We start from the raw sequence: 121,896 nt of genomic DNA, 5'->3' as shown, positions 1-121,896 counted from the left end.
CGCCCAAACCCCACACCTACACTACCGCCAGCCATATTTTAGCGCAACTTTGTAAAAGGACCCCTAAGTTTACTAAAATTTAGGTCTAGCTCTAGGAGCTGTAATCGCCTGTTACCGTTTCCGTTGACTAAAGGTATACAGCTAAAGACTATTTTCTCACATTCTTTCTTCTTCTCAGCTGTTCATCATTGGAATGCACTCCATTCAGAGTTACATTCAATGAGTAGCTATTTATTATTTCAAAAAAACTCTGAAGTCTTGTTTTCTAAGATAGGGGGAGGGGGTTTGTGATTATGATTATTTTCTGTAGTTTTGTAGTTTGTTCTGTTAATTACTGATTGACTATTATCAGTTCTCTCAATTAATTGCTGTAACTCACCTTGAATCTTTAATAAGAGTGGGCAAGTAATAAGTCCCTAATAGCACAGCATATAGAAAAATGAAACAGGGCAAACCAAGATAATCCATCATTTTAGCATGAGTTCATGAAAATCCTTCAATACAGTGTTTTAATTTAAACAGTAATTACAGTGAAGTATACCCTTTTCAGTTAAATAATATTTGTCAAACTCCTGACTGCATTTTTTTTTGTAAGAGTCCTAAAGTCAAAATACTTTTCCAAACTAACAAGAGGTTTGTGATGTGCAAGTGTGTTCCCTTTATTTCATCTTTATCACAGCTAAAAGTGTAGGTGGGCGACTTCAGACAGTCTATCCTAATAGCAGTAGATTTGACTAAGCCTTTCAAAAGGGCTTATATCAAACCCACAAAATGTTACTTGGCCACAATGAGATGATAGTGAGTGGAGGGAGGCTTGGGCCTGTGCCCTCCTTGGTTCTCAACAGTGGGAGAAAGATATATGTGCATACTTCTCCAGCCTAAAAGTTTTCAAATTTTGCTCACAAGGAACTATAAAGTTCATTAGACTAGACAATGTGTGATCCTTATCACGTTAAGGATTCTCAGTTGATATGTCCTTTGACCTTAGATATCTGGATCATATTCAGTCTGTATTAATCAAATTTGAGAGAGATCCAACATAAAACAAATGACAGCAGCAGTTTGTACAATTGCCAGGACATAATACAAAGGAATAGTGGTATAATTACAGTGCACAGCCTCCATCTTTTTTCCCTTTATTTTGGGCCGGGGAGTGGGGGGGGGGGGGGGGGGGGGGGGGGAGGTAAGTAAATTCAATGGACAATAAAGGTAAATGTGTTAGAACTATACAATGCATGGCCTGAAAGGACATTTTGCTATTATTCAACAGTTTTTCAGTGGTAAAATACTTTTAATGGACCAGTTTCTAGACTGCAAGACCAATTAATCCTATGAGAATAAACACTCAAGCCAAATCTATAAAACAGTACTACAAAAGATTTGACCATCAATTTCACTATTTGATTTCATTATTAAAAAAAAGAGGCTGATTACTAATATTCTAATGTTCAGCAGGAGACAGAGTCACTGTACCTGTTCCTTATAATCAAAGTCCTTGATTGTTACAAGGGCAAATTATATCTGTACACTATCTGTATCATCCCCCCCACCCCAACCAAACAAAAACAGTTTTTGGTTCTCTCTCTGAATCACTTTCTTCTTCCAATGTCTTTAGGAAGTCCTAAAGGAAAAAAAGTATAGTTGTAAAATGTCTTTTCTTAATCTCCCTTTCATCAACTTGGATCATTGATGGGTGCTTGATCAGTGCCCAGGAGCCTCTCCCTTTCTGCTATGTCATTCTCAGATGCCTTACACCATGGGAGCTTGTCAAGCAGTGGTTTATGAAGTCCATTGTAGAGAGCTGTCCCCAGCAAAAGGATAAGAAAGCCAAGAATCTGAAGGGGGTGAAACACCTCCCACCCTACAGCCAAGCTAACAATCCAAATGGCTACCGTCCGCAGACTGTCCAGCACCATTCGTGTGGTGGCACTGATCTCTTTGGTTACGCTGATGCCTGCAAAGTTGAAGAAAGCAATACTGCTGATGTTGCCCAATAGAGCCACAATGATCAGGGGCTGGTTGACCATTTGGCAGAAGGCATCAAGGGCATCCTCAAGGACATGCCGATCATTGTTGCTGAACTCGCTTGCTGGAATGTAGTACATAGGGATGAGCAGCAGGGACAGGATGATGAAGCCAAAGCATCCTAAAAGGCACAATTAGAACAAAACATTCAGGAATAGTCTAAACTTTCAAATCACTTAACTTGTGCAACTTGCTTCAACGAATTCTAGGTAAGACTACCACTAGAGGTAGCACAAACCACTTGAGGTTGGAGCTAGCATGGGCAGGAATAACCTGGGACTGCTCCTGCCTCGACTACACCACTAGATAACCAGGGAGTGTAAGCTGCTGGGGGGCGGGGGGCCCTATTAGTGGCTATCAGATAATCCAGAAGACTGGATAACTGAAGGTCAGATAAATCAGGACTCTACAGAACTAAAATGGTTGACATATGTGTTAAGTCCTGGCACATGGGCATCTATGTGGTAATTTTATAACACAGATATTCTTGTGCTGCCACACTACCATCTATATCCCTGTTTTTGCTCCATTCAGACATTTCAGTTTATAAAATGAATGATCATGCTAAATGTGAATGGTGCATGAATGTCCATTTCTCCTGTCAGGCTGTACTGTTGAAAGATCTTGTTCTAAAATACAAGTGCCACCGCTGATGTACTGACTTGGAAATCCTATCTACAATGCTGTCATAATATACAATACAATCATGTTACAGTTCAGTGGAGTGGAGTAGCCTAGTGGTTAGTGCAGTGTACTTTGATCCTGGGGAACTGGGTTCGATTCCCACTGCAGCTCCTTGCAACTCTGGGCAAGTCACTTAACCTTCCATTGCCCCTGGTACAAATAAGTACCTGAATATACTATGTAAACCGCTTTGAATGTAGTTGCAAAAACCACAGAAAGGCGGTATATCAAGTCCCATTTCCCTTTCACTGCTGATTACAGTACAAGAAACTGGTCATTACAGTATAAAATATAAATCACAGATCCATTTTTAGCCCTATTGATATTCACAAATTTAAATATTTTTGAAATAAAAATGTTTTCAGCTTATGCTGAAATATATAATCCCTAACTAAACTAAATTTCAATTAGAAGAACATTCCAGATTTTAGTTATTTGGTATGGAAGAGACTGTTCAAATATATATCTTTCTATATCTCACTCCTCTCAGATTCGGAAAATGTAACAACTTGATTCTGAAGAGATCTGTCATTCCATCCTAACAAAGGCAATAGCAGGTGAGGCGTAGTTTGGAGCCTGACCGTACAATAATTTAAAAACAAAGTGCATAATTTAAAAACCAACCTGTCCTATATTGGGAGCCAATGAGGCGTATTTTCAAAGCACTTAGACTTACAAAGTTACATAGCCATAAACCTCACAAGTTTGCTATTTCTTTCAATAGCATCTGTGAATGTTTGGGGGTCACACAATATGACAGCAAGCTCCACCCACTGGATTCAGCCCATAGAATGGGCCAGATAGGCTCATGCAGTCTCCTGTCATAAAACCTCTTTGATGTGAACTGTGTGTGTAGGGGGGGGTCTCAGTTCACATAAGCAGTCCAGTGTACGCCAGCAAAGGAGGAGGAAGTGACCCGATGTGCAGCAGTTCACTTCCTCCTCCTCCTGCCACACGGTCTCTGCAGGGAAGGGGACAGCCGGCTCCAGGAGTACAATAAGGGGGAGGGGGCACACAAATGTCAATGTGCCACTGGGGAGGGTGGAGGAAGGCTTGAGCTTGAAGAGGAAAAGAAGAAATTTCAGGCCTTAGGACGGGGAAATTCTGTGCAAAAAATCCCCACTACATATAAAACAGTGCAGAATTTTAAAAATTTTTGCACAGAATTCCCTCAGAAGTATTTGTCTGTATCAGAACAAACATGCATGTGCCAGCACAAGCACATTTTGATCTTCGGCAGTTTAGAAATATAAATATGCATTTATTTTCCTGACACTTTCACAGAGACCAATATAACTTGCCAATTTGGTTTTTTGGGCGTTCATTAACCACTGAGGGATTAAGGGGGCACCTTCCCTAATTTCTCTGTTGGAATGCTATTCATGGAGTAGTTTGCCAAAACTTATACGTACTTGGTAGGAAGTGTACATCCTGACTTCAATCTGTCAGGACATCGATGTTTATTTCCCTTCTGAAATAGGGAACAAAAGTGTATTTTCTAGGTATGCCCTAATCCCACTGAAAACATGGCCCAACCATGCCCCCTTGCCATTTGTATGCACTTGGGTTCGATTGTGTATTCCTGACTTTGTAAAATAGGAACTTAAATGTTTATCTTGCAAAAACATCTAAGTACCAGTTTATGCAGATCTCAAACTGGAGTACCCCTTCTAAAATGACCGCCCATATGTAACGCTAGTAGCCTTTCTAAAATGACTGGCCATATGTTTGTGTAGTAACCCCTCATGCAGCCTGTTGGCGAAACATGTTGGATTTTTAAGTGATCACTTTATAATAATGTTTTTTTTTTTTAATACACAGCTCTTCTGTTGATTTTTGCTTTTGTGCACATTATTTTTTGTTTTTTTTTTCTTGTTTTTTGTTTCACACCTGCCTCTTTTTCTCTCTCTCATTCTTCTTTATGTGCATCACTTTGCACTAAACAGATTTCAAATAAAATAAAATGTCATCTGCCATTTAGAAGCCTAGTCTCCCAAGATCCTCCAGCAATTTCTCATAATCCATTTATGATTTTAAGGACTGTCATCTGCACATTTGATTACCTAATTCATTATTCCCATTTCCAGAACATTTATAAATATGTTAAAAAGCACCAGTCTCAGTATGGATCCCTTGGGTATTCAGCTATTCATCTTTCTCCATTGAGAAAATGGATCTTAAAACCTTAATCTTTTAACCAATTCCCAATCTACAAGACATTGCCTCTTATCCCATGACTTTTTAATTTCTGCAAGAATCTCTCATGACGGTCTCAGTCAAACATAAGTGAAAGTAAACCTGAGGAAATTAATGGAAAGGCTCATCTGAATAAAAGATGGCTCTTTAAATTAGAAGCGGGATGTAAGAAAGGGAGGGTAAGAGCAAGGGGTAATGCCTTTGTTATTGCTCCATGGTGCGTCCGCACCTTGAGTATTGCGTTCAGTTCTGGTTGCCATAAAAGCAACCAAAATGATAAAGGGGATAGAACTACTCTCGTATGAGGAAAGGCTAAAGACATTAGGGCTCTTCATCTTGGAAAAGAGATGGATGAGGGGAGATATGATTCAGGTCTACAAAATCCTGAGCGGTATAGAACGAGTAGAAGTAAATCGATTTTTTACTCATTCAAAAAGTACAAAGACTAGGGGACACTTGAAGTTACATGGAAATACTTTTAAAATAAATAGGAGGAAATATTTTTTCACTTAATGAATAGTTAAGCTCTGAAACTCTTTGCAGGAGGATGTAGTAACAGCGGCTAGCGTATCTGGGTTAAAAAAAAGGGTTTGGACAAGTTCCTGGAGGAAAAGTCCATAGTCTGCTAATGAGAGAGACATGGGGAAGCTACTGCTTGCCCTGGAATTGGTAGCATGGAGTGTTGCCACAATTTGGGTTTTTGCCAGGTACTTGTGACCTGGATTGACCACTGTTTGGAAAACAGGATACTGGGCTACATAGACCACTGGTCTGCCCAGTGTGGCTACTCTTATGTTCTATGTTCTTAGGAGGGCTGGCTAAAGCACATGTGACCAAGGAATGGAGGAGAGGACTGGAAAGATTTTACTGGGGAAGAGCTGTAGAAAGCAAAAAGGAAAATAAAAGGAAACGGGACTTTCCTTTAAAGCATACAAGAGGTCAGAATTATCAAAATATTATATAAACCATCCTCTAACTGTATTTATACTGTGTGGAAAGTAATTCTTTCCTTTAAAAAAAGTGGCTCTTTTTCAGCAGGTAAATTCTACCCTCCAGGTGATCTTTGCTACCACTGTACCAATGTGATCTCCCCCTCTTTCCCCATCATCCCAAACCCATTAGAGGCTTCCAACATTGATCCTTCTTGATCAATTACCAGGTTTTGAGGCTTTGTATTCTTTTGTCCCAGCTACAATTCAAGAGACATTAGAAACAAAGCTGATGAGGAAAAGGTAAAGACTAAGAGGCAGATGCAGCAACCAAACGTAAAAAAATCTAAATCGTTAAAGTCCCTAACGATTTTAAAATAACGAAAAATGCACCAAAAAAAAAAGTCACACATGCTGAGATCGGTAGTGAAACGTACAATGTATCAAAGAATCACAATACACATCGTTAATCGGCCCCCAAATCATGCGCAGAGCAGCCAAGCGTTATGTTAGCTGCTCTGCGCATGCCACAAACAGTCAAAACACAGTCAAATCGCAAGCACATGGCTCCCAAATAAAAACAAAAATAAAAAAAAAGGGTCGGGAGGGGGCAAGGGCGCTCATCAGGAGCGTCCTGTACAGACGGCCTTGCCCCCCCCCCCCCCCCGCTGCTCCCCACTTTCCGCCGCTCCCCCCACCCCGAAAAAGCAAAATTCTAGCAGCCCCTGCCCCCTCCCCACTTTCCGCCGCTCCCCCCACCCCGAAAAAGCAAACTTCTAGAAGCCCCTGCCCCCCTCCCTTCCTCACTACTCTCTCACCTCAGCTCCGCCTCCCGACATCCTCCGTCCGTGCCCCGCCCCCTTTTGGGGTCGTCGCCGCCATTCCCCTCCTCCATCGGGCCCCCCTTCCTCTTACCGGGCCCGTGCAGCGCCTCTCTCCTCTGTCCGAAGGCGCTGCACGGGCAAGAAGAAAGCTGAATCAGCTGATGCCTGCCTTCGCCTAGCTTCGATAGAGCGTCTTTCTCCTCCTGGGCCCGCCCCTGTCTGACGTCAGTAACCTACGTAGGTTACTGACGTCAGACAGGGGCGGGCGCAGCAGAAGAAAGACGCGCCATCGCGAAGGCAGGCATCAGCTGATTCAGCTTTCTTCTTGGCCGTGTAGCGCCTTCGGACAGAGGAGAGAGGCGCTGCACGGGCCCGGTAAGAGGAAGGGGGGCCCGATGGAGGAGGGGAATGGCGGCGACGACCCCAAAAGGGGGCGGGGCACGGATGGAGGATGTCGGGAGGCGGAGCTGAGGTGAGAGAGTAGTGAGGAAGGGAGGGGGGCAGGGGCTTCTAGAAGTTTGCTTTTTCGGGGTGGGGGGAGCGGCGGAAAGTGGGGAGCAGCGGGGGGGGGGGGGGGGGGCAAGGCCGTCCGTACAGGACGCTCCTGATGAGCGCCCTTGCCCCCTCCCGATCCTTTTTTTATTTTTATTTTTTTATGTGTTTTCTGAGGTCCTTTGGACCAATCACAGCGCTTTTAGCTCTGCTAATGCGCTGGGATTGGCTCAAAGTTTGTTTATTTTTTCACTTAACACTTTTTCCTGCCACGGAGCTGTCCTAACGAGAGGTCCAGACCTCTCGTTAGTTTTCCTGCCTTTTTCCTGCGTAAAGGCAATCGGAAAAGGTTAGTGCATGTCGTTTCAATGGGGTTTTCACACTAATTGCTCATCTCCATTCCGTTTTCGTTAGCTGCTACTGTCGTCGGAAAATAGGCTTAAGTGCATGGAAAGGATAGGAAATTCTTCCCTGAGGGCTCATTTAACGATGAAAAACGTTTAGTGCATCTACCTCTAAGGTTCTGATTTTGACATACATACATGAAAAGCATCTTAACACATAGGGCTTGTCAAAAAGCAAAGAAAGGGGTTAAAGCCCACTGACTAATATTGTGTTTCAACTAGATAAAAGGTCTGCACTCGAATTCAGCGTCTGAACAGATTTGCTACTGTCTATTGTGTTAAAACTTTCAACACCACCTTATTTTTGTAGTTATCGAGTCAAATCAGATGTTGCAGACCTCTGTTTTTCATTTTTTAAACCATGCCAGGATGCTCCATATTTCTGCTGGGATGGAAGGTACTATTGTGTGAAAATCAGGAAAGATCTGTTGTCAGTTTGCCTACATACCCTCTGTGCCTACAGCTCGAAGAGGGTGCACATCATGTTTGTAAACAAACTTCTCCTCTAGGACCATCTGAATAGCTACAATCACCTGTGCCAGAATGATGAGTAGATCGCCTAGGAGAGAAAACACAAACTTGTAACTTTTCAAGAGCTATTAGAAATCTTAAAAGTTTCTAGTGATTAACAGTTCATTTTCTATTTGCTTATTCGATTCAGTCCTAGCTTTTCAAATGCAGTTTCAAAGTCTTTCCCTTTACTGCTTTTCAACTATTTGCCACCATCCTTTGTTAAAAACAAAAGCTACTTACCTCCTCCTTATGGTGGTCAGTCTAGAAGTGCTGCACAGGAGTCAGAGTGAAAAAGTGTAGAGGAGACCTGAACTAGCTCTCCCTCAAGCTACTATTTATTTAAACTATAGAAAATTATGTCCTTCGAGGGCCAGCCTGATAACTTAAGTGGCAATGCTGTTTACAGCCATATGAGATCAAAATTCAGTTTCTGAACTCGTATTTTGCTCCTTAAATTTGGCTACTGCAGAACTGCTTCAAATACAGTAATCAAATAGAAAGAGACAAACCAGGAAGGGTGATCCACTGGATGACCTAGTGCAAAAAGTCCAGAATACACAGACGATAAGAAGATTATACAATGTGACACCAGTATGGCAAACTAAGCATAATTTTACTAGCAGAACAAAAGCCCATGTGGCCATTTTTCTGCAATTGCCTGCCTCTGGGGTATCATTTCCACTTAACACTACACGAAACAAACAGCGTTGATCAGTAGACAAACAGACCTCAGTCTTGAGTATAAATCAGCAATAACTCAATTAGCAGTCACAAGAGGAGCAGAGGCAAAGAACATTCTCTAAATTACAAAGAGCTGCAGTATGATTTGAATCAGTGTCCTCTGGTTCTCCACTGGTTGCTCTAATCATTAGGTTTAGTTGTTGCTGATTTACTCTGAAGACTGAGGTTCTGTCTACTGATCAAGTTCACATAGGCCCAGATGCACTAAACCTGAACGACCCTTTTAATGACCCTTAACAAAGAAATTTTCAAACGTAGCATGCATCAAAGGCCATTTTCCGAGGAAGCTAGCAGCTAACGAAACTGGAATGCAAATGAGAAACTACCTTTGAAATGTAGACAATTCGGAATGCACTAACCATACCGACGATAGCAACGATTCACTTACCGCCAGAAATTTAACGTCATCTCAGAGCTGTCCTTAAAGCCTGAGCTGTCATCTCCCCGCTGCCCTCTGCACGATGAAAAACCAAATTGCTGGCATGTTTAAAAAGAAAAGTGGCTCCCTGCTTCCCTATGCCTAAAATAAAAAAGGATCGGGAGGGGGCAAAGGCACTCATCAGCAGTGTCCTGTATGGACGGCCTTGCATTGCCCCCCCCCCCCCCGAAGTCCCCACTGCTCCGATTGTGAAATAAAAGCTGTTAAAAATGAAACCTTTGCAGTTGCTGGGCTCCCCCTCCCTTCCTGTCTCTCTCTTCTTCAGTCGGCAATGCTCCTCCTCCACCTCCGTGCCCCGCCCCCCCCCCCCCCCCCGAGTTCGTCCCCGCCGCTCCCCCCCTCCACCGGACCCCTCCTCCACCATAATGGCCGGTGCAGCGCCTCTCACCTATGTTTGAAGGCGCTGCACGGGATGGATCAGCTGTTCTTGATCTCTTCTGTCTCCTCAGATGTCTCCTTCTTCTTCCTGTGCCCGCCCTCCTCTGACGTCAGTTATCTACGTAGATAACTGACGTCAGAGGAGGGCGGGCACAGGAAGAAGAAGGAGACATCGGAGGAGACAGAAGAGATCAAGAACAGCTGATCCATCCCGTGCAGCGCCTTCAAACATAGGTGAGAGGCGCTGCACCGGCCATTATGGTGGAGGGGGGGTCCGGTGGAGGGGGGCAGGAGGCGGAGCATTGCCAACTGAAGAAGAGAGAGACAGGAAGGGAGGGGGAGCCCAGCAACTGCAAAGGTTTCATTTTTTACAGCTTTTATTTCACAAACGGAGCAGCGGGGACTTCGGGGGGGGGGGGGGGGGGGGGAGCAAGGCAAGGCCGTCCATACAGGACGTTGCTGATGAGCGCCTTTGCCCCCTCCCGATACTTTAATGTTTGTGGAGACATGCAGGGGAAAGTGGGGAGCCACGTGTTTGTGTTTTTTTTTTTTCTGTTACGTTTCTGGCATGCGCAGAGCAGCCAGCATAACGCTTGGCTGCTGTGCGCATGCTTTACGAGCCGATTACAGATGGGGATTAGTGCATCGTTCTTTACAATACCATACCGAACTTGTGCGACTTGTTTTTTTGGAGCATTGGTCGTTTTTTAAAATTCGGTAATGGCTTTAACGATTTTGCTTTTTTTACGTTTGGTTGATGCATCTGGGCCATAGTGCTAAGTGAAACTGGTAGCTCTGATGCAGGCGATTGCAGAAACGTGGTCATGTCAGGCTTTTGTTCTACTAATAACATTATCCTTCGTTTGCCATACAATCAATGGTCCTAAGCCATGCAGATTACTGTAACAGAATCTACGTGGGATGTAAAGTACAACTCACAAAAAAACTCCAGACCGCCTGTATATAATTGGCAATACAAAATGGAGAGAAAGAAAAGAAAATGGTTGCTGGAAAAGCAAGCCACAATTATAACTGACCTTGTACAGAAAATACAAGGCATGCAGAATGAACATGTGAGCATGACTCATAAGAAAAGGGTTTACAGAGGACAAAGATTGGCAAGAGAACTAAATTTGTGGTTGAAACTTTAACAGATAAGGGAAAAAGGAGTGAAAGGAACCTAGACGCCAGATGGCTTCTGTAACATTAATTGGCTTCTGTAACATTAATGAATAAAGCATTGTGTGCAAAGAAGGAGAGGAGGAAAATGTATATAAGCTAGAGGAGAACTGTCTTAGCAAGCAACTTCATCTCTGTACTTGATGAGATTGTTCCTGTATACTTGCTTCCTATGTAGATATTCTCTACATAGCTCTGTCATGGCATTGGCAGTTGAATAAAAAGAAAAAATTATGCAACTTTTATTTCTCTGGATATACATTTATTGGGACTTGTAACTTTATTGGGATTTGTTGGAGAATTTCAACACGCCCAAAACACAGCAGCCAGATTGATATATGGTAAAACACGATTCGAAAGTGCTAAACCCCTACGAGAAAAGTTCCACTGGCTCCCAATCAAAGAACGGATCATCTTCAAAATCTGCACTTTGGTCCACAAAATTATCTACGGCATAGTCCCAGGATACATGACAGACCTAATAGATCTACCAACCAGAAACAGAATAAGATCATCACGATCATACCTAAACCTACATTATCCAAACTGTAAGATACAAAACAACTTACGCATCCAGCTTCTCCTACATAAGCACACAACTATGGAATGGACTCCCAAATGCTGTGAGAACAATCCATGACCACTTAAACTTCAGGAAATCACTCCAAACTCACCTCTTCAAAAAGGCCTATCCCACCGATCCAACATAAATCCCCGCACCCAGCAACACAGCATAACTAATGATCGTACTGGACAATTTATAACCTTCACTTCCTTCGACCCCATGACGCCTGATCCACACCTACCTCATCTGACCACAATATAACTTTGTATCTGCTATCAACTGAATTGGCAAATGCCTCTACGGTACTATGTAAGCCACACTGAGCCTGCAAACAGGTGGGAAAATGTGGGGTACAAATGTAACAAATAAATAAAAATACTGGTGTCACATTGCCTGCGTGTCATGGACTTTTTGTACCAGGTCATTCTGTTGGTCAAATAAGAATGATCATAATGTAACTCTATGGTCTATTTCTTGATCTCTTTAGTTTACTAAAGTTTACCCATACAATGGCTTACTTCTCAATGTTTGCAAATCTATGTTTAAACCCCCAGCTCCACTCACCGAAAAATCATGAACAAGCTACTTAACTCTGCTATAATCAAAAGTTAAAATGCTTTCTGGCAGGAGCACTGCAATTATGTTTAATATATACAATTTACATTACTGGTGCTATAAAAATAAGTTGGTTTTCTCAATATAATTACCATATTTAAGACTCGGCATACAATAAAAAAAAAGGTTAGGAGTTTGTGTTCAGTATATCTTTTGTGACCATTTTTGAACTCCCCCCCCCCCCCCCCCCCCCCAAAAAAAAAAAAAAGTCCCAACTGGAAACCCCACAAAAACAAGCCATTGGGATGTATGGCAGGGGAGGGGGCAGCATTCTTAGTAGACTGACCACAGAGACATCCCAGAAGAACTACCAAAAAACCTACTGTACCCAACAGTACACTACTATAATAGCCTGTATGCCTGCAGGTAACACCTATATGTGGATATAGTAAGTTTTTGGAGGGCTCACACTCAGAGTGGGATAGGGCCTGGGTTCCCTTCTCTACACTGCACTGACCACTGGGTTATTCCAGAGACCTGCCAAAACATCTGAAGCTGTCAGAGGCTGGTATGTAATGTTTCATTCACATCTTTTGGGGGTGGGGGGTTGGGAGGGGGTCATGCCTTAATCCTTCCAGTGGTTATCTGGTCATTTAGGGCACACCATTTGTGACTTAGTCGTTATAAAAACACATCTAGACCAAACTGTAGTCCTGGACGTTTTTGTTTTGTTACACTATGGCAGAAAAATGTCCAAGTTCTGGGAACACCCAAATCTTGCCCTCGGCATACCATTATATAGAAAAACATCTTAAAAATATGTGTTTTGAAAATATCGATTTGGACGTTTTTGGACATTTTTCACTTTTGAAAACGAGCCCCTTAGCATCTTAGTTTCATATGCCTCATCAGTCTGTGCTGCTCAACATGTGGCCATGATGGCTCTTCAGCTGTCACAGGACTTACTCTATAAAGGAGACCAGAGACTTGTGAAGAAAAAAAATCCTTCTTCCATGTATGTCTAGCCTTATGGAACTATCACATCTGATCTGACATTTATGGATTCTTATTTGAGTTTTCCAGAACACTAAAAAGGCTTTTTTTTTTTTTACACTATGCCTTCCCAGGATGATACAGGATAATCTTAAAATGTACTATTTTTATTGTAATCTCAGATTTTATGATTTTTATATTTTTGTGTATTGTCCAAGAGTGTTTTTTTGCTGTGAATACTTGTGATTATTAAAATGATATTTGTTAATGTATCTGCCCTGAACCCAGGTGGATGGGCAGGTATTAATTTTGCTCAATTTATTCTGACATGAGATCCAGTTGCTCCAGATTCTTGTCTGTCTGTAACAGAATTACTGAGAGAGGCAGAATGAATGTTAACATTAATATGATAGAGCAAGTACTTGTGAAATCCAATCTATAGTATATGATTGCACCATGAGATGCTAAATGCAAATTTATTTATTTTTGTTACATTTGTACCCCGCGCTTTCCCACTCATGGCAGGCTCAATGCGGCTTACATGGGGCAATGGAGGGTTAAGTGACTTGCCCAGAGTCACAAGGAGCTGCCTGTGCCTGAAGTGGGAATCGAACTCAGTTCCCCAGGTCCAAAGTCCACCATCCTAAATATCTACATCAGAGCTTGTAATTTCTAGGCTCTACTGATTTTAAGGTCACACTGGTGGATCTGGCATGAAATCTGCCATGCACACACCTGTAATAATTTTGCTGAGCTGTTGTTTTCCGTCAGTGCTGCTCAACAGATCTGCCAGTCCCACGACCACCAGGCCAGCAATAGTGATAAAAATACCAATCCACTGATTCCACTGCAGCTTTCGTCCCAGGAAGGCAACAGAAAGGAGCCCTGTAAAAATAATGACTGCTCCACGCAACATCTGGAAACTAGAAGCACTGGTCATGTTCAGAGCTGCAGAGAAGAGAAACAATTAAGAATTGAATTATTGGTAATTTAAAAATTACTCTGTTTGCTCTGCAAGCCACTCCATATGTTTCTTAGTATCAACTTGGATGTGTAATTTTCTCCCACTATAATCCCTATCAATGTGTATACCACTTAGTTGTTCTGATGAAAGGTAGTGAATCAAATCATTAAACCTTAAGGCATAGTACAGGTCATATGGCAGTATATCAAGCAGAAAAAAAATAAAGATACTGCAGGTGTTGTTAGTCAGGCTGAGCAGTCTGATATAGAGAATGATGCAGGAATGGGAACCACAGTAATCTGCAGTAATGGTAAATATTTTAACCAAATTAACATGGACAAGGTGAGAATGCAGACAATTTTGTCCTTGTGTCATTCTCCAGTAAGAAGTTTCTGGCTAAGTGATATTCCATAAGTATGTACCTAAAAATAGGCTTCAAATAGAGGATTTCCTAACACCTAACTCAGTGATTCCCAAACCTGTCCTGAGGGAACCCCAGACGGTCAAAGTGCAATTTCTACTAAAAACCAGTCAAAGGATCTTATTCATAAAGGCTTTTCTTTCTAATTTTGTGCCTATTGTGCCAATGCAGAAAGCTACTGTGGGCAGAAGCATGTGGTAAATATGAGCTCAATGCACATATTAGCAAGTGAACAATGCAGAAAGGGGTTCAGCACCATGAATTAACTCGAACAGCACATGGCACACAGTATGGTAACAAGCCTATTATCTATTTTACAGCAAGGCAGACAAGTGCACAAGACATTCTACCGTCAAGCCTAAGGCAGCATAGAAGGGTTGGTTGCCCTGATAGTCTAGAGGCCCTCGTCTAAAAAGAATGAATGAATGTTTGCAGTTTTCTGAGCAACTTTTACAGAACAATGTCTTCCTCTGAAGGCTGCTGTTAATGAACTGCAGAGACACCAAGGGTGGCCCATCCCAAAGCTGGAGACCACCACTATGATGGCCAATGAGTGAGGTTTTTCTCACAGGCCCCAGGCAAGTCTATGTTTGTGCAGTGCTGCGTACGCCTTGTAGCGCTAGAGAAATGCTAAATAGTAGTAGTAGTAGTAGTAACACCAGTTCTGGCATATGTACATTACAAAAAGCGAAGATACATAGCTGTAGCAGGTATTCTCCAAGGACAGCAGGCTGTGTGTTCTTACATGTGGGTCAACGTCCGCATCAGCCCAGGAATCGGACAGCTATTTTGCAAGCAAAATATTTAAAAAAAACCTTTCCAGAGTCTTCTGGCGTGCGCGCATGCGCAACCATCTTCCCGCCCGTCGCGTGAGCATTCCCGCTCAGTTAAAAAGTAAATAAATAACAAACAACTCCAAAGGGGAGGTAGGCGGGTTTATGAGAACAATCAGCCTGATGTCCTCAGAGAATACCTGCTACAGGTATACATCTTTGCTTTCTCATCAACTAACAGAGTGCAGCCTGGAACAGAACAAAAATGGGCCTGGGGGTGGAGTTGGATTCTAAACCCCGAACAGATTCTGCAGCACCGAATGCCCAAACTGACTGTCGCATCGGGTATCCTACTGGAGGCAGTAGTGAGATGTGAATGTGTGGGCTGTTGACCACGTTGCAGCCTTGCAAATCTCTTCAATTGAGGCTGACTTTAAGTGAGCCACTGACGCAGCCATGGCTGTAACATTATGAGCCGTGACATGGCCCTCCAGATTCAGCTCAACTTGGGCATAAGTGAAGGAAATGCAATCTGCTAGCCAATTTGAGATGGTGCATTTTCCGATTGTGACTCCCCTCCTGTTGGGATCGAAAGAGACAAACAACTGGGCGGACTGTCTATAGGGCTTTGTCCACGTAAAAGGCCAATGCTCTCTTGCAGTCCAAGGTGTGCAAACTGCTTTTGCCAGGGCAGGTATGAGGACAGGGAAAGAATGTTGGCAAGACAATTGACTGGTTCAGATGGAACTCCGACACCACCTTTGGCAGGAACTTAGGGTGCGTGCGGAGAACTACTCTGTTGTGATGAAACTTGATATAAGGTGCATGCACTACCAAGGCCTGAAGCTCACTGACTCTACGAGCTAAAGTAACAGCCACCAAGAAAACGTCCTTCCAGGTCAAGTACTTCAGATGGCAAGAATTCAGTGGCTCAAAAGGAGCTTTCATCAGCTGGGAGAGAACGACGTTGAGATCCCATGACACTGGTGGAGGTTTGACAGGGGGCTTTGACAAAAGCAAACCTCTCATGAAGCGAACTAAAGGCTGTCCAGAGATAGGCTTACCCTCTACACTGCGATGATAAGCACTAATCGAAGGTGAACTCTTACGGAGTTAGTCTTGAGACCAGACTCTGATAAGTGTAGACGGTATTCAAGCAGGGTCCGTGTAGGACAAGAAAGAGGATCTAGGGCCTTGCTGTCACACCAGACGGCAAATCTCCTCCATTTGAAAGAGTAACACCTCTTCGTGGAATCTCTTCTGGAAGCAAGCAAGACTCGGGAGACACCCTCCAAAAGACCCAAGGAGGTGAATTCTAAGCTCTCAACATCCAGATCGTGAGAGCCAGAGACTGGAGGTTGGGATGTAGAAGCGACCCCTCGTTCTGAGGGTTGGAAAACACTCCAATCTCCACGGTTCTTCAGAGGACAACTCCTGAAGAAGAGAGAACCAAATCTGACGCGACCAAAAGGGAGCAATCAGGATCATGGTTCCGCCGTCTTGCTTGAGTTTCAACAAAGTCTTCCCTACTAGAGGTATGGGAGAATACACATATAGAAGGACTGTCCCCCAATGTAGGAGAAAGGCATCTGAAGCTAGTCTGTCGTGGGCCTGAAGCCTGGAACAGAACTGAGGGACCTCGTGATTGACTTGAGTGGCAAAAAGATCCACCGAGGGGGTGCCCCATGCTCGGAAGATCTTGCAGACAACGTCCATGTTCAGTGACCACTTGTGAGGTTGCATTATCCCGCTCAATCTGTCGGCCAGACTGTTGTTTACGCCTGCCAGGTAAGTGGCTTGGAGAAACATGCCGTGACGGTGAGCCCAAAGCCACATCTGGACGGTTTCCTGACACAGAGGGCGAGATCCGGTGCCCCCCTTCTTGTTGGTGTAATACATGGCAACCTGAATGTCTGTCTGAATTAAGATTATTTGGTTGGACAGCCGATCTCTGAAAGCCTTTAGAGCATTCCAGGTCGCTCTTAATTCCAGGAGGTTGATCTGCAGACTTTTTTTCCTGAAAAGACCAGGCTCCCTGAGTGTGGAGCCCATCTACATGAGCTCCCCACCCCAGGAGAGATGCATCCGTTATCAGCAATTTTCGCGGCTGAGGAATTTGGAATGGTCATCCCATGGTCAAATTGGATCGAATCGTCCACCACTGAAGAGAATTCCGAAAGTCGGTGGACAGTTGGATTACATCCTCTAGATTCCCCGCAGCTTGAAACCACTAGGAAGCTAGGGTCCATTGAGCTGATCTCATATGTAGACGTGCCATGGGCGTTACATGAACTGTGGATGTCATGTGCTCCAGAAGTCTCAACATCTGCCGAGCCGTGACCTGCTGAGATGCTCGAACCATGGACAGAAGGTTGTCTGCCCTTGCGTCAGGAAGATAAGCTCGAGCTGAGTGTTCAACAGGGCTCCAATAAATTCCCACTTTTGGGCTGGGGTGAGATGGGGCTTGGGATAATTTATGACGAACCCCAGTAGCTCTAGCACCCGAATAGTCATTCGCATGGACTCCAGAGCACCCTCCTTCGAGGTGCTCTTCACCAGCCAATCGTCGAAATAAGGAAACACATGCACCCCCAGTCTGCGTAGCAACACTGCAACTACAGCTAGGCATTTCATAAACACTCTGGGCACTGACGCCAGGCCAAAAGGCAGTACATGGTACTGAAAGTGCTGTGTTCCCAGCCAAAATCGAAGATACTTCCGCTGGGAGTATCAAGATGTGGGTGTAAGCATCCTTTAAATCCAGAGGACATAGCCAATCGTTCCTGAATCACGGGAAGAAGGGTGCCCAGGGAAACCATCCTGAACTTTTCTCGGACTAGAAATTTGTTCAGGGCCCTTAGGTCTAGGATGGGACGCATCCCCCCTGTTTTCTTTTGCACTAGGAAATACCTGGAATAGAATCCCAGCCCTTCTTCCCCTGGTGGAACGGGTTCGACCGCTTGGGCCTGTAGACAGGGCCGGTCCTAAGGTTTCTGGCACCCTCCTGCAGCCTATTAGTCGGTGCCCCTACCCATCCAGTGGCGGGATCACTATGGCTCCGCCCCTACAGTAGTCACACCCCTTTTACCAGCCATGGCATTACTGAAAATATTACACCAGTATAGAAGAAAAATAACTTGTGTTTTTTTGTTGTTTTCATTATAAATAATTTCTGTAAGCTGTTACAGCTCCATTATACTCAAAATAACACAAACCAAATTAGCATACAGACCAGGAATTGAGAACAGTCTTGCCAACTCTGAAAAACAATGTGTTAGCAAAATCTCAGAATCTAACAAACAGATCCCTGTTCAGACACTTGCAACCTTGCAGTCACACATGCAGAACAGAGATAGCCCGTCTTCAAATTCTTCAAAAATTAACCTGAAATCCTAAGAAGTTAGACTCTGCATGCAGCACAATACCAGAAAAATAGAAAGAAACACATTGCTATACATTGCAAAATAAAGATAGCAGATGTAAATTCTCAAAGTGGACATATTCCAAACACTAAAATGAAAATAAAATGATTTTTTCTACCTTTGTTTTCTGGTGACTGTTTTTCTGATCATGCTGGCCCAGTATGATTCTGCTGCTATCTGTCCTCTTAACTCCGTTTCCAGGGCTTCCTTTCCATTTATTTTTTTACTTTCCTCCTTTCTTCTTCATTTATTGCTCTATATCCATAAGTAAAAGCTGGGTCCTCCGCAGACTTTGACTGTCCAGTGGATCCAGCTTCTGCCTATTTTCTCCATCCATATGCAGTTTTTCTCCTCTCCTCTCTTCCTTTTCCCTCATCTCATCTCCTTCCTCTCTCTTCCCTCCCCTCCATCCATGTCCAGCATTTCTTCTCTCTCCCTTCCCTTCCATCCATGTGCATCTCCTTCCTCTGTCTTCCCTCCCCTCTATCCATGTCCAGAATTTCTTCTCTCCCCTCCATCCATATGCATCTCCTTCCTGTCTTCCCTTCCTTTCCCTCCATCCATGTCCAACGATTCTCTCCCTGCCCTCCCCTCCATCCACCCATGTCCAGCAACCCTCCCCCCTCCATCCATGTCCAGCAACTCTTTTCTCCCCTCCCCTCCATCCACCCATGTCCAGCAACTCCCCTGCCCTCCATCCATCTATCCATCCATATCCAGCAATTCTCCTCTCTCCCCTGCTGCCCCCCCTCAATCCATCCATATCCAGCAATTCTCCTCTCTCCCCTGCCCTTCCCTCCATGTCCAGCAATTTCTCCTCTCTCCCTGGGCCCTGCCCTCCCACCCATGTCCATCGATCAATGCTCCTCTCTCCCCTGCCCTTCCGCTCCCATGTCCACCTGCTCGCCCTCTTCTCTGGTTTAAATCTTGTATTTAAATTTACATTCGACGTTGCAGCAGCTGCGCAGCATCAGTGAAAGCGCTGCCTGTCGTCTCTAGCCTTCCCTTCGCTCGTTCATTCCTTGTGTCCCGCCTTCTTCTGACGTCATTTCCTTGCGAGGGCGAGACACAGAGGGAATGAACGAGCGAAAGGAAGGCTACAACCATCGGGCAGCGCTTTCACTGATGCGGTGCAGCTGCTGCGACGTCGGAGGTAAATATAAATACAAGATTTAAATGCCCCAGGGCGGCGCGGGTACCGGCGGAGGAAACTTGGGGGCTGGGCTGATGTCGGGGTCCGGGAGCGGAGGTAAGCGGCGGCGGTACGCATGGCGCGGCGGCTTCCTCCACAGGTCAGTGCCCCCCTGCCATGATTACCTTGCGTACTGGGTTGGACCGGTCCTGCCTGTAGAAGGGTGGAGAGTTCCTCTGCAAGTACCTGCCTGTGCTGGGAGCTGTAGCATTGAGCTCCTGGTGGGCAATTTGGAGGCTTGGATTCCTGATTGAGGGTGTATCCTAACCGGACAATTTGAAGAACCCACCGGTCGAAGGTTATGAGAGGCCACCTTTGGTGAAAAAATATTAACCTCCCCCCCGACTGGCAAGTTGCCCAGCACGGACACTTTTTCTGAGGCTATGCTGAACTGGAGCCAGTCAAAAGCCCGTTAGAGAAAGGCAGGGAGGCAAGATGGCCGATCAGAGCAGACGCATGTGTCTGAGCTCCTGACTTACCAGGCCGTTGAACGTTAGGAGTTCGTTTCCTTGTGCAGGACATGGGGAAGCGGAAAGGAAAACCCAGAGAGTCGGCCTCCTTACTCCCTGGGAGTGTTCCCTCCTCGCGACAAACGGTTCTGGAACAATTCGGGGTTCAGCCACTGATCATGCGGCAACCCGCCACAGAATGCTCCGCAATAACATCGCCGGAGACCAGCGAGGAGGCGTTATCGCTTAGTCCGCCTGGGAACACCAATCCTCCACAACCAGGAAGTAGAGTGATCCCGACGGTGAGAGCGGAAGGGACGTCCGAAGTGGCTGATTTTCCCCTGCCCTCAGGAGGCCTCGACGGTGGTCTTTCCCCAATCGGAGCGGAACAGCAAAAGGGTTTGATGACTTCTACCCCTTCTCCGATGAGCAATACCCTGGTTTTACTGGAGGTAAAAAAACCTAAAGTAGTAATTTTAGATGCCCTATGGGATGTTATCCAGGGAATGAACGCTATGCTTTCTCAAGTAACGAGTAACTTTTCACAAAATATTGATACATTAAAGCACCAGCAAAATCAACTTGTGGACAATTTTCAAACTCAAGCAGTGCAAATTGAGTCTTTGAGAACTGAACTTTCCACTTTAAAAAATTTTGCGGGAAATGTGGCGAAGGACAGAGAGATTCTGGCACGTAAGCTAGAATTTCTTGAGAACCAGGGGAAAAAAAACAACTTGAGGTTTATTAATTTTCCCAAATCGCCATTAATTTCAGCTATGGACATGTTAAGAAAATACTTTAGAGAAATTCTGGGTATACCAGCAGAGGGATTTCCGCCTATTACCCGAACACAGTACATAACTGGGAGAACAGTGAATCCGCTGAACCTTCAGCCACAGCAACCAGAATTTAATATTACAGAGTTTCTTGAAAACTCATTGGAACTAATTACGGAAAGAACTACTCTTATTGTTTCATTTGCACTGGAAATGGATAAAACAAATGTCTTTAAGCTTTATTTTAAATTTTTGAACACTAAATTTCTTGGGCATACCGTTCGAATTTTTCCAGATTTAAACAGAGAGACTCAAGCCCGTCGGCGAGAGTTCCTCGGTTTAAAATCCAAAATTTTGGCTTTGGGAGGATTGTTTAAATTAGTTTTTCCTTGTCGTTGTATAATAACATTACAATCTGTTACATATATGTTTATGGATCCCAAGAAATTGAAGGAATTTTTGATTTCAAAAGAAAGTGTACCATGTTCGACCCAGGTAACCTAATAGGGTAAAAGGACTCGCTGAAGTCTGGCTGCGGATTGCCTCTTTGATCCTGCTCTAATTAGTTTATGTTCTTTTTTCTTTCTATTATTTTTACCTTGTATCTTGTCTCAAGTTGTTGTGGTCTAAATGGAACTAATATTTTCCAATAAGTTTGTTATTTTACTATATTTCTGTATCCAACATTTATTGTTTTAATAGATGGATGTTTAAATGAAAAATAATAAATAAATAAATAAAATAAAAAAAAAAAAAAAAGCCCGTCCCTTGCTTTTGCTGGGGAGCCGCGGAGGCCTTAGGCACACGCTGTTGACGAGAACGAGCGTGCTGGGACTGAGCCTGAACAGGCTGCTGAGAAGCCGGAGCATACCTACGCCTAGCATAGGAATAGGGAGCACTCCTCTTCCCTCCAAAAAACCTCCTAAGTGAGGAGGTAGTAGCAGAAGACACCCAGCGGGAGAGATAATCCATAGAATCATTGTGCTTTTTCAGCTGGTCAACCAGATCTTCTACTTTTCTCACAAAAAGGTTATCACCCCCCCCCCCCCCCACACACAAGGAACATCTGCCATCTGCTGCTTGACCGAATGATCCAGGTCAGAGACATGCAGCAATGAGAGTCTGCACATCACTATACCTTAGATAGCGATTCTGGATGCTACATCAAAAGTGTCATATGTACCCCTGGCCAGGACCTTCTGCTGCCTGACCACCTGATGAAAAGGCTCAGCCTGCTCCAGAGGGAGCACATCAACCAAGCTAGACAGTTGCCTCACTGAGTTCCGCAAGTGGATGCTCGTGAAGAGATGGTATGTTTGGATTTTGGCAGCGAGCATAGCGGCCTGAAACGTCTTCCTCCCAAAAGAGTCCAAGGTTCTAGATTCTCTGCCTGGGGGCGCCGCAGCATCGTCCCTAGTACTCTTGGCACTTTTGAGAGTGGAGTCTACCACCATGGAATTGTGAGGTAGCTGAGACTTCATCAATCCAGGTTCCCCATGGATCCGATATTGGGATTCAGCTCTTTTCGGGATCACGGGGTTAGACAGAAGGAACGACCAGTTTCGCATAAGGACTTCCTTCAGTACATTAAGCAAAGGAGCCATTGCAGACTCTCTAGGTGGAGAAGGATAATCCAGGACCTCGAGCATCTCAGCCCTGGGCTTATCTTCAACCTCCACAGGGAAGGGAATAGCTGCAGCCATTTGCTGGACAAAGAAGGTAAAGGATAGACTCTCCGGTGGAGACAGTCTCCTTTCAGGTGGAGGGGAAGGTTCAGAAGAAATCCCAAAGGACTAGTCAGAAGAAAAGTACCTGGGATCCTCCTCCTCCTGCCACGAGCGCTCCTCTTCAGTATCGGACAAGACGTTCCTCCACCAATGTCAAAGGAGAGTCGACCTGGGTGGCAGCTGACACCGATGCCGCAGGCGGCACCAAGGTCGGAGACCTTACCGTAGGCGAACGGCAAGAGACCACTGCAGCAGACTGTACGGAAGGCGCAAGCACCCCTGACACCGAAGCAGCCTGGCACAGTAACCCCTTCCAGAAGCTCTTGAAGTAGGGCCCTGATGCGCTCATCGAGCTCCGCCGTCTGACAAGGCTGCGGGGTCAGGATAGGAGCCAGTGGCAGAATCTGTTGAGTCTCGGGAGCAGGTACCGGGTTGCTAAACCGGACGCATCGGCACCTCCTGAATAAAGGAGGAGCGATCCTCTCAGTGCCAACGCTTCTCAGGTGCCGAATCCCTCGACGCACTGTGTGTCAAAGGAGAACGATGACTGTGCTTCTTCGCCTTCGCTCAACACCTATCATCAAGACTCCTTGGTACTGACGAGGAAGATGTGGAATCCTCACGTCTTCTCGGGGCCGGGTCCAACGAAGGTCGGTCCCAGGGGGCCTGCATAACAGGAGGCCTCGAGACAGGTGGAGACCCACTCGATGCCTCACTGCTCCCAGCACGAGTTGGTCGTTCCACAGCCATTACCTTCACTCCCGATGTCGATGCGTCCCTCGATGTCGATGCCACCGCCACCAACCTCGGTACCAATGTTGATGTTGAAGGACCAGACTGAGTCCCAAAAAGCTTCTCTCATTGGGCCTCTCGGGACACTTGGGTCCATTTCTTCATGCGAAGACACAGACTATAAGCGGCTGGGCTGTGGTTGGGCCCAAGGCACTCGATAAACCAAGCATAGGTATCAGTACCCGAGATAGTCCGGTTGCACCAAGTACAATGTTTGAAGCCGCTGGGTGTCTTTGATGACATGGAAGAAAAAACGGCTTCAGCGAAATCAAAAGACGCGATCATGCCTGTTAAAAGAAAAAAGGGCACGAAAAGAAGGGAGCAATCTGGCCGCGTCGAAAAACAAAGGAAACTTTAAAAAAGGGGCAAAAAGTAAAGAAAAACTACAGGTAGTTTTTTTTTTTTTTAAACTGTAATAATGACAAAAAAGAAAGAAAAAAGACAAACCACAGAAAATTCTGTTTTCCCGGGGTTGAGAGGAGCGGGGAAACTCGACCGCACCTCACCGCGGAGAAAAAACTGAGCAGGAACGCTCACGCGACGGGCGTGAAGGCGGCTCGCACACCAGAATACTCTGAAAAGGTTTTTTTTTTTTTTTTTATATTTTGCTTGCAAAACAGCCAACCGATTCCCAGTCCGACGCAGACATCGACCCACATGTGAGAACAAGCAGCCTGCTTGTCCTCGGAGAAACTCGCGTAGTCTGATCAATAAATAGAAAATAAAACTAATTTTTCTACCTCAGTATCTGGTCATTATATTTTTCTAATTGTGTTGGTCCCTGTCTCTGGTTTTCGCCTTCCTCTGTCTTTTTTTGCCAGATTCTCCAGGTCCATCTGGCATTTCGTCTCTGTCCATGTCTATCATTCAGCTCTCCTCTGTGTCCATGCCCCTATCTTCCTGCGATGTCAAGCATCTCCCTTCTATCTTTATTCTTGCCCTGTCCAGCATCATATCTCTATGTCCCTATCCCTCTTGTCCTCTCTCCAGAACCAGCATGTCCCTTCTCTTGTTCTCCCCTCCCTCTTCCATCCAGCATCTGCCCTACTTCTCGCCTCTCTTTCCCTTCCTGCCTCCTTCCATCCAGCCTCTGCTCTCCTTCCATGCAGCCTCTGTTCTCCTCTCCTGCCCTGACACCCCTGCTGCTGCTGCTTCTCTAGATGAGCAGCAGTGGCAGCAAAAGAAACTACACCGTGGGGCCAGACTCCATTGAGTGGCTGCCAGCTCTGGGAAGTGACATTCAAGGGGGCGAGACCAGCAGCTGGGCCTAGCGTCCGAGCCTATGGAAAGGCCAGCCCTGTGGTGAGTGTAGCTTCTTTTGCTGCAACTGCTGCTTATCTAGAGAAGCAACAGCAGCAGTAGGAGGGAAGTCCCAGTACCCATGCTGTGTGGCAACTTAAAAAATGGTATGCGGCCACAAAGCCTAGGAGGGAACACTGGCTGGGAGCCAGAATGCGTGTGAGGATGGAACAAATGTGTGAGTCATGTGCCAAATGCATGCAACTTGGCAAATCTGAATTGGACATTTGTTCAAATATGCTAATAATGATGTTTTTTTCATTTTGGAGAAATAAGCAAAAGTGCTGGCCAAAACTAACAAAACTTGCAAGGGGGATCTTAGTGCATTCCTGCTACCAGCATGTCTTTTGAGAGCATATTTTCTATTGTGGGTTGGACTATGGAAGAAAGGAGAATTGACTGAATCCCGAGATTGATGACCACTTATTCGTTCATGGATTAAAATCCTAACAATATTTTGATTAAAACTTAAAAATTTAAATGTTTTTCTTTTGTTATAGGCCTACAAATGGTCTTACATAATATATAAAACTGCAAAACATGCAGGGGCGGGGACAAACTTTGTTCCGGTGTCATTCTCTAGTCTGATATTACAAATTAAAATGCTTTAAGGGGTATCTGTGTTACATAGGTTTTAATGAACTACCTAACAGGTTTTCTTTTTTCTTGTTATTGTTTCAAATGGATACTGGCGATGCCAAGATCCTCCTCCACACATAGCTATAGTAGTGAGTGGAGAACAGTACTGCAGCAGCATCATGTTTAAATAGGACAAGGCTTCCCAAAACTGTCCTAGGGAACCCACAGGAGCTGGGTTTTCAGGTTATACATAATGAACATGTACAAGAAATCTGCATGCATTGGAAATCCAGAATATGCAAATGTATCTCATGCATATTTATTATGGATAAGCTGCCATGACTAAAGGTCCATAGGGCAGTACTGGAAATCCTGGAGTAGGGTTTTCTGTTTTACCCATTGTTTGAATGGCCATGTGTTCAATTGGAGGTTTAAAAAAATTATAAAAAATAAAAATAAATCATGTGCCATCTTTTTACAGGGATTACTACATGGCTGCTGTGCCACTTTCATGAGTCACTGGCCCAACTGTTACAGTCACACATCTTCTCTGCTGACACACATAACGGTGGGCTTTGATTTAATTATGTTTGCAGTGTTACTCAGACAGCATGGAGATGATCATTGCGTTCAAAAGTGTCCACTATCAGAAAACAAACAAAAACAGTGCACGCTGCTGCGGCAATATGCAGCCATTTGCTGCAAATGTTTCCCTTCCTGTCAGTGGATTTAGTAGGGTCTAGAACTCCTCATCTCCACTCTCTTCCTGACTCCCCTCTCCTGGCACTCCCAACAACTCCCACCCATCGACTGACTCCCCTTTGACCCCTATAAATATCACATCTAGTGGCCTGTGTCCTCTTTCACCTCCCTCCCACCATATAAGATTGGAGAAGGCCAGCTGGAGTCCCTCGCCTATATCCTCCCTCATATACCTCCAAAATTGAGGCAGGAGTGAGTGGGCATTGCTCCTGACCCCAACATTGGAGTATGGGGGTGGGGGGGAGGTAGCCTGTTTGAGGCCCCAGCCTATTTTGTGGTGAGGGTGAGAGCCAGCCCCAAGCTGGCATAAAGATGCAGTGTTAAAGGAAGAGTACAGGTTACAAAACAAACAAACAACAACAACAACAAAAAAACCGAAATCAAATAACCCTGTACTAAATTCTGGTACAGCTGTGTTGGGTTTTTTTCCCCACATCAGGAGCAATTAGTTACACAAGCATTTTATACGTTTGAATATGCTCTCCTTTAGCACGGTGGGTTTACTTGAGATTTTCCTTTAGCACAGTGGGTTTACTTGAGATTTTCCCATGCCAGAAGTCTACATGCATTGGGAATAAGACTAGTGTGGTGAAGTTACAAGTAAACTGCTGCACTAAACATAGTGCAGTTTACTGCATTAGCCCCATATTGTCTTCTGGCTTTCCTTTCCTTCCTTGTATTAGATTAGCTACAGCAGCTATAGTCATTTTCAGTCCCCTAGGACTGCAAAACAGGTTGTGTTTTCAGGCTATCCCTAAAGAATATGCATGGAGGCTGTATGCATGCAATCTTTCCCATGCATTTTAAATTAGAAGCGTGCTGAAACCGGACCCTTGGTGAAAATCCCTGAGCTACACAGTTCAGTCTCTTCATGTGATCTCAGATATCAGTATTCTCTTTCATTCTTTCCCCACTGCCAGCATCTGAATGCTTTCTCGATACTGTATCATTACAAGTATGAACTTAACACACAGTCCTATTTATTGGTTGGCTAGGGTTTAGGCAGGTTTTAGGTACTCATTACTTTAAGTTCCCTCTCTGAACTATTAGCTCTGATGAATATGGACTTTATAAACAGTTGAAACTCAGCAAAGCTAAAATATTTCCCCATCATTGATCCTCCATAAGCCAAAACAAATTGGGCAAAAAAATGAAAGTAGAAATGCAACCTCATTACCCAAACATATTAGCAATGTTTAGTTCTGTATGACTATATCTGAATTCAAGAAAGCATGGACAAGCACATAGGATCTATGAAGGACAGGAAGGGATTGTAGAGCTTTACTTAGACTGGATCAGCCATAGGGTTTTTATCAGCGATCATTTTCTATGTAAAACTGAAAGTAGATATTTTAAGAGCTACAAACTTTATTGTCAGGAAGTAAATAAAAAGAGGGGGAAAAAAAAGAGGCTGCTACAGTTTCTGAAGGAAATACCTTAAAAAGGAAATAAAGAAGTTAGCTTTTGTAAGATACAAGAGATCACTGAAAGAAGCAAGCAAACAATAATATCTGGAAAAGTTAATGGAAGCTGGGAAACGCAGTCAGGAAAGCAAATATTTAAATAAGAGGGAAATAAGAGGGAAAAAAGGGAAAAATAGTCGACAGTAAACAGGAGAGAGAGGGTGCGAAGGACAAAAGTTTTTTTTTTTTTTAATATGCTAGCAAAAGGCAGCTTAAAAACTAAGGACCTTGTTTACTAAGCCACGCTAGTGTGTTTAGCGCATACTAAAAATGCTAAAGCACCCTTAGTGCTGCTTAGTAAACAGGGCCCTAAAACAGATGGTACAGGAACTATCCATATATTCAGTGTGCCACCTATAGAGAGGCGGATAACAGGTTAAGCACGCCGAGCAGCATAAGTGTTTACTTGCATGGAATACATGGCTGCAAACTGCATTAAAATTAATGCAAATGACACCATCGAGTTCCTCTCTGCATTGCCATGGAATAAATAGGGGCTTTTAACGCGTGGTTACTGCAAGAATTTTTTTTGCCAGATCTAGAGCAGCGTAAGGGTTTCCAAAGAGGATTTCATGCTAGTTTTGTTTCCTTTTGCAACCAGAAGGAAGGCTCTGCAAGGGTCAAAGACAGACGGGAAATAACAGATACGAGCGTGTGCTTGACCAAAACTGAAAGCACCATTAGTGCCTGTTCTTTTGTGCCTAAATATGAGCCTTGAAAAAAAATTTTGTGCACGAGCAATTCTTGCTAAGCTCGTATTTAGGCACAGATGTGTGCTGGCACTTTCCATTTTTGTTTTGGCAGGCGAACAAGAAGCAGTTCTTACTGTGAAACATTTGTTCACATGTAACATAGTAGATGACGGCAGAAAAAGACCTGCACGGTCCATCCAGTCTGCCCAACAAGATAACTCATATGTGCTACTTTTTGTGTATACCCTACTGATTTGTACCTGTGCTCTTCAGGGCACAGACCGTATAAGTCTGCCCAGCACTATTCACGCCTCCCGCCACCGGCTCTGGCACAGACCGTATAAGTCTGCCCAGCACTATCCCTGCCTCCCACCACCGGCTCTGGCACAGACTGTATAAGTCTGGCCAGCACTATCCCCGCCACCCAACCACCAGTCCCGTCTCCCACCACCGGCTCTGGCACAGACCGTATAAGTCTGCCCAGCACTATCCCTGCCTCCCAACCACCAGCCCCGCCTCCCATCACCGGCTCATGTGTCTGGCAAGTTACCCCCCCCCCCCCCCATTGGCCACAAGTTTTCTGCACATAAAATTTACATGCCATCAGCTTTTTGTATGGTACTGTGCTTCCAGTAGAAGCCTGCTGCTGAGACATCTGTGCACAGCCCTACCGTGAGCTTTTCTGCATAAGCCCCAGGGCAAGTTAAATGCTACGGCTAACTTAATCTGGTCACCGGTAGGTCTATATTAAAATGCATACATTATCTGTTTAGTGGCTAAATATCATCTGCTGAAGTCTTATCCCACACTCACTACTCTAAACTCGGCAGCTTGTTATATATAACTAATGTGTATATAGTGTTAAAAAAATAGTACACGAGCAGCTATCCCTGGCATTTCAATATAAGCCTTAGGCTAATTAGATCTAGTATAGCCTTATGTTGATCCCATAAGGCTATACTTATTGCACTTATTCGTTTGGGGTTTTTTTTTTTTTTTTTTTTAACATGGACCAAAAAACAAAATGTCCAAAGCACAAAACCTTGTTTGAAACAGTATTTTTGAAGAAGAAGAAGAAGAAAAAAAAAAAGAGAGGTTTTTCTTTTTCAAAAAATTACCTTCTTTCTTATTTTCAGGCACAGCATAATTAACTATGGAAACATTGCTGAGGTTATGGTCAAGGCTACTAATATAGCAGATTTCAAAGAGGTTTGGACAAGTCCCTGGAGGAAAAGCCCATAAAAAATTATTATATTGTATGCATTTTTATTCTTAATTATTGTAAGCCATATAGAACCGAATATTTAACATTCGGAATATATGGACTATAAAGCACCAATAAATAAATAAATTTGATCAATGGACTTCCCTCCACCCACATACAAATGAAAAAAGAAAAACAAACAAAAAAAAACACTTGTTCTACTTACAAAAAGTAAAGTTCTGATTTATTTCTGTTTATTATTTATTATTTATGAAAAGAAACTGCTCAAATGCAAGGAGTAAAGGCAACTTGAGGCAAAGCAGATCTTACCCAAGTAAGATAGGTTAGCAAGGCTGAATAAAATACCCTCATTTATAATTTCCCATAAACAGGTTAAGATGCAGCTGTTTCAATCTGCAAGAATTATCGTTTATTAAAATTTACTATACCGCTTTCGTTGCTGAATTGCAGAAGACTTGCTCTGAACACGTTTAGAACCTTTGCAATAACTCACCCACATACATGATGCTGGTGCCCGTCATGTCGCACAGTGCAGGAGGTAGAAAGAGCAAAGAGTTGAAGGGTTGCGGAGGTGTCATGTTGGACTCTGGTCTTCTTCTGTCTCTGCACAGCAGAAGGTAGAAAGCTGCTAAACAGGAGAGTTCTCCTAAGAACATGCCCGTAGCCTAGCACAGAAAGAAAAGCCTCATGTTTCCCCGGATAAGACAAGAAAACTACAGACAGAAAATAAATCTTGGTGATGTCAAACTTTCCAGTTCCTGACAGTCCCCCAAGGGTTATTCAAAACACGATATTTTTATATAGATCTCCTCTAATCTATACTTTTCAATAACTTTACCCTGGGGTCCTTTTGGCATTTCCGGTTGTCATATGAAGTTATTTCAGGGAAAGGGTCTTATGACTTAACAACTTGATTCTACATCCGAGACATAGGTGAGCTCTATTTACATAACTATCCCCCCCCCCCCCCCTTTTACAAAGCCATGCTAGAGGCTGCCAGTGTGGTAATGCCGACACAGCCCATTCAAAGTGAATGGGCCGTGGTGGCATTATCGCACGGCTTTGGGGGGAAAAAAAAAGGGGGGGGGGGTTATATGACAAGGCAATTTTTAGAAAAAGAGCTAAATTTGGGTTTGCCATAAGAAACTGAAGACTTTTGCAATCAAGAGTTTTTAGTTTAATCATTTTTGGAATATTTCTATAATTGTTCTCACACATTGAAGAATATAGTATGTTGTGTGAAGCAAATGAAACAAACCCCTATTTTAATGCATTCTGAATTAAATTTTTAGAAGAAGCTGAAGACTTTTAGAAGGCAGTGTAGATTACAGCAGCTAAGACGTTTAGAAGGCATCCATGACAGTGGCGTAGCTACAGGGGGGGCTCAGGGCCCCAACCCCCCCCTACGCTGCTCGCTAAAGAAGTGCCTGTTTGCCTGATATAGCGCTGTCATTCATTGTGCCTGCCAAAGTCCTTGGTACAGTGAAAACATTGTACACGCTGACAGTGACTTTCGTCTGACGATATGCCTCAGACGCTCCCAACGATGCTGGAGTCTGCCCTTGCGACCCTGACATGCTGGCTCCTGTCTACCAGCACCAGACTGAGTCACTGAGTCAAGTGGTGCCGGTAGCCAGGAGCAAGCACATCCAGGCCGCAGGGGCAGGCACCAGCGTCATAGGGAGCTTTACAGCCTGAGAACTTTGCTAAGGAGAAACAGCGAACTTCACTAAGGAGAAATAAACCCAGTGCAAACTTGCCTGAAGATCCGCAAACTGAAAGAGAACTATGGCCAAAGAGCCACAAAGAGAACCCGAACTTTGATGTAAAAACAGGTAACCAATTATAAATCACTTGTCTTTGGATATTTTGATTTCTAAGTAAACTGTCCAACATCAACATAAACCACATACACACACACACACACATACACTTATGTAAACTTTGGAAGCACTGACATTTTTAAATAAAGTTGCATTGTCCCATAACTTAAAGTTTGTCATTAGAGTAGACTTGAGCATGGTCAACTTCTCAACACACATCACAGTATCCTGCAAAATAATTACTGTTATCAAGTGCACTCAAGGCATTATTTAGGAGTATACCAAGCACTACTCACGCCTATATGCCTAGTGCCCCCCATGATAACTCTGCCACCCCCCCAAAAAAAATGTCAGGTCTGGCTACGCCCCTGATCTACGATAGTTCCTTTAAACAATACTTACTGAGCATTGTCAATGAATAATCCATCAAAATTCTTTGATTACAGTTAACTTTAGCAAAAAAGAGTTCTAGTTTTTAAATCTTAGTACAGTGTCTGCACATTTCTATTTACACCTCTCTGTACGCCCAGTGTGCTCAACCAAATTTGCGCTAAACACCAAGAATATCCTTCCTGCTGCTGATGGATGCAGATGCTCTTAGGCTTGAGGCTGACATGCCATTTTGCATCCCACATTGCTTACCCCCTAATGGGCTAAGAACCTGGGGACCTGGGTTCGATTCTCACTGCAGCTCCTTGTGCATCCGAGCAAGTCACTTAACTGTCCACTGCCCCAGGTACAAACCCCCCTCCCTCCAAATTTAGGGCCCTGTTTACTGAACAGCGTTATAGGCGCGTCACCATCTTTAATGCGCGGTAACCATGTACATGCCTATAATATCCCTATAGGCGCCTATACGGTTAACGTGCGTGCTAATTGTAGAAATGTTAAAAATGCTAACGCACCATAGTAAACAGGGCCCTTACAGAATGTGAACGTAGTGGCACAGAGAAGGTACCTGCCTATAATAAATGTAAACTGCTTTTGACTGTACTACAGAGAGGTGGTGCATCAAAACCCATTACTACTACTACCACGATCGCTGGCTAGAGGCTGCACTCACTGGAGATGCCTGCTGCAGATAAAGGAATGCTCTGCTGGATCAATAGTTGCTGCCATTACCAGCATTCATCCGCACTGTAGAGGAACCCTTGAAATGGGTGCTAAAGAGTCATACAGGTCACTCAGTTGGTATGGTGGGGGGGGGGGGGGGGGGGGAGAAGACAGAAGACATAGAAAAATCTCCATAAAATGGCAGTTATGGGGGGGGGGGAAGTCCAAGACACTGATGAGGATGAGAAGAGGTTAAGAGAGCTTGCATCACTGGTCTTGCCCCTGCCCCCTTGAGATTTTTGGTACTGTGTTTTCTGATTCTTTGGCTTGTAGGGCATGAAAGGCAGACCACCCTTGGTGTATGCAGTCGGAAAAAAAAATAATGCACCTCTCCATGCTGCTGCAAGTTGCTTGTGATATAAGACAAATAGTTGATTATAAATGAAGATAATACCAGGCATCAAGAATACCCCAAAACATGAATTAAGAAGGGAGTGGAATATACCTGAAGGAAGGGATGCTGAAAAGTATGACTTGTGGATCCTTGACATCCCGTTGTTTTCAACTTATCAGCCCATCTGAAAGAGAAAGCAAAAAAAAAAAAAAAAAAAAAGATTTTTATTAAAGCTGATGAATCTTACAACTTGCTCTCAAGCACTTAGGTGGATAAGAGAAATTCAGGTTTGACAACACAGTCTTTGGCCTTTCTACAAAGAATTATCAACAGTGTCTTTTTGTGCCAACCGTGATTCTGCTGTGATGAATTTCTAGTTATTTAGAATTGGACAGAAGGGCTTAATCACTCTACACAGGCTACAGAGACAGCTAATAATAAATTCTAATCACTACCAGAGATGCAACAGGTCCCCCCCCCCCCACCCAAGAAAACTTCTCCCAAGACTAGATGTGGAAAAATTGGAAGTTTTCCACACCTTCCATGTCTAGTAATTTCTTTCCCGGGTAAGGATTAAAACCAGTACGATTTATAGAGTATCCATGTACAAGTCACCAGTGCGACAATTCATTGTAGTGCAACGTGGAGCAGTGTTTGGAGCTGAACACAAAATGACTGTAGTCTGAACTCAAATCTATGCTTACAGCACGCTCTATCATAGACTCTATACATTCTTGGAAAAGTCATTTTACCTCTCAATGCATCATTTTACTCTACTGTAATAGGATAGCAAATTGAAAACTGAATGGTAGAAGCATGATACAGATGCTTTTCCTCTCTTAAAATGAAGTGAAAGTCAGCACGACAGAGTACAAACAGTCAACAAACAGCAAAGATGACAATGAAATCGCAGACAGACACTTTGGTGCTGACTGTACTTTAATCCAAAGGCACAACTCGACATAGGCCTGTGTTTTGGCCAACTGGCTTGCCTCAAGAGTCTAAAACATATTATATAATATATATATATATATATATATATATATATATATAAAATTTTAATCAACAAAACAAATTTAAAACTTGACTCAAAAATAATAATGGAAGACTAAAAACTGAGACCAGAATTCTTACAAATAATAAAAGACTTACAAAAGCCACAGCAAAAAAGTATAAATATTTGCTTATGAAAATCCATAACATATAAAAACATAATGCACAGTAAGGTAAAATTATGTCTTACCTGATAATTTTCTTTCCATTAGTCCCTCAGATCAATCCAGAGACTTGTGGGTTATGTCCCTCCTCTAGCTGGTTAGATAGAGAGAACTCCGAAGTTCGCCACAAGCGGGCATGTGCAGCCAATCTAACTTCAGTATAACGATACCAAAGCAGTATTAAACTTCCATTGAACTATAAAACACTCTCCTGCCTCTGCAAAAGCAGCATAAACTTGGGAAAAAAATCACCGAGCTGCCATAAAATAGGCAATGAAAATATAACACATAAGAACATCCTATAACCGTTCTAACCAAGGAACGTGAACAGAACCAACTGAATCATAATGAATCCGAGCAGACCTTATCAAAGCGAAACCCAGGGAGGGCCTCTGGATTGATCTGAGGGACTAATGGAAAGAAAATTATCAGGCAAGACATAATTTTACCTTCCATAGCGTCCCCAGATCAATCCAGAGACTTGTGGGATGTACCAAAGCAATCCTCATCAAGGGTGGGACCGGACGATCCCCGCGGACAAAACCGAAGCCCCAAAAGACGCCTCCCGACACGCCGCCATATCCAGCCGGTAATGCTTCGCAAACGTATGCAAAGAAGACCAGGTCGCCGCCTTACAAATATCCTCCAATGGCACCAAACGAAAACTCCGCAAAGGAAGTAGCCTGAGCTCTAGTACAATGTGCTCGAATGTGGAGAGGAGAAAACTTTCCCATCACAAGGTAAGCTGACGCAATCGCCTCTCTAAGCCACCGAGCGACCATGGCCTTAGAGGCCATGTTCCCCTTCTTATGTCCTGCAAAAAAGCACAAAAAGATGATCCGATTTCGGAAAAGAATTAGTCGCCTCCAAATAACAGAGTACTGCTCTCTTAACATCTAGACATCGTAGAGCTTGGAAGTTGTGTGGATAATCTTCTCGCTTGAAAGATGGCAAAACTACCTCTTGGTTAATATGAAACCACGTGACTACCTTTGGAATAAAAGATGGCACCGTCCTCACTGACACACCCACTTCCGAAAAGCGGAGAAAGGGATCCCTGCACGAAAGTGCCTGAAGCTCCGACACCCTTCTAGCTGAAGCCATTGCTACCAAAAATACGGTCTTCAACGTAAGGTCCTTCAAGGAAGCTTTTTCAAGGGTTCGAAAGGAGGCCGTTGTAGGGCCTTCAGGACCAGGTTCAAATTCCACTGCGGTACCACCTGAACTCGAGGAGGTCTGAGATGTCCTACCCCTCGAAGAAATCTTACTACATCCGGATGCGAAGCTAAAGAGTGTCTACCCAAACGACCTCTAAAGCACGCCAAGGCCGCTACCTGAACCTTTAAAGTACTTAACGATAGCGCCTTATCCATTCCCTCCTGCAAGAAGGCCAAGATGGATCCGAGAGGAGCTGATTGTGGAAGGATGCCTGCCGAAGAACACCAAGCAATAAACGTCCTCCAAACTCTAGAATATGCCGCCGAAGTAGAGCGTTTATGTGCCTGCAACATTGTCCTAATAACTGCCTCCGGGTAACCTTTACGCCTCAGCCGCGACCTTTCAATAGCCAGGCCGTAAGCCCAAACGGGGCGTGATCTTTCATGACTACCGGACCCTGATGGAGGAGATCTGCTAATGGAGACAGATGAATCGGCTCGTTGACCAGGAGGCAAATCAAGTCCGCATACCAAGGACGCCTGGGCCAATCCGGCGCCACAAGTATCACTGTACCCGGATGCCGAGAGATTTTGCTTACTATTCGACCATCGGCCACGGAGAGAACATATACAGAAGTTCTAACGGCCACGGCTGAAGAAGAGCGTCTATTCCTTCGGACCCAAACTCCCTGCCTCTGCTGAAAAAGCGAGGCACTTTGCCATTGGAGAAGCGGGCCATCAGATCCATCACCGGGGTCCCCCAGCGACCTGAAATCTGACGGAACGCCTGCTGAGAGAGTTCCCACTCCCCGGCATCCAAGCGATTCCAGCTGAGAAAGTCGGCCTGAATATTTAGCACTCCTGCTATGTGAGCGGCTGACAAGAGGACTAGATGAGTCTCTGCCCACCGACAAAGAATGGATGCCTCTTCCGCCAGAGGAACACTTTGAGTCCCCCCCCCCCCCCTGCCGATTGACGTACGCCACTGCTGTGGCATTGTCGGAGAGAACTCGAACTGGATGATCACTCAACAGATCTTCGAAAGCTAGGAGAGCTAACCGGATCGCTCGAAGCACCAGAAGATTGATTTGCAACCTGGACTCCACAAGAGTCCATCTGCCCTGAGCTGAGTGTCCGAGACAAAGAGCTCCCCAACCCGACAGACTCGCATCTGTCGTTACTACGCACCAATCTGGTATAGCCAGAGGCATGCCTCGAGTCAAGTTCTCCAACTTGAGCCACCAACGGAGAGCAAAACGAGTTCGAGATGTCCAGGGAAGTCGAATCGCGTAATCCTCGGAAAGTGGAGACCACTGGCTCAGCAGATGCCATTGCAGAGGACGCATATGACTCCGAGCCCAAGGAACAACCTCGATCGTTGCCGCCATTGACCCCAGTACCTGAACATAATCCCATGCTGACAGGGTCGGCCTCTGCAGGATGGAAGAAATTTGCTTCAGCAGCTTTACTCGACGGTGATCTGGAAGGAAAACTCGACCCTGATTGGTATCCAACTGTACCCCCTGGTACTCCAGCGTTTGAGTTGGTACAAGATGACTCTTCTGAAAATTCATCACCCAACCCAAAGACTGTAGGAGATCTATCACAGCCCAAGTTGCCTGAACACATTGCGCGTGCGACTGAGCGCGAATCAGCCAATCGTCGAGATAAGGATGAACTTGCCATCCTCTTGCTCGCAGAAAGGCTGCCACCACCATCACCTTGGAAAAGGTGCGTGGCGCCGTGGGTAGACCAAAGGGCATGGCTCTGAATTGGAAATGCTGTCCTTGCACAGCAAAGCGGAGGAACCTTTGGTGCGGAGGCCAGATAGGAATGTGCAAGTAGGCTTCCTTCAGATCCAGTGATGCCAAGAATTCTCCCGGCTGAACCGCCGCCAGCACCGACCGAAGCGTTTCCATGCGGAAATGTTGTACTTTCAAGGCTTTGTTGACCTCCTTGAGATCTAAAGCTGGTCGAAAGGACCCTCCTTTCTTTTCCACTACAAAGTAAATGGAGTAGTGACCTCGACCTACGTCGTCCGCAGGAACGGGTACCACTGTCTCCAGACGCAGCAATTCTGCCAAAGTGTCTCTCACCGCTGCTCTCTTCACCACAGATTTGCAAGGAGATTCGAGAAAACTGTCTCCTAAGGGACGAGCAAATTCCAATTTGTATCCGTCTCGAATGATGTCTAGGACCCATTCATCCGTAGTTACCCTGGTCCATTCCTCCCCGAACTGAGACAACCGTCCTCCTATCGGCGGAGAGGCCTGGACCAGGGCCCCATCATTGTGTACCTCTGGCTCCCTGCTGACTTCTGGCAGCTGGGGAGGAAAGTCTGCGTTCTGGACGAAAGGACTGCTGTTGCTTTTTTTTTTAATTTTTAGAAGTCTTTATTAATAAATGATACAAAACATCTGAAACATAATACATTGTGCACATCGTGTTACATGCCTTTTAAATAAGCCAAAATAATCTCAAAGATACACGGGTACACAACACAAAACATAACAACAATTTCTTTGTGTATCAAAGGAGAAAAAAGAAATGTTCTTGTTGTATTGAAATAGCAAATAAAGTATTCAGACTTATGATTTCAAAACTTCACTTTTCCAGTGTTTTCAATTATATTACTAATCCCTTCCTTCATAATCGCTCTGGTCACATATATACCCATCCCACCCTCCCTCCCCCTCCCACCCACCCTTCCGGCACAACCTTGACAAAGAACTTTTAGTCAAATTATACATGAAGAAGAAAAGGATCCCAGATCTGATGCCATCTGTCTAATTGGTTACGCCTCTCGGCTAGAAGCCTTTCCATTTCACAAGTATGTCTTAATTTTTGGACCCATCTAGTGATAGGCGGAGTCACCGGCTGCTTCCAATAAGCAGCAATTATTACTCTTGCGGCGGTTATAGCCTGTCCCACAAATTTATGCTGAGTACTAGAAAGACACGCCGCTCCCCCAAAGAATAAAAAGAAAGTTGGACTCCATGGTATTGGGCTGCCCATCCACCCCTGTAACCTGCTATGAATCGATCTCCAGTAAGCCCTGACCTTTTTACAGGTCCACCATACGTGACCAGCTGTGCCCCGTATTCCACAACCCCTCCAGCAAAGCCCCGACAATGTAGGGTAAATATGCTGGAGACGTTCAGGCGTCAAGTACCAACGGTACAACAACTTCACCGCGTTTTCCTTAAAAGGCACATGAGACGATACCCTCAGCACTGCCCGCTCCAACCTCTCCCATGTAGCCTCCTCAATTTCCATGCCCAGCTCCCTCTGCCAACTCTTCCTATGAAGTGTGTATTTTGGGGATTGTCTATTAATAATGCGATAGAGGCGAGAGATCATTCCAGTGGTAGTGGGTGGTCCCTCACAGACAAGCTCCAGCGCATTTTGTTCCCTAGCCATAACCTCCCGAACTGCCCTTGTCTTAAGAAAGGAGGCCAGTTGTAGATAAGAGTATCGATCAGACCCCACTATCGGGAATTTTTCAAGAGCTGAATGATAGGACAACAAATTCTCACCATCGAATAGCTGACCCCACATTCGTAGGCCCCCAGTGTACCATCTTGTGAATACTCCTTTTGTCGTTCCAGGGTAAAACAAAGGGTTGTAGGCTATGGGGGACAGACGAGATAGTGTTGTGCGTCGGTGTAAGAACATGCTATCCCAGTTTAGAAGGGTGACGTATATTGATGGACAAAGTCCTGTCTCCAGAGACCGAAATGAGCCCGGGATCCACATAAGAGCCCCCAGTGACCTGTCCCCTAGAGTATATTGTTCAAGCTGTACCCACTGCCTATCTGGGTAGTCCTGAAACCATTCCACTGCTGCTCGTGCCTGGACTGCTCTGTAATACCAGGCCAAGTTGGGTACACCCAGCCCTCCCCTCTCCCTATCTTGATACAGAACCGTGCGTGCCAATCGTGGACGCTTTCCTCCCCAGATAAAACGCATTATACGGTCCTGCAATGTTGATAAAAATCTCCGTGGCATATTGATTGGTAGAGCCTGAAATAGATAGAGTAGGCGTGGCAAGACGTTCATCTTTACTGCTGCTATTCGACCAAACCATGAGAGGGCAATATCACCCCATTTACCCAAATCATCAATGAGAGCCTCTGCCAAACCTTTATAATTAGCCGAAAAGAGATCCGAGAGGTCTGCTGTCAAGTTAACCCCCAGGTAACGGATGTTCTTGCCCGCCCATCTGAATGCATAGGACATCTTCAATGATTCCCTGAGCTCCGTCGGGAGGGTTATATTCAAAACTTCGGATTTGGACATATTAACTTTAAATCCCGACACAGCCGAGTATTCCTCTATCTCCCGCAAAAGCCCAGGGAAAGTGGTTAGGGGGTTAGTAACAAATAACAGGACGTCATCCGCGAAAAGGGCCAATTTATGAGTTCTCCCACCTATGGTGAGTCCTGATATATTTGGATTATTTCTCAACCTGGTTGCAAACGGTTCCATCACCATAGCAAATAGTAGTGGGGACAAAGGGCAACCCTGTCTAGTGCCTCTATGTAAGGGTATCATCCCTGAGTTACCCCCGTTTACCCGAATACAAGCTTTAGGGGAGCTATAGAATGCTTGTATCCATCCACAGAACTGTGGTCCTATCCCAAAGGTCTCCATCACCTTATACATGAATGGCCAATGCACCCTATCGAAAGCCTTTTCGGCATCCAAGCTAAGGAGGCATAGAGGTCTCTTCATTTTCTTAGCCAGATATATTAAATCGACCACTCTCCTAGTGTTATCAGTAGCTTTTCTATAAGGGACAAACCCCACCTGATCAGGGTGGATAATAGCTGGGAGCAACGGTGCCAGTCGGTTAGCCAGAACTTTAGCTAGTATTTTGACATCGGCATTGAGAACGGATATAGGACGAAAGGATCCACAATCCTTATGGTCTTTATTCGGTTTGGGCAGTACCGCAATCCAAGCCTCCAACATGGAAGCTGGCAAAGACTCCCCCTTCCCTATCAAGTTAAATAGATCGGCTAGCAGTGGAGCCAGTTCAATGGTGTATTTCTTGTAGAATTCATTGGGGAATCCATCTAAACCTGGTGATTTACAGGAAGGTAGGTGTTGGATGGCTTTTTGTACCTCAACTGGAGTGACCGGTGCATCTAGGGCTATTCTTTGCTGACTAGTTAAAGAAGCCAGTTGACTCTCAGCCAGATAATCCAAAATAGCATTTTCAGGTGGGTTAGTCTCCTGCGCATATAAGTTCTGATAAAATTCACTAAAGCGCCTCCTTATGGCCTCAGAAGTGTTCAACAACTCTCCCTTCGAGTCTCTAATATGGGGGACCGTTCGGTCCACTCTTTGCCTACGCAGCTTTATAGCCAGGAGTCGGCCTGCCTTGTTAGTAAATTCGTAAGATCTAACTTTGTTTCTGGATTGTAACCAACTTAGCTGTTCGGAGTAAATAGAGTCCAGCTGGAGCCTCTGCCCACGCAACTCCTCCAAAACAGCCTGGGAACCTCCCAACTTGTGCTGTGCCTCCAGGATCCTAATCTTTTCCAGGCACTGCGCCAGCTGGGTCCTACGAACCCTCGCTCGCCTACTAGCTATCTGTATAAAGTAACCTCTTGAGACTGCTTTCATAGCATCCCACACCACACTGAGGGGGGGGCCCGATTCCATATTCAACTCCAGGTACTCTTTCAGGACCTTCCTACATCCCTCCACCACCTCCCCCTCCAATAATAGGTCTGTGTTAAGTGTCCATCTTTGGCTTTTAACCTCTGCTTTAATAGTCGGTAGGGCCACCCAGACTGGGGCATGATCTGAGATTGTTATACTGCCAATTTCTGCTCTCGGGCCCCTCTCTGCTAGTGTAACGTCCAGGAAGATGTGGTCGATTCGAGAGTATGACTTGTGTACAGGAGAGAAAAAAGTATAGTCCTTCGTTGTCATATGACTCAATCTCCAAACATCCAGGGTACCCAGTGAGTGGACCAAGGACCCCAAAGCCAAAGAATCTCTAGATATCGGGTGTTGAGGTTTCCCAGATCTGTCCAACCCAGGGTCCATAACTTCATTAAAGTCACCCCCCATAATCAAGGCACCCCTGGTAAACGTGGCGAGTGTATTTTTCACCTTAGTGTAAAAAGTTCCCTGGTGGTCATTAGGGGCATAAATCGAGGCTAGTGTGAGATCTACCTGATCCAGAACTATTTGTAAAAGCAAAAAACGCCCACCCGGATCGCGTCTGATTTTCTTTATTTGGGCCGAGATTGTTTTGTGAAACAGAACTGCCACCCCACGTTTTCTGGAATCATCGGCAGAGGAAGCGAAGAAGGCGCTTGGGTATTCTGGGTTAGATAACAGCCTCTCATGTGCCCTGCGGAAATGAGTCTCCTGTAATAGTACAATATGCGGCCTAAGCAAGTGCATCTCTTTGAAAAACTTCTGCCTTTTCTGAGGCATATTTAGCCCCTTGACATTATATGATAAGATTTTTAAGTCTGTATTCATTCCTGAGATGTTACATCAATTATTTTACCCCCACTAGGTGGGGTCCCTCCACTCCATGTCTTTGTGCTATCATGAACCAGTTGTGCTCCCATCCATTCCTAACCCTCCCCCCCCCCCTTGATGACCCTCCCCCTACCCATATCCACCCCATCCCCCCCTGTTTAACACCAACTAGAGGGATCAAGTCCCTATAGTGGGAAGCGAGGAAATAACACACCCGCATCCAGGCAACCCAGCCCCCTCTCCCCCCCGAGTTCCTATGTCATCACCAAAGTCATAGACCCAACTCGAGCAACCATGGTCACCCGTTCACTTGCTTGGGCCCTGCCCATTATCCATCACATTACACTTCCCCTCCTCTTAATTTCTTATAACTATGCAGCTTTATACACATTATACCCCACATCCATAGTTACAATTTCCTCTATTAGCTATAAAATTAATATTCAACTATGCTTAAGATAGCAGTAATAAACAGAGTACATTGCATTTTCAAACTTGAGACAGAGAGTATTATCAGTAACTCTCTACAACGTTACCAACCAGGAGAACAATTTCAGCCAATTGTCTTCTGACCAAGTTCAGGTTTCTTCCACAGCCACTTTTCTTTTTGGAATATTCCTTTTAGGAGTGGCAGGTATCCTTTGCCATTTTTGAAGCTTTGTCTTCGTGGCTGGGGCCAAGGCGCCTGGTGGTTTGATTGTCTGTACCAGGCCTGCCCCATGCAGGGATTTCCAAGCTTCTGTCATCGATGTAACTCTCATCTTGGCACCCTGAAGTGAGTAAATCAGGGAAAAAGGGAAGCCCCATCTATATGCAATCTGCTCCTTGGCCAAAATGTCCAAAACTGGTTTCATCAAGCGTCTTTGTTGCAGGGTGAACTGTGATAAATCTTGATAAACAGATATATGGGCCCCGCCATATTCCAAGTTGGGCCGTTTCCTGGCGCAGTTGAGCAATTGTTCCTTTGTTTCATACCTATGGAACCGGGTGATAATATCCCGTGCTCTATTTTCCTGCCGCTGACCCAGGGATCTATGCGCTCTATCGATCTCAATCTTTGTCCCTGCAGCTTCGGCCCCCAGCAAACTGGCACACAATGTCTGTACAATTTGAATAACATCCTCTGTCTCCCCGCCTTCAGGGACTCCGCGGAATCTAAGGTTATTTCTCCTTCCCCTATTTTCAAGATCATCAAGTTTATAGGTTAGATCTACTTGCTTTTGATCTAGGGTTTGGAGATTGGTCTCAAGAGTTTGTATGGATTCAGAGTGTTCTTCCAGCTTAGTTTCTACCTCCTCAACTCTGTTCCCCAGCTCGCGGAGATCGGAGCTCAGCGACTCCATTCTATCCAGAATCTCATCTTTCGATTTGTTTATATCGGCTTGTATGCCGCTCAAGATCTGGCGAAGTTCGCCTGAAATTCCTTTTTTAATATGCGGTTTCCGTGATTCCGCTAATGAAAGCGCCGAGTCAGAGTCGGAGGGGGAGACCGGCGCCATTACCTCGTGGCGCTTCGCGGTTTTGGCCGGTCCGCCGCCAGCTGACTTCTCCTGCTCTTTAGCTCGCGCCGAAGACGCCTTACTCATCCTGTTATCAATAAGGAGCAGCGGGGAACACTGCAGGCAGTTCCAAAGAGGTTGGTGATGGCTTTTTATAGCTTTTGTAAGTTTCGAGGAACGGGAGCTAGAACGCTAGGCAGCCATCTGCTTCAGTGACGTCACTTCCTCCTCAGGACTGCTGTTGCTTTTGAGAAAAACGTGGCTTTTGAAAATTGCCTACCCTCCTGGGTCTATATGGTTTTGTATCTTTAAAGCGCGGACGAAAAGATTTCGCCTGGGATTTAGACTTGTCTTCCGGCAAGCGACCTTTAGAGTTCTCAAGGTCTTTAACAATCTGAGCCAATTCCTGACCAAACAGGAGTTTCCCCTTAAAGGGAAGCAGGGCCAATCTGGACTTAGAAGGCAGATCAGCAGCCCAATGCTTTAACCAGATCCAAAGTCGAGCAGAAACTGCCAATGACACTCCTTTAGCAGAAGTACGGAGAATATCGTATAAAAGGTCCGCCAAATAAGCCAACCCGGACTCCAAAATCGGAAGAACATCCATTAACTCCTCTGGCGAAGATGCCTTTTGAACCCAAGACAGACAAACTCTGGCCACATATGAGCCGCAGACCGAGGCCTGTAACGTCAAGGCTGCAAATGAAGCTTTAACCGCAGTTTCAAGCTTCTTCTCCTGCGGATCTCTTAGAGCTGCGCTTCCCTCTATGGGCAATGCGGTCTTCTTTGCCACTGCCGAGATCAGAGAATCTACCACCGGGAGACACAAGGAATCCAAATCTTCCTGCCTCAAGGGACAAAGTTTGGCCATTGCTCGAGCCACACGAAGACTGGCCTCTGGGGAATCCCATTGAGCTTGAATTAGCACCTGCATTGCCTCATGAATATAAAAAGCTTTCGAGGGTGCTCTAGTTCCAGACATAATGGAAGAGCTTACCGCGGGTGGGACTGCAGATTCTGGGGTAGACAAATTCAGCACTTGCAATGCCTGAATAATGAAAGGAATGAGCTCTTCCCTTCTAAATAGTCGTGCTGCGGTGGGGTCATCCCCCTCACCTGCAGGCAACTCCCCCTCTTCCAGCAAATCTGTTAAGGATTCCCCTGAACCTGGGACCCCATCCGAATCTGAATGTTCGGAATCGACCCCCCTGGGATCCTCTAAATGAAAACGGGACCTCTTAGCCGGCCTCTGAGACAACTCAGAATAGGAGGGAACGGGGCTATCCAAAATGGCCGCCGACTGACCCTCTCCCTCTGAACGCATCAAAAAGGCTTTGCATGAGAAGCACAAACTCTGGAGAAAAGCCCATATTCGCTCTATCCGGGAGAGAAGAACCCAATTCGTTACGTTCGGATACGTTCCCAGCTGATCCAGCCACTGCAAAATCCCGAGAAGGCGGCAGTAAATCGAAAATGGCGCCAGCGGAGACACGCGCTGCACTTGACAGATTTTCCCGCCAAACAAGACTCGCTGCCCTGAGACGGTTCGCCGCTCGACCCACAGTCTCCCTGTTCCGAAACCGGTTTCCCCACTGCGGAACAAGCATTGCAGGCTCCAGACACCAATCTCCGTGCCCCGCAGCGCGAACAGCGCTTAACCGCTTCAGACGGAACAGACATGGCGCCCCAACAAAAAAAACTCCTACCTTCGCTTCAGCACAGCCCTGCTCACGTTCCCAGCATGAACGGAGAAAGCTTTCAAGACAAATTAAGTCACACACAGGTGAAGAGGAAGCTGTGCCTGCAGAAACTTTGTCAGTTTTTTTTTTTTTTTTTTTAAAAGAGGCAGGAGAGGAATACAGTGAAAATCCTCCAAACAGGCTGACAGGGGGAGAAGGGTAGGGACCTGGCACCACCAGGTGTATCCCAGAATGTGCTCCGGCACCTCAACCCCAACTAAGGCTCAACACACCCAAGGGAACGGGATAGGAGCCTCAGACTACAGAGCTGCACGTTATGCACCCTTCTACCTGCTACATAGAGAGAATACTGAAGTTAGATTGGCTGCACATGCCCTCTTGTGGCGAACTTCGGAGTTCTCTCTATCTAACCTGCTAGAGGAGGGACATAACCCACAAGTCTCTGGATTGATCTGGAATAACAGCTTATGGAATAACAGCTTATGGTCCAAAATATATTCAATGATACAAAAACTGTAAACAGACATACACTGTGAATATATTACTATAAAAGTCTTCAGTGTAACCCCCCCCCAAAAAAAAAAAAAAAAAAAAAATTTAAAATGATAATCAATTTTAAAGATCAGCTAAGAAGGATAATAGCCAGCCACCAATAGAGTAAAATGTCTACAGATAAAAAGGCAGTAGAAGTATGCACAATCTAGAAGCAACATACCTAATTTTATGAAGGCTGTTTTGCGCAAATCGCTACATACCAGAGGCGGTATTTAACAAATTATAGTTGAAAAGAGCATGGCTGCGTTTGTTCACCAGCAGCCCTGGCTAGTCCAAAGGAAGGAAAGAATTAAAATATTTTAAAAAGGTAAATAAGAAACCAAAAGGTCACTACACATTTTTAGTTGCAATATTCCATGCTGAATATGTAGCCACTGCCATTCAGGGTTTTCTGATTTCTAGGGTACACATAGACAAACAAGACAGATGAACTGTCAACAACAGGCACCCTCCAGCAAAAGTTGCCAAAATAAACAGCATACACTTATTCCTTCTATCTTTTCCTCCTCCACAACCGTTCTAAAGTAAGACCTGATCAAGATACATTGCATTCATGTCAGGAAAACAGCCACATTTTTGATGTGTGACAGCAGCACTTTGATTTGACTGAAGCATAGCTGAAATGTTCTACAGTAAGGAAAATAAATGGCATAAGGGGAGCTTAAGGATGGTGGATACAATTATGCATATAAGTCCAGGGGGAAAAAATCTCAGTACATAAGCACATAAGTAATGCCACACTGGGAAAAAACCAAGGGTCCATCGAGCCCAGCATCCTGTCCACGACAGCGGCCAATCCAGGCCAAGTGCACCTGGCGAGCTTCCCAAACGTACAAACATTCAGTAGCAAACCTTTTCTCTTCCTTCTAATGCTGATTGGTTGAATCTGATTTATTAAATAAGGTGAAACTCTTACCTGCTAGTTTCCTTTTCTTGAGTCTTAAGATCAGTCCAGATGAATGAGTTATGCGCACTCTCCACCACTACTAGCAGATAGAGTCAGGGAACACTGACAAATTCTGTTATGTCATCACCAGTATAAGGGCCCTGATCACTAACCCGCATTACAGGCATGTTAGCATTTTTAACGAGCGTTAACCATGCACATGCCTACAATATCCCTATAGACACCTAAATGGTTAGCGTGTGTGCTAATTGTAGGCACATTAAAAACACTAACACACCTTAGTAAACAGGGCCCTAAAGGTGCAGTGCAACCCTGGAACTTGCCAATGTACTATTGTTTTAAGTCAAATTGGCTTAATCATTATTCAAACTTACGGAACATTATAGAACAATTAAATGGTGTCAGCAAATACAGCAACATTACAACTGTATAAATGTAGCAGAGTATGATCCAAAGCCTTACCAGGCTGGTTAGAAGAAAGCCCTATAGCGTCGTTGTATTCTGTACTCTACCCCAGAACCTCAGAGTACAGCCATCCCAGCTCAACCTCGTAAGTGAAGCCTCAGAGTTGTCGTAGCACGGAGCCTTAAAGCGGGGCTGCTCAAATGTTTCAAGTGGAGGTCCAGTCGCTTTGGCTGTCTGAAATCCAGGATACGCAAACTACCACATGCACGTTATGTCTCATGTTTTTGGGGTTTTTAAAAAAATACTTAAATCATATAATCATAATAAAAACATATACCTCCTCTCCGATATCCATAATGATTTAACCGGTTGGCAACAGCCTCTGACCAGTTAAATCGCAGATAGCCGGCTATCTCCGAATATTCAGTGGGAGATAACCGGTTATCTCTGCTGAATATTTGCGGTTAGCGCATAACCAGATGCCAAAATAAGGAACCGGCTATCTCAGGGGCATTCCAGGGGCCGGTCAAAGTTATGCCCCAATATTCAGTGCTGACTGGGCAATGTTAGTGCATAGATAGGACAGCTATTTATTTGGTCCTATCTATATGCACTAGCCGATTCCCGGTTAGTACTGAATATGTGCTAGCTGGACAGTGAAAACCTAGATATTCAATGCCACTTGCTGAAAAGGGCCCAGCATTGAATATCCAGGGTCAGCACCTGTGGTGGGTAATTACTATGCTGCCCATCACCAGCTGAATATTGGGACCATAATCTTTTTTACAAAGAAGAAATTTTTCACAAAATTCCAAAATCTAAATGTTAGTAAAAGAAGGGGGTTACATACCTCAGTGAGAGCAATGAAACCTGTTCTAAAGTTTCAAGTCCACCTGTATTGCTCGCCAGTGAAGATGAGCTTGTGGGACCTGGGGGGAGGGGGGAGAAAGGCAGAGAGAGACAGAAAAATGCTGGACCCAAGGAGAGTGAGTGGGAGGGAGGCCTAATAGTTAGTGCAGTGCTCCGAGAACCAGGAGAACTGGCTGTAAAACTGAATGAGTGGAATAGCATAACCATTAAGGCCTTTAAAAAATTCAGGAAGTTTAAACGAGAGTTGAAAACTTATTTTATACAACTTATTTTTATAGGGTGGCAGAAACGAACAGATTGAAGTAGTTGGACTGAAGCCCAGATTTGTTAATAACTATGTATTTTAGTTTGTTTGAAGTTTTATGTTTGTAAGAACAAATGGTTTTTCTTTTTTTTAATGATTTTATGTACACTATGTTCACTACCGAGAACTTTTGGACTATGAGGTATAGAAATGTTTAAATAAGCAGTGAACTAAGAACCAGAGAAAGAAGGGATTCAAATCCCACCTATCCCACTAATGCTTCTGACCTTGGGCAACTCACTTCACCTTCACAATTTTCCCCAAAAGTTACATTTAGGCACAAAATGTAGACCATAAGCCCTCTCTTGGGCAGGGCCTCATCTATTGTATGTACCCAATTTTGACTCACCTTGAACATGTGTCTGGAAAGGTAGGTGAGTAATCACATGAACATGAGTCTGCGTCTCTAAGGAAGAGCGAGCTGATACTGGTTAGAATGATTGATTATTGTGCAGACAAGGCTAACTGGGTCATGTCCTAGATAATAAACCCTGACTGCAGGTAAACAAACCTGGAAATTACCTAATTGTTAGAGCACCTTATTGCAAAACAGGCAAGTCACGCTGCAGAAGTGACAATAGGAAACACACTGGGGGTGATATTCCAATCCACTTAACCAAGAGGGCCTCTTGCCCAGTTATCTGGTGCTGAGTGGGCCCCAAAGGAAATTCAGTGGCACTTACTTCGATATTAGTATCTGGGTGCTGCTGATTTTTAATGCTGGTACCCAGATAACCAGCTGGGCAAGAAGGACCACATAAAATGTAGTTTTAACTGTCTGCTTAGTTATTTGGACACTGCCACTGAATTTTGGCGCACCTAGGTGACTTCAAGGAGCTGCCCATACCTGGATAAGGGCCCCACAAGGCTTCCCTATTCCCTGCCCGTTCCCCCAACCCCTTCCAACAGTCATAACAGTCTGATCACTAAAAAACAACCTGTTCAAAAAGGCATACCACAATGATCTATCCTAAATTCCAGATAATGAAACTTAAACCAGAACTGGACAAAACTGAACCCTCAATACTTGATTGCTTAAATTTACTCTGTCACCATTGAACTTTAACGCAATACCACTTTATTTCTCATTCCAGAAATGAACTCTATACCTGACTGCTTAAAGTACTCTGTCACTTATGAACTTTAATGCAATACCACTCTGTATTTCTCATTCCGATAATGGCGATCGCCACTACGGCATAATGTAAGCCACATTGAGCCTGCAAATAGGTGGGAAAATGTGGGATACAAATGCAACAAATTAATAAATATTACCACTGAATAGCCCCTCTAACCACTAAAGCAGAAACCAGATATTGTGCGGGCAGTCCAGGGATACAGTGGGCACTTAACCAGATAGGTGTAATATTCAGTCCTTAACTGGTTACGTTAACCAGCCAAATAGTACTGCATAAACAGCAATCTCATCTTTGTCTGGTTTAACTTAACTGGTTAAGGCCTGAATATCAGCACTTATCCAGTTGTGTCAGACATTCACACATACCTGGATATCTCATGCCTATACCCGGAAATCACCCAACATGATTTTGACAGTGGTGGTCAGTGTTAAATGCTGCCCACCACCAGCTGAACATTACCCCCATTACTTTTATTTGACTACCCCCAAAATTAAGACCAGTTTTCAGAAGCCCCTGCTCTCTTGATTAATTAGTTCAACAAAAAGCTTCCATGTTAAATGGGTTTGATGACTTGCATTGTTATCAGACCCAAGTCACAATTAAAAAACCCCGAAAAAAACGCAACTTTGTATTAAAAAAAATTATGCAAAGCTTTCATTTTATATTTACATTAGATTTCAGTTGGCACCTTTTAAAATGCAATTATGCTAGGGTATATCCAGTATGAGTGTTCTCTTTTACTGTTTGTATTTTCATTGATGTACTTATTTATTAGGATGTATTTACTGCCTTTTTGAAGGTAGTGTACAGCAAGAATAAGTCAAACATAAGACAATTACAGAAGCAAAAATATTCAAACAACAATATGAAACAGTGGCGCACCTAGCTTGCTTGCCACCCACCCCCCCCCTGCTCAAGGCACATCATGCCCCCACTCCCCCCAAGTTGTGTCATACCCCCAACCCCCTTCCTCCTAGCTAGGGGGTGCACAGAGCAGTTGCACCACCGTCAGCTCTGCTGGTCCCCTGCTCAGGAACAGGAAGTATCATCAGAGGGTGCAGGGGACCAGTGGAGGCCACAACTGCATGACTGTCCCGTGCACCTCCTTGCTGCCTGCACTCAGGGTGGACCACCCTCACTGCCCCGCCCTTGGTACGCTACTGATACAAAGTATAGAACAGCACAGTGTCAACACAATAAACAATAAAACATTTTCATAGACAGCTTAGAGTATAAGCAAAGATGGAAAGTATAGATAGGTAAGATAGAGTAACAGGAGTAAGAAAATAAGGGGATTAATTTAAAGAAAGATGCACATGAGGTCGGGGTATCAGGCGAGTTCCTACCAGGACAGTTCCCACCCACCGATTCTTGGTTTCTTTGGATACTATATATGAGATGTACTGATTTTTATACAGCAACTTGCTTGGAGCATTTAAGTACATAAAATGTAAATAATCAAAAAGGTCAGCTTATATCAAGTTAGCAGTTATTTTAGTGCCACCTCTCTACCTAGCAGCTCAGGTGCGCTACCAATCCCAACTTTGGGCCCCATATTTTCAGTGCTTCAGCGTAGCTTCTACCACAAAAAGAGGACAGCAGTGGACCACCTTTGGGTCTTCAAGAAATGAAAAATGCATGCATAAAAGAGTCTTAAGGTTTTTGTACGGGTATATAGTGGAGATTGTGTTTGACTATGCCATCATGGACTAGTGTAAAAAATGGCACAATCCCTTTATCCACAAAGAAGCGGGAACACAGCTTAATGTATATCACAGGATATCTGTTAGGGCCAGTTTTTGTTAAATCCCAACAAGGCCCTCCAGTAACAGATCTACAGTACATTTTCAAATCCTTCTTACTTTTTACCTAAAGTAGTGTAATAACTGTACTGTGTGAGACCACTTAAATACGAGGAAATAAAAGTTGAACAGAGAAAAAGGCAATGCCTTTTCACTGGCCTAATAGTTTCCTGACTAGCTCTCAGGAGCTACATTTTCTTTTTTTTCTTGGTCAAAATTAAATGAGCTGCTCAAAGCAAAAATATGATACCATTTGAACATACAAGTGAATCAGATTATTACAATTTCCAGTTTACTTGCAAGTTCACACATTGTCATCTTTTGCTTTGACCTTATGACCATAATTGACCAAACTGCTCCATTCAAACTGCCCTCCTTTTTCCACTGTAGCTTAGATCCACATACAGAGACACTAACACACACAAAAGCAAAACTGATACAAGCACACATGCACAAACGCACAAAGAAGAAGGGTTGGAAAGCATTCCATGAGCCACGCATTGCTTAGACCACACTGCCTAGAAATATGTAAAATCTCTCTGAAGGCAAAAAGCTCTCACTTGAGGCAATGTAGATGAGTATTTACATTAATTAGGTAAAAAACATGAAAGCCATAAAACTTTGACCCATTGGCCTACGAAGGCCGTTCAGCTTCTGGCTATACTAAGTCCTGCGCCAGTCACCTTTCCTCACCATTATAGACACCCATAGAAACAGAGTAAAATGAAGGCAGATAAAGACCATATGGCCTATTCAGTCTGTCCATCCGTGCCATCTATTATCTTCTCTCCCTTAGGAGATCCTATATACTTGTTCTACGTTTTCTTGAATTTAGATAGTCAATGTCTCCACTGGGAAGCCATTCCATGAATTCACCACCTTTTCCATGAAGGTTGATGACTCCCAGATCTACCTCTCCACACCAGAAATCTCAGCAGGAATCCAGGCCAAAGTATCAGCCTGCCTGTCTGACATTGCTGCCTGGATGTCTCAGCGTGATCTGAAACTAAACATGATCAAGACTGAGCTTCTCATCTTTCCCCCTAAACCAACCTCTCCTCCTCCCCCATTCTCTATTTCTGTGGATAACACTCTCATCCTTCCTGTCTCATCAGCTCGTAACCTTGGGGTCATCTTCAACTCCTTTCTCTCCTTCTCTGCACATATTCAACAGACTGCTAAAACCTGTCGTTTCTTTCTCTATAATATCACCAAAATTCGCCCTTCCTTTCTGAGCACACTACCTCCTTTCTGAGCACACTACCAGAACCCTCATCCACACTCTTATCACCTCTCGCTTAGACTATTGCAACTTGCTTCTCACAGGTCTCCCACTTAGCCATCTCTCTCCTCTTCAATCTGTTCAAAATTCTGCTGCACGACTAATATTCCGCCAGTATTGTTATGCTCATATTAGCCCTCTCCTCAAGTCACTTCACTGCCTTCCCATCCGTTCTGCATACAGTTCAAACTCCTCTTATTGACCTATTAAGCATTCACTCTGCAGCTCCTCAGTACCTCTCCACTCTCATCTCTCTCTACATTCCTTCCAGGGAACTCCGTTCATTGGGTAAATCTCTCTTATCTGCACCTTTCTCCTCCACTAACTCCAGACTCCGTTCCTTTTATCTTGCTGCACCATATGCCTGGAATAGACTTCCTCAGCCGGTACGTCAAGCTCCATCTCTGGCCGTCTTCAAATCTAAGCTAAAAACCCACCTTTTTGATGCTGCTTTTAACTCCTAACCCTTATTCACTTTGTTCAGAACCCTTATTTTATCATCTTCACTTTAATATTCCCTTATCTCGTTTGTTCTGTCTGTCCTAATTAGATTGTAAGCTCTGTCGAGCAGGGACGGTCTCTTCATGTTCAAGTGTACAGCGCTGCGTACGTCTAGTAGCGCTTTAGAAATTATAAGTAGTAGTAGAAGGTTACTTTTGAGTATTTCCACTTTCACCTTCATCCCATGCCCACTCAATCCAGAGCTTCCTTTCAACTGAAAGACTCTCCTCCTGTACATTTGTGCTGTATATAGAAAATATAACAAAAAGCCCAAGATGGGGGTACCTTCCCTTATATTAAACATGCTTAAAACTGCTCTCGAAAATGCCAAGGAATAAAAAGAAATATTTAAAAAAAAAATCTTACAATTACTTGCCAATGCAATGGGGGCCACAATGGCTCCGGACATGGAATATTTGTGTGAGGATCATTTTGAGAGAGAATCTCTTTCAGATCATCCTTTTAAAGATGATGTTTTTCTCTTGAAATGATATACAGATGATATTTTGTCATTGTGGTCAGGGGACCATCATAGTCTGCCCGAGACAGGTATTAGCCAAAACACACTGGGCATTTGATCCATGCTAGGCTTCTTTAAATGAAGACTATGATGTTGATTCTGGTTTTAATTAAATGCTATTGTTTTAAAGAATAAAAAAGTAGTTGATATCTGGACAGTATGGGCCCTGTTTACTAAGGTTCACTAGCGTTTTTAGTGCACGCTTATGCTACAGACACCCATAGGAATATATGGATGTCTAGCGTTAGCACTCGATAAAAACGCTAGCGAACCTAACACAGCTCAGTAAACAGGGCCCTATATTTTATAGCGTTTCTTGAATTTGTATACTAATCTATTTATATTTTTTAAGACATGATGTATGGATTATTGTAAAGCCAATTTGATTTGTGTTTTTCTCTCTTTTTAACTGGTAGAGGGAGTAATAAAGAAATTGAACATTTACTATACAAAGACTGTATTAGTTTATTCCTCGGGCTGAATTCCAATGTACAACAGGTTTTGTAGTGACTTGTCTACATACTTGGCGTGCTTTCCATTATAGCAGAAAGTCCAACCTGCAAGAGGAGATGAAAACTTGATCCGTTTGTATAACAGTGAAGATCAGCAGCTTGGTTTCTGGGAATGCAGTGTCAGCACAGGTCACCTTATTTTCCCTTAAAACAAAAGGCTGCTGAATGTTTAGCATGCTACTGTCAAAACAAGTAGACAGCAAAGCCTCATCTCAGTGCTGTGTGTCTTACAATCAGCAACAGGGAATGTTTAGTCAGCAAATGGCAAAAATCAAGCAAGTCTGCCACAACAAAATATGACCACCGCAAAATGTGGTAAACAGAAGCCAAACACCACAGAGGAAGAAAAAAAAAACCAAAAACAAAAATACTCCCTATCAATACAAACAACAAAACAAATGAAGGGATGAAAGAAATCACAGACTATGAGGGGCATAATCGAAAGGGGCGCCCCCAGCAAAGAGGCGGGGAAACCCGTATTATCGAAACAAGATGGGCGTCCGTCTTTCGTTTCGATAATATGGTCGAGGACGCACAAATCACAAAATTTAGGTCGACCTTAGAGATGGTTGTCCCTGATTTTCGGCCATAATGGAAACCGAGGCGGCCCATCTCAAAAACGACCAAATCCAAGCCATTTGGTCGTGGGAGGAGCCAGCATTCGTAGTGCATTGGTCCCCTGACATGCCAAAACACCAACCGGACACCCTAGGGGGCACTGCAGTGGACTTCACAAATTGCTCCCAGGTGCATAGCTCCCTTATCTTGTGTGCTGAGCCCCCCAGAACCCACTCCCCATAACTGTACACCACTACTATAGCCCTAAGGGGAGAAGGGGGGCCCCTACATGTGGGTACAGTGGGTTTTTGGTGGGTTTTGAAGGGCTCACATTTACCAGCACAAGTGTAACAGGTAGGGGGTATGGGCCTGGGTTCCCCTGCCTGAAGTGCACTGCACCCACTAAAACTGCTCCAGGGACCTGCATACTGCTGTGATGGAGCTGGGTATGACATTTGAGGCTGGCATAGAGGCTTGCAAAAATAAAGTTGTTTTTTTTTAGGGTGGGAGGGGGTTGGTGACCACTGGGAGAGTAAGGGGAGGTCATCTGGTCAGTTCATGCACCTTTTTGAGGCTTGGTCGTAAAATAAATGGATCAAGTAAAGTCACCCAATTCTTTTTTCCATTATCGGTCAAGGACGCCCATGTGTTAGGCACGCCCCAGTCCCGCCTTCGCTATGCTTCCGACATGCCCCCGTGAACTTTGGTCATCCCCGCGACAGAAAGCAGTTGAGGGCGCCCAAAATCGGCTTTCAATTATACCGATTTGGTTGACCCTGGGAGAAGGACGCCCATCTTCCGATTTGTGTCGAAAGATGGGTGCCCTTCTCTTTCAAAAATAAGCCTGAATGTGTGCAAAACTTGACATCAAATCACGTTTTAGGGAATTTTTTCAAAAATGAGAACGATATCAGAATAAATCTTAACTTGGTCTTTGGACCTTTTATAGTACACAGGAGTAGCCTAATAGTGCAACAGACTTTGATCCTTGCAACCTGGATTCAATTCCCATTGCAGCTCCTTGTTACCTTGGGCAAGCTACTAACCCCCTTGTGATCTTGGGCAAGCCACATAAAACAAAAAACAAACACCCTTACCTCCCTGTTTACAAAGCCATGCTAGTGGCTGCTGGTGCGGTATTGCCGCGTGGCTTTGTAAACAGGAGGGGGGGGGGGTGCTAGACTGGGAGCCCTCTAGGGACAGACCTGCATATATCCCGATTCTATACAAGTGCACCTAGCGTTCTGCACCAAAATCCAAGCGTATTCTGTAACAACGTGCATAACTTAATTGGCTTAACAAGCCAATCAGCTTTGTTAACAGCACTTAACAAGCACTGACGACACTAACTGGCAATTAGAATTTACACACATAACTCGCTAAGCGTATTCTAAAAGGCCTAAAGTCTAATGTGTGCAGTCAAAAAGGGGCATGGTTATGGGTGGGGAAATGGGCGTTCCAAGATTTACGCTAGAATACGGCCCTCTGCACCTAAATCTACACGCTGGATTTATGCCATATTTTCACTGGTGTAAACGGAGGTACATAGATTTAGGCGCTAGAGTATTAAACTAAGCGTATTTTATATATTGTGCCTAAATCGAAGTGTTGCTTATAGATTACGCTTAGGTGGAAATGTTTACCGTGCGGTATTTCTAGGTGCCATGTATAGAATCTGGCTCATTGTCTGTTATTGCTTCCTCCACTTGTTTTGTTGGAATTGTAACATTGTAGAAGTAGCCGGTTCCAATTTTCAGTAACTTGGCAAACCTTAATTGTTGGAAGATTATTATACTTAGAGGGTGGCGAATGTCTGTCCATATACCCAGGGGCAAAATAACTTCCCCTCTCCTCCATTCCCCCCTCCCCCCACCCCCAACATGGTGATCAGAGACCCAGAGAGCGAGGGCCTTGAAGATAAAGGATCCCATGTGATACCTAAGTTAGGCACGGAGCAGGTGCATTCTATAACCCTGCGCGTACATTTTCAGAGCGCCCACAGCCTGACCATTCCATGCTCCCTTTTTGGCGGCACACATTAGAAGTTACATGCACTTTACAGAATACGCTTAGCAAGTTGTACATGTAAATTCTAATTAATGCTTATCAGCGCTGACTGGCCTGTTAAGTAATTAAATTACTCATGCAAATCCAGCATTCAACCGGATTTGCACTGCAATTTCAGTCACGCTATATAGGATCTGGGGGATAATGGGCTCTGAAAAAAGGCACAGCTGAGTGCTTTAGATGCCACGATGACTGGAAAGAGGGGAAAAAGTTTAGTAAAGTTTAGTAAGATACCTCCTCCCCAGTTTAGTAGAAGTCTAGAGAATAGGTTACAGAATTTACTCAGGGTAACGCTTAAGAAAGATTCTGATGGTTCCTTCAAATACTTGAAGATCACTATTTTGTCTGCAAGACACCGCCTTATTCCTATTAGTAAAGCTAATGCCTCAAACAAGAGTAGCAAACATTATAATTGTGAGTTCAACAAAAACAGTATAGTACAATGCAGCATCCATACCAAAATTCTATAAAATTAGTTTTACATCCATTTTTAGTTTGACTGCTATTTTAATTGTTCCCATTAAGGTCCTTTTTTGCCTACATGTTCTTTAAATCCCCAGCAACAATCACAAATCCAGTCCTTGAGGGAAAAAGAACGGCCCTTTCTAAAGGAATCTAAACATGCACTGTTGAGGTAAATTTGCTTAAGATGGTTCTCACTTAAGAATAGAGTGGGGAAAGAGATTTTCTGAGGTTTACAGTATACTCATGAAACTCCCCCTTTTTGTGTCTGGTAAAGGAGGACCACATTTTCTACTTCTGGAGTTTGGACCATATGAATAATACTACCTCATGCCAAAAGCAACAGAGCCAATGCTGGTGAAGCCTGATGAAATGCAAAGTTCTTTCCAAGATGCAATGATGAGATATGGCATCAAAGCTACATCTGCTGTCAGGCCTAGAGAAGAACCTGCCATTGGTCTCATCTCCATGCAGATGGAAGTCAATGCAAGGCAAATAGCTATGGGGCTGCAACAGCCAGAGTTTTCCAAAGAAGGTCACAATGGCAGAGGTAGCTGGGTGGAGGAATGAGGGTAGTAGCAGAGCTCCCAATTTACCTAGTTCCAGAAGGGAGATTTTAGGCCAGTCCTAGATTTCTGCCAACCTCATCCTGATGGGACTTGCAGCATTGATTTCCATGGGTAGAATCAGAGACTACAAATCCCACACAGGCCCAAAAAATTTCCCTCCTGGAACTGGGTGACTTGGAAGCTCTGTAGTAAGGAAGTCAGAGAGAAATGGGGTGGGGAAGGGTGTGATGAGCATGCTGAGTTGTTCTCAAGGATGTAGGATAGAAAAGGTGTGATTTGGCTGTATATATATTTTGCTACAAAATGTTTTGGGGGTGGACTGACAGTGATTTGGGCCCCCTCTTGCTGCCCCCCAAGCAAGAAAAGTGCTTCTAATCCAAGTGGGAAGGAGAAACTAAGTCCGCACTTACTACCCTGAAACTCCATCTGCCGCAGCATGCCCTTATGGAAGAAGGAAGTTACATCACAAAGAGGGCGGACTGTGGCAGAGAGAAGTTCTGGCGTCAGTGGACCAGGCCTTCGGTTTTGGTGGGGGGTTTGGAGACGGGAGCGTGGAGGGGAGATAAGAAGACATGCTCTGGCCCTGGTGGGGAGAGAGGGAAGTACTGTCCCCCCCCCCCCCCCCAATGCCCTGGACCTCAGGCTCTGCCCAGTTGCCTGGTCAGTCTGTTCCATCTGACCAGGCTTTCAGTGGGGGAGGTGGGGGGTCAGAGAAGGGAGCGTGGAGGGGAGATACGAGGAGGTGCTCTGGCCCTGATGGGGAGAGAGGTAAATACTGACCCCCCCCCCCCCCACACACACACACACACACACACACACTGCCCTGAGCCCTCATGCTCTGCCCAGTTGGCCGAATGGTTAGTCCACCCCTGGTGATGGGGTTAATAACATATAATGGAGGGGAAAATAAATCAAACACACACCTTTCATTTACACTAATACTAGGCTGGCCACTGTCCCCATTTATAAGCAGGGCACTTAAACAGCAGTACTGAACTATGAGCCTTGGAATACCGGAATTTCTGCAAGACAGTGGCCCAACCTAACAACAAAGGCTTAGGGATTCTAGGTCATTTCCTCTCCTTTGATGACACAGCCATTATGTCAGCAAAAACTGCACTTCTATGGTTTAATCCCTGCTAACCTTTTCAATAAGAACTGCTGCTTCAGGTTATTTCGTAAACTAAGTCATGGGATTCTGTGAATACTATGCATGCCTACAAACCACAGGAACTACATTTTTGTGCTGGCTCTGACCAGAATGTATCTGGGAGTCACAGCAGCCTTCCCTTTTTAGAGAGATGAATCACACCACTTACAACCCTGTGGAGAAAGCAAAAACTGAAACTGAATTCTCACTTGAATATTTTTCTCTCTCCTAATCAATTCAGTGCTGATGCAAGATGAACTAGAAAATAAAGCTGTTTCAGTCAATGTGACAGGCCAGGTAGAGAACAGCATGACCAGCCTCCCCTCCCCCAAGTCTGTGTTTAAATATTTTATTGGTTTTGTGACAACGAGAAACAATGTTAAACAATGCAAACTATAGCAAACTGCAAATCTTCAGATACATTAACAGGGGCACATAGAAGAAAAAGGAAGAAAGAAAAAAGAAAAGGAGGATTTATTAAACACACATAGCAATTGATATGTGTGTTTAATAAATCCCCCAAGTCTTGTCCTGAAAGAACCTGGGCAAGAAGAGCTCAGCAGAAAACCTCCTTAACGCATTTCTTTCTTTCCTAAGTTACAATACCATAAAGAGCAGTACTAGAGGAATTCAATATAAATTTGTTTCTGGGTTCTATTGCTTCTTCGTCTCAATTCCTGTTTTGACTCAATATTGCTGTGTTTTTACACCGTATAGCAGGGGTCCTCAAATCCAATCCTCAAGGTTCACAACCCAGCTTGGTTTTCAGGATGTCCACAATGAATATGTATGAGACCTATCTGCATGCAACTGAAGCAGTGAATGCAACTACCTCACATGTATTCATTGTGGACATCCTGAAAATCAGGCTGTGTTGTAGACACCTGCTATACAGTGTGAACTTTTTATAGAAAACCCTCCACTTCTCCAAACATTTCCTTCTCCAAGCCTCCCCCCCTCAGTTATTTACACATTTCTTTACATACATCGGGGGGGGGGGGGGGGGGGGGGGGGCAATATATGCAGCATCCTGAGGAGGCCCAGCACATCACAGTACATATCTTCAGCTTCAAGACAGCGGAAGTGAATAACTAGGAAGAACTCTGAAAACTTTAAGAACAAATATTACCTCTGAAATTAAGTAAAAAGGACATCATTCAATACATTACATGCTCTTTGATATCTCCCTATCGCCTTTACTTTTGCTGTTTTGTTTTGATTTTCCGTGGAGGCTCCTCCTGTCTTTTTGGATTAGTACTGCAGCTTAAACACATCAGTCCAACAGCAATTCACAGTTCACCCTGTGAAACAGTTGTCACCACAGATCAGCCATACAACAAACGAAAGTGCAACCTAGGTTTTTACGCATATAGGACCAGATTCAGTAAATGGAGCTCAAATTTGGGCAATGGAAAAAATTGGTGTACAGCGTTATGCTATAAAGGGCTCTCTGAGTTGAGCGCTATTTATAGAGCAGCGCTTAGAGCCCAAAAGGTTGCCGGTATTAACGCCTGCTGTAAATGCCGGGGCGCAACTCTTGGAATTTGGGTGCAGGAATGGCGCTGTTCTGTAATGTCTTATGCAATTGTCTGGAACGTCCCTACCCCACCCCCCTTTTGAGTCATGCACTAGGGGATTTAGAAGCGCAGCTGTTATAGAATGGAACACAAGAAGAGGTACATGCAAAAAATAATTACTGCCAATTAACTGCAATAACTGATTGCCAATATCAATTTATTGCTAGTTAATGGCTTGTTAGCTAATTAATTTGCATGTGCATCTTCAATCAGCACCCAAATCTGGGCACCATATATAGAATATGGGGGACATTTTCAAGTTAAAATAAATGAAGCGAGATTGGCCCAGTTTCATTCTCAATCAGATGTCTCACATATTTTATACTCTATATGAACATTACTTCTTATAGCACTGGATAGTTCAACTGTACACTGCCTTGAGTGAATTCCTTCAAAAAGGAAGTAAATAAATTCTAATAAATAAATAAGATGGCACCTTACCACCTGACAGGACCTAATTTAATAACTGTTTGTTTCACTCTTGAGAAGGTTTATTATTATTTTTTTTTTAATTGTTGCCCATTCTTGTCCCAGTTTACTAACTGTGCTAGCGGCTGATGGTGCGGTAATGCCGACACAGCCCATCATTTGCAGATAGATATCATTGTTAACGTGGAAGTAGTTGTGAGTTAAAATGAATTTGATTAATTTTGTAATAGTTTCTGGTGAGTATCGATGGTCCAGTGTGGATTTTTTTAGGAGTCTTCCACATGCAGCTATGCCATCCGCATGTGGAATGTTGCTGTATAGTGATTCTACATCCATCGTGACCAGAAGGGTGTTAGGTGGTAGTTGCTTGATATTTTTCAATTTATTCAGAAAGTCTGTGGTGTCTTGTATGAAGCTGTTAGTTTTGTGTACGAGAGGTTTCAGAATTCCCTCTATGAATCCAGATATTTCTTCCGTGAGTGTGCCAATACCTGATATGATTGGTCTGCCAGGGTTTCCCGGTTTGTGGATCTTGGGTAGCATGTAGAATGAGCCCACAGCAGGTTGGTTTGGTATGAGTTTCTTCAGGTGAGGTTGCGCTTGTGTAGGAAATGTTTTGATAAGGTCTTTCAGCTGTTTTGTGTAATCCTGTGTGGGGTCCTCAGTTAGTTTCCTGTAGTATTTATTGTCCGAGAGCTGTCTGTGCCCCTCTTCAATGTATTTTTGTATGTCCATAACTACCACTGCGCCTCCTTTGTCTGCGGGTTTGATGATAATGCGTTCGTTAGTTTGTAGGGTTCTTATGGCCGGTGGGGTAAGATTGTACAGGATTCTCTTTTGTTTGTTGGAAAGTTGGGATTTCACCCTATGTCTGAAACTTTCTATGTAATTATCCAGCTTGTAGTTTTGTCCCTCCTGTGGGGTGAAATAGGTGTTCTTTTGTTTAAGACTGTACTCCGGTCTGTTTGACTCACATTTTAACTCACAACTACTTCCGCTTTAACAATGATATCTATCTGCAAATAATGGGCACTGCGATGGGCACCAGGACAGCACCCCAATATGCCAACCTTTTTATGGCTGAGCTGGAAGAGACATTTCCGAATACACACCAGACCAAACCTCTAAAATACTACCGGTACATCGATCACATTTTTATGATTTGGATGGAGGGTGAAGAAACTCTGAAACAATTTTATTCTGCCTTCAATACATACCATCCTACAATCAGATTCAAAATTGACTACTCCCCAGAAAAAGTCAATTTTTTGGACACCACGGTCTCAATCAGTGATGGCTGTATACAAACATCTATATACAAGAAACCCACAGACAGATGCAGCTACTTCCACAACTCCAGCTTCCATCCTTCACATACAAAAAGATCCATCATTTACAGCCAAGCCACAAGATACCACCGTATCTGCTCTGACCCAGGGGACAGAGACAGACACCTTAAAAGCCTGAGTGCATCCTTCAAACAGAAAGGCTACAACCCCAAAATAATCTCCAAGAATATTGCCTCCTCCCTCAAAACACCCAGGGAGAATCTGCTACAGTACAAGGAGAAAAAATCCACAGACAGAATTCTCCTTGAAGTGACATACAATCCAGAGCTGGAAAAACTGAGGAAAATCATAAGAGATTTACAACCTATACTCCAGGAGGATGAATTACTGAAAGAGATATTCCCATCCCCACCAGTACTGGCCTTCCGACAACCACCCAACTTAAAACACAAGCTAATCAGAAGTAAACTTCCATCACAGACTGAAAAGGAACAGAAGGGCACACGTTCCTGTAATTTATCCAGTTGCAAACTATGCCAAAATATTTCACAGGACCCCACAGTTACCCACAAAGGAAAGATATTCAACATAAAGGGATCTTTCACTTGCTCATCTTCCAATGTGGTATATATCATTCAGTGTAAAAAATGTAACGAAGGATGCTATATTGGAGAAACAGGCCAGATGCTTAAGACAAGATTCAATTTACATAGACATCACATAAACAATACAGCCAGTAGGGCCCCCCAGTGGTGTAGCTAAGTGGGGCCTGAGGGGGCCGGGGTCCCCGCAGATTCACCCCAGGACCCCGCTCCCGGCAAACCCGCCCCCGCTGCCGCCTACCTTTACTTTTGCTGGCGTGGGATCCCACTCCCCGCCAGCCGACGTCTTCTCAGTCCTTCCTGCTCTTCAATTTGTTTGCTGACGTCCTGCACGTAATTGTACGTGCAGGACGTCAGACTCAGAGAACAGTTCTGTTCTCTGAGTCTGACGTCCTGCACGTACAATGTGCAGGACGTCAGCAAACAAATTGAAGAGCATGAAGCGACTGAGAAGAAGACGTCAGCTGGCGGGGAGTGGGATCCCCCGCCAGCAAAAGTAAAGGTAGGCTGCAGCAGCGGTGGGTTCGCGGCGGGAGGGGGGGGGCGGCAATGTCGGCGGTGGGGGGGGCGGCGCCAGGGGGAGGGCTAAAATGTGCCCCTCCCCCGGGCTCTGGACCCCTCCCCCATGGAAGGCTGGCTACGCCCCTGGGGCCCCCACCCCGGTGGGACAGCACTTCACAGAACCAGGACACTGTATCAGTGATTTCACAGTGAGAATACTGAAAGGTAACTTTAAAACCATACAAGAACGTAAGACCTTTGAAGTCAGAATGATTGAATATTTTAACACCCAACAGAAAGGACTTAACATGGATCTGGGGTTCCTAGCCCATTATAAACCATAAAGCTGTATGTCTCTGTTGATCACCCCACCCCTCACCTATCCACACCCATCCTGTTAGAATATCAATGATATGCTTTGATGTCCCCATGCATACCTCCGACCCACCCCCATCCTCCCACCCTGTCAGACTGTCATAGTAATGCTTGAATGTTTTCACTTATATACACTGTCAGCTAGCACATTTGCTTATTTCCGTTCTGTCGAAGAAGGGCAACCTTCGAAAGCTAATCAAGAAATGTATTAAGTTATGTCCAATAAAAAAGGTATCATCTTATTTTCTTTTCCATGTTTTATTTTGTTTGATTTCTATTGATAACCTTAAGAAAGAGGAAGAAAGTAAATGAAATATAAATACTTAGAGGTAGCGGAGAGGGGACAGGGCTTACGTCACCTGGCGACGGGGGAGCAACACTGAGGCTGCGCAGTGTGTGAGGGGCGCGAGACCACCTCAGAGACTGATCACGTGGCCGGTGTGGAAATGGAACACAACCACAGAGACCTGTCATAATCTGAGAGCGAGAGGGGGCAGATAGGGGAAGGGTCGGCGCGGGTCTGTCATCTAATTCCTGCGAATTACCGTGACTCCCCCCCTCTCCCAACTACTGCTACCGGATCAAAGCACCCCCCCCCCCCTTCTCCCTTCTTCTGGCGAAGTCGCCCCGCCACCTCGCACGCTGTCTGGTTCTGTCTTACACTCAAACACACGGCACTTACTTGGCGGACAGGGTATTGATGGAACCAGTAACAAGCATCAGTCCCGCCAGAAAGAGCTGATAGTTGGTCCAGGCCATGGCTCGGAGTCTGGCTTGCTACCTCCCGCCACCGCTGTTCTATGCAAGAACACGAGTACCGCCTAATTTCCTGCACCAGCTTCTCGGCGTTGGCTGTAACTTGATACGGGATCTCATCATCTCACGTGACTTGTAGTCAGCGGCGAGAGCGCGTGGGAAGAGGAGGAGCGCGCCGGAGCCTGATTGTGTAATATCTGAGCGTGACCTGACCTGCTGTAGTGCTGTTGTGTAGCTGGGAAGTCACACAGCAATACTGCATATATGAAGAGGCAGACATTTATGGCCAAAATTTGCTGTGGAAAAGGATAAACTATACGAAACACCTCTGTTAGGTTAATTTTTTCAAGTTGTTAGAGAATCACACACCTCATCAGAAACTGTCCTGGCTATACACATGGACAGGAGAATCATTTTAAAATGTATTTGCATTCGCCATTTCGAAGCTGCAACAAATCCATTTTTCCCCTTCCAAGAAAAATCAGTTCTATTCGTAGTTCTTTTGCCTATCAAGCAGTAAAAATTTGGAAGGATCTACAATTTCTTTGCATTCACCGTGTCGAAGCTTCAACAATTCCATTTTTTCCTCTTCCAAAAAAGCGGGAGAAAAAAATCAGTTCTATCATTCGTAGTTCTTTTGCCGATCAAGCAGTAAAAATTTGGAAGGATCTACCAAGACATTTACAATGCATCTCATTATTATATCTTTCATAAATCTGTGAAAACTTTTTTGTTTCATAATTTTGTTTTAAAGTGCGTGTATAATTGTTTTTTATTTCATAAGTTTTTTTTATAGAGATTGTATAATTTTATTTATATTGTAATTCCTAGAGGTTTTCTAGCTTTTTTATTGTAATCTGCATAAAACTATGCCGGTGTTATATGAGCACAAGTTAAAGAGACATGATTTCTGTCACTTACACCTCATGTACTGCCCTGTATGAGCCTCTGGTGGCAGGGCCGTGCCTAGGGTCTCTGGCGCCCCCCTGCAGACTATCAGTTGGCGGCGGAGCCCCCCCCCCCCCCCCCCCCCCCCCCCCGTGAAAATGAGCGCTCACCACTTGCCACACTGACAGGAATTGTCAGCAATATTCTTAGAAACAAACTGCTATACATTGCAAAATAAGGTAGCAGATGTAAATTCTCAAAGTGGACATATTCCAAACACTAAAATGAAAATAAAATGATTTTTTTCTACCTTTGTTGTCTGGTGACTTTCTTTTTCTGATCATGCTGGCCCAGTATCTGATTCTGCTGCTATCTGTCCTCTTGACTCCGTTTCCAGGGCTTCCTTTCCATTTATTTCTTTCCGTTCCTCCTTCCTTCTTCATTTCTGGTCCTCAGTTTCTGCCTATTTTCTTCATCCATGTACAGTTTTTCTCCTCTCTCCCTTTTCCCTCATTTCATCTCCTTCATCTCTCTTCCCTCCCCTCTATGTCCAGCAATTTCTCCTCTCTCCCTGAGCCCTGCCCTCCCAATCCATGCCCATCCATGCTCCTCTGTCACCTGCCCCCTCCATTCATCCCTATCCAGCAATTCCCCTCTCTCCCTGAGTCCTGCAATCCATAACTATCCATGCCCATCTGTCCCCTCCATTCATCCCTATCCAGCAATTCCCCTCTCTCCCTGAGCCCTGCCCTCCCAATCCATGCCCATCCATGCTCCTCTGTCCCCTGCCCCCTCCATTCATCCCTTTCCAGCAATTCCCCTCTCTCCCTGAGCCCTGCCCTCCCATCCATGCTCCTCTGTGCCCTCCATTCATCCCTAATTCCCTATCCAGCAATTCCCCTCTCTCCCTGAGCCCTGCCCCTCCCATCCATGCTCCTCTGTCACCCTTCATTAATCCCTATCCAGCAATTCCCCTTCCATGACCCCACCACCTCGCATCCATGCTCCTCTCTCCTCTGTCCTCCCGCTCCCATCATGTCCCAGTTGGCCTGGCCCGTCCCTCTTCTCCCCTCCCCCTTCGCATCCATGCTCGTCTCTCCCCTGCCCTCCCGCTCCCATTGTTCAACTACTGCCCGCCCTCTTCTCTTCCACCAACATCCCTTTTCTTGTTTTTTTCTTTTTAAATTTACCTTCGTGGTGGTCCAGCAGCGCAGCATCAGTGAAGGAGGCAGCGCTCGCCTCCCGATGTCTCTAGCCTTCCTTTCGCTGTGTTCTGCCTTCTTCTGACGTCATTTCCTTGACGTCAGAAGAAGGCGGAACACAGCGAAGGGAAGGCTAGAGACGTCGGGAGCGCCGCCTCCTTCACTGATGCTGCGCTGCTGGACCGCCACGAAGGTAAATTTAAAAAGAAAAAAACAAGAAAAGAGATGTTGGTGGGAGAGAAGAGGGCGGGCAGTAGTTTTGGCTCCACTTCTGTTCAATATATTCCTTAGCTTACTAACCATTTTCATTCAGGATCATGGAGTTAGTACATTTTACTGTAAAGGCATGAATGTAGTTGGGGGGGTGAGGGGGCATTGCCCCTTAAACAGCTTGGCACCTCATTTTCTTTTTACCTGTCTGGCAGGAGCAGGCGGACTGACGGTGATCTGGGCCCCCAGGCAATGAGCATCATTGCCCCCCCCCCCCCGATCCAGCTGCTTCCCTGTAGGTCCTGCGACCTCCTCCCCCTGCCACTGACCTTTTATTACAGCCACTGATGCCGGAACTTCCCTCTCTCACAGCCCGCCTAAGTGGAAGAAGGTATTTATGTCATAAAGGGGGTGGGCCACAGCAAAGAAAAGTTCTGGCATCAGCAACTGTCATCCAATGTAGCTACCGGTGCCCCTGCCTGTGAAAGGGGGGGGGGGGGTTCAGAGATGGGAGGGGAAGAGAGAGGGGGCGTCCCGGTCCCAGACTTGGGGATAAAAGGGAGACAAGGATGTTGGGCACGTGGGAGGGAAGCGCTGCCCTGGGTCCTCTGCCACTGCCTGTTTGCCAGTATGGTCAGTCTGCCTCTGCTATTTGGCATCACCCTGAGTGGTGTGGCATCTCCCTTTCTCCTTCCACCCCCTTCCTGCAAGATCTGGTATCACTCTCCCTCCACCCCCCACGCTGCAGTCCTTCAATCTTTCAGGCCACCAGCAGTGTTAACAATGTAAGCATGCTGCCTTTGGCCTGCTCCAGAAGCCTTCTCTCTGTTGCAACTTCCTGTGCCTGTGTAGGCGGGATGCTGCAGAGAGAAGGCTTCCGGGGGAGGCCAAAGGCAGAATGCTTACATTGCTAATGCTGCCAGCAGCCCGGAAGATTGATGGATTGCAGCGAGGAGGGGAGGGGGATGGAAGGCAACACTGGACCTCATGGGGGAGTGGTGGCAGTGGAAGGAGAGAGGGGAGAGACTGCACCCATGGATAGGGAAGACAAAAGGATAAAAAGATGCCAGATCACTGGGGGTAGGGAGAGAAGTGCCAAACCACATGGGAGGGGAAGATGGAAGCAAGAGCTTGGATGAGGAGCTGGGAGAGAGAGAGGGGGAAGAAAGAGACAGATGCTAGGAATGGGAGGAAAAGAAAGATGGGATGTGTGGGGGGGGGGGCAGATTGGGAAAGATAATGTATTGGGGGGATGCACTATCATGGGGAGGGGGCAGGGGAGAGAAAAAGGAGAGAGTCTGCCCCTGAGGTGGGAGTATAGGAAAAAGAGGAAAGAAAGGGCAGAAGTGGGACAGGGAGGGATGAGGACACAGAGGGGAGGGGCTGATCAGGACAGATAGGGACACAAAGAGAATGATGGTAGACATGGAAAAAGAAAAAAGTCAAATAGATACTGGAAAGCAGAAGATGGATGGGAGGGGGAAGGACCAGAACATGGATGGGACTGGGGGTGGGGAGAGGAGGGAAGGAGCAGCAGATAGATGGGGCTAGGGGGTATGAGTAGAGGGGAGGGGAATTGAGTAGAATATGGGGCTAGGAAGTGGGGGTGGGAGAGGAGAACAGAGCAAAAGATGGATGGGGTGGGGAAAGGAGCAGGAAAAGGATGGGGCTAGGGTGTATGGGTAGAAGGGAGGAGAACTTCAGAAGATGGGGCTAGAGTGGAGCGAGGGGGAATGGAGAATAGGGGAATGGAGGAGGAATGGAGCAGAAGATGGATGGGCTAGGGGGTGTGGGGGGAGGGGAAGGGGAACAGAGCAGGGAATTATGGATAGGAGAGATGGAGTGGGAATTTTGAGGGGATAGTGAATACTTGGCAGTTTTAGATATGAGTGGGGGTATATTGATCAGTTGGGAGAATGAGTGAGGATGTGAAATGAGGGATATGAGAAGAGGGGCAAGAATAGAGGTGACACAGGGAAAGGTTGAGAGATAATGTGAATGACTTGGAAGACTGGAGAGAGGATGAGAGGCATTGAAAAGGGATGGGGATACTGGGGAGGGGTATGGGAGAAAGGGAGTGGTTCTCTCAAGGGGTTGAGTGAGGATGGAATTGGGGTTAAAAAGATGGTGAAAGAAGGGCTGTTGGGCATGGGGTATAGGGTAAGAGGTAGAGGAATGACTTTAGAGGCAAAGGAAGGAAGCAGAGACAGGGATGGAGCTGGGACTGATAAGGTGATGAGATGCAGTGGAGGGTAGATGAAGGCTAAGAGGGTGAGTACAGAGGATGGGAATGGGATTAGGAGATGGGCAAGGGTGAGACAGAGGAGGCAATTGGAGTGCTGGAGAGGGAGATGGTAAAAGCCAGTAGGTAAATGAGAAGTGAAATGGAGACTAAGGACTAGAGAAAGGGAGATAAACACAGAGGAGAGAAAAGTGGGAACAAAAATAAAATGAAAGATCAGTGTCAGACAGATGTAGAGAAGAAAAGGAAGGAGAAGAAATGGAAAACCCAATCTGGAAAATAATTCAGAAGACTGGCACGTGGAAAAGCCAACCTGGAAAACAATTTAGGAGAACACTGGCACATGGAAGTTGGAAAAGAGACTGGGACCAGCCCAATTATCAAAATAAAGTGCTGAGACAACAAAGGTAGAAAAGAACAAAATATATTTTTATGTAATACATTTTAAGGACTGAGATGTGCCTGCTTGTGAATTGTACATTTTTTCTATTTTTGTATTTTGCAGAGTACAAGAGAAAATACATTTCTGTTTTACCAGTATTTGCTTACACAGTTCCCCCCCCCCCCCCCTTTTATCAAGTTGCACTAGTGGCTGTACTTATATAAAGGTGGCACCTGCAGGCATAAGAGCTATTGTCGTGGTGTATAGTTGGGTACAGTGGGTTTTTGGTGGGTTTTAGAGGGCTCACCATACAATATAAGGGGATAACAGTGAAATGTGTATCTGGGATCTTTTATGTGAAGTCCACTTGTCCCACCTAGGGTGCCCCACTGCTCTGCTGGGATGTCTGTATGGCCAGTCTACTACGAATGCTGGTCCACCCTTACATCCCAATAGCTTGTTCTTGTGTGGTTTTCCCTTGGGCCTTTTTTTTTGTTCCCAAAAGTGGTCATAAAAGATAGACACACTGAACACAAAAACATCTAGCAAATGGCCATTTTTGACCCAAAAAGTTGGATGTTTTTCTGGTTTGAAAATGGCCATGCTCACTCCTGGATTTTTGGACTTTTTATTTTTTTTTGCAAAACATCCAAAATTGGATTTAGATGTCATATTGAAAATGCCTCTCCATGTGTATGGCCCTGTTTGAAAGCAGGCTCATGTGCAAACAAAAACCCATCTGCATTAAGCGTGTGTGGTTCCTGAGGTGATGATTACAGTTTCAATATTTTTGGATGGTGAGTTGTAAGGGGGATAAAGCAATTAATCAGCTAGGATAACCATGTAAATAGGCCTGCATAAAATATAGCACTATCTTAATGCAGTTCATCTTAGCTAGTTAAGTTCTGAATATCACACAAGCTATATTTTATCTGGCCACATATGTCTGGACCAGGGGCGTATCTGCGTGGGGCCTCAGGGGCCTGGGCCCCCGCAGATTTCGCCCTGGCCCCCCCTACCGCTGCCAACCCTCCCCCTCCGTTGCTCGCCTACCTTCGCTGGCGGGGGACCCCAACCCCCGCCAGCCGAGGTCCGCGTCCTCCTGCCGCTGCCGGCTGCCTTTGGTCCTTTCATTTTTCCATTGAAGCTGGCGCCGACGAAAGTTTCTTTTGAATCTGACGTCGCTGCACGTTGTACGTGCAGGACGTCAGACTCAGAAATTGTTTCTGAGTCTGACGTCCTGCACGTACAACGTGCAACGTGCAGCGACGTCAGATTCAAAAGAAACTTTTTCGTCGTCGGCGGCGCCAGCTTCAATGGAAAAATGAAAGGACCAAAGGCAGCCGGCAGCGGCAGGAGGACGCGGACCTCGGCTGGCGGGGGTTGGGGTCCCCCGCCAGCGAAGGTAGGCGAGCAACGGAGGGGGAGGGTTGGCAATGGCAGCGGCTGGGGGGAGGGGGATCGGCAATGGCGGCGGCGGCGGCGGCGGCGGCGGGGGGGGGGGGCTATAATGTGCCCCCTCACTCTGGCCCTGGCCCCCCCTACCGCCGCAGGTCAGATACGCCCCTGGTCTGGACATTCAATGCCAGTGCATGGACATGGCCTAGCATTGAATATCCAGGAATAAAGCTGGCAGCGGTCAGCAAAACGCTGACTGCCGCCAGCTGAATATTGGGCCAAATATATCTGCTAGAGAGGGGTTATGTTACTGATACTGATATAAAATCAGAATCATTTTATTTTGTGTGGTGAATTCAATGGGGAAATGCTGTAGTTCAGCTCTGCACTCATTGAATGAGGAAGGCTCCTGTGAATGCAGAATATATGCTAGCATTTAACACTGTGACAATGCAGAGGCAGGGGTCAGTATTTTTTTATATTAGAGTTCCAGGCAACATAATTTAACTCAAATAATTTTTGTTGAGTATAACCAGTGTTGGCAGTTTTTTTGGTTTTGTTTTGTATAGCTTGGTATAAATTGCATTCTTTTTTTCCTGGGGCAACTTCTTGAATAGTGTTTAGAGTGAGGGTTCATCCTGATCAGAGTTTTCAGGAGGGGCCATTCTTTTGGTTGACGGGTGGGTGGTGCCACCTTAAACCTTGCTTCAGGCTGCAAATTGCCATGAGCTGCCCCTGGGGGTAAGTGCTGTCAGTGGAGGAGACCAAGATGAAAAACGTTATGCCTGGGGGGGGGGGGGGGGTGTAAATGATGCCTCTGGGGAAGGAGGGCTAGAAAAAAAGTGCTGATTGTAAGGGGGAAAGGGGAAGTGCTGTCTGTTTGGAGGGGGGGGGGGGGGTGGTATTTTTTCTATCCATATGGCATGTTATGGGGAGTTACTGGTAAAGAGGGAGAAAGAGATGGGATTTGGAGCAGGAGAAAAGGTGAGGGTGCTGTTGTCAGGCCTAGGGAAGGGGGAAAGGGAAAGTGCACTCTCCCCTTGCTAATTCATATGAATGTGAGAGGGGACATAATGAGAGAAATTTCCCATGGTGCTGGCTTATTTCAGTTAAAAATAAATATCTTCTTTGTTTTGATATGCTGGCTTCATGTTCAGTGTTTTAGTATGGTTCGTGTGTATGGGATTTATAAAATAATCATAATGATATATATGAGATGTATGTATGCAAATGAATATGCTAATGTGCCAAGCCACACCCTTTGCTCCCCCTCCAATAAAACAGTCAATCTATGTTCATGTATGTAGATGATATTCTTCTGGTATATTACATTGAATTTTTGAATCCAAATCATCTCCCTTTTCAGAAATGTTTGAATGAAGTAGCTAATTGGATGCATTCACACCGTCTTGTCTTGAAACCTGACAAAACTACTGTATGCTATATCTCAGGGCACTTGGCCTGATCATCATTAATCCCCTGCTTATTTGTCTCTGTGGTTGATTCTTTCAAGTATCTAGGCATTACATTACAGTACATTATAAGTTATTCTCTAATCGTGTTTCCTCTGTGGTTATCTGTTAGATATTATCTTCTTCTTCTTTTTAAATAAATCCTTTCACACACTGGTTCAGGCCCTTGATCTATTGCAACATAGTGTTTGCAGGCATAACACCTTCAGACGTTGCAGAATACCACCATAAGGATTCTTTGTCATGCACAAAAACTTGATTCTGTAAAACCTTTGCTTATGAAGAGTACTACTGGCTTCCGGTTTCATTTACAGTTCAATATAAAATTTTGGTTTTGGCTTATAAGGCTATACATACCAATACAATGTTATATTTATTTTCATTGCTAACTCCCTATAAACCTGCTTGTTTGCTTTGGGCCTCTTTTATCAAGCCACACTAGAGGTCCCCGGTGCAGCAATGCTGACAAAGCCCATTCACTTTGAATGGGCTCGGTTGGCATTGCCGCAAAGGAACTGCTAGCGTGGCTTGATAAAAGACGCCCTTTGTTATTTGAACATCATCTTACACTTTCTCTTCTATTGTGAGTGCATGCTCAAGGCTGGCTGGGTCCTGCCCCTTCTGAACTTCCTCTTTTGGAGGGGGTGGTACCCAACAGGCCTTGACAATGCATGGATGATCAAGGCCCTGTATCAGCCATGATGAATCTTCCATATATCTGTATATTTATTCCACACTTCTTATATCACCTTTCTGTAGATACAGTCAAAACGGTTTACATATATGCCTCAACTGCCACATTGGTTACTGCCTCGCCTCCCAAATTGTAACACCCTAAGCCAGCATTTTTCAACTGGTGTGCCACGGCTGCTCCTCGAGTGTGCTGCGCGGCGGAGTTCAGTAATCCCCTCCAGATATCTAGGCAAATCGTGCAACACCTATGATCTCTTTCTCCCACCCCTTGGGTCTATCTCCTTTGCACCGCGATCCAAACTTTGTAGTTGCTGGCAGAATTAGATTAGGCCTTCCTCTGGCCAACCCTGGGGTCCTTACTTCTGATGCGACTTCTGTTTGCCGCGCAGGAGAGACTAGGCAGAGAGTTAGCCTTGGGAAAGGATCGGAGTGGGAGCAGAGAGGAGAGAGAGGCCTGAGGAGTGGGTGGAGGAAGTTAGGAGAGGAGATTAGACTCGAGGGAGAGAGGAGTCAGACTGCAGATATGTGGGAGGGAAGGGAGGAAGAGAGACAGGCTGCACGTGTGGGAGGGAAGGGAAAAAGGTAGACTGGCTGCACGTGTGGGAGGGAAGGGAAAAGGGGAGACAGGCTGCACATGTGTGGGAGGGAAGGGAAAAGGGGAGACAGGCTACACATGTGTGGGAGTGAAGGGAAGAGGGGAGACAGGCTGCACATGTGTAGGAGGGAAAGGAAGAGGGGAGACAGGCTGCATGTGTGTGGGAGGGAAGGGAAGATGAGAAACAGGCTGCACATATGTGGAAGGGAAGAGAGGAGATAGGCTGAACATGTTGGAGGGAAGGGAAAAGGGGAGGCAGGCTGTACATATGTGGGAGGGAAGGAAAGAAGGGAGACAGGCTGCAAATATGTGGGAGGGAAGGGAAGGTGAGAAACAGGCTGCACATATGTGGAATGGAAAAGGGGAGACAGGCTGCACATGTGGGAGGGAAGGGAAAAGAGACAGACTATCATTAGACAGGAAGCATTACATATAGACAGTAGTATACTAACATCAAAACGTTTGCCTGGTTTTAATATATTAGACCTTTTTTGTAATTTTCTTTTATTTATAGATCAGTAGTTACTAGTTATTTTACTATACGTCATAAATAGTCTTAACATCACACAGGAGATGACACATAGGAATAGGTAGAATTGGGGGTTACAGAGGATGGGCAGACTGGATGGGTCATTTGGCCTTTATCTGCTGTCATGTTTCTATGTTTCTACAGTACATCTAACATAATAATTTGCTCTTGCAACTTTCCAATGACTCTGGCTGCGTTCATAACCACCTTCTGACATCACTCTCCCACAGTAGAACCCTGCGTGCCTGACGTCAGGAGATGGTACAATGCCAAGCCAGGAGGCGGGAAGCGCGCGACCAAACAAAACACAACAGGCCTGAGATGTGGGACCGCGTGAGCACGGAACGCGTTAACCGCTACAGCACTCGAGCTTCAGCCCACGATCGCGACTGACAGCTGAACCACTTCAGGCTGCCTTTGCTTTGGCTTCAATTTCAGCTGATCCTCTGGTCCCGCCCTCATTTCCTGTTTCCAGAAGAGCGGGACCACAGGAACACATGAAACTGAAGTGAAACCAAAGGCACTCTAAAGCGCGTGCTTCCCTTCACTCTTGGCGGCGCAGCAGGAGCAGGTAAAAGCTTTTAACAACAGGCAGCAATACCGAAGGGGAGGGCCTGCAGCACATGTCCTGCTTGCAGTCCGAGGACACAGAGACCAACAGTGGGTGCATGGGACGAGAGAGGGGGGGAAGGGGGTCCAGGGATGAGAGGGGGGAAGGGGGTACTGAGACCAGAGAGGTGGGGAGGGGGTCCTGAGACCAGACAGGTGGGGGTGGAGGGGGTCCTGAGAACAGAGAGGGGGGTGGAGGGGGTCCTGAGACCAGAGAGATGGGGGTAGAAGGGGGTCCTGAGACCATAAAGGGGGGGAAGGGGGTCCTGAGAGAGGGGGGAGGGGCACACACTCACTCTCTGTCTCTCACATACACTGTCTCTGACACACTCTCTCTGTCACACACACAAACAGTCTATCTGTCTCTCTGTCTCCCACACACTCTCACTCTCACACAAACATACACTCTGTGTCTCACACACTCTCTCTGTCACACAAACACACACACACTCTGTCTCTCTCTGTCTTACTAATACTCTCTCACACACACACTCCATCTCTCTCTCTCTCTCACACACACACACACACACACACACACACACACACACACACACACACACACACTCTCTCTCTCTCTCTCACATACACACTCTCTCTCAAACATACACACTCTGAGGAAAACCTTGCTAGCGCCCATTTCATTTGTGTCAGAAACGGGCCTTCTTTACTAGTAATCTTTAAACAGCTGCCTGGTTTTCTCTCATTTACGTTACATTTGTTTTGTCTCATTAACGATATACTTCCTTGTCACTTGCATGCCATCAGCTCTTATACAATACCACTGCCAAGAGTATAAGAGGTACCTTTTAATATTCATTGTATGAGCACCATATCATGTTTCCATGAGTCTTTATATGTCCTTTTTTCCTTTGTTTCCATATTTTTTGATACATGTCTAGTACTATTTATATACTACTAGTAAAACAGGCCCGTTTCTGACACAAATGAAACATGCGCTAGCAAGGTTTTCCTCAGAGTGTGTATGTTTGAGAGAGTGTGTGTGAGATTGACTGTGTGTGAGAGAGAGACATTGAATGTGCGAGTGTGTGTGTGTGACAGAGAAAGAGTGAGACTGCTGGGTGCAAGTGTGTCTCCTCTGTCCCCTGCCCCCCCCTCCAGCCACCCAGTGATTCTCCTTTTTCCCTTGCCCCCCTCCAGCCACCCACTGATGCTTTTCTCTCCCCTGCCCCTGCGCCAGCCACCCAGCAAATCTCTTCTCTCCCTGCCCCCCTCCAGCCACCCAGCGATTCTCCTGTCTCTCCTGCCCCCCCTCCAGCCACCCAGCGATTGCCCTATCTCCCCTGCCCCCTCCAGCCACCCAGCGATTCTCCTATGTCCCCTGCCCCCCTCCAGCCACCCAGCGATTCTGCTGTCTCCCCTGCTCCCCCTCCAGCCACCCAGCAATTCTCCTTCCCCTTACAGCACCACAAAACACACACAAACAACGGCCGCGCCACAGCCCTACTTGGTGGTTAGTTTCCACAGTGCGCCTGCACACGCCCACCTTAGCAGCTGGGTACGCGCATTACACAGCAGTCCCACCCATCGACCTCTCTGGGTGCGGCCTCTGCACAGTGAACCAGCCTACCCGTCAACCGGCCAATCGGTGCTATGTACACTGCTCAGCGCCCTGCCCACCAACCGCCACAGCGTTTTGAGTCTAACGGTACCGCCCAAATCTCTGCCCCTTCGCCAGTCACCCAACCTCCGCTGCCGTGCACAGCTCAGCATGCACGCCCACTGAACGATAGACCCAATTGCTGCCGTGCACCCGCCCTCCCACCTGTGGTTGGTCAGTGCTGCGTGTGACATACCCGGAAGTACGCTGACGTCAATTCAGGAGATGGATACAGCCTTACAGAGAGCACGAATGCTTCAAGGCTTCACTGCCACGGAGTCAGCTTCAGAAAGTTGGAGGTGCTTTTTATTATATAGGATAAGTATAATATCCATTTGCCATATCATTTGTTTCAGTGTCACTTCAATCCTTATATACTGTACATATGTTTTTAAGTTTTTAAGTTTCCATGTAACATAGTAACATAGTAGATGATGGCAGAAAAAGACCTGCATGGTCCTTCTAGTATGCCCAAAATTGCCTATTTGTTAATGTACAACCTTAGTTTTTTTTAGTTTGCATTTATTATTAATTATTTATATATATTTATTATGCTTTATTTTATTTAGATACATTGACCCCTGAGGCAGGCCATAGCACTGAAACACGGCTGTGTTGGGCCATTTTTATGCTTGTCAGAATTAAAAATCTTTTTGTATATCCTCCTTGAGTTCTCCTCAGTTTCTTTCTCTGTGCTCTAACGACTAGGCCACTCCTCCACTCCACTTGATAATGGATAGCCAGTTGCACAAACTCATATATTTAGTGTCAATGTCAGTACATTCTTATATATCGCCGCTGCCGCTCCCGGGCCCCCCTAGGCAGGACGCAGTCTCACTTGCCGCCCCTCTTTCACTTGATCTTTCAGGCTGCCCCTGCCTGCCATGCATGTAGCCAGACTTGAAAGATTTCGGGGGGGGGGGGGGGGGGCAGAGCTGAAAGTGTGGAGGGCATTTTGTCCCACCTCCCTGCCCCCCACCGCAACTCCACATACCATGGCCGTTGGGGGTCCCCAAGCCCTGCCAGCAAAAGCCTTTCTCCAGTGCTGTTCTCTGCCTCATTGCGAGCCCTGCTCAGTGCTTCCCCTCACATTGCGCATGCTCAATGTCATCAAAACCGAGTATGTGCGACATGAGGGGAAGCAGGTGTCACGCTTTCCAAGCAGGAAACTGGGTTGTGAGCCTTTGGGCCACTGCTGAGGAGCAGCAGTGGCAGGCAAAACCACCCCACACCAGAGGCAAGGCAGAACTCAGATACAGAGTTAGGCTTCACCTGCACGTGGCCACCTTTCACCAGGAGTTGAGCCCCTGGCTGCTGGCGGCCGGCAGGACTTATAAGACAGGGCAGGACTGGATAACAGCTAGGCAGCTGTAATCCGTTGGGTTGGTCGTGAGCCCTTGGGCCCTGGCCGAGGCCAGCAGGGCGCCGACCCAGGCCAAGGGGAGACCGACCCACCACCGCACACCCCAGCTACACAATACCCCCTAAGCTACCCCTCCCCACAGTCCCTCAGGAAGAAGGAAAATAGGCATACAGGCGGGCCTCGCGGCCGAACCGGAACCCACGCAGACAGAGCCACTCGTGCGAGCCTCACGGCTGAACTGGAACCCAATCACACACAGGGAGGGGTGAAAGAACCCAGAGGGCCCCAAGAGGCCAGACACGCGCTGAACACCAGCAATAGGGCAGAGGGGGAACCAAAGGACCAGAGTGGGCCACGCCCACGCAGGGGACTAGCGCAGGACAGGGAAACTAACACAGCAACCCCCCCCCCACCAGGGTAGGAGCCCCAGGCAGAAGCCAGAGGAACCAAACACAAAAGGAAGGCAGAAAGCCTTTGCCTCAACCCCACTGTAGACAGAGGCACCCAGAACACAAAAGGTTAAGCTTGTAGAGCCAGCAGAGAGAGAGTGCCATAAATCAACAAACAATCAGAGAGAACGCTTCCCCTCCCGAGAGGGAGTGGGGCCCATCCAAACAAACACACTGGCAGAGGCAGGAATACAATACACACAGTACACAAAGGGTTAAACTCACTGAGCCAGCAGGCCGGGACACTGGGAAAAGAAATCCTTAAAACAAACAAACAAAGGAGAACGCTCTCACTCAGCCCAGAGCCCCGAGGCTGACCAATGCCCAGCCCCCACTAAACAAACGAGCAGCTGACCCTGATTACAGAGCTACGCACACACACACACACACACACAGCAGCAGCTAACCCAGAGGGAAGGAAAAGAATACTCTAAATCAACACAGATCCCTGTCAGAACCTAGAGCACGTTCTGAGAGAAACCTATCAGGCTTTCCTGTTACCACCAAATAAGTAACGCAAAAGCAGAGAAACTCTTCAGCTGCAGGCTAAAGTACTAACCCCTGACATCAGCACAACCCCTGGCAGCCAATCAGAAGAGACGTCCCCCCTCCCCCTCAGCCAAACCGGCAGAATCATAACATCACCCCCCCTTCAAGGGCCCCCCTACCCCGTCCACGAGGTTTAGGTTTGTGAGGGAAAAGGCGATGGAACCGTCTGACTAGGACTGGCGCGTGGACATGAGTAGCGTCCTCCCAGGAGTTGTCTGCCGGTCCATATCCCTTCCACGCAATGAGATACTGGAGATGTCCCCGGAAGCGCCTTGCATCCAAGACATCCCGGACTTCGTATTCCCCCTGGGAGGCTGAGATGGCTGGACTAGCAGGCAACGCGGGCAAAGCCCCTTTTCTCAGAATCACAGGCTTCAGCAAGGACACATGAAAGGTGTTATGTACCCGTAATGTAGGTGGTAATTTTAGCTGATAACAGACCCGATTCACTTGCCTCACAATGGGATACGGGCCTACAAATCGAGGTGCAAAGCGGGAGGAGGGAATCTTCAGACGAAGATTACGCGTGGACAACCACACCAAGTCGCCAGGCTGGAAGTGCGGTTCCACTCTGCGAGACCGATCCGCTTGCCGTTTCATACGAGCGGAGGTCACTCGCAGCGCTTTCTGAACTGATGACCAAATTGCTTGGAGCGAGGTCACCGCATCGGCCGCTGCCGGGACATCCAAGTTGGTTTTCAAGGGGGCTGGTATCCGCGGATGTCGTCCATATACGATGTAAAAGGGCGAAGCGCCCGTGGCCGAGCTCACTCGGTTGTTATGAGCGAATTCTGCCCAAGGCAGCAGCTGACTCTAGTTGTTGTGGTGCTCATTGACATACATCCGTAGGAACTGCTTCAAGCATTGGTTCACTCGTTCTGTTTGGCCATTGGATTGTGGGTGATATCCCGACGAAAAGTTCAGCTTTACTTCAAGGGCCCGATTCAGGGCTCTCCAGAACTTTGAGACAAACTGTACTCCTCGATCAGCGGTAATAGATTCTGGCAGACCATGGAGACGAAAAATAGAGCTGATGAAATACTGTGCCAGCTTCACCGCCGAAGGAAGGGTAGGCATGGGTATGAAGTGGGCCATTTTAGAAAACCGGTCCACCACTACCAAGACAACTGTGTGCCCTTCAGAGTTAGGCAGATCCGTAACAAAGTCCATGGCAATGTGGGTCCACGGTCTCTCAGGTACCGGTAAAGGCATCAGCAACCCCTGGGGTCTCCGACGGTCAGCCTTATGCTGGGCGCACTCAGGACACGCAGCCACAAACTCCTGCACATCCCGATCAAGTGAAGGCCACCAATACTGCTGGGAGATGAACCGCTTGGTTCCCAGGATCCCAGGATGTCCTGCCATTCGAGAGGCATGCCCCCATTGGAGTGTCTTTTCTCTCAGCCGGGGTGGCACAAAGGTCATACCTGCAGGTACTGCTAGCGTCATCGCGGGCACAATGACATCAGGTTTAATTACATACTGCAGGGGTTCTTCCTCCAGGTCAGCCTCCATGGACCTGGAGAGGGCATCTGCCTTGATGTTCTTCTCTGCTGGACGATAGGTCAGAATGAAATCAAAGCGGGAGAAGAATAGTGCCCACCGGGCCTGGCGAGGATTCAGCCTTCTCGCTTCTCGTAAATAAGTCAGGTTTTTATGGTCCGTGAACACCATGAAGGGCTCCTGCGCCCCTTCCAGCAGATGACGCCATTCTTCCAGGGCCAATTTAATGGCCAATAGCTCCTGATCCCCGATGGCATAATTCTTCTCGGCAGGGGTATACTTTTTAGAGAAGAATGCACATGGGAGAAGTTTCCCACTGGGGTGGGCCTGGGACAGCACTGCTCCTACGCCAACCGATGATGCATCCACTTCCACGAAAAATTTATTTGTCGGGTTGGGATGGCGCAACACTGGAGCTCCAACAAATGCCTGTTTCAGATTCTCAAAGGCCTGACACGCCTCAGGCGACCAGTTGCGAGCGTCAGCGTTCTTCTTAGTCAAGGCAGTAAGAGGGGCAGTCAGGGACGAGTAATTCCAAATAAACTGCCTATAGTAGTTTGCAAAACCTAAGAAGCGCTGTAGAGCCTTACGCCCCGTAGGTTGCTGCCAGTGCAGGATGGCTGTCAGCTTACTGGGGTCCATACGCAGCCCGTGGTTAGAAATGATGTACCCCAGGAAGAGCAGTTCGGAGCGATGGAATTCACATTTTTCCAATTTCACATAGAGGTGGTTCTCCCTCAACCGCTGCAATACGGTCTTCAGGTGCTCCTGGTGCTCTTCCTCAGCCCTTGAAAAAATCAAAATATCATCCAAGTAGACCATCACAAACTTATACAGGAGATCCCTGAAGATGTCATTCATGAAGGCTTGGAAGACGGCTGGAGCATTAGCAAGTCCAAAGGGCATTACCAGATATTCGTAATGCCCGTCGCGGGTATTAAACGCCGTCTTCCACTCATCTCCCTCCTTGATCCGCACAAGGTTGTAGGCCCCCCTGAGATCGAGCTTGGAGAAGATCTGGGCCCCCTGGAGGCGGTCAAACATCTCAGAAATCAAGGGAAGGGGGTATTTGTCCTTCCGCGTGATGGCATTGAGTCCCCTGTAGTCAATACAGGGGCGCAACCCCCCATCCTTCTTCTCCACGAAGAAGAATCCAGCCCCCGCGGGTGATTTAGAGGGCCGGATGAAGCCTCGAGCTAGTTTCTCTCGAATATACTGGGACATGGCTTCTATCTCTGGCCGGGATAGGGGGTATACGCGGCCACGGGGAGGTTCAGTGCCAGGTAGTAGCTCTATGGCACAGTCATAGGAGCGATGAGGAGGCAGAATCTCTGCTTGCTGTTTGGAAAAAACATCTCCAAAGGATCTGTAGGGCCCCGGTAACATAACATTGGCTCGATCCAAAGGAAGCGTCACTGGGGCTGGCGAGACCTTATCCAAACAGACCCTCTGGCAGCCCGGGCCCCACGCCGTCAATTCACCCCGGGCCCAATCAATGCAAGGGTTATGCAGGCGAAGCCAGGGTAATCCCAGGATTATGGCCTCAGTGGCCGACGGAAGGACGTAGAAGGAGATAACTTCTTTGTGTAAGACTCCTACCCGTATGGTCATAGGCACGGTTCTGGAGCGGAGAACTCCCCGAACCAGTCCCCAAGCTCCTGAGACAGTGATGGACTGAGGTAACTCCATCGTAGGAATCTGATGAACCCGCACCAGGTCCGCGCTGATAAAGTTGCCTCCCGCCCCCGAGTCAACTAGCGCCTCAAAACAAGGGGTATCCTTAATCGCCAGTAGAACTGGCACCAAAACCTGCATCCAAGGGGAAAAGGACTTTGGCCCTGACCCGGTCTCCCTAGCCGGTATCAGGGCTGCTGGTTTCCCGACTTCTTTCTCTTCGGGCACTCACGGACAAAGTGCCCCTTCACTCCACAATGCAGGCACAGCCCCTTAGAGCGTCTCCGCTGTCTCTCCTGGGCCGCCCGGTCAACCTGCATAGGTTCAGACCCATCGGGCACACCCAGTGACGGGGAAGCAGGGCCCTTGTGCGAGCTCCTCGAGTTAGCCCCTGCAACCTGCTGACCAGCGCGACGTTCACAGGCCCGCTCCCTGAACCGGATGTCCACCTGGATACAGAGACGGATGAGGTCATTCAGATCTGAGGGCAGCTCCCGGCCTGTGAGTTCGTCCTTAATGTTGGCCGAGACCCCATGCCAAAATACCGCAGTCAGGCTTGGGTTATCCCAACCTAGCTCCGCGGCCAAGGTCCGAAACTGGATGGCGTACTCACCCAGAGAGAGTCGCCCCTGATGTAGGTTCAACAGCTGAGTCGCCGCCGAGGAGGGCTTCCCGGGTTCCTCAAAGATGAGCCGAAATTGTTTCAAGAACTCTGCCAAATTATCCAGGAGGGGATCCTTCTTCTCCCATAAGGGCGAGGCCCAGGCCAGAGCGGGGCCTGCCAGTAGAGAGATAATATAAGCCACCTTCGCCCGATCCGAAGGAAAATCCCGGGCCTGCAACTCGAAGACAATTTGGCATTGATTGAGGAACCCCCGGCAGGTCTTACTGTCGCCCTCGTACCTCGGGGGCGTAGCCACCCGAATCCCTCGGCCGCATGCGTGGGAACTTAGCGGAGTAGCTGCTGGCAGGACCTCCGCAGCCCCCGTGACAGTCAGCGTGTCTACCCGTTGAGACAGTGCGTTCACGACTCCCGATACCTGTTGTAGCTGAGCATGCAACTGCTGGAGCAGTTGCATGGGGGATGGATCGGTCGAGCTCATGGCTTTTGCGTTCTGTAATCCGTTGGGTTGGTCGTGAGCCCTTGGGCCCTGGCCGAGGCCAGCAGGGCGCCGACCCAGGCCAAGGGGAGACCGACCCACTACCGCACACCCCAGCTACACAATACCCCCTAAGCTACCCCTCCCCACAGTCCCTCAGGAAGAAGGGAAATAGGCATACAGGCGGGCCTCGCGGCCGAACCGGAACCCACGCAGACAGAGCCACTCGTGCGAGCCTCACGGCTGAACTGGAACCCAATCACACACAGGGAGGGGTGAAAGAACCCAGAGGGCCCCAAGAGGCCAGACACGCGCTGAACACCAGCAATAGGGCAGAGGGGGAACCAAAGGACCAGAGTGGGCCACGCCCACGCAGGGGACTAGCGCAGGACAGGGAAACTAACACAGCAACCCCCCCCCCCCACCAGGGTAGGAGCCCCAGGCAGAAGCCAGAGGAACCAAACACAAAAGGAAGGCAGAAAGCCTTTGCCTCAACCCCACTGTAGACAGAGGCACCCAGAACACAAAGGGTTAAGCTTGTAGAGCCAGCAGAGAGAGAGTGCCATAAATCAACAATCAATCAGAGAGAACGCTTCCCCTCCCAGAGGGAGTGGGGCCCATCCAAACAAACACACTGGCAGAGGCAGGAATACAATACACACAGTACACAAAGGGTTAAACTCACTGAGCCAGCAGGCCGGGACACTGGGAAAAGAAATCCTTAAAACAAACAAACAAAGGAGAACGCTCTCACTCAGCCCAGAGCCCCCTAGGCTGAGCAATGCCCAGCCCCCACTAAACAAACGAGCAGCTGACCCTGATTACAGAGCTACGCGCACACACACACACACAGCAGCAGCTAACCCAGAGGGAAGGAAAAGAATACTCTAAATCAACACAGATCCCTGTCAGAACCTAGAGCACGTTCTGAGAGAAACCTATCAGACTTTCCTGTTACCACCAAATAAGTAACGCAAAAGCAGAGAAACTCTTCAGCTGCAGGCTAAAGTACTAACCCCTGACGTCAGCACAACCCCTGGCAGCCAATCAGAAGAGACGTCCCCCCTCCCCCTCAGCCAAACCGGCAGAATCATAACAGCAGCACAGGGAGGGAGGGTCAGAGGGAAAAGGAATGAACATGGGCAGCAAGGCAGGAAACTGGGCTAGGACTCACAGATAGACAACACAACACAGAGCAGGGAATGGAGAAGCTAGGGGACAGAAACTGGAAGCTGCAAGCAGCCTCAAAGACAGGAAACAAACACTGACAAACAGGGGAAAGAACTAAAAGCTGCAAGCAGCCACTAAACAAGAAACACAGAGAACCCAGAACTAGACACAGAAAACAACTAAGAATCAAGGCTAGGACAGTACAAGCTAAGCTACACAAAGACTAAACAGAATCAGGCAAGAAACTAGAACAAGGAATCAAACTCAGGCTGAAGTGCAACAAACACCAACAAACCAGGGCCTTAGATGATGCAAAGGCAAAGCAGAAAGGTTTCAAAGTGGCTAATAAGCCCAGCAGCAGCTGAGACTCACTGCAGCAATCACCAGGAAACTACGGGTGCTGTGTAGGTTCAAACAAAAAGAGCAAGTCTGGCAGTCTGGAAGATCCGGACCGAACTAGGCTGAAATCTGGAACGGGTGACAATAACCAGACAGTCCATTGCAGCCACCAGGTGGCGAGAGGAAGGAAAGCCCGCAACATGGGCACAACCGTGACAGCAGGGTAGGCAATATGGTGGAGAACATCGCTGGAGGAAGGCTTCTGCTGGCGGGGCTTGGGGACCCCCCGCCAGCCAAATCAGGGGCCCCTAATCCAATTTGGAATCCTGTCTGCTCCTCCCTGGCCTCTAAGGGGGGCCCGGTGCCTGTCTCCTGCTCCTGTTGGGAGCTGCGTGATTGCATTAACGCGATCACCCGGGTCCCGTCAGGAGGAGGGGAGAGACAGACCCCTAGTGCTGAGCCCCTCTTGGAGGCTGGGCCCAGGAGAATCTTGCCGCCCCCGCCTCCCCCTCTCAGTGGCCCTAGCTGGCGGTAAACGTCAAGATGCTCATTATATTCCTATGGGCGTCTCAGTGTTTACCGCCAGCTGATTTCTACCGAGAGCTAAAAACACTACTGCAGCTTAGTAAAAGGACTGCTAAGTAAAAATAATGAAACAAGCTAGTAAACTGTATAACACATTTAAAATTAGATTCAATATAATATAATCAGACTAAAATTAAGAGAACAAGTAAGTCTTGATTTTCTTGCGAAATGAAAGATAGTTAGCATCTATTCTAATGTCAGTAGGAAGTGGATTCCAAAATGGAACCATTAAATCAGAAAAAAAATAGTCTTAGCTACCCTAAGAAATCACACTCCCTTTAAGGCTACAGGATTTAATATTAACAAACTCTGCAATCTCTCTGACAGGCTACCTGAGGAAACACAAATTAGATCGTTCAGTGGAGAAGAAGAAAAGCTGTAGAAAAACAGAGAGATTTATATAATATTTATTGTTGAACTAGAAGCCACGCAGCTGAGTTCAATAAGATGAAACCGCATTGAGCCTGCCATGAGTGGGAAAGCGCGGGGTACAAATGTAACAAAAATAAAATAAAATAAATAAAACACTATCATACTTCTTAAGGTTGAAAATCAGCCTAATGGCTGTATTTTTAATTAACTGAACCTTGATGTTTTTGTGGTACTCCCTCCCACCCTGGGACAAAAATGAAGAGTTTGAATTTGAATAAAGTGTGGTTTTGTACAGATTGGCTTGGATTGGACTTTGTGGAATGTACGTGGTGTAGCACAGGAGAACAGCCTCCCATAGAGGGAGGGCCTTCCCCTCACCCAACAAGGTCTCAGGTGTCAGAAGTCTGTAGCTTTGCCCCACCTCACACTGTGGGGTCCTTTTACTAAGGTGCACTGAAAAATGCCCTGTGCTAGTGTAGGAGTGTGTTTTGGACACTCGCAGAATAATTTTTCAGCGCACCTGTAAAACATGCCTTTTTTTGAGGGGGAGAGGGCTGAAAATGGACGTGCTGCAAAATGAAAACTGGCATGCGTCCATTTTCAGTCTCAGACCTTACTGCCAGCCATTGACTTAGCAGTAAGTTCTCACGCGTTAACCAGGCAGTAATGGTGAACGCGCGTCCAAATGTCAATTAGTGCCCATGCGCCAGAAAAAAAAATTTCTGATTGCATCACATTACTGCCCACGCCACGTGGTAGCTGGGCGGTAACTCAGAATTGACGCGTGTTGGGTGCACGTAGACGCTTACATGGCTTAGTAAAAGGGCCCCTATATTCTTCATGTAAAGTCCACCCCACCCCCAGCCGCCCAAGCCTTAGCGATCAGTCCTGAAATGTTTATCTGTCCATGTGTAGAATTCATTGATAGATGGAATGTATGGAGTTAGGCAGCGTGCTAACAAAGTTGCTGTAGTAAAGAGCTGAACTGCAGAAGATTTCTTTCAGCTGTCTTTTTTTCAAGGGGAAATTTCATATTTCCGAGACGCTTACTTTGCACTTCTTAGTATGCAGATTTGTGAGGACTGAAGTGACCTCTAGTGGCCAAAAGAGCTGGCTACAGTTCCTGTCGAAGTTCTATTTTTTTCTTTTGTTAACACAAGCCCAGTACTTAGCACTCCTTTCTCCAAGGAGTGTGAGCATTGTTTTAACTTATTGATTTAATATATTCTTAAATATGTTTATTTTAAAGAGTCATGTTTTTATTGATATTTTTTTTGCCCTTGAGATGTAATGCTTTAATTATTCTGTATGTTATATTTGTGAACTGCCTAGAAATATTTTAATAGGTAGGTATAAATATAATAAATTAAATTACTGTGATGCTGCAGCCCTTCTGGTTCTAATGTTGAGTTTCTTGTATGAAAATTCATCTCATACAGAATGTAGTCATCAGCTGAACTTGCACTGCATGATTTAAATGTGGATATTATGGACTGAGGTCTGGAAATGGCATTCAGATTTGGGCACCAATAAAAGTGAGTGCTTAGCACTGTTCTGTACATGGCAGGGGTGTAGCTACGTGGGGCCACGGGGGCCTGGGCCCCCATAGATTTGGCCCTGGACCCCCTGCCAACGACCCTCTTGAACCCCCTCCCGCCGCCAACCCGCCGTCGCCTACCTTTGCTGGCGGGGGACCCAACCCCCGCCAGCCGGGGCCCTCTTCTTCCTTCATTCTGTTTCTGAGTCTGACGTCCTGCAATGTGCAGGACGTCAGACGCAGAAACAGAACGAAGGAAGAAGAGGACCTCGTCTGGCGGGGGTTGGGGTCCCCTGCCAGCAAAGGTAGGCGACGGTGGGGGAGGGTTGGCAGCGGGAGGGGGTCGATAGGGTCATCAGCAGGGGGAGGTCGGCAATGGCAGGGGGGTGTCAGCAATGGCGGAGGGCTCGGCGGTGCCGGGGGGGGGGGGGTAAAATGTGCCCCCTCACCTCAAGCTCTGGACCCCCTCCCACCGAAGTGTGGCTACACCCCTGGTACATGGTGCTCAGAGGGGCCCTTATATTAAGCAGTGGTAGGGCTAACTGTGGGTAGCATACTCCAAATCGACACTACCACAGGGGTTGTGTGAGCGCCCGACGGTAATTTCAAAGGTAGTGCACTCTGTTTCCTGTGGTAGAAAATATTTTTCTATTTTCTACTGCGGGGGGTGGGGGGGCATTCCCGGCAGTAATCGGCAGCGCAGCTACATTGGCGTGTGCTGCATGATTACCACATGAGTAGCATTTGAGCCCTTACCACTAGGTCAATGGGTGGTGGTAAGTGCTCAGGCAGTAAATAGCCATGCTACTTTTAATTTTAGTGCACAGCCATTTACTGCCACATTAAAAAAAAAAACTTTTTTTCCCAGCCGTGGTAAAAAATGGCCCTGCGAGCGCCAATTTCATGCTTCCAAACTACCGCAGGCCACTTTTTACTGTAGTTTAGTAAATAGAATAGCATTTGGCACCAGGAACCACGCCCAACATTGCTGCTAATTGGGTTTCTGCCAGGTACTTGTGACCTGGCTTGGCCATTTTTGGAAGCAGGATACTGGGCTAGATGGACCATTGGTCTGACTCAGTATGGTTATTCTTGTGTTCTTCTGAGAATTTACATCAGCTGAAACCTGATATAAAGTCTCGTGCCTAAATTATTTTATTGTATTTATTTTATTTGTGACATTTACATCCCACATTATCCCAAACAAGTTTGAGTTCAATGTGGCATACAATAAACAGTATAGGATACATAACAAATAAATAATGCGTAAGAAAGTAATTTGTTGTAAGAATCCAATTTTACGATACAGTATCATAAACGTACTGGGATAGCTACGGATGTTTAACATTTAGAAAATCTATTATTAATGAGAAATTGTACATGAAGCAAAGAGAAAGTTAATGGTAAATAGAGTAATAACTAATTCAGGTAATAATTAATTGTTTGAGATATGGTTGTTCTTTGCGAGGGTGTTTGAATAGGAACGATCTGAGGATTTTTGCAGAATCTAGTATATTCCTAATTAGGCACAGATCCCCTGAATTCTATTACACTGCACGTAAATTCTAGGAATGCCACTGATCCGCCCATACCCCTCCTGTGGCCGCGCCCCTTTTTGGATCTGCATGTAAAACTTACATTTTATTTATTTATTTACAGGCATTTGCTCTACCACCTCAAAGTGCTTTACAACACTAAACATATTTTTGCTGAACCAGGGAAGGAAAAAAACCCACCACACATACAGGCACACAAACAATTATGAGGAAGAAGGATACACCAAAGAAAAAAAATTTTACAAAAAGAAGATTCTGATCTAATGTAAACAAGAAGAGAGTTCTAAAGTTTGGGGCCCATGTAATTTATAGCAGTGGTGTGGGTAATATCAAGGCGCATTCTGGATGGTGGTGGAACCTGAAGCAAGCCAGCTCATACTCACACTTCACATTATTTTTCAGCATTTGTCAATCAGTGTTTTCAGGAAAGGGCTGCTGCTTCCCTTGTTTCCCAGGCCTAAGGATTCTCTTACTACCATGTGCAGCAAGTGTGGAAAGCATCAGATACCATAAAAGTCCCCCCTCTTCCTTTATTACATTAGCCATGTTCTTTCGACCATTATGTTACAACACAGCCAGGAAGAATGTTGTGTCTCTTGTTTAACTGTCAGCCCTCCATTATTGCCCTTACTTCTGTTCAGTTATAGGTCGAGGTATGGCTCTCATTCTTCACCTGAGTGTGCAGCACAGCACAGCACACCTGTGCCCTTTTGCTGGTGCACCTCCACTATACCTACTGCTTGCCAGTGTGCCATCAGGAAGAGGAAGACATGTGCAGCATTCTGACTTCTCCAAATGTCACTGGTGAAATTCATGCTACTACCCTCTGTCTTGGCCAACTATTGCTGTAGTTGGGCATGGCACTGATCATGCAGACTTGAGGGTAACAGATGGAGTAACCTGTTACACTGCATGTTCTCAAGAATCTGCAGAGCCTAAAAGTTACCACCTTTGATACTACCTGCCAATGGCATAGCCAAGGGTGGGCCTGGGTGGGCCCAGGCCCACCAACTTTGGGCTCATGCCCACCCAGTAGCAGCACACCTATGATGTGGCTGGCAGGGATCCCCAAGCCCCACCAGCTGAAAACTCCCAACAGCTGTCCCTCCTTTGCCTACAGCGAGCAGCAACTGATACATACTGCTCGCACCGGCTCCACAGCCTTCTCTCTGATGTATTCCCGCCTATGTGAAAACAGGAAGTTGAATCAGTGAAGGCTGTGGGAGCCAACATGAGTAGTGTGTATTAGTTGCTTCTCGCTGCCAGTGAAAATCTTCTATTTAAAAGGTATGCGGGGGAGGGGGGATGTTTGAGAGACCATATGGCATGCAGGTGAGAGACCAAATCACTTGTGGGACAGGGCAGAGTTCTGCCCACCCATCTTTGGCCCAGGCCCACCCAAAATTGGGTTTCTGGCTACACCCCTGCTACCTGCCACTTGCCCCAAGCACTTTAAAATGTCTCTGTAACTTAAAATATTATATGGCATGTGCTCTCTGCTTCCCTGAGGGCTTCTAGTTCTGTTTTTTGCTGTTACTGCTGGAACTGGGGCTGAGAGCAGAGTGGAAAATTAAAGGCTACTGTCTTACCCAGTAATATTCTGGGGGTAGTGGTTAGCATTTTTTAAAATGCTGACTGCTGTAGGCAGAATTAGGCCCTGATATTCAATGCTGGGCCATGTCTGGGCACCAGCATTGAATATCTGGGGCCATGTGGGCATGTGCTGGCCACAGGATCTTATCTGGGTCCTCGCTGATATTAAGCTGGGGCCCACAGTAGACACTTATGCAGGCTCCGGCTGAATATTGGCCAGGACCCGCATAAGAGCAAGCAGGTCCTCCCACCCCCTCTGATTCTGATACACTCTCTCTCCCTCGCCCCACAGGGCCAGTCTTAGCAATTGTGGGGCCCTGTGCAGACCAGTGGGGCCCTCATCCCCTGCCTGCCCTCACCCTGCTTTGGCCCCCACATAGCCCCTCCCTTATTTGGTCCAGTCCCTGTTAATAAGGGGGGCTTTTACTAAAACTTAGCTCGAGTTATCTGCACTAGGGCCCATTTTATTCCTATGGGACCTGCTGTAGATAGCTCGAGCTAAGCTTTAGTAAAAGACCCCCAAGGGTTTTTTAAATTTATAAAAAAAAATTCACTCACTCCATACCTTAACATGCATCCACTACGTTTCAGTAGAGAGCAGCAGGTAGTGCCAGTGATTTTCATATCCCTTCGGTCGCTGACCCCAAAACCTCCTCGCTGCTGCGTTCCGCCCTTGCAGAACTAGGAAGTAACATCAAAAGGGGATGGGTCGTAGCAGAGAGGAGGTTCTGGGTTTCAGCAGCCAATGGGATATGAAAATCGCTGCCGCATACTAAAATGTGGATGCACATTAAGGCATAGAGCAAGGAGGTGTTCTGAGACAAGGGGACATGTGCCAGGGATATAGGGGCCCTGTGCGACTGCTCCTGTCGCCCCTGCCTAAGACTGGCCCTGTCTCCCCGAATCTGATTCTCCCTCCCCCTTCCCTCCGGAGAACCCCAACAAGATCCCCTCAGCCCCTCTACGCTCTCCTGGACCTATCTTTAAGATTTCTGGTGGTCTAGGGGCCCAATGGGCAAGAGCAAGGCTGCTACTACAGGTCACGGTGGCCATTTTGAGGCTGGAGCAATGAAGAGCAGACCACCAGGGATCTTAAAGATAGGTTCAAAGGAGCCTACGGGAGGTGGGGTGGGTTGTCATGTTGGGGGATCTATTTCTCTTTGCAGGGAAGGGTGAGGGGGGAGCTGTACTGGTGCCCAAATAGCTAACCAGGACAAAGACAGGATTGCTTTTTGTGTGGTCCTATCTACCTGGTTAGCTAGCCAGACACCAGCACCTAATGTTGCCGATGTCTAGATAAGTGCCAGCTCTGCCCACACTCCACCCCTGTAATGCCTCTCTCCTGCCCAGATTTAGGATGATAATCAGCAGCAATATCTTAGCAGATAGCAGACCAGGAGTGATTTAACCGGGCAGGAGCCTTCCCTGCCTTGATAAATCACTTAGAATATCAACCCCTTAATTTCTTGTATTACCTGTAATTTTTATGTGACATGACTCTTCTCAAAGTATTCTGGTTTAGGCATCCTTCACACTCTCTGGTATGTGCTGGACCTGTAGGGTGCTTTTGGCCCTGGCAGCATCACTTCCTACCTTCTCACTTGGTGTTGGATTCAAATGTCAACTGCAGCGGATTCAGCAACAGCCGATACCTGTTTAGTGGTGCTGAATATCCCGGTGTAGAGCAACAGCTGGAGGTTATCTGGGTTCCGTTGATATTCAGTGTCAGTACTTTGCTATTTGGGTAAGTTGGACACTTATTTTGGATTGTTATCTGGGCACTGGTGCTGAATATCGGCAGTACCCGGATAACATCTGGCTCCACCTTGGCTGTGCCCCTGGACTGTCCTGGCTCTACTTCGAGAAAGCTGAAGTGATCAAAGAGGATTTTCAATGGTATTAACTTGATAATGCCCCTGAAAATCTGGGTATGGCCAAAGCAATGGGCTTAACTGCTCATGCCCAGATTGAATATCAGGTCCTGGATTTTCAAGACTCTCCTCAGCTATGAAACTTTCAAAACATGATGATTCTGCCAGAAATCTCTTATGTGAGGATACATCAGATTCTGCATCTGTGAGAGTCTGCCGCCGTACACTTCTCAGAAAAGAACAGGGTGTGCTTGCTTCTCTGTCCTCTTGGCAGTGGCTTTACCTGCTTGCTTGTCTCCTGCCCCCACCTTCAACTTTCTCTGCCTTATTTTGCTCATCTTTGGAGATGGGAGTAGACAACTGGCCTTTTTTTTTTTTTTTTTTTAATTTTTTATTTATAAATTATATACATTTACATTTATGTAATATAACATAAATCCAGATAACAGAAAAAATATATCAAAATAGGAAATAGGTAATCAGGAAAATTTCCAATTATTTAGTCCACAATAATAGATCCAAGATCTAGGTAATATTTATACTCAATATAAAGAAAGAAAACATGAGCTGAAGGAGCTGTTGAAATCACAGCCGGGTATAAGCACTTGCAATCCTAAACTATTGCAGCATTATTCTTTAGAGGTAATAAATTCAGTTAATTTCCCTGGATCAAAGAAAATATAATTCGTGGAATTAAAAGAAACATAACATTTACAAGGAAATCTTAACATGAAAGTCCCTCCGACTCGAAGAACTCTCTCTTTCAACAAAAGAAAATTTTTTCTTCTTCTTTGAGTGTCTCTAGAAAGATCTGGAAAAATCTGCACTTTTGATCCGAGGAAGGGAGAGTTCATGTGGCGGAAGTAAAGCTTGAATATATTATTGCAGTCAAGTTGCAGAGCAAATGTGACCAACAGTGTTGTTCTCTCTGTAATAACCTCCATGGAGTTCTCTTAAAAAGTCAGTTAGATTTAAAGCAACTTGTGGTTCATTTGGTAATTCTCTCCCCCCGGTACCAGAGATATATTGTAACCTGGTAATAGGTGGGAAACCCTCAACAGGGACTCCCAATATTTCTCTAACATATTTTTTTAACATCTCTAGAGCTGGAATGAGAGGAGATTTGGGAAAATTTAGAAGACGCAGATTATTACCTCTAATCTGGTTCTCTAAATATTCTATTTTACGCTGTTGGAGGTTACTATCTTTAATTAACATTAAGGTTGAGGAATTAACTGATTTCAAGTCCTTATCAAAAACTTCCATCTTGTTTGTTTGCTCTGCAAATTTGTTTGTCACCCCTACTTGGGCCTGTTTTAGTTCAGCCACTTCTCCCCTTAAAGTACCTGAGATTTGCTGCAAGGTGTTGTTCACAGCTTGAATTGCTTCCCATACTGTTTCCAGTGTAACAGACGGTTTTCTCAAAACCTCAAAACTTAAGGAAGGCACGCCTGAGCTTCTCTCCGACAGAAAACCTGCCTGGCTTGGTGTTCCCTCTGGCGTCGACGAGGCTGCGGGGTCTCCACATTCAGCTGCAGGGGTCCGACTTCCGGGTTCTGCACGCTGTTCACTCGCTGCCGGTCTATCCATTCCTGGTCTTGGGGGCGCTGTTAATGAAGGAGGGCTCAACGAGACTCCTTCAGTGCTTTGGTCAGAGAGATCTTCCGGACCACCCGAAGTGACCACTCCAGTTCCCCGCGTTCGCAGTCCCGATTCCTCGAGTGTCGTCTGGCGCATGGGAGTGGGATTCACCCTGCCTGTGGAGGTAGACGAATTGGGTTTCCCTTTCCTCTTCCCCATTACGGGTCCGTGGAACTCGAATGTGCAGCGTTTCACCGGTGAAAGGAGCCTGCTTCACGCACATCAGCTCAAGACGCCATCTTGGATCTTATGAATCACAACTGGCCTTTTATATTTACACTAGAAGATTCATCTGTTGATACTGTCCTTTTAAATAAATCTCTCTTTAACTTGGCTGATGGACTAAAGGGAACTGGAGACTGTTCTCCTCTGCTTCTTCTCCACTAATGCTTCTGCTGGTCTTCGATTTCTCAGGAGTATCAACTAATTTACCTTTTATGCTTCTACCACTATTTACATACTTATCTATTCCACGTATTGTGATTTTAGATTGTAAGGTCTTTTAAGCAGGGAGGGACTGTCTTTTTTTTATATGTGTCTGTACAGTGCTGCATACACTTTTTTTTAATTTGATATACTTGGTATACCTTAACAGCAATGTAGTAACTGGAGCATTTTTTGCTTTTATTTTTGGAAATGTACAGCATCAGCAGCCTCTTACTTGCTGCTCAGCTACCTACCATCCTCTGATGGATCTCTGTTATTACTGTGCCAAAGGTGCTTGGTCTTGCTCATCAAATGTGGGCAGTGGTGATCCTAGCTGGCATGACACCCGGGGCGGATCGCCGATGCCCCCCCCCCGGCGAAATGACACCCCCCCCGGGTGCACACTGCTGGGGGGGGGGGTGCCGCGGCGCGCGCCTGTCAGCTGAGTTCGCTGACTTCGCTAACTTCGCTGCAGCTCCCTCTGCCCCGGCCGGAACAGGAAGTAACCTGTTCCGGGGCAGAGGGAGCTGCAGCGAAGTTAGCGAACTCAGCTGACAGGCGCGTGCCACGGCACCCCCCCAGCGGCGTGCACCCGGGGCGGACCGCCCCCCCTTGGTACGCCATTGAATGTGGGACAGTCTTAGTTCTTCATTGGTCACCAGTTGCACATAAAAGACTGTAGACGATTATAGGAGAGGCCATTACAGCATGCTGGCTTCTCAATGGATAGGTTAGTGCAGGGGTAGGCAACTCCGGTCCTCGAGAGCCGCAGGCAGGTCAGGTTTTCAGGATATCCACAATGAATATGCAGGAGATAGATTTGCAAGCACTGCCTCCATGGTATGCAAACCTATCTCCTGCATATTCATTGTGGATATCCTGAAAACCTTACCTGCCTGTGGCTCTCGAGGACCGGATTTGCCTACCCCTGGGTTAGTGTATTGTGTGTTAATGAATCACTTTAGGAAATCTTGAAAGATCACACTTCTCTTTAAGTATTAAGTAATCTGACATCTAAAGTCTTTGCATATTAATACAGAGAAATCCCAATTAACTCAGCCATTCCTACCTGTAACTCCCGGGCACCTCTTTTATGCAGAATCCAGGACACAGTGGGGGTAATTTCTATAAGTGGGTGCCTACTTGGAGGTGTCCTGACAATACACAATGAGAACCTGTAGACTTGGTGTAACTGCGAGGGCCCAAATGCAGCAAGTGTGTGTGTATCTTACTGTATTCTGTAAATTACTTGGTGGGACTTATATTCCACCAATACCTTGATAGTTATTATTATTATTATTAGCATTTGTATAGTGCTACCAGACGCACGCAGCGCTGAACACCTGACACAAAGAGACAGTCCCTGCTCAGAAGAGCTTACAATCTAAATAATACAGACAGACAAGACAGTTACGGATGAGAGAAGTACTGGGTGAGAAGGAAGGAAGGAACAAGGGAGGGCAAATGAGTAGAGGCTAGGAGCCAAAAGCAGCAGTGAAAAGGTGGGTTTTCAGCATGGATTTGAAAACAGGTAGAGATGGATCTAGACGTATAGGTCCAGGAAGTCGATAGTTCAAGGCGGATTACAAAATAAGACACCAGACCAACATGTCCAGAGATGTATAACAATAATTATAACAATAATGTATAACAATAATTATAGCAACAATAATCTTAGCTATAAAAGATCAATTGGTAACAATCAATCAGTGGCTCCTGATGTGGAATCTTGCATCATGTAGCTATAGTTTCAGTTCCTCTTTCCCACATGCATTACTTTGCACTTGCTCAAATTAAATGTCATCTTCCATTTGGATGCCCAGTCTCCCAGTCTCGTAAGGTTCTCTTACAATTTTTCACAATCCTCTTGCGATTTAACAAATTTAATTACCTCACTAGTTACTCCTCTCTCTAGATAATTTATAAATATGTTAAAAAGCAGCAGTCCCAGCACAGACCCCTGGAGAACCCCACTATCTACCCTTCTCCATTGAGAATACTGACCATTAAATCCTACTCTCTGTTTTCTTTTAACCAGTTTTTAATCCACTATAGGCAGTGGCATAGCTAGGGTAGTTGACACCCGGGGCCGGTCATTTTTTAACCCCCCCCCCCCCCCCCCCGCAAATCCAGTACTAGGCATACCGAGAATACAAAACACTCAGGACCTATAGAGCAATTTTACCATACCATAAGCAGTAATTTGTACGAGTCACACAAGGAAAAGGAAAGCATCTTAAACACTACAGTGAGCACTAGAACATCAATTCACCTATTGTAAAACGAAAACAGACAGATTAGTACAGATCGTCGATCCTGCACAGTCAATGCCAACCGAAAGCCATGTCTTTTTCACAAACACAGATACACCCTAATCCACTATAGAATAAGTAATCATAAACTTTCTATTTAGGCAAAAATTAAACTGAACCCCCGATGCCAGACTCTGCATACAATGCAACAGCACAGAAACAGAAAATGTCCCCTAGTACTGTGCAAAATATAAAGACAGCAGATGTAAATTTGAAAAAACTAACAAATACAAATCACCACTTTACAAATTAACAAATAGAAATAAAACAAATACAGAAAATAAAATAATACCATCTTATTGGACTAATACATTTAGCTTCCAGAGGCCAAAATCTCCTTCCTCAGGTCAATACAGTATAGTGCTGTTACAGTATCCTATCCTTACCTGAGGAAGGGGGTTTTGTTCTCTGAAAGTTAAGTCAAATGTATTAAAATTAGTCCAATAAAAAGATTACCTTATTTACATGTTCTATTTATAAACATTTATTAACACAGCTACAATACTATATCCTAAAGCAAAAAAATAAAAATATATGTTTTATTTACAGTTTGTTGTCTCTGGTTTCTGCTTTCCTCATCTTCTTTTCACTGTCTTCCTTCCATCCAGCATCTGTCTTCGCTCTCTCTCTCTGCCATCCAGTGTCTGCCCTCTCTAATGTCCCTTCCATCCACTGTCTGCCCTCTCTCTCTGCCCCTTCCATGCACTGTCTGTCCTCTCTCTTCCTTCCATCCACATCTACCCTCTATTTCTGCCCCTTCCATCCACCATCTGCCCCAGTCTGCCATCTCTCTCACCTCCTTCCATCAACGTCTGCCCTCTCTTCCTTCCATCCACATCTGCCCTCTATCTCTGCCCCTTCCATCCACTATCTGCCCTTTCTCTCTGCCTCTTCAATCCGTCTGCCCTCCCTCTCCCATCCATCCAAGGTCTGCCCTCCCTCATGCTCCCCCCTTCCATCCAGGGTCTGTCCCCTCTCTCTCTGCCCCCTCTTTTCAGCCCCCAGTTCCAGTACTAGCCCCCTTATCCCAACTACCCTCCTTTTCAGCCCCCAGTTCCAGCTTCCTTCGTCCACCACATGCCTTGCATCCCCCCTTTTCAGCCCCAGACCCATTCTCCCACCTGCCCCAGGCATGGACCCACTTTCCCTCCTGCCCCCTTGTCAGACCCCAGTTCCAGCTTCAGACCCCTTCTCCCCTCCCCAATCCCCTTCTCCCCTCTGAGCACCCATCTGAGCTCCCCCACCTTCCCCAATCCCCTTCTCCCCTCCCCAATCCCCTTCTCCCCTCTGAGCACCCCTCTGAGCTCCCCCACCCCTCCCCAATCCCCTTCTCCCCTCTGAGCACCCATCTGAGCTCCCCCACCCTCCCCAATCCCCTTCTCCCCTCCCCAATCCCCTTCTCCCCTCTGAGCACCCCTCTGAGCTCCCCCACCCCTCCCCAATCCCCTTCTCCCATCTGAGCTCCCCTCTCCCATCTGAGCCCCCCCTAACGAGAGCCAACAGAGCTCTCTTCTCCTGCCACCACCCTGCCTTTTTAAAAAAAAAGTCCATGCAGCCACGCAGGTAGCGCCTCGCGTCTGCCCTGCGTGTGCTGTGAAAGGAAAAATCGCCTCGCTGGCATCGGGCCTTCCCTCACTGTGTCCCGCCCTCGAGAAATAGGAAGTTACCTCAGAAGAGGGCAGGATACAGTGAGGGAAGGCCCGATGCCAGCGAGGCGATTTTCCTTTCACAGCACACGCAGGGCAGATGCGAGGCGCTGCCTGCGTCGCTGCATGGATTAAAAAAAAGGCAGGGTAGTGGCAGAAGACGAGAGCTGTCGGCTCTCGACAGAGCACCCCCCACCCGCTGGCACCCGGGGCGGACCGCCCCCACCGCCCTGCCCTTGCTACGCCACTGACTATAGGACATTGGCTCCTATCCCATGACTTCCTAATTTCCTTAGGAGTTGTTCATGAGGTATTTTGTCAAATGTCTTGAAAATCCAGCTACACAATATCAACTGGTTCACCTTTATCCACATGTTTATTCACCCCTTCAAAGAAATGTGGATTGGTGAGACAAGATTTCCCTTGACTTATTCCATGTTGGCTCTGTCTCATTAATCCCTGCTTATGTATATGCTCTGTCATTTTGTAATTTATAATAGCACAGGTTTAGTGCATGAGTCTCTACTACCTACAAAATAGGCGGCAGTAGGGGCTCACGCGTTAATGGCAGAGGTGCAGAGAAGGGCAACGAAAATGATAAAGGGGAAGGGATGACTTCCCTATGAGGAAAGGCTAAAGTGGTTAGGGCTCTTCAGCTTGGAGAAAAGATGGCTGAGGAGAGATATGGTAGAGGTCTATAAAATAATGAGTGGAGTTGAAAGGGTAGATGTTTATGTTTTCCAAAAATACTAGGACTAGGGGGATTGCGATGAAGCTACAAAGTAGTACATTTAAAACGAATCATGCATAGGAGGAGCAAGAAGAAAGAAGAGCAGGGGGCAGGCAGCGAACGCGGCTGCGCTGGAGACCAGCACTGAAGAAGGCTTCGGCTGGCAGGGGTTGGGGACCCCTGCCAGCCAAAGCAGGGGCCTGGATGAAATTTGAGGGGGCCCAGGCCCGTGTGGCCCTCCGTGGCTACGTCCCTGCCCCACGCACTGATCCCAGAACTACTGCAGGATGCCTGAGTGCATCCCGTGGTACTGCCTTTTTAGCATGCGGTAAGCACGCATTAGTACATACCACAACTTTTTAAAAGAGCCCTTTAGTGTCTCCGATTTAGGAGAAGGTAGCACAAGTTATCTCATCAATCATGTTGAAACATTTTGACAAACAGCTAAATTAGCCTATTCGTGTCTCATTTCTGCCAAATCCCATAGCTGATGATGTTAGCAGGTCAGCAAGAAACAGCAAAATATACCAGCAATACAGCACTATTTATTTAGATTTTGCTCACACCTTTTTCAGTAGTAGCTCAAGGTGAGTTACACTGGATATTTCTCTGTCCCAGGAGGGCTCACAATCTAAGTTTGTACCTGAGGCAATGGAGGGTTAAGTGACTTGCCCAAGATCACAAGGAGCAACAGTGGGATTTTAGCTGGCCATCTCTGGAGTGCAAGATCGGTGCTCTAACCACTAGGCCACTCCTCCACTATTTATGCCTGTGCATTCAGGGGACAAAGCTGGCAAGAATTTGTGGCTTTAGAGAGTTACTTGGCTGAAGTCTTAAAGGTCTATAAATAGAGAAATCATGCAAAGATCAAGATAAGACTCTGTGAAAAAGAAAGATTGCACTGTTTCTGTCTCACTGGGAGAAAAAAAAGTAAATTTAAAAAATCTTTCAGGCTTTGTGCCTCAAGACCCAAAGAGACTGACTGCAGTACATAGCTATAGAACAACAGCGGGTATGGAGCTCTGAGAGAGACAGGTAACACTATCTCAGTGGCTATGTGAATTTTGAAAACCTCTCACGATCTCTGGGACCATAGAGACTAAACATAGAAGTCAGAGAGAAAAGGAGCTTAAACAGAGCACAGACAAGAGAGTGCGGCAGTAGCAGGCAGACATACATCTTCCATTACTACATTACTATTTAGTTACACATGGAAATCAGCTTTATATATATTAACTTGCTTTAAATTGATTTTTCAAGAAAAAAAATATATAGACTATATTGAGATGTCACATCCTATAAAACAGTGCTCATCAACCCAGTCCTTGGGGCACACCCAACAAGTCAAGTTTTCCGAATATCCACAATGAATATACATGAGATAGATTTTCATGCACTGCTTCCTTGGTGTGCAAATCTCTCTCATACATATTCATTGAGGATATCTGAAAACCTGTCTGGCTGGGTGTGCCCAGAGGATTGGGTTGAGAAGCACTGCCATAAAACACTGATGTTTTTACATAACTCAATGGTTCTCCATTGTATACAAATCTATCTCATGATTATTCATTGTGGATACCCTGAAATCCTAACTGGCTGAGTGTGTCCTGGGGACTGGGTTGAGAATTCCTGCATTAACTCCATGGCTTTCTGGATCTGGTTTCCTATTTTCAGTGCTTTCCCAAGACAGTCCTGGAGTATAATGAATATACATGAAAGAGATTTACATATAATGGAAGCAGTGTATATAAATACATTTTATGCATATTCATTATGGATATCCTGAAAACATAACTGGAAAGGGGATACTCCAGGACTGACTTGGGAAACACTGCTCTATTTGACAGCTGAGGTGTGTGTGGGGGGTGGGTGGGGGGGAGGGTATATTTTAAAACAGAGAAAATATTACAATTTTCAAAACTACCTATTTTATGCTTATTTTATAAAGGTTCTCTGTTCACAAATAATATCCAATATCCAGCATAAGGAGATGAAAGCATATGTCAACTATTAAGAAACTAGTGGAACCCAGCCCGTTTCCTCAACAATGAAACGGGCCCTAGGAAGGCTCTCTTATAAGTGATTTTTTGTCTCTCCTCTGCCCTCCCCTCCATGTCCAGCGATTCTTCCCTCCCATCCCCTCCCCTCCAGCGATTCTCCTGTTTCCTGCCCTCCCATCCGTGTCCCGCGATTCTCTTCTCTCCTGTGCTCTCCTCCCATCCCATCCCATCCATGTCCATCGATTCTGCTCTGCTCTGCCCTGCCCTCCCCTCGATGTGCTGCGATTCTCTGTTCCTTTGTACCTCATCGTTTTCTGGCCGGCTGGCTTCCCTTCCATTGGTAACATCCTGACGTCAGCTCGCCTTCAGTGTTCCCTTCCCTCTCACTGTTCCGCCCTTTGACGTCATTACGTTTTAATGCGAAGGCGGGGCAGTGAGAGGGAATGGAATGCTGGAGTAGTGGTGTACCAAGGGGGGGGGGGCGGTGGGGGCAGTCCGCCCCAGGTGCACGCCGCTGGGGGGGGGGGTGCCGCGCACCTGTTGGCTCCGCTCGTTCCCTCTTCCCTCTGCCCCAGAACAGGTTACTTCCTGTTCCGGGACAGAGGGAGCAGGGAACGAGCAAAGCTGACAGGCGCGCGGCAACCCCCAACAGGTAAAAATGCACCCGGGGGGGGGGGGTGTCCTTTCGCCGGGGGGAGGGTGCATTGGCGATCCACCCCGGGTGTCAGCCACCCTAGGAACGCCACTGCACTGGAGGCTGGCTGACGTCATGAGATGTTATGAATCCAGGCAGCCAGACAGCGATGGAACTTTGGAGGTGCAAATTATTATATAGGATAGTTCACCTCTCCCTTAAATCCTCACTATACGAATATACGGATCAAAAAAAGGAAGATTTTTAGCATCATTCAGCATATTTTAGTCTCCCATTTTCTTACCATCAGTTTATTTCAGTCATTAATATTATAAAGCCTCTGTATCACTCCATGGTGTGACCTCACCTTAAATATTGCTTTCAATTCTGGTCACCGTATCTGAAAAAACATATAGCAGAATCAGAAAAGGTTCAAAGAAGAGCGACGAAAATGATAGAGAGGATGGAACTCCTCTTATATGAGGAAAGGCTAAAGAGGTTAGGGCTCCTCAGCTTGGAAAAGAGACGGCTGAGGGGGGGATATGATTGAGATCTTCAAAATCCTGAGTGGAGTAGAACGGGTAGAAGTGAATCGAGTTTTCACTCTTTCAAAAAGTACACTCAATGAAATTACACAGAAATACTTTTAAAACAAAGATGTGAAGCGTCTGTTCACGCTTTCCAAAAATACTAGGACTAGGGGGCATGCGATGAAGCTACAATGTAGTAAATGTAAAACGAATTGGAGAACATTTTTCTTCACTCAACGTGTAATTAAACTCTGGAATTTGTTGCCAGAGAATGTGGTTAAGGCAGTTAGCTTAGCAGAGTTTAAAAAAGGTTTGGACGGCTTCCTAAAGGAAAAGTCCATAGACCATTATTAAATGGACTTGGGGAAAATCCACTATTTCTGGGATAAGCAGTATAAAATGTCTTGTACTTTTTTGGGATATTACCAGGTATTTGTGATCTGGATTGGCCACTGTTGGAAACAGGAAGCTGGGCTTGATGGACCTTTGGTCTTTCCCAGTATGGCAATACTTATGTACTTTGTACTAATAGTTAAGCTCTGGAACTCGCTGCCGGAGGATGTGGTAACAGTGGTTAGTGTATCTGGGTTTAAAAATCCCTGGAGGAAAATTCCATAGTTTGTTATTGAGATGGACATGGGGGAAGCCACTGCTTGCCCTGGGATTGGTAGCATGGAATGTTGCTACTATTTGGGTTTCTGCCAGGTACTTGTGACATGGATTGGCCAGTGTTACAAACAGGATACTGGGCTAGATGGACCCTCATTGTTGGAGAAAGGCATCTGACACTAGTCTGCTGTGGGACCTGAGCCTAGAACAGAGTTGAGGGACTTTTTTGTTGAGATGAGTGGCAAAAAGGTCCACCTAGGGGGTGCCTCATTCTTGGAAGACCTTGCGGGCTACACCCAAATTGAGAGACCACTCATGAGATTTCATTACCCTGCTCAGTCTGTCTGCCAAGCTGTTTTCCTCTCCCCCTGGGTACATGGCTTACAGGAGCATCCATACTGCTTCCTGAGACAAGGAGTAGGATCCTGTACCCCCTGCTTATTTACATAATAGATTACAACCTGGTTGTCTATTTGTTTGAGAATAATTTGGTTCTGTAGCCTATCTCTGAAAGTCTTTAGAGTGTTCCAAATGACGGTACCCGGTCAAAATAGCCCTGACAAAAAAGCTCCAAACAAAAAAAGCTCCCAATGTAATAGCCCCTGACATAACAGCCACTGTCAAAATGGCCTGCCCACAATATAGCCCTTGACAAATTAGCCCCCTGACAAAAGCCCAATCAGGCTGCCCAGAATATAGTACTACATTTTTTCTAGGGGGCTATTTTGTCAAGGGTTATTTTGTGGGAGGGGCCATTTTGTCAAGGGCTATTTTGTTAGAGGCTGATTTGTCAAGGGCTATTTTGTTGCAAGGCTGTTTTGTCAGGGCTGTTATGTCAGGGTGCCCCAAATGGCCCTTATTTCGAGGAGGTCCTGAGCAGACCATGTCCCTTGAGCTCCCCATCCCAGGTACAGTGGTGGAAATAAGTATTTGATCCCTTGCTGATTTTGTAAGTTTGCCCACTGACAAAGACATGAGCAGCCCATAATTGAAGGGTAGGTTATTGGTAACAGTGAGAGATAGCACATCACAAATTAAATCCGGAAAATCACATTGTGGAAAGTATATGAATTTATTTGCATTCTGCAGAGGGAAATAAGTATTTGATCCCCCACCAACCAGTAAGAGATCTGGCCCCTACAGACCAGGTAGATGCTCCAAATCAACTCGTTACCTGCATGACAGACAGCTGTCGGCAATGGTCACCTGTATGAAAGACACCTGTCCACAGACTCAGTGAATCAGTCAGACTCTAACCTCTACAAAATGGCCAAGAGCAAGGAGCTGTCTAAGGATGTCAGGGACAAGATCATACACCTGCACAAGGCTGGAATGGGCTACAAAACCATCAGTAAGACGCTGGGCGAGAAGGAGACAACTGTTGGTGCCATAGTAAGAAAATGGAAGAAGTACAAAATGACTGTCAATCGACAAAGATCTGGGGCTCCACGCAAAATCTCACCTCGTGGGGTATCCTTGATCATGAGGAAGGTTAGAAATCAGCCTACAACTACAAGGGGGAACTTGTCAATGATCTCAAGGCAGCTGGGACCACTGTCACCACGAAAACCATTGGTAACACATTACGACATAACGGATTGCAATCCTGCAGTGCCCGCAAGGTCCCCCTGCTCCGGAAGGCACATGTGACGGCTCGTCTGAAGTTTGCCAGTGAACACCTGGATGATGCCGAGAGTGATTGGGAGAAGGTGCTGTGGTCAGATGAGACAAAAATTGAGCTCTTTGGCATGAACTCAACTCGCCGTGTTTGGAGGAAGAGAAATGCTGCCTATGACCCAAAGAACACCGTCCCCACTGTCAAGCATGGAGGTGGAAATGTTATGTTTTGGGGGTGTTTCTCTGCTAAGGGCACAGGACTACTTCACCGCATCAATGGGAGAATGGATGGGGCCATGTACCGTACAATTCTGAGTGACAACCTCCTTCCCTCCGCCAGGGCCTTAAAAATGGGTCGTGGCTGGGTCTTCCAGCACGACAATGACCCAAAACATACAGCCAAGGCAACAAAGGAGTGGCTCAGGAAGAAGCACATTAGGGTCATGGAGTGGCCTAGCCAGTCACCAGACCTTAATCCCATTGAAAACTTATGGAGGGAGCTGAAGATGCGAGTTGCCAAGCGACAGCCCAGAACTCTTAATGATTTAGAGATGATCTGCAAAGAGGAGTGGACCAAAATTCCTCCTGACATGTGTGCAAACCTCATCATCAACTACAGAAGACGTCTGACCGCTGTGCTTGCCAAAAAGGGTTTTGCCACCAAGTATTAGGTCTTGTTTGCCAGAGGGATTAAATACTTATTTCCCTCTGCAGAATGCAAATAAATTCATATACTTTCCACAATGTGATTTTCCGGATTTAATTTGTGATGTGCTATCTCTCACTGTTACTAATAACCTACCCTTCAATTATGGGCTGCTCATGTCTTTGTCAGTGGGCAAACTTACAAAATCAGCAAGGGATCAAATACTTATTTCCACCACTGTAGGTTGCATCCGTGGTCAACACCTTCTGAGGAGATGGGAATTTTGGAATGGTAGTCCCACAGTCAAATTTGACTGAATTGTCCACCAGAGAAGGGAGTGACCCAACTCTGATGGGACCTGGATGGCATCCACTAGATTCCCAGCTGACGGAGACCACTGTGAAGCTAGGATCCACTGGGCCTCTCTCAAATGGAGATGAGCCATGGGAGTGACATGCACTGTGGAGGCCAGGTGGCCCAACAATCTCAACATCTGCTGAGCTGTGATCTGCTTGCTGCTTCTGACTTGTGAGACAATAGCTGCCAAGTCATTCACTCTTACTTGGGGCTGAAAAACCTGAACTTGCACCATTTTGAGCAGGGCTCCTATGCACTCTAATTGTTAAACTGGGATAAGGTGGGACTTGGATGTCATGGCTCTGCCATGCCCATGCCCTGACGCACCTTTTTCCCGAGGATCCTGTGGCAATCCCTGGGGTGGTAGCCTGCTCCTGTGCCACAGTTCTGTCTGCTCACTGATGTCAGCTCCTTGGGGTGTGCTCATGCACCAAAGAAGGCCTTTTGTGCTCCCATGGCAGTGACATCGGAGGATCCTGTGGGGACCATCACTTCCTGCTTTGCCATATTTAAGGAGCCTTCTGATATGATCCCAGTGCCTTTACAACAAGGTCTTCCAGTCTCCTTGTGTGTGTGTTGCAGTTAAAGTCTTCAGGTTCCAGCCAAGCCTCTTCTTGAGGTTCCAGTCCAGCCTTGCCTTCAGGTTCCTACTGTGCCATGTCTTCAGGTCCCAGTCAAACCTTGTCTTCAGGACCCAGTTGAGCCTTGTCTTCAGGTTCCAGTCCAGCCTTGTATTCAGGTTCCAGTCTAGTCTTCAGGTTCCAGCTTAGCCTTGTCTTCAGGTTCCAGCTGAGTCTTATCTTCAGGTTCCAGTCCAGCCTTGTCTTCAAGTTCCAGTCCTGCCTTGTTTCCTAATTCCTGCCTTGTCTGTCGTATCTCTTGTTGTAGTTCTGTTTGTCTTGTCTGGACACGGTTCTTGCCATGCTTTGTCTTACCTTGTCTGGATCCAGTTTTTAGCCTTATTTGCCTTGTCTTGTTTTGTCTAGATCCAGTTCTAGTCCTGTTTGTCTTGCTTGCCTTGCCTCCTCTGAGTCCAGTTCCTGCCTAGTCTGTCTTGTCCTGCCCACCTTGTCTTCAGTCAAGTTCTGCTTGCTGTGTCTTCTGCCAAACTGTGACTTGTACTGTGCCTAGCCTTTGCTTGTACTTTGGGAACTTAAAGATTGGGGTTTAAAGGAGGAATTGTAGGTTAGTGTTAGGCAAACTTAAAAAGCAAATTTCAACAGCTAACAGAAAACAGCTAATCTCCATAGTCTTTTACACTGTACCACAGCATTAACAGATAGAATCTAACAGCCACTGCAGGATCTAATTTAGGCATATAGATAGCTGGGTGGCTGGTGGATGTGAGGATCGCCTGGTGACTTGCCTGCCTGGTGCGAAGGTGGCGGACCTCACGCGTCACCTAGATAGGATTTTAGATAGTGCTGGGGAGGAGTCAGCTGTCTTGGTACATGTGGGTACCAATGACATAGGAAAATGTGGGAGAGAGGTTCTGGAAGTCAAATTTAGGCTCTTAGGTAGAAAGCTCAAATCCAGATCCTCTAGGGTAGCATTTTCTGAAATGCTACCTGTTCCACGTGCAGGGCCCAAGAGACAGGCAGAGCTCCAGAGTCTCAATGCGTGGATGAGACGATGGTGCAGGGAGGAGGGTTTTAGATTTGTTAGGAACTGGGCAACATTCTGGGGAAGGGGGAGCCTATTCCGAAAGGATGGGCTCCACCTTAACCAGGGTGGGACCAGACTGCTGGCGTCGGCATTTAAAAAGGAGATCGAGCAGCTTTTAAACTAGAAATGGGGGGGAAGGCCGACAGTCGCTCAAAAGCGCATGGTTCGGGAAAAGGTATCTTGCAAAGATACCTCACAAACAGGGAAGATAGGGTTTCTGGATAGTGAGGTTGCACAACAGACCATGGTAGGCCAGGTGCCCTTAAATACAACTAAAGATCAGACAAAAGATGTCAAATCAATAGTGTCAGGTACTAAGCATCATGCAAATAAGAACAACAAACATACTCTGAAATGTCTATATGCAAATGCTAGGAGTCTAAGAAATAAGATGGGAGAGTTGGAATATATTGCACTAAATGAAAAATTGGATATAATAGGCATTACTGAGACCTGGTGGAAGGAGGATAACCAGTGGGACACTGTCATACCGGGGTACAAAGTATATCGTAATGATAGGGTAGACCGGACTGGTGGAGGGGTAGCATTGTATATTAAAGAGAGCCTTGACTCAGATAGATTACAAATTCAGCAGGACACAAATCACACCTTTGAATCACTGTGGGTTGAAATTCCATGTATAAAAGGGAAAAAAATGGTGATAGGAGTGTACTACCGTCCGCCTCGCCAGGATGAGCAGGTAGACACAGAAATGATAAAAGAAATCAGAGACGCGAACAAATGGGCAATGTGATAATAATGGGTGACTTCAATTATCCAAATATAGACTGGGTAAATGTAACATCGGGACACGCTACAGAGATACAATTCCTTGATGAAATCAAGGACAGCTTTATGGAGCAACTGGTGCAGGAGCCGACGAGAGAAGGAAAAATTCTAGACTTGGTCCTTAGTGGAGCGCATGATCTGGTGAGGGACGTTATGGTACTGGGGCCGCTTGATAACAGTGACCATAATATGATCAGTTTTGACATCAACCTTGAAGTAACTGTACACAGAAAGTCAAATACGTTAGCGTTTAACTTTAAAAAAGGAGACTATGATAAAATGAGAAGAACGGTAAAAAAAAAACTTAGGGGGGCAACTGAGAGAGTAAAAACTGTACAACAGGCGTGGACACTGTTCAAAAATACCATCCTGGAGGTCCAGGCCATACATATTCCGCGAATTAGAAAAGAAAGACGGAAGTCCAAAAGACACCCGGCCTGGTTGAAAAGTGAGGTGAAGGAAGCTATTAGGGCTAAAAGAAACGCCTTCAGAAAATGGAAGAAGGAACCATCTGAAAATAACAAGAAACAGCATAAGGAGTGTCAAAGCAAATGCAAGGTGCAGATTAAGAAGGCCAAGAGGGAGTATGAAAAAAAGATAGCATTAGAGGCAAAAAAACATAGTAAAATTTTTTTTCGGTATATTAAAAGTAGGAAGCCGGCAAAAGAATTGGTTGGGCTGCTGGATGACCGAGGGGTAAAAGGGGCGATCAAGGAAGACAAAGACGTAGCGGAGAGACTGAATGAATTCTTTGCTTCGGTCTTCACCGAGGAAGATTTGGGTGGGATACCGGTGTCGGAAATGGTATTTCAAGCGGACGAGTCGGAGAAACTTACTGACTTCACGATAAACCCGGAGGACGTAAATTTGCAGTTCGGCAAACTGAAGAGTAGCAAATCTCCTGGACCGGATGGTATTCATCCTAGAGTACTGATAGAACTGAAAAACGAGCTTGCGGAGCTACTGCTAGTGATATGCAACTTATCCTTAAAATCGAGCGTGGTACCGGAAGATTGGAGGGTGGCCAATGTAACGCCCATTTTTAAAAAAGGCTCCAGGGGAGATCCAGGAAATTATAGACCGGTGAGTCTGACGTCGGTGCCGGGGAAAATGGTAGAGGCTATTATCAAAAACAAAATTACAGAGCACATCCGAGGACATGGATTACTGAGACCAAGTCAGCATGGCTTTTGTGTGGGGAAATCTTACCTGACCAATTTACTTCAATTCTTTGAAGGAGTGAACAAACATGTGGACAAAGGGGAGTCGGTTGATATTGTGTATTTGGATTTTCAAAAGGCGTTTGACAAGGTACCTCATGAAAGGCTACAGAGGAAATTGGAGGGTCATGGGATAGGAGGAAATGTCCTATTGTGGATTAAAAACTGGTTGAAGGATAGGAAACAGAGAGTGGGGTTAAATGGGCAGTATTCACAATGGAGAAGGGTAGTTAGTGGGGTTCCTCAGGGGTCCGTGCTAGGACTGCTGCTTTTTAATATATTTATAAATGATTTAGAGATGGGAGTAACTAGCGAGGTAATTAAATTTGCTGATGACACAAAGTTATTCAAAGTCGTTAAATCGTGGGAGGATTGTGAAAAATTACAAGAGGACCTTACGAGACTGGGAGACTGGGCGGCTAAATGGCAGATGATGTTTAATGTGAGCAAGTGCAAGGTGATGCATGTGGGAAAAAAGAACCCGAATTATAGCTACGTCATGCAAGGTTCCACGTTAGGAGTTACGGACCAAGAAAGGGATCTGGGTGTCGTCGTCGATAACACACTGAAACCTTCTGCTCAGTGTGCTGCTGCGGCTAAGAAAGCGAATAGAATGTTGGGTATTATCAGGAAAGGTATGGAAAACAGGTGTGAAGATGTTATAATGCCGTTGTATCGCTCCATGGTGCGACCGCACCTTGAGTATTGTGTTCAATTCTGGTCGCCGCATCTCAAGAAAGATATAGTAGAATTGGAAAAGGTGCAGCGAAGGGCGACTAAAATGATAGCGGGGATGGGACGACTTCCCTATGAAGAAAGACTAAGGAGGCTAGGGCTATACAGCTTGGAGAAGAGACGGCTGAGGGGAGACATGATAGAGGTATATAAATAATGAGTGGAGTGGAACAGGTGGATGTGAAGCGTCTGTTCATGCTTTCCAAAAATACTAGGACTAGGGGGCATGCGATGAAACTACAGTGTAGTAAATTTAAAACAAATCGGAGAAAATGTTTCTTCACCCAACGTGTAATTAAACTCTGGAATTCGTTGCCGGAGAAAGTGGTGAAGACGGTTAGCTTAGCAGAGTTTAAAAAGGGGTTGGACGGTTTCCTAAAGGACAAGTCCATAAACCGCTACTAAACGGACTTGGAAAACTCCAAAATTCTAGGAATAACATGTATAGAATGTTTGTACGTTTGGGAAGCTTGCCGGGTGCCCTTGGCCTGGATTGGCCGCTGTCGTGGACAGGATGCTGGGCTCGATTGACCCTTGGTCTTTTCCCAGTATGGCATTACTTATGTACTTATGTACTTATGAGTGACTCATCTGCTCTAGTCGGTCCGCAGCTATGGCCCAAGGGCTCATCACCCCTTGAACTATGACACTGGAGTAGTTTATGATGAACCTTGGTAGCTTCAGAACGTCTTCTGAACTTCTTGTGCCCCCTCATATGATGTGCTCTTGACCAACCAATTGCCCAGGTAGGGAAACATGTAGTCTCCCAGTCTGTACAGTGATGCTACAACTACAGCTAGACATTTGGTGAATACCCTGGGAGCTGATAAGAGGCAAAAAGGCAGAATGCAATGCTTGTAGTGCTGTTTCCCTGCTCAAAATCTGAGATACTGCCTGTGATTGGGAAGTATCGATATGAGGGTATAGCCATCCTTCAAGTCCAGAGAGCATAGACAATCCTTTTCCTGAATCTTGGGGAAAAGAGTGCCCAGGGAAATCATCCTGAACTTTTCTTTGACCAGGAATTTGTTCAGGGCCCTTAGATCTAGGATGGAACTGATTTCTCCTGTTTTCTTTGGCACAATTTAGCACCTGGAATAGAATCTCTTCCCTTCTTCCCCTGGTAGTACAAGTTCAACTGCATTGGCCTGTAGAAGGGAGGAGATTTCATCTATAAGTACCTGCTTGTGCAGAGAGCAGATGTAAGATGCTCTTGGTGGGCATGTTAGTGGTCATTGACGCACATGAAGCACGTAACTGAGACAGATTATTTGAAGAACCCACTGGTTGGAGATTACAAGGGGCCACCTTGGATGGAAAAAACTGGGCCTCCCCCCCCTACCAGAAGGCCATCTGGGATGGTTACTTGGACTGTGGCTATGCAACATCAAAAGTGTCATAAGTGCCCCTGGCCAGATACTTTCTGCACTCCTGCTGCTTACTGGCCTACTGGCGAAGCTCAGCAACCTGCTCCTGAGGGAGAGAGTTCATGAGAATAAGCATACTGCATAGCAAGAACTTCAAGTAGATGCTCAGAGAGAGCTAGTAGGACTGTATGCAGGCAATAGGCATGGAAGCCTAAAACAACTTCCTCCCAAATGAGTCTAGTGTCTGAGCCTCTTTACCTGGGGAAGCCAAGGCATGAGTCCTGGAACTCCTGGCTTATTTGAGGGTGGATTCGATTACCAGAGAGTGGTGAGGCAACTGAGCCCTCTCAAATTCAGGAGCCTTCTGGATATGATAGTGTGTATCCACTTTCTTAGGTGCAACCTACACTGAGAGGAGAGAGTCCCAGTTCTTCAGCAGTGCATCTTTAAGGATAGAGTGTAATGGAACTGTGACCCCTTCCTTAGGAGGTGACTCAAAATCAAGGACAAACAACATCTCTGCCCTGGGTTCCTCCTACATCTGCAACTTAAATGGGATGGCCAAATCATCTCCTTTACAAAACCTGTGAAAGAGAGACCCCCAGGTACAGATTTATATCTGTCTTGAGGTGGGGAGGGATCAGAAGGGACCCTATAAGACTCATCCTCCGAGTAGTAATGATGATCTGAGTCCCATGAGTAGTTCCAATCAGACTCCTCACCATACTCAGGTTGAATAGAGTGAGTCTGTGTCTTCCCCGGCTCAATGGGACTATGCCCATACCTCAAAGGGTGCCAGAGCACTACTCTAAGACTCTGGGGAAGTTTCCTTCCTCTGATGTCGAGAGCAGTACTACATGGGTCAACGTCAACATCAACACCCATCTGGGTGCCGGCGTCGAAGACTGCTCCGCAGGCAAGGGAGGAGCCTCAGGAAGGAGAAGGCTAAGCTGCAGCTGGCACAAACAACCTTGTTGCTCAAGTGGTGTACAGCTGTAGCATCTGTGCCAGCTCCTTCCTGAGTATGGCTCTGTACTGCTCATCAAAAGTAGGCATTGGCAATATCTGGGAAGCCGGGACAGGGATAGCCTGTGAAGGAGCTGGTGTAAAACTGGAAGTGGGAACCTTGCTGCTTGGAGACTGGCGCACTGGCACCTCCACCAAGGAGGGGGAGCGCTCTTTTTGGTGTTGGCGCTTCTCAGGTATTGACAATGCCTGTGCCTCCTGGCACAGTGCGTCAAGGAGGACAGATGCTTGTGCTTCTTGGACTTTCCCCAGTGCTGAACATTGTGATCCTTTAGTGCTGATGAGGATGATGTCAAACTCGTATGCATTCTCAGTGTTGGGTTTGATGCTGACTGATCCCAGGGCCTACTATCAGTGCCCGATGTCAAAGGATGTGGAGACCTTCTCGATGCTGGTGCACTTCCAGTGGTAGTTGAAGTCTATGCAGCCATCAAGGTCGATGCTTCCGGTGCTGATGTCGATGGATCGGCCTTCAAGGAGCCAAAAAGTCTCTCTTGCTGGACCTGACATACCCTCTGTGTTCTCAACTGCATTTTTAAACAGAAAGAACAAGAGTTAGGCTCATGGTTAGACCCAAGGCACCCAATATACCAATTGTGCAGGTCTGTCACTGAAATCACCTGACTGCGTTGGGCACATCTCTTGAAGCCACTGGGGGTCTTCTTGGACATTGCAAAAAAGATTACTGCTAAAATAAACTCCTTAATTTTGAATTATAAAAAGGGGTAGAGTCCAAATCAAGTTCAGTGCTTAGGCCTAAGCAGATATAATGAGCTGTGAAAAAAGAAAACTTGAAGGGCTGAAAACACTAAGAACTAAAAGGGGAAACAAACCAAAAGAGAAACTAAAGAAAATAATAAAGTAATGAGGGGGGGGGGGGGGGGGGAAACCTGCCTGGGAAGGCAAAGAGAACAGTGCTGAGGGGAGACTGCAAAGATGCATACTTCCTGCTCCATGGAAAAATGAAGACTGATGGACCTGCTCTTGCATGTTGAGCGGGAAGACACCTATCCTGCACAGGGGATGCTGCTAGAATTTCTTGAAATATCTACGGCTAGCCAGCATCTGCACCGGGCTTGTCATAAACATCATCCACATGTGAGAATACAACTGGGCCTTCTTGTCCTCGGAGAATAATTTTTATTCCACATTCAGTCACTGCAAAACAATGATGAATAGGGACAGAATGTTCTTTACAGGAGCTGACAGTATTACACCAGTACCTTCCTATTGCAGATAAAAACATGGAAACATTTCTCTTTATCTGCACTTATATGTAGAAAGAGCTAACCAGTATAGTACAGTACTTGGATCAAATCTTTCATGTCATAGTTTGGCAGTTAAGAAAAGAGTTATGTAATCTGTGGAAAAATAATCTTGAAACATATTGTTGAGTTTACATTTCAAGATTAGTTGAAGTGAAAAAAAAACTGGTAAGAGCTATGAGCTATGAACTAGAGAAAGCTGTACTGTGGATGTTGACATTTACAGAGAAATCATCAAGCTTGAAAGGAAATTATGACATTATGGGAATGTGCTTCAATGTGCTTTCTCAAAAACTCAGTTCTGAAGGAGTCATGTATGAATGTAGTGGTTGAAGAGAAGATGTATTAGGGAAGGTAATCAAGAAGATTTGTGTCCTCCTGGTACAGCTCTATATTAAATAATTTTTGGTAGCATGTTGTATGTTGCAGATATCTGGCTATATGTTTGATATCTCAGCGCTTTCTATTTTCAAAACACAAGAACTAATGTGACATTAATGACAAGGGCATAAATTGGATTTTGGAGATGAAACAGCACATGATGTCAATTCAAAATAAAACTGTTCAGGTCTCTAGTAGGCCATCTCAAGAAAAGACTTAATGGCTCCTATGTACCCCTGATATTATTTTTTCAAGCCTTGGCAGATAGGTGTTTGTCAGTCGTATCTGTCAAATATAGATCCTTTCTCTTTAGCTGCTCTTCAGGAAACCCCAAATATTTGTCTCTCTTCACTTAAGAGAGACTGAAAATGGCAAGGGTTGAATTGATACCATGATTTTTGGTCTGAAGAAAGACTAAAGGTCCAAGTCCAAACTTCTCAGTAACCAATACTCTAGAAAAGAATGCATAATATTGTACATTTAACAGACAAAATACAAAACCCCATTATTACAAATATGCAAAGCTATAAATAAAATTTCAAAATGGAGGGACAAAATGAATTAGTCCACTTTTAAAGGCTATAAATGGAAGTAGTGAAGATACTTACCTGTAGCAGGTATTCTCTGAGGACAGCAGGCCTTATATTTCTGTTTCCTGAGCTGACCAAGCACCTGGAGTGTGAAGCCCATCTAAGTAAGCTCCCCACCCTAGATAGGATGCATCCATTATCAGCACCTTCATGGGCTGTGGAATTATGGGAGTCCCAGAGTCAAATTGGATGGACAATTCAATCCAATTCAGAGCAGCTCTGGTGGAACTCGGATGACATTCTTTAGTTTCCCCATGGTCTGACACCACTGGGAAGCTAGGGTCCACTAGGCAGTTCTCATGTGAAGTTGTGCCATGGGTGTCACATGAACAGTAGAGGCCATGTGGCCCAACAACCTCAACATCTGCCAGGCTGTGACCTGCCAAGCTGCTTGGACTCGAGAGGCAAGGGTGACAAAAGCATCTGCCCGCACCACAGGGAGAAAAGCCTGAGCCGGCTGAGTGTCTAGCAGGGCTCTAATGAACTCTAATTGCTGGATAGGGAACATATAGGATTTGGGGTAGTTTAAAATAAACCCTAGTAGCTCTAACACCCGAATATTTCTCTGCAAGTACTTTTGAGCACCATCCAGTGTGCTCTTCACCAGCCAGTCATCGAGTACACATGCATGGACTCCCAGTCTGCATAGCGGCACTGCGAGTACTGGAAGACTCTTAGTGAAAACCCTGGGAGCTGACGCGAGGCCAACAGGCAACACACAATACTGGAAGTGATGTGTGCTCAGACGAAATCAAAGATACTTCCTGTGAGCTGTAAGTATCAGGATATGACTATAAGGATCCTTTAAGTCCAGAGAGCATAGCCAATCATTTTCCTGAAGCATGGGAAGAAGGATGCCCAGGGAAACCATCCTGAACTTTACTTTGACTGGGAATTTGTTAAGGCCCATTAGGTCTAGGATGGGATGCATCCCCCCTGTCTTCTTTTGCACAAGAAAGTACACGTGTTAACCATATACACGCCTACAATATCCCTATAGACATGTACATGGTTAGTGCGTGCACTGATTGTAGGCATGTTAAAAATGCTAATGCGCCCTTTAAACAGGGCCCTTAATAAGGTGTAGAGGTTTTTTTGACTAATGATGGCTGTGAGTTTGACTGTATGTCCACTTATTTGATTTTAATAGGGGTCATAGCTCTGAAGTCTTTTCCTCCCATTAAATTACATTTTTAATAAATAAAATTTGGAAAACATTTTTAAAATTATTTTTTCATTGATGTGTTGATATTAGATTAACAGTGTGTTAAAATTTTTTTGGCTTACTTTTAGATTATTTATTTAGATTTTGCTCTTGCCTTTTACAGTGGTAGCTCAGGGTAAGTTACATTCAGGTACTCTGGATATTTCTCTGTCCCAGGAGGGCTCACAATCTGAGGCAATGGAGGGTTAAGTGACTTGCCCAGGATCAGAAGGAGCAGCAGTGGGATTTGAACTGGCCATCTCTGGATTGTGTGACTAGTGCTTTAACCACTAGGTCACTCCTCCACCTGCCTGGTCTATGCAGCAAAGTGGTCAGGGCAGTAACTGTCACACAGTACAAGTTACATTCCCCTATGCCTCTGTTTTTAGGGTTGTACCTGCCATGCTGTGCAAATTACTTCGACAAAGGAAACAGAAGAACAGGAACCCTTGCAAACTCACAAATGGTCAAATACAGCGAAGGCAACAAAAGAGTCAGAACTAGATGATGTTCAAAGTAAAAATAGTTTATTAAAACTTCCAGGGGCCCTTTTACAAAGGTGCGTAGGCAACCTATGCGTGTCCAACGCATGTCAAATTGGCACTACTACCCAGCTACCATGTGCCCTGGGCAGTAATTCCATTTTTGGCACACACCCAAAACACGCGGTAGAAAATATTTTCTGTTTTCTACAGTGGGGCCCTTACCCGGTGGTAATCAGCAGTTGGTGCACACTGCATGCTTACCAATCAGTTAGCACATGAGACCTTACCGCTAAGTCAATGGGTGGCGTTAAGGTCTCAGGCCAAAAATGGATGCACACTGATTTTCATTTTGCCGCATGTCCATTTTCCAGCGCATTAAAAAATCCCCTTTTTTCCAGGTGTACTCAGGAAATGGACCAGCGCAGATCCAAAATGCGCCTACACCAGCACAGGCTACTTTTGGGCATGTCTTAGTAAACGGGCCCCCCAATGACTCGACACGGAACGTGTTTTGACTACAAAGGCCTGCCTCTGGAGTCTTGTCTGGATGTTTCTAAACTCACTAACTCTTCCAATAAAACAATGAATAATAAAACATCTTGTTCGACTAAAGATATCTCTTGACAAAATTCTGTCATGAACTTGCTACAAAGTAGTAAAAATAACTAACTGGGAAATTAGCGCCTGGCCATTAATAGGAATCCTGTTCAGAAGGAATGGATCCGCAGAAGCTTAGCGGAGATTGGGTGGCAGAGCTGGTGGTGGGAGGCGGGGCTAGTGCTGGGCAGACTTCTATGGTCTGTGCCCTGAAAATGGCAGATACAAATCAAAGTCAGGTATACACATAAAGTAGCACATATGAGTTTATCTTGTTGGGCAGACTGGATGGACAGTAAAGGTCTTTCTCTGCTGTCATCTACTATGTTACTATTCTGCTTATTTTCGAAGGAGATCGCCGGCCATCTTCCGACACAAATCGGGAGATGGCCGGCCATCTCCTGAAGCCGGCGAAATCGGTATAATTGAAAGCCGATTTTGGCCGGCTCCAACTGCTTTCCGTTTCAGAGCCAGCCAAAGTTAAAGGGCATTTTTGCAGGGTATGGAAGGCAGGACGGAGGCGGGACGGGGGCATTGTTAAGACATGGCTGGCTTCAGCCGATAATGGAAAAAAGAAGGCCGGCTCTGAGGAGCATTTCGCCGGCTTCACTTGGTCCATTTATTTTTAGGACCAAGTCTCAAAAAAGTGCCCCAATTGACCAGATGACCACCGGAGGGAATCGGGGATCACCTCCCCTTACTCCCCCAGTGGTCACCAACCCCCTTCCACCAAAAAAAACCAACACTTTTTTGCCAGCCTCTATGCCAGCCTGAAATGTCATACCCAGCCCCATGACAGCAATATGCAGGTCCCTGGAGCAGTTTTTTGTGGGTGCAGTGCACTTCAGGCAGGTGGACCCAGGCCCATCCCCCCTCCCTGTTACACTTGTGGTGGTAAATGGGAGCCCACCAACCCCCCCCAAAACCCACTGTACCCACATGTAGGTGCCCCCCTTCACCCATAAGGGTTATGGTAATGGTGTAGAGTTGTGGGGAGTGGGTTTTGGGGGGGATTTGGGGGGCTCAGCATACAAGGTAAAGGAGCTATGCATCTGGGAGCAATTTTTGAAGTCCACTGCAGTGCCCCCTAGGGTGCCCGGTTGGTGTCCTAGTATGTCAGGGGGACCAGTGCACTACAAATGCTGGCCCCTCCCACGACCAAATGCCTTGGATTTAGCCGGGTTTGAGATGGCCAGCATCGGTTTCCATTATCGGCGAAAACCAATGCCGGCCATCTCTGACATTTGGCCAGCCCCAACCGTATTATCGAAATGAAAGATGGCCGGCCATCTTTTTCGATAATACAGTTCGGGACCACCCTTTGCGGCGCCGGCCATATAGATGGCCAGCGCAGTTCGATTATGCCCCTCTATGTTACATGGAAATGTGGCCATTTTACAGCTGTGCTAAAAGTGGCCTCAGCGCATGCAGGCTACCTTTTAGTACAGCTTAATAAAAGGGCCCCCAAGTGAAGAGATTATAAATAGATATTAGAAAATGTACTGCAGTGTATGTAGAATGCTTAACTCTCCCTCATTGTAAGTCTAGTCACTGTCTGCCCTGCAATTTTTTCTATTTCTTTTCTTTTCTTTTCTTTTTTTTACTAGGAAAGAAGTAAAGCCTTTTGGTTCCAAGGACGATTTACAGCTCAGAATCAGTGAAGCAGTCAGTTTCATAGACTTATTTGAACTTTTCTATTATGTAAATCTTCCTGTGAGCAGGATGCAGTCGAGAAAAATATATTAAGAATATGATGGCTGTCTGCTGAATCTCTCCGCTCTGTGTTGCTTTTATCTCTAAAATGAGGACTTGTGCCTTGAGTTTCCTTTTGTGCTTGCAACCCTGACTGTAGCTGGGACTATGGATTTGTGATGAGAGATGACCTTTGGTAGGCTCGGGTGGAATCTGGTGTAGCAGCTCTGGAGACAGACGTGACAGGGCAGATAATTTCTTCTGCCCCCCCAAGATGTGAATGGCAGCTGCTGACCCAGTAGCGGTGAGAGAGGGGCATTCCAATGAATTGGCATCTGGTGCTGCAGAGATAGCAGCCTGATTAGTGTCCCTGCTAGGTCAGTGTGCTGGAGACTCAGGCAACTCAAATATGGTGCTGACTATTGAAATCCAGGCCAGCAGGCAGATCAACAGCTGGATTGGAGGCAGGCCAAAGAGAAGCCAGAGCAGCAGCTGGAGCATAGCATAATGGATTTATGAAATGGGAAAAAATAGTTCATCTCCAGGCACTATTTCTTTTGAAAATCTTTTGAAGAAACTTTCTGTAGCGACTTTAGAAAATTTATGGGGTGGCTTTGTAGCACTGGGAACAGTTTTTGCAACTCAAACAAGCAGTTTATTCTCTCAAATTCAAGGAGTTGAGTCTCAAAGTTAGAGGGTTCGATGCCGCATACAGTATGGAAGAACTGCATGAGAAAAAACTGGAAAGTACAGTTTGGTCAATGATAACTTATTGCTTCATAAAAATGCCTGAAAAAATGCAGCTCATTGGAGGATGTTAATATTCAGTAACTTTTCTGAATTGGTTATTTACTCCTATGGACCAATTTCACAGATATAGGGGTGAGGTTTTCAAACATTCCTGAGCAGGCTTTTCCCTGATTGTTCAGGCTTATTATCTGCCTCACGTAATGAAGAGGGAAGGGAATATATCTCCATTTTCATCTGCTTTGATTGTTTTGATAACCTGACCCTATTTTGGGAGTTGTATGTAGAAAAGCCTAGTTTAGCAAGTCTTATAGAGAATTTTGTTTTGGACCATGAGAGGGATTTGGTGCTTTGTCTATTTATTCCAGTATTTGCGAAAGGTCTAACAAAATCCAGTATGTAACCTTCCACCTAATATCATTTTAAATCAGTAGGATCATAAGAAGTGAATCTAGTTATACCAGAGGCGTAGCCAGACCTCAGTTTGGGAGGGGGCATGAAGCCCAAAGTGTGTGTGTGTGTATGTGGGACATTTGCTCCTCCTCCCCACCACACTCGACCCCCACTATAACCCCACATACCATATTTGCTGCCACGCTGCCTACCCTGCTTTCCCACCCTGGTGCGCATGCCTGTTTTTTAGTGAAATTGAGCATGCGTGAAGCTCACACATGCTGATTTTCACTAAAATTGAGCATGTACACGGGGGAGAGGGAAAGCAGTGAAGGCAGCACAGTGAAAGCTTCTGTTGGCAAGGCTTGGGGACCCCCGCCAGCCAAACCAGCAGACCTTGAGGGGCCCTTGAACCCAAACCAGGGGGCCCAGGCCCCCCATGTCCACACCACTGGGTTATACAACTCAGCACAGATATTTTCACCATAACTTCTCATAGATCCATTTTTATATTTAGTCTTTCGGTTGCTTACTTTTAATTGTATATATTGTATAGAATAATGTAGTTTCCCAAAAAACTAAAATACTTCATGAAACACAGCGCTACGTATGCCTTGTAGTGCTATAGAAATGAATCTAATCAACTTGGAGTATGCTGTCAAGATAAAGGGGTATGTTTACTAAGGCGCGCTATAGACACGTTAGTGTTTTTAATGTGCGTTAATGGTTGATGCACGTTAAACACTAATGCATCCATAGGAATATATTGGCACATTAGCATTTAACATGCCCATAGTGTTTTATGAAGCATCTGTTTTTTGGGAGACTAGGGGCCTTTCAACTAAAGGAAATAAAAGCCTTTAACATGTAGTTAATGCATGGAAACAGAATACTGCACAACTGTGTTAAGGCCTGTTTCTGCACATTAAACCACATTAAACCATGCACTACTGCAATATTATTTAGATTTGTTTTTCCCCTCAGGGAATGTGGCATGAATGGAGTGTGGGCTTGGAGGTTTTTCTGACTTATGAAGAAGCTCGCCAGGAGTTCACATCTAGAAAACATACATTTTCAAAAAGTGAACACTGTGCAGTGAGGCATTCACACTGAGAAATTTACATTTATACGTTAATGCTGAGCATCTGAAGTCTTTTTCTCCCATATAATAACTCATTAGAGAGAGATTTACTTGCTATATGTAGATAGTTGAATTATGTTAAAAATTAACAAATAAAACAAAAACAGAAAATAAGTGATACATTTTTATTGGACTAACATTAAATTTTTTTTGGCTAGTTTTTGGAGGTGAAAACCTCCTTCTTTAAGTCAGGATAATCATACTATTATAGCAGTATATTATCCCAACCTGAAAAAGTAGGTTTTGATCTCCGAAAGTTAGTAAATGAGATGTATATAGACCAATATAAAGATGTCACCTTATTTTTAATATTTTTCTTTTCTTTATATGTATTAACTTTTAAAGTGGACTAACACAGTTATCTAAATTAAAAATAAAACTCTTATTTTCTATGTTTGCTGTCTGACCTTTTAAGTTTTTAAAATTTTGTTGGTCCCAGTCTCTGGTTACTGCTTTCCTGTCTTCTTTTAACTCTTTTTCCAAGGGACTCCTGTCCATGTGTCAATTTTTTCTCTTCATCTGTCTTCTTCACCTCTTCCACTATAACCAACTCCAACACTGATCTGTTCCAGCTCTGTGGGTGCTTGAGCACCCCCAATACTGAGCAAGCCCTATGTGTCCAGGGAGGGGTAATTTCTATTGGGTTTAGCATCCCCAATCATTTTGAAAAGTTGACTCCCATGTTCCCCACCTAGCCAGTCTTGCCCAATTTCTCTCACTCTCCCCAGCCCATAGCATCTGTTTCTCCCCCTCGTCTTTATCCAGTATTGCCCCATCTCTCTGTCACTCTCTCTCCTTCCCCTCCCATCCAGTCTTGTTTCCATTTCTATCTCCCTCCCCACCTATCCAGTCTTGCCCAATTTCTCTTTCCCTCCAGGCCATAATCTGTCTCCCCCTCCCTTTTATCCAGTATTGTCCCATCTCTCTCTGTCACGCTCTCTCTCCCTACCCATTCAGTCACCTAATTTTTCTCTCTCTCTCTCTCTCACCTCCCATCCATTGCAGCCCTGAAGCACAGTCTCATTCCCTCCTTCCTGTACACCTCTGCTGGGCCTGTGCTAATAAACTAACATGGGAGACAGGTGGGACCCGGCTTTCTGCAGCACCGCTAGTGCTTTGTATGTCAGTCCCAGAAGTGTACATGAGAGGAGGCAGACCTGGCGCAGGAAGCAGTGGCACTACAAAGAGCTGGGTCCTGCACGTCTGCCATGGTAGTGCGAGCCCAGAAGTTTGGGCCACCCACCTGGGGTTACCCCACGACCACTCAGAGAGTCTAGCCCTAGCACAGTTCAGATCTGCCTGCATCTGCTGCTTGTGCTCTACACTAGCACCCTCCTCCCAGCAACTGGGTCACAACCACCTCTGGGTGAGTCTCCTGCTCTCAGATTATCCCCAGTGATTTCTAGGTTTCCAAGGCCACAGTCCCAGTGGTCCCTCAGTTCCCAGAAAGCACTCACAGACCCAACACACAAATCACCAGGATTCTTTATCAGTCCAGAGAGGCAGAGGCAATAAACAATTGTTTATTGTCTTAAAAATATATTGAACAATGAACAAAAAATGCGCAATCAGCAATCAATAACAGGCAACTGAAATACGGATCAATAAAAACACTAACTAAACATTTGTTTACTTTCTAAAAAGTACCTGGGAAGATTGGGACATATAATTCACTGAGCCTCAGTCAGCAAAGAGATCCTGCTCTCTTTTCTTCCTGGATAAGACTGGGGCAAAAACCAGTACTAGGTTAATTTCAGATTCCAGGCCAATCAGAGCTCAGAACAACAACATTCAAAAAAAGCTGGTTATATCACTACAGGCATTTCCTTTACCTATGTTAACTAAAGAAGGGAAAGGTCAGTTTTGTAACAGCTTAAAACATAACATGCACCACCTGCTGGCCAAACTAGAGAAGTGCACTGCAAGAATCAATAAACGCAATTCTACAGGCTTAAAACACACTTTTCTGTCAAAGGGCCCAATCAGCTGCAAGCTGCGTCTGACATCACTCAGAAAT

The 121,896-nt window shown here is 45.8% G+C and overlaps 1 protein-coding gene across 1 annotated transcript; it reads right to left on the bottom strand.

Moving 5' to 3' along the window:
• Window positions 1–460: 460 nt before the first annotated feature.
• On the bottom strand, window positions 461–64,057 carry SLC35F6 (solute carrier family 35 member F6). Its single transcript, XM_030198661.1, has 6 exons — window positions 63,862–64,057; window positions 32,835–32,907; window positions 29,947–30,118; window positions 13,653–13,865; window positions 8,003–8,113; window positions 461–2,146 (listed from the first exon to the last, which is right to left on the bottom strand). Exons 1-6 carry the CDS (start codon window positions 63,936–63,938, stop codon window positions 1,674–1,676), a joined length of 1,119 nt encoding a protein of 372 aa, XP_030054521.1. The 5' UTR covers window positions 63,939–64,057; the 3' UTR covers window positions 461–1,673.
• Window positions 64,058–121,896: the final 57,839 nt, after the last annotated feature.

This window comes from Microcaecilia unicolor, chromosome 3 (genome assembly GCF_901765095.1).
Source record: "Microcaecilia unicolor chromosome 3, aMicUni1.1, whole genome shotgun sequence".
Lineage (NCBI taxonomy): Eukaryota > Metazoa > Chordata > Amphibia > Gymnophiona > Siphonopidae > Microcaecilia > Microcaecilia unicolor.
Note: the sequence above shows the minus strand (reverse complement) of the source record. Positions and strands in the feature narration are given on the sequence as shown.

Bases quoted from the DNA above. Each gene is read 5' to 3' on its own strand.
- SLC35F6 (XM_030198661.1), bottom strand. From the start codon at position 63,938: ATGGCCTGGACCAACTATCAGCTCTTTCTGGCGGGACTGATGCTTGTT. The intron at 32,908-63,861 runs GTAAGTGCCGTG...TTTCTCTTTCAG, and splicing joins ATCAATACCCTGTCCGCCAA to ATGGGCTGATAAGTTGAAAA. The intron at 30,119-32,834 runs GTATATTCCACT...TTTCTGTGCTAG, and splicing joins TTCAGCATCCCTTCCTTCAG to GCTACGGGCATGTTCTTAGG.